This window comes from Sinohyriopsis cumingii, chromosome 18 (assembly GCF_028554795.1).
Source record: "Sinohyriopsis cumingii isolate HCF-2022 chromosome 18, ASM2855479v2, whole genome shotgun sequence".
In the NCBI taxonomy this organism is placed as follows: domain Eukaryota; kingdom Metazoa; phylum Mollusca; class Bivalvia; order Unionida; family Unionidae; genus Sinohyriopsis; species Sinohyriopsis cumingii.
The window spans coordinates 97,619,989-97,727,465 of NC_142978.1; the positions used below are offsets into that span (position 1 = coordinate 97,619,989).

The 107,477-nt window shown below is 37.1% G+C and overlaps 1 protein-coding gene across 3 annotated transcripts; it reads left to right on the top strand.

Moving 5' to 3' along the window:
- The first annotated feature begins 21,488 nt into the window (after positions 1-21,488).
- On the top strand, positions 21,489-92,938 carry LOC149777558 (uncharacterized). Of its 3 annotated transcripts, none has more exons than XM_089942157.1 (24): positions 21,489-21,623; positions 38,274-38,402; positions 39,395-39,451; positions 55,974-56,309; positions 57,243-57,581; positions 58,088-58,270; positions 58,738-58,908; positions 59,832-60,146; positions 61,395-61,715; positions 63,572-63,907; positions 66,503-66,841; positions 67,423-67,605; positions 68,105-68,275; positions 69,354-69,665; positions 71,639-71,959; positions 72,387-72,722; positions 75,649-75,987; positions 76,432-76,614; positions 77,160-77,315; positions 79,765-80,076; positions 84,580-84,903; positions 85,648-85,983; positions 86,886-87,215; positions 87,934-92,938. In XM_089942157.1, exons 2-24 carry the CDS (start codon positions 38,297-38,299, stop codon positions 88,134-88,136), a joined length of 6,009 nt encoding a protein of 2,002 aa, XP_089798283.1. In that variant the 5' UTR covers positions 21,489-21,623; positions 38,274-38,296; the 3' UTR covers positions 88,137-92,938. The 3 variants fall into 3 exon arrangements, with proteins under 3 accessions (XP_089798283.1, XP_089798287.1, XP_089798284.1); XM_089942161.1 differs by lacking the exon at positions 21,489-21,623 and adding an exon at positions 26,764-26,892; XM_089942158.1 differs by lacking the exon at positions 21,489-21,623 and adding an exon at positions 31,718-31,862.
- Positions 92,939-107,477: the final 14,539 nt, after the last annotated feature.

Consider the following 107,477-nt stretch of genomic DNA (forward strand, 5'->3'; position numbering starts at 1 on the left):
AGATTGTACATTGCTAAAAAGACTGTTTGAATTCAGATGAGATACAAGCCTGGATTAAACAACCTTTTCTAAGATTTTTTATATGAATGGGATATTAGAAACTGGGCGGTAGTTCTTTAAATCGTTATGGTCTAGTGTTGGTTTCTTCAGCAGAGGCATTAAATGGCAGTTTTGAAAAATGATGGGAATTCCTAGGATGAGAGAGAGGTATTAATAACATCAGTTAGTGAAGGCAATACTGGATCTAAGCACTCAAGCAGCAGTGATGTTGGAATTGGATCAAGTTCACATGACTTTGGTGCACTCTTCATCAGGATTGTACGTACGAAATCCATAGAGACAGGTTCAAATGCTGCTAATGATTGCCGCTGAAATTCTGTATCCCAACTGTATGGTGACGACGAGCCAATTGAAATTGTGGTGTCATTTTGCAAACATGTCCGGAAGGTCGACTGGAGAGAAGGTAGTTGGAAGTGGTGTACATTTGTTCCTTGACATTAGCTTGTTAGTAATCTCGAAGAGCTCTTTGCAGCTGGAACTTTCCACGATCTTAGTACTGTGGTGGGCTGATTTCGCTGCACGGACTATATTTGTGACATTTTTCTTAGCGGCTTCATATATTTGCTTATGAATACTGAGTCTGGTGGAAAGCCAAAGCCTCTCAGCAGTACGGCGGTCTCTTTTAGCAGTGCGAAGCTGGTCCCTAACACTGCTATACCATGGAGAACACTTTTGAATTGATACTCTGCTCTTGGTAGCTGGGGAATGTTTGTCGACCAATGAAAGTAGTGTAGTGAGGTAACTGGGGGACAATGGGAATTAACATGGCAGCCCCCCCCGGGCCTGTATAGGAACAAGATTTATAGGGACAATGGTAAAATACATGACAGACCCCCTTGGGCCTGTATAGGGACAAGATACACTGAGACATGAATAGGGACAATGGGAAAATGCATTACAGACCACTTGGGCCTGTATAGGGACAAGAGAAAGATAGCGTCTCACGTCACAAAGAGTGGATGTATAGAGACACAGACAAGAGACAAATACTTATACAACATTTATTTTAAAAAAATTGAGGGGAGGAAAGAAAGTCATTTCATTTCGAGGCATATGAGTGGCCCTGAAAAGGGCCTTTGTTTTCTTATGCTTCTTCTTCTTCTACTTTCTCCATTTCTTCATCCATCTCCTAAATTTTCCCAATATTCCTTTTTTCTTTTGTTCCGACTCTGGAATCCAGTGTGGATGACATATCGCTCTAAATTTCTCCTGGACTTTCAACCAGTTATTGTTCAGTCTCTCAAATGCTTCTTTTTTCTTTCTGTTCTCTTGTTCTTTCCTATCTTTTGCCCATCTGTATTTAATGTTCTTGACTTCTTCTTCCAAGACCTTTTTCATAATTTCTTCGGCTTTATTGATTTGATCCCGTCCCCTTTTGACAAAAGCCCACTCTGTCAAATTGAAAATATCATCCAAGAAACACCTGATTTTGATAACAATTTCAAGAGACTGCTTCAATGTTCCGACTCTTACATATTCAGGCTTGATGAAACCTCTCAACTTATTTACCTCTTCTTCTATCATCCCTTCTATGTTCTCCCTGGCTACTTTCATGCTGTTAGCAAAGTTCAGGCTGGCTGTGAACTTACATTCTCTTTCAAGTCTTTCCACTACATACTCCGCATCTATCATCCAATACCAACTCTCCTTCAAATTGTTAAACAAGTCTGATACTGCTACCATCTTCTTTTCGCTTATTCCGTAGAATGGCGCGAATGAGGGACATTTTGAGTTTTTAAATGTAAAGCACGGATGTGAAGGAAAACATCACCATATTCTCTTTTCACATATTATCTACTATCCACACAAAGGCGAGGAGACAAAAAACTAACCACTAATCTACTATCCACACACGGGAAGAAGCAAAACAAACCCAAAATATACTATTCACTCACGCGGAGAAGCAAAAGCAATCAATAAAATATACTATCCACACACGCGAAGAAGCAAAAACTAAACACATTATCTACTATCCACACACGCGAAGAAGCAAAAACAAACACATAATCTACTATCCACACAGAAGGGAAGGTTAAATAACCTCACACTCTATTATCCACACAAACGTACGTGAGCGCTTAAAAACTCAAATAATATACATTAAAAAAACTTACGTGAGCACTTACACACACACACACACACACACACACACACACACACACACACATCATTAGCAAAGGAGTAAGTTTTTATATTCACACTACTCCACAGTCACACAAATTGGCAAATTGAATAGTCTCTTTTCTAGAGTCTTGGTCAGCCCTGAAAAGGGCTGTGTTTTCTGGAACTCCAAATGTACCTGTCAGTGATGACACCTTCCAGGCCTTGTCCCACAAATACATCTTCTACTCCAATCATTATCCCAATTAATTGTTGTGGCTGGGATCGCAAAGGGGGAATGATTGGCTTCGGAATCCCAGTCTTCACTCTCTGGGACCCTGAAGACTTCCCTCTGTCTGTGCCAGAGCCGTGGATGCTGTTGTGGTTGTGTATGTTGTGGCCTCCTTATATTTTCCACACGTACCTCTACTGCTACTGGTTTTTGTACGATGTGGCTGTTGTGGTCGTTGTGGTACTGTCTGTGGAAGCGTCCTCACCATTGGTTTGACTTCACTATTTTGCCTCATCATTACGTGAGGCAAAATTGTCCTTTTCTTTATCTCTTCTCCTTTCTTTCTTCTCTGCTCCTCCTCCTTCTCTATCCTTGCTTTCTCTTCAATGACCTCCGCTGTCGTCCAGGTGCATCTGGAGCTCCAAAATCTGCTCATTTTCACCGTTGTCTCGTTGACAATGGGTAGTCAGACTGACGAGCGTTTCCTATAAATACTTTAAGCACGTCCATGAAGGAAAACATCCCTTTGCACCCAAAACTTACATTACTCATATTATCACCAAAAAACGCGCGGACCTAAAGGAAACACTCACTCACTTTTTTGTATTAACAATCACTCATTGAACATTTTTGATAGGCTCCGGAAACGAATGACTTAGAGTCACACTTTCTAACCAAGATAAAGAAATAATGTGCTTATAGATGCACTTCTATTTTTTCTAACTGACTAACGTATCATAGGCAATTGAATATCTATTTCTTTTCTAGAGTATTGGGTAGCCCTGAAAAGGGCTGTTTTTTTGTGTGAACGAGGAGCTATGGCAATCTTTTATGGTCTAAAATTGTGACCTCTTCTGGTGGCAGACTGTCTCACATGATAAGGTCTGCTTCTTCGGAAAGAGAAGGAGAACTCTTTGGTGTATACACGGCAGTCGACAAAGCCTCTGTCAGGTTCCTGTTGCTGTTGCTGCTGCTCTCTCTGCTGTTTTTTAAGTCTGTACTTCTCTGTCCATTCTTCTTTTTCCCTGTTTATTTCCTTTCTGAAGAGCTCTTCTATTAGGTCTTCAGTGACTTTTAACATTCTGACATTCTCTATCTCTTCAGGCTCTGGTATCAGACTTTGCCTGACACGATGCAAATTCACGTAGGCTTCGTTCAGCTTGGCTATCTTGAGCACATCTTCGTAGGAGGATGAGTCGACAATGGATCGTCAGACTTATTTAAATGGATTTAGGTCGCCTATGCACATGGTGCTTCCGCGACCGGTTAAGTCCTGATTGTCAGGATTTTTATTGGTCGGTTGTAGGTAACAGAGTCTATACAATCCAGTGTTTATTGTAATACAGCCTACCACCGTGCTACTAGACAAAGAATATTCACCTTGCAGCACAAAGGGCATTGCAACATGGAGTTATACTGGAAGACAGAACGACACGGAGAATTATACCGGACAGCAAGATACTAGGGAATAGAGTTAATGGAGGGAGCGAGGAGTGGACATAGCCGCGGCATGTGGGCCGTGACTAACCAGCAAACAAAAAAAGCAACAAAGGAGGCGCGATCTTTACAACGGAGCATGCAGCCCACGGAAACCTAGCTACCCGGCCTTCTCAACCGTTGAAAAAACAGCGGCATACCAGTGACTTGCGGAATATTAGTATAGAATTAATTCCCTATGCCGAAAAGTTGTCATGACTGATAAATATCAATGGAGACCAATCCGGACCTGTCGGTGACGTTCCCGAACTCGATTTGAAAAGGTCGAGCAACGTAACAAATTGCCTGGTTGAATGGTTGGTTCTCATTTAGGCACGAGAACCTATTTGATAATATTTATTTTACAATTTACCAAATTTGATCTGTTTTGGTACCGCCGTCTAAATTCTTACACTTAATGTTTACCATGCGTGACTCAAACTGTTACAAGTCGCTTAGACTTGACCGACTGTTTTTTTAAATTTTAAACAGTCTATGTACACTAATGTATACTAAATTCAAACTTGTTCGCAAATATTTATTCCAAAATTATAACTCAATTAATTTGATTAATTGCAGAGGTGGCTTACACACTATTGGTATTTTTCTTTGTCCATTAGCAAAACTGGACTCGATTTGAAAAAAGTAGGGGCTGGCGTTTTGCGGTGTACTTGACATCCATGGCTGGCTTTCCGATCACCTTTTCCTCCTTTACCGCGCTCGGACAACGTACACGTGGCAGTATGTGGAACGATTTACACCTGCCACAAGACCGATTTGATCCTTACCACCGCCTCTAAATACAACCAAAAAAATACATAACAATGACTACAAAAATGTATTTACTTCTTATTTTCAATTTTCAAGTCGCTAAGACATAACGCTAAATTCTTAGGGCAAACAACGTACACTTTGTACGAGAATATTGACAAAATTAACAAATTAGGAAATAGGAAAATTTCCAAACTCGAACAATTGGATACAATTGCAGAGGTGGCTAACACATTATTGGAAAATTTATTTTATCCATTAGCACAGGTGGATTTGATTTGATAAATAAATGCGGCCTGGTGTTTTGGGGAGTAAACAACAAGCAGCTCGACGTGAGAGAAGACGACGGATTTAGCAACGCGATTTCGATTGGTATCTTACAAGTTGGAATTTCAATCCCTAGGTAACTTCTACAACTAAAATCGGAAAACGGACTGAAACTCACACGGATTGAAATTGGGAAAAAAGGGCCCGCAACTTTGCGCGGGACAGTAAGATTTGTTAAATCAATTCTGATTGGTAGTTGCATTTCAATCCTAGGACAAACTCAAGTATCCAAGATTGGCAAACGGATTGAAACAAAACGGATTGAAACCTGGAAAACTGGACCCGCAACTTTGCAGGGGATAACCAAAACTTGTAAACACGGTAGTTTCGTACAGGGACAAGTACGATCTCAAGTAATTCTTCTCGTCAAAGTTAGGTTTGAAAGGTCTGGTACACAAGGTTTTGCCATCGCGACTGACTTCAATCTTGGACACACCAAACTGTTTATATTGAAAGGATTTTCCTGGATGTCTCCGTTGAAGGCTGAATTCTCCACGATGCCAAGGATTAAACGTTTCGGTAATTGACCTTGTAACAGATTATCTTCGATCATGGATCGCTGGTTATTGGGAATGGTGAAAGTTTTCACTTCCACTGGGCATATCGGATACTTGGCAGTCGTTCTGCTTAAAGTGTGACTGATGTCGTTTCCTACGTTAGGTAACACTTCGACGCGTCGCACGTACAGTTTGGCTTCTTGGATGATGGTTCTCCAGTTGGCAGAAGTAGCATCGGCCATCAAGTGGAAAGCGGCACTGATGAGATTCAGTCTCAGGCGAACATCGACACCGTTCAGCAAATACTTCTCTTGTAACCACATGTCTAAAAGCAAGCGATCCATCAGTTCTAAACTACGGCTTCCAGCAATTTTATCTTTACGAGCTTTAAACCCTGAATTGTTGGCATCTAAGCTTTTAAACTGTTTCAGCGTGTCAAGTTTCCATACCACGCAAGAATCCATGAGTGTTCTTGGCCTCTGTTCGGTACGTCAATAGATTTTCCAGCCGCTCAGTAAGGGTAAGTATTCAGGCTGTTGCTGATCAGTTTCTTATTCAAGTACAAATCCACAGAGCTGAACAAGGAATGCATGAAATTGTTGACGGGAGTTACTACCTTGTTGCCCTCTAGATTATCACTATCGATCCCTTCGACTACTTTCACTTTCAAGTACAAGTGGCTGCTATTCAGATCAATGTAATCTTCGGGCGGTTCTTCTTTTCTTAGTCTTTCTAGCTTCATGAGTTTGAAGGCTTCTGACGGGGCGTTTTCTTTTTCGTCTCTTTCTGCTTTGTCCTTGCTGTGTCGTCCGGGAAGCAGGAATGCCTGACTCGGCAGCGTGCAGGGTATTTATAGGAGTTTCTCGTCAGCCCAAAATGTCTTTGCCTGTTTGAAGCAAGACATTTTTGCTTGCTCTCAAGAAAGCTTCTTTGCGGTTTTGTTTGTCGATGACGTCATTTTGGAGAAATTCTTTACCGTGTGTCAATGTCGCATCTTTCAAGGCGTGCAATCCTCTTGTCACGATCGGTTTCAACACCGAAGCCACCGAACGAAAGGCTGATTTCAACATATCTCCTCAACCGTGTCCTCGCCGTAGAGCGATGCATCGGTACAATGGATACATGACTTACGAATCGTTAGTGAACCGTTTTCTAAATACGACTTGCTAACGGGTAAATAATGAGGATGTACAAATTCGCGGTGAACGTGATAGGTGTTTCCACCTTCCTCGTCAGTGTTCGTGGTAGAATCTACTTTAAAAGGAATGACACGCAGTAATGGTACTGAGGTGTGTCCCACCACGTTGTACTCCACCACATAGGAGTACACAAAGATCAAATTCAGCCCTTGGTTCAGTTCTACCGGGTTTCCAAAAGCCCTGTAAAAATCCATATTACTGTTGATCTTTGGGCTCAAATTCTGTGTTACTATTTGTGGATATCCACCCAACATTTCAAACAATTTGTCATTAAATGTAATGCCTAACGTTTGGGTATCCTGAAATTTGATCAGTAGACGACAAGCCACATTATGGTACTCAATCTTCTCTTGGCTCTGTTCAGGGCTTTGCCAAAGGCTAATTCGAACCTGTCCGATATGGTGTCCAGCAAATGTTGACCACTAAAATAATAGCCTGACGGAATTTTCACAGTGTAGATGCTGAATAATGGATTGCTCGCTAGTTTTGTGGGACTTGAAAACCCGATATTATTTCTTCTTGCAATTGAACGTTCATAACTTTGACGTGGAAGGAGCATTGATTTTCAGTGATGTTTTGGATTTGTGTCGGGTGAATCATTTCCACCAAAGCCACTTCCCAATGGGCTTCGTGATCTAATTGGATGACCTGAGGTAATTTGGCCGTGTAACGACACAAAGTGTTGTGGGAAACACCTTCATGGAACTGTCACTGGGTAAGGTTAACTAAGATTGGTTATGGTGACTCATGATTCCAGAGTTCTGTGGCTGTCCGAGGGGTTACTGGAAGTCAGAGGACTGTCTCCGCACAAATTGGGGTTGTTGTTGCTGGAGTGGTGACTGGCACTGGACACAAGATTTCCGTTGTTCCCGTTCGAGGAGAATTTCAGGGATGGATTGGCAAGAATGTAACCGATATAACTGCTCAATAAAATGGTCCACAATTGTTTGTCTCCTTGTTGCAAACTCAAATTGGCAATGGCTGCACCGATGACACAATACACCACAAAGATTTGGCAGAAAAAGACGATTTGCGTTTTAGGCATACGTTCTCCACATCACACACACAAGGGAATCTTTTGTACATCTTGCAGAGAAGAACTGTGTGAAGGAGTGGTCGCTGCAGTGGTAGCGTCAGTTGAGGCTGTGTGAAAGGGCATGATGGTCACTTCTTTTCATAGTCGATAATTTGCGAAGCGTCGATCCAAGAATCAAATCTGGGTGGATATCCTTTCCAACGTACTTTGACTTCTTTGACACGTCGTTTGCCCACTTTTCGGGTTTTGCGTTCAAGAATGCTTTCGATGTTGTACACTTCGTCTTCTTTTTTGGTGACATGTTGTAACTCAGGCAAGTAAAACGTTCGTTTTAACACTTCTCCGTTCATGTCTTCCAATTTATAGACGGCAGGATGATGACCATGCACTCGTCCAGTGACACGAAACAATTCGGTCGTCCAGTTAGGTAAGTAACCTTTGTCGAAAGTGCGTTTGGTTTTGCCAATACACACCCAATCTCCTACGGCCAACACTCCACTTTTGTTGGTGTTGGGGACGTACCAAACAGGCGATCAGAAACAAACACTTCGTTGTCGGGAGTCACATCTTGGGGGGGGGGGCACGTCCAATGCTTTGATGGTAAGATTGGTTGTACGCTTGAACCAGGTGTGGTAAGATGTCGATGTACTTGAGAATGTGGTGATGCGTAAAATATTTCCACATTCGTTCTTTCAAAATGCGTTGAAAACGTTCCACGATGATGGCTTTGGTTTCGGGATCCTCGGTGGTGAAAAAATGAATGTCACGTTTCTTTAATTCTTTTTGAAAAACTTGGTCCAGAAATTCGGTACCATTGTCAGTTTGTCATCGAACAGGGTGACGATCGCTTTGTTTCAACACAAGTTGCAGAGCTCGCACTAACTTGCTGATCGATTTGGAAGTCAATGGCACGACCCTGGAAAATTTGGAAAAGACATCGATGACACAAAACAAATATTTGTTGCCACGATTGTAGGTGGCTAAATGAGAAACATCGGCTAAATCGGCTTGCCTAAATCGGATTATCGATGCCTTCCACTTGGGTGCGAGTTCTGGAAAACTTGCGTCGAATGGGTTTGTGTAAAGTGTAGGTAGCTTGTTCTTGTAACCATCGTTGCACTTTAGGAAAACGGAGACGTTTCAGTCGGGTTTTGGCAGCAAGATACAATTTCTGAACTCCTCCATAACCTCCAGGTTGGGATGGATCGTAGTAAATGCTGGCTAACACCTTCTCCATTTTGAATAAGTTACCCACTCTTCGCTGATGCTACTTTGGACGGGCGAAAGGGTGGTTTGGAAACTGATTTACGTGTCCGATGGGCCACAGGAGTAGAAGTCGAAGGTAGTGGAGGTGGTAATGGAATGGCATTAGACTTCATTTCTTTTGTCACTTCTGGTTTCGCTTATTTCTTTTTCACTTTTGTCGAAGGAGGAGTGGACATCATCTTTTTAGCCCAAGCTTTAATTTCTTCTCGTTGGGGTGTGGGGGAAGGAGTCAACAAGGACGCTGAAATCTTACCAGAAATGGGAGCTGCTGACGGTGTTTGAAACACTTCTCGTATCTCTTCTTCCTTAGACTTTCTTGGGGTGGCGTCTTTCATAACAACTGGGGATGGTAGTGGTAATGGTGGAGGTGTGTGGGATGAACTTTTCATCAAGGTCTTAAAATCTTTCAGAGTGGGTAGAGCTGTTTCGTCTAAAGCTTTCTGGTGAAAGAGTTGCAGTCGTTTTTAAAGGTTGACCGTACTTTTGGGATTTTTCTGTTTCGGACAAATCGTGGCGATCCATCAACGACTGCAATTCGTGTTGTAACTGGGTAATCTCGGTCAAATTGGGATTGGGAGGCAAATGCGGGGTTAGTTGTTCTTGCCAACGATGGTATGAGATTTTGGGGCTCCAGAGGTCCTTTTTATCTTGCTTCCACGAGTCCTCACAGCATGGTTCCCAATACTCCTTTCAGCAAATGTATGAAACAATAGTGGCAAAATTCCTCCACGTTTGACCAACAGCTTCTTCTTTTGACGAATGGGGATTTTCTTTTGAACTATTTGGGGAAGAACGTGACGATGTTTGCCTAAGCATTGTTTCTGGTGTTTCGGCAAAAGTATCGTGCCTTTCAAGACGTTCAAACAACATTCGTACACGGTATCGATGAAATCTTTGGAGGACGTTTGAATAAGTTTTTATCGCATGGGTGGAGAAGCTTTGGACAGGACAGACAACATGTACGCATGTTTGACTAAACGAAGAGGCAGTCCTTTCCTTTTTTTTCCTTTGGGTTTAGAATAGGGATGTTTTCTGGGGGGTGACGTCTTTGGGTCTTCAGGAGCACAAAAACACTGATACCCATGCTTTGTCTCAGACCTTTTGTTTATACTGGAACGCGTGGCCACTGATTGTCTTTACGTCGTATCAACTTGATGACAGGCATCACGCGTCGTTTAGGGGTTCTCAACGGACTAAATCGAGTCAGTTCTTGCTTGGGCAAATCCAGTAAACTCTGTAACATGCCCGATCTCTATTGGGCTTTGATTTTGTGAACTGGTACTTTGTGAACAGCTGCCACTGCAGCTAAAGAGGAAGAGGGTGTCACCACTGGAGGAGAGGTTCTTGGAGACACGGGCTTCCATGGTGTCATCAACTGAGAAGTAGATAAACCTGAGGCTACCCGAAACACGGTCACCGTCGTTGTAGGTCGTGGTTTGCGAATGTAAGGTTGCGTCCTTGCTGAAGTGCCTCTCTTGCGAGTAGAAGCTGTTTTCTGTGGGCTTTTCTTTTTCTGGGGTTGTAACCTGGTCTTGACACCTTTGCTCTTTTTCTTCTTGGGGCTTCGTTTGGCTTTTTTGGGAGTGGCTTTTTACTTGGGGAGAACCTTTGGAGCATTAGGATCACATTTTAAGAGGGATCGAATGATGACACCTCCTAGAGTACCGCTCCCTCCAGTTTTCAAAATGATTTGCTTTTTGGTTTGAGTGTCGATGCGGGGATCAGCCAGCTTGGTCAAGGTTGAAAAGTGACTTTTTCCTGGGACGTTGAAATGGAGGAACCCAAGTCTCGAGAATAATGGGCTACTTATGTCTAAGCTTCAAAGCCCCAATTTTTCCAGTCACGTACATCTGTCCAATGGTGATGTAAGTCACAAGCTACACACACATCGCCATACACCTCTTCGGTACTCAAAAGCTGACGAATCTTTTTTTCCCGTAGAGGTCAAGAAGTATCCAGATGAAAACGCAAATCTTTGAGCAAAATGAGTCTCTCGTGGACATTTAAAGGAACCACTTTTATGTTTGATTGGGTGGTAAGTATTGCTCGTAAAGAGTCCACAAGGAATCGGCTGGTAAACGAAATCACAGAAAACAAATCACTAAGACACACACCACACGTCGACCCCAATTGAATGGACACAGATTTCGTGATAAGTGTTGGTAATCTTCCACTGTTTGAATAGTGTCATTGATTTCCTTCCACTGAATCTGTTGAATCACTTTTGATAAAAGCCGTTGTATGGTAGCCTGTTTTTATACCCTCTCTTTTTCGAAAGAAATAGATGTACTTTCTGCCCAGAGATAATCGTTCTCCAGTAGGGAGTCAAAATGCTCCAAGCGCTAACCTACAGTTCAGAGTTCGTTCAGAAGTTTCCTCTTCCAGTGAGTTGATGTTGCGTAAAAGATTTTGGTAATCCTCCAACTCTTCTTCTGGAATTCTGAACATGCCGATCCTTCTCGGCCTCGAAGTATTTAACAAGGTCTGACCTCTGAAACACTTTCTCATGAATCAGTCCTCTTATAGCATTCAGGTGCCAGTGGTTTAAACAACGGTGACGTAACGGATGCCATTGTTCTTTACGTTTCACTTGTATTTTGACCAGTTCTCGGTAAATGCGTTCTCTCAACTCCACAGGTAAACCACGAATGTTCTCTTGTAAAGTATCCATGATGATGTCATACTAAGCTATCTTTTGTCGGAGACAATACGTGTACTGTCTGCACAGAGATGATTTTACTCCAGTAGCGAATCTAAATAGTTTAGTCACTAACTTGCACATCATAAGACACCGTTCAGAAGTTTCCTCTTCCTCTAACTTGACGTTGTGTAAAAGATTTTGGTAACTCTCTAACTTTTCCTCTGGAATTCGTTGCAGTAAGTCTACCTTGTAGCAAATAGAATCATCAATAACAAACCAATCCTTTGAACCAAGGGGTAGTTGATTAATGTCTGACCAATGGAACACTTTCTCATGAATCAGTCCTTTTATAGGATTCAGGTACCAGTGGTTTAAACATTGGTGACGTAACGGATGCAATTGTTCTTTACGTTTAACTTGTATTTTGACCAGTTATCGGTAAATGCGTTCTCTCAACTCCACGGGCAAACCACGATTGTTCTCTTGTAAAGTATCCATTCAGGGATTATTGATATCGTCCCACTAGATGTAAATAGTGACAATTCAGGGACCATCGATCGTGTTCCAGGTAGGCTGAATCTTGTGGCTCCCACTGGTGAAGTGACACACCGCAACTGAAGCACTTGACTTTATCCCCTTCGCCCAAGTAGAAAAATCTGGCTCTGGCTAATTCTTAGGGGGTCGGTCCTCCCAGATATTTAGGCCATTTTCCTTTGAACGATTGAAAACGATTTTCAAAGTTGCAGTATTCAGGCAAACGCACAGTGAACGAATATTCGTCTTTCACAGGGTCGTTTCGATGAAGGTAGGGTGACATCGACAGGAGTTTACTCAGGGCTGGATAACATCCATAGTGTGGTAGACGTGAAGGTTGACATCCACAATGACAACTAGTAAAGAGTCCAAGATGACGAGTGGCATCACTTTTGCATCCGTCAGGTTCGACACGCACATTATCACTTTCCATGATAGGTGTAGTGGTAGTAGTAGTAGTAGTAGTGAGACCAAAGTTCCCATGATGCTTTACTGCATCACTCTCAATGCAAGGGGCAGCATCGTATTGCACTTGAGAATCACCGAACTTGAATTGTGCCTGTCTGAACTTGTTTTGTGTTTCTCCGATAGCATTTATCTTGTTCGCTTGGTATTGGTAGTCACAATGAACTATCGATTTTGCATATTGTCCCTTTTTATACTAGTCGCGATGAAGTCTCAAGCTTGTACATCGTTCCTTTTTTATGTCTAGTTTTGGAAGTTTTCCTTCTTTTCTTCCTGGATAACTGTACTACCTTCTCTAAGGTACCGTCATAATTGTACCGTTGTGTAATGGGTGAAGAGGGCATAGAAAGGTAAGGACAGTTTGGAGACCATCGAGTATGTTCCAGAATAGCTGAATCTTTATAGATACATAGATCCATTCGTAACTTCAGGCCGCAACTGAAACACTGTACCTCGTATCCCAATCCAGTCTCAGGTCCCAAGTAGACAAATCCTGTTCTAGCTAACACATTCGAAGTAGGTAATCATTCCCTATCCGTCGGCCATTTTTGAAACGTTTCCAATCGACGGGCACAATCACAATAGACAGGCAAGAAGACCGGAAAATTGGTAGGGTTTGAACTTAAGTGGGTTTCTCACTCGATTCTTGCTGTGGCGAAGTCATCCTTCTTGTTGGTGGCTATCCTCTTACAACCAATTTTTTATACCGACATGTCCATACCGCAAAGTGAAGTGGTTGGGAAGTCTCACTCGCTTCTGGTACACGATTTGATAGATTTTTTCCAAAGGTCAACTGACGATTTGGTGACTGTTTAAACGTACAATCTTGTTCGGTTGGTAGGTGGTCGCTTTAAAGTTTCCATCCTCTCCAGACTGCAAGGTTCTTTCAATACTCCAAAGTTCACCACTTGACTGGTGCGATAATTGAGAGTCAATCCTTTCACTTTACACTCCGTGTGCATTTCTCCTTGTTCGTTCCGGTATTCGTAGCCGTAATTTTTAGGACCGCCAATAGCGAAACTTAAAATCTTTTCGTCGGGTTGCTCGTCTGTCCAGGCTCCTAAACGGTCTTGTTCGATGTCAGGGTGTTGCTGACCCGGGCGATCGACGTAAATGCAACTGTCCGTGTCAAAGTACAGCACGCGATTCCCTAGCAGTTCTAAAGCTTCGTACAATTTTAAGCGAGCATGGGCTGTCACGTAAGCCACAATGATGACATTTCCAAATTCGTCGGCTTGTACAAAGTCCAGATCAAATCCTCATGAACTACGTCCACGTGTTTCATGTATTTGGTTTTGTCGTGAATCATCCGGAAGGACCGGCAAGGTTCTGTCAAATATTCCATCTTAGGTAAACAAGGTTGTTGTGCCATTTTGCCCCACAAACAATTTAACATCACTTTAGCAAACGATCGCCTGTCTTCGTTTTTCTCGATGTGGTCTAAAGTGATGCCTTCTTGTTCCCAGCATTTCTCTTTGAATCTATTTTGGTCTTCGGGAGTGTGACACCAAGAAGGATAGCCACTGGCTTCTTGTTTCAGTTTCAAAAAGACATCCACGTAGTCTGCGAAAATGCCTTTCTGAGCTTGGTCACCCTTGTCGTATTTCTGTGTCTTGGGAAAGTGGTAAATTTAGTACACTTCTAACAGTCGGTATCCCATGTCCAGAGCTTTAAACAATTCCACGCTGACCCACGTTCCCGTCAAGGCACGTTCTTCCCGGGTGTTCTGACAAGGTTGGTCTTGGTTACAAGTTTCGGCACGAGTACGGCACAATTGATTGAATTAATATATAAAGTTAATTCTTTATATATATATATATATATATATATATATATATATATATATATATATATATATATATATATATATATATATATATCGTTATCAAGAATGTTATTTGTGTAGAGTAGTTGTTTGTTATCTATTATTCCATATTTATTCTTAATTTTATCTTTTAGAGCCTGTCTTTCTGTTGAGCTTTTAGCACATAAAGTAAATTAGGTGGGTTTTTGAATCTATAGATTTTCCACATAATCTACATTTTGGTAGGGTATTTATGAATTGTCTAATATAGGCAACTTCGCCCGTTACCCGTTTGTCATGCAGGTATAGGAACAGTCTCCCTTGTACGGAGGCTGACCTTATACCTGCCCAGTTTTTCCAGATGGCCTTCCAGTTCAAGTCAGGGTAGCGATATTCAATTTCTTGTTTATCTTGAGAGACTATTTCATTCAGGATTTCATCAATATTGTTCTTCCTGTCCCGTACTTTGGTATTGTCTCTGTAGGTGCATAACAGTTCACTAACTCTTCTACATGACCCTGGGGTTTTTAATATTTTAATTAATTTGTTAATTTTATAGATATCATTATTTAAACGGCATAAGTAACCGTATGTATAAATACTTATTGCTTCCCAAGGTAACTTGGGAGAACTACTTAATTTACTAAACCTATTTAAAATAATTGCTTTTAGCTTAATACTGAGGTTGGGCAAGGCTAGTTCTCCTTTTTCTTTGGATCTGCATTCGTATTTTTTCTTCAAGTATTGGATTTTATTATTCCGAATGAAGCTCATTATTTTCTTTTCAATGTTGTCAATCATAGCTTGTATTAGTTGCACCGAATTCATAACATAATCTAATTGACTATACATGTATGTTTTAGCAACCTGTATACGGTCCTTTAAGTTGATCTTTGTGTGCGACCGTGCTTCAATCTGCTTTTCTATCTTGATTACTACCTCACGGTAGTTCTTGTGAGTGGAGTTCATTCCGTAAAATATCCCTAATGCTTTTACATGAGCTTTAATCAGGTTTAGGGGTAAACCAGGGTGGTTGCCTCACCAGTTTCCTATTAATAAAACTTCTGTTCTGTCATGGTTAATTGAGGAACCAGAGGCTTTCCAATTGTTGAAATTCATACTGTAAATGTTTGAAGGAATATTCATCTCTGGTAAAGTTTGTACAGTCATCTGCATGTAATATGGTTTTAAAATATTGTTTCAAATTTGGTATTTTGATTCCTTGAATATTAGTGTTTTGGTTGATATTTATGTTCAAGGATTCTATTGCTATCATATATAGCAATGTAGATTATGGACAGCCTTGCCGTACCGATCTTTCTATTTTTATATCATCTGTGAACGCTCCGTTGATAATTATTTTGGACGTAATATTAGCATACATGGATTTAATCCAATTTATAATGTTTCTACCAAAACCACACCTCTCTAAGGTTTTAAATATGAAGTGATGCTCTATTCGATCAAAAGCCTTCTCCTGATCGAATAGAAGCATGACTCCCTTTTAATTTTTAATCTTTAAATATTCTATTAGAGATGATATTGATAGTGTGTTATCTAAAATTTTCCTTCCTATCCCTCCACAGCTTTGATTTATATCTATTATTAAATTTAAACAGTTCCTTATCCTATTAGTTATTTTCTTACTCAGTATGTTATAAACATTGTTTAATAAAGTTATCGGTCTCCAATTTTTGATTTCCTCCTTGTCCCCTTTCCCTTTATATAATAATGTAATTATTCCTTCCCTTATGCTTTTAGGCATTTCCCCAGTTAGTAAAATGTTGTTATAGAGTAATTCTAAAAAATCTACTAGTTCGTTCTGAAATTTAATATAGAAGTCCGATGTGATTCCATCGGATCCAGGAGACTTCCCTTTTCCAAGACTTTTTATAGCTTTTATTATTTCCTCAGCGGTGATAAACATATCACATTTTTCACATTCACTTAAAGGTATTTGTTTGTACGTGGTTTGCTGTAAATAGTTGTTTAAAATGTTAACATCAATATTTTGGGATTTATATATATTTGTGTAGTAGTTTTTAATGCATTCTAGTGAATCTTTTTTATCATTGTATGTTATGTTATTAAAACGAATTGATTCAATCTTTTTAAAATTCCCTCTTTTTATTTCTAGTCTTTTATACAGTCCTCTTCTCTTTTTATATAAATTCGAATGTTTTCCTGCTCTAATTTTGATACCTTGGGTTAATTCTTTTTCTAATTCCTCCCATTGTCTAATAACTTCCTTATCTTCATGTGTTAAAAGTTCATTCTTTGTTTTAATTTTAGAGTACTTCTTTTTAATTCATTGTTTATGTATTGTTTTAGTTTTGCTATAATATTTTGTTATTCTCCTAATCTCATTCGTGATTATTTCCCAGTCTCTTATTATATTTCCCACATATTTTGTTTTAAAATTATTCATATGTGTACGTATGGTATGTGCATAGTCATCATCTAAAAGGTGAGTATTATTCAATTTCCATACGCCTGCGCCCCATTTTATTGAATTTGCAATCAGTATCTCAAGTGTAACCAATATGTGGTCTGAAATCTGCTCATCCAAAATTGCACACTTTTTTAACTACATTAATATAGCTATCTGAGATATAGAAAATGTCGAGCCTACTCCATTGTTATTTCCATACATGTACGTATATTGCCTGACATTTGTGTTAGTATCGGTATGCATCCGTTATGTTATTGATCTTTGTAAATAATTTAATCCATTTATGAAGCCTGTTATCTGACTCAGTAAGTTGTTCACCTTTGTCCAATTATGTTTGTATCCAATTGAAATCTCCTCCTAATATACAAGGGTCTGTAACATAGTGTTGGATATATTGATTTACATTCATAATAAAATTTACATTTTTAGGGCTTACGCTTCCAGATGGTACATATATATTAAATACATTCCACTTATTCAATTTAATGTGAATTAAACAACCTTGTAATTCATTTGGGGTTTTTGAGTGTTCAAAGTTTAATCTCTTGGCAGAACGCCGAACAATTGTAGCCACCCCGGAAAAGATTTCGGACGGTTGGTTATCGGTAATAACTAAGGCGTCTAATTCCTCCTCTAGTTTCTTCACCACATGCTCAGGCATTTTGTGCGTTTCTTGTATTAAAATTGTCATAACTTTTTGATTGTTTTATGATTTTATCTATTTTATTTGTAATTATATTTATGTTCATAGTCAAGATATGTAGGTTTAATAAACTCCATATTGACTATGGACAGGTATTGTAGTTTCTTTATGTATTAATTTGTAAATTTCAAAGTGAAGGTCTTGTGACTTATAAAAGCAATTGTATTTAAGATAATTACGTTTGTTTAGTGGGCAGTCCTCTTGCTTTGTACTGTTCTATACTAAACTTTCTCCTGTCTCTGTTCAGAGAAACTGATCTTTCTTGCTCGTGATCTTTTCTCTCATTTCTAGATTCTCCGATGAATTCCGTTATGTCTGATTCTAAGGGAGTCCTGGGGGTGCAGGCTGACTGTTTCCTCTTCGTTGGAATGATAGGAGTTGATGTATCTTTCTGCATTTGCACGGGGGATTCCTGAGTTTCCTAATAGTTTGGACATGTAGATCCTTCTTGATTTATGGATTTTTTTTAATGACATTACGGCTTTCTGGTGTTTCTTTTTCTTCTCTGAATTTCGGTTCCTCTATAACGTAGCATGGAACAGTGTTTTTCGCATTGAATTTTGATTCTTTTGCCCCCATTTCTTTCTTTCTCAGAATTCTTCGTGCTCTGGCTTTGGCCTTCTTCTTTTCTGCCGAGCTTGCTATGCTGACATCATCCAACTTTTCTGATGTATCTTGTGTTGGCACTTCTGAACTCGCTTCCAGTCTATCCTGGATAGGAGAGCTTATCATTTCTCCTATTTTGTCTTCTGTCGGTTCTGGCACTTGTTGTACAGCTTTTTCCGTGGCCTCATCGACTTTGGGTTCTTGTGTAGTCTTTTTTGCTGCCGCCACATAGGATTTTGGGACGGTGTCTTGTGTTTTCTGGTTGTTTTGGTTGTGGTTTTGGCAATCCCTTGGAAGGTGACCTATATTTCCACACCTATTACATTGCCTGTGATTCGCACACCCTCTATACCTTAGTTTCCGTCATGTCTGAAAACTGTGTCGTACGGATAGATTGCGCACAGACGCTAGCGCCTCTATATAGAGAATGTGACGTCACAGACTGCTCTCTTCGGATTGGACGACTGACGCCGTGTGGTGACTGAATTTTGTAACGCGTGTTTGGATTGGTGAATGAACTCAATCCGTTTTGATCCTCCCTTCCCCTATAAATAACCCAGTTCGCTGCATTCCTTCACCTGTTCTCGTCACAAGAGTGGACCAACGTAGAATCCTCTACTCTCGTATCTTCAATGCTGTTCCGTACGGATTTACCCATGTTTGTCAGATACAAGCGTTTGGAAAAGAAGAATTTATGTGGAGAGACAAGGCTGTTTGAAAAGGATCTGATTTACGGACCAGAAGTCAGACAAAGTTTGAGGAAAAGAAGAAAACCTATACCATGTACTCTATTAATGGAACAATGTTAACATATACCCAAAGGCCCTTTTCAGGGCCACTCATATGCCTCGAAAAAAAATGACTTTCTTGCCTTCCCCCAAATGTTTTTAAAAAATATTGTATAAGTATTTGTCTCTTGTCTGTGTTATCTCTATACACCCACTCTTTGTGACGTGAGACGCTATCTTTCCCTTGTCCCTATACAGGCCCAAGGGGTCTGTAATGCATTTTACCATTGTCCCTATGCATGTTTCAGTGTATCTTGTCCCTATACAGCCCCAAGGGGGTCTGTAATGTATGTTCCCATTGTCCCTATAAATCTTGTCCCTATACAGGCCCAGGGGGGTCTGCCATGTTAATTCCCATTGTCTCCCAGCACTACACTACTAATGAACACAGGCAGTTATCGAGTTGTTCTGCTGTAGGATGTAAGCAAGTTGTTAAGTTTGCTTGGATGTCATTCATTAGTTTGGTTCTATTTATCATACGGAGGTTTCTCTTTTTAGCAGATAAAGGTGGAGGGTTAGGGACTGATACGTTAAGATGGCATATAATGCAGAGGTTATCTGATGCAAGTTCGTGGGATACCAGGAAGGACCGTAGAATGTTATCATCAGGTCTATGAAGAATCCAGTCTAAAATGTGGCCATGTTTATGGGTGGGTTGGTTAACTGACTGTTTGAAGTTGAAAACATTAATGGAATCTAGGAGTTTTTATGTGTTTGGGTTTCCGGGACAGTCAAAGTGAAAGTTAAAATCTCCAAGAATAATCAGGTTGCCACCTATCGAATTTCCATACTCCAGGAAATTCGGAAACTGCTCCAAAAAGAGAGATTCAGTCAGCTTGTTTTTTCTACTAGGAGGAGGGCGGTATAGGCAGAAAAAATGGACTGACCTTTGCTCCAGTGTGAGTGTGGTTTGGATTAGTTCAAACGATGTGTGATAGAAATTGAATGTTGTGATGTGGTTAAGACGTTTGATCATGGAATCATTTGTGATGACAGCAATTCCACCTCCGCGAGAGTGGCGAAGGAACGACTTGATGGAGTAACTAGTGGGTGTTAGATCCGCGCACTTGGGCTCATCGCCTGATGTTTTAGCCATGTTTGTGTTAAGAAAAAGACGTCGATATTCTGGTCGTTGATAAAATTAACTATTTCTGTGCGCTTTTCCGGTGGTCTTACTGACTAGGCATTGAATAATGCAATACGCAGAGGTATCTCTTGGATAGTTGACACAAAGGTTGACGATTTAATAGGGAGTTGAATTAGGTTATCTAAATTAACGGTCGAATTTTTAAATTGTTGTTGAGCCGGAAAGGGCATAAGGAAGATAACTGGAATTCTTCTTCCTGTTCTACGCCGGCCAGTTTTGAAACAACGTTTCTGTTTTCGATTCTGTTTACATTTAAGTAATGTTGTTGTTATTGTAGGGTTTAACGCCATTTTTCAGCACACGATAGGCTATACATGGCGGCCAGTGTTAATGGTGGAGGAAGAACCCGGGGAACCCCCCGGAAAGATCCACCGACCATCGAGAAGCTACTGGCAACCTTTCTCACATACCCACTCGGCCACTCGGGGCCCCAAAGTAATGATGAATGTAGTCCCAGTTCGTTTAGTCTAGAGCACAATGTATTGTATAGAGCCAATGAGTAGTCATTTAAAATAATTAATGAGGGTCCATCATAGCATGAACGGGTTGACTGTCGAGTATCACGTGATGGTGGTTTGTTCAACAACAAGGGAAGATGTAGCAGCGGAGCAAGACAGTTGAGAAAAAATCTAACTGTTCTCGTTTCCAAAACAAGGAGATTAAGAAACACATACGAACTGAACAGCCAATACATGATGAACACAATAACGTAGACGAAGACAGGCAACAAGCACATATGTCATGAAAACGGCACAAAAACGGAACAGCTGCTTAAAGCCTGTAGGGTGTAAAAGTCTGGATGGAAGGGGTAATTTTCGGATGTGAATATGTTTTGCCATCAATCTATGCTGTACCGGCTGCCAACCAGCCAGTTCAGCCATCTGGTCTGCCTTTGTCCATAATCAGTGACCGGGAATTTACTACTTCTGCAAGCCACACGATTTAGCGGCCACTCACACCTTATTGTATGGGCTCTAAAAGGATCCATTGTTTATCCGACTTTAGCTAAACCATACAACATTATATATGTTACAGCTGCAACTTTGACTAGTTTTCTGTCCGAATTCAAATGATCTAGAACACATTCAAAAGTTTATTTTCTGTTGGGCCGTATAACAGAGTCTGTTCGCTCTAAACTCAGGTGGAAAAATCAAGAGTTAGATTTTAGGTCTTTATACCTTGATGTAGTTTTATTTTGCAGAAACAAGAGCGTGGTCCAGAAATGTTATCATGTATGGAAAGGAGATTTAAAATAAGAAAACATGAGAGGTCTAAGAATATCCCCTTCCTCACTACTTGCTGCCAAACTAAACTCGAAATAGGAAGTGATATTGAATGAATAAGGAAGCTATCAGTTACTGTCTAAGGCAAAGGATGTATCAGATTTGCAAAGGTGTGAACCACATTAACATGAATAGTTTATTCTGAGTTTCGATAAACGTTCAAAATGGTGGAGAAATAAGACTGTATAAAGAGGAAGTCGTAATCTAACAATTTAGTTAGAATAACAACGTGCATGGTAAGTCGAAAAACTTTATTTTTTGTGCAATTTACATGTACACGGTGTGCGTCTGTATTGATTTTACAAAAGATAATTTCTATCAATAGCGAAAATGACAAATAATGTTATTTCACGTTTAAAGCTTCAAGACGGAGGACGTTATACTGTCGGCTCTTGTGATTAAGAGGTATTGTGGCATCGCTCAGCACCTCGTCCGTTTATCGAACTATTGAGCTTTGAAAGTATTCTGAACATTCTACATAAAAGGAAAATATTTAGCTATTTTTATTTGTTATGTACTTTTTATACCACATGACACAATTAACATGTATACCATGTTTTAAAGCTACTTGACCGTTCTCGCAATGAGTATAAATGTTCAGTCCGTATTTCTTTTGAATGTTACAAAATATAAATAAATAAAGTCCAGGTCCAACCTAAATTGATTAAAAAATGCTTGGGTTGAAATGAAGGAAAAAAAGGATTATATTATATTATATTATATTATATTATATTATATTATATTATATTATATTTATAATACAGTAATGATTATCTTGAGGTGGACAAATATCCAGATTAATTTTTTTTATATGATTGTTCACTTAATGCGTATTTATCTTCAGAGAGGTCGGGGTTTAAATCATAAAATTGTATGTCGAAAAGGCAGCATCTTTTATCCCTTTTTGAAGATATCCAACAAATTGTCCAAATGGGCCACAAAGTGAAAACAAATCTCAGCTTAAGCATCAGATAAGAAATTTTGAACAATTTTGTGAAATTTCTAAGAAACTTTCCGACTTAATGCCAAATATTTGCCATGGAACGGAAGGAAGTGTCTTCCTACATTTTGCCCCAAATAATCTCAATAAAATCTCACTACAGACTTTGATCAGGGGCGAGTTCCATTCCATTCTTTCCATGTTGTTGAAAATATATTTGAAAGAAATAACATGTTTTGCATTCTTACATACTCACGAGATTCTCACGATTAACATAAAATTAATTTATATTCATGGAGTGTATGGTATGTCTAGGACACTGAGTAATGTGTATCTCGTATTCATTTAAGTCCGTATAAATCGTGTCCGTGAATCGTCCCAGGGGGTTTTGTAATTGTAACTCCCATTGTCCGTGAATCGCCGTGAAAAGTCATAACGCTTGGCGGGGCGGGACATATAACTTTATATAACGCCTGGCGGGCATTGTTGCCAATGTCCAGTACCGTGAGGTCATCATTCCTATTGTCCCTATACAAACTCACTATTTTTTGACGCTAGACAGTCTTAATCCCTTGTCCCTATACATCCCATGTTCAGTTTCCCCATGTTAAATTACCCTTGACGCCAGGGTACAACCAGCCTGTTTTAACAAAGAAGTCTCAACAATCTGTTCCATTCCAATTGTCCTTATACAAGCCCACTATTTTTTTAAGGCTAGAGAGTCCCAACATTTTTTGACACTAGACAGTCTCAATCCCTTGTCCCTATACATCCCATGTTAAATTTCCCCACGTTAAATACCCACAGACCTCAGGGTGCAACCCCCGTTTTAACACAGATGTCCCCTTGACGCTAGAGTGCCCCTCTACACTACTTGTGATGGTTATACAAATTGGACCTTTGTTGTTCTAAATTTATTATTTAAATTATTTTTCCAATTTAACCAAAAATTTAGCCTTTGTCATACATTCTTCAAGGCGCTCATGGAACGCTATGGTTGTTTTCTGTTGTGAGATTTTTTTTACGAGGTGTTTATTTCATTATATGTTGTAGATATTCCGTTCTACGTGGTGCGTGTTTCATTATACGTGGTGCTTATTACATTATACGTGGTGCATATTTCATTATACGTGGTGTATATGCCATTACACATGTGTATATTCCATTATACGTGATGCATATTACATTATACTTTATACATATAAGTACCAAATTTGAGGGGGAAAAAAAACAACTGAAGGTTTTTGTAGTAAAGTAAGGGGCTCGGAGCCAAGAAGACAAGACGACGAAGAACCTTTTCTTCCTCCTGCTGAATGGACTGTCACACAACAGTTGGTTTGCAATTTTCCACGTTAACTTATTTAATACAATGTTTTAGATTTAGCCTAGCGATAAAAGCCATGCAGATCATTACATAGCTGGGTTCCTAGAAGAGCATGCAAGTGACAAGGTATACTTATGTCTTCTTTCGCTGATAAGAAGGCAAAATTATACTTACATTTTTGCACCTTAAATTTCCTCAAAATGTATTTTATTAGCTAGTTTTGCAAATCCGAATTACATAATCTATGTCATGGGTTCTAAAAATTGATTACACATCGCGAAATTACACCGTAATTTTGACTACATTTCCAAATGCTATCACATTCTCCTTACCGCACGCAAAAAGAAACGAGATTGATATTTCACTGCGTCTTTTCTCACATGATGATTCCAAAAAATCAATGATAGAACAGAAACACACATGAAGCTGATTCAAGGCGGGTTCCTCACTGTTCAAATCATATGTACTTCGTAAGGAATTGACACAGCTAATAAATCCAATCGATCACATGCAGAAAAGCAGAACTGAGTAGAATGGACAGGAAAAATCCATTTATTCCAGACCAGCTGGAAATGTTGTTGCAATGCCTGTTCATTCCCAGTTTAACTCTAAATTTAAAATTTAAATACACAAAAAGACATTCGTTTAAAACCAGATGTCTAGGAAGGAAGTGTCTTCCTACATCTTGCCCCAAATAATCTCAATAAAATCTCACTACAGACTTTGATCAGGGACGAGTTCCATTCCATTCTTTCCATGTTGTTCAAAATATATTTGAAAGAAATAACATGTTCTGCACTGTTACATACTCACGAGATTCTAACGATTAACATAAAATTAATTTATATTCATGGAGTGTAACGTATGTCTAGGACACTAAGTAATATGTATCTCGTATTCATTTACGATACGATAAAAAGCCCTTACATCCCTGGGTTCTTCCTCCACCATTAATACTGGCCGCCATGTATAGCCTATCGTGCTGAAAAATGGCGTTAAACCCCACAACAACAACAACAACAACCTTACAACCCTGAATGCATGACATACATATTTCACACATATAATTATCGAGAGCAGATTCAATACTTAGCGGCTAGTACATTTATAAACACGTGCAGATTCAGGGTCGGTCCAAGGGTTTTTGGCACCCTAGGCGAACTATGACTTTGGTGCCCCCCTCCTCCCCGGCCCACCTTATTGTAAAATTTTTACTTCCTTCTAATTCGGCGCCCATTAAAGGCGGACGTCATTTCGCCTATATATGTTTGAGTCAGTCCTGCACGTAATACAACAACCGTCTATCATGAATGTACATATATGAGGTTTCAATGGCTGCAATGGATTTCGAAATATGAAACTTGTTTTAAATGGTTTATTTCAAGGTATTCATTGTGTTAGCAAGCTAACTGTTATATAATACATTAGAAAAAAAACAGAATATAATAGAGAAAGACTCCAGTGATGTACATTTGTTTGAAACCTATAATATGGTTTGACGAACGAAGAAGTCAGCTCTCACATGGCACACTCACTGCTGAGTACTGATGTAATTTAAAGATGACTGGTGGCGAAACCTTGCATCGAGTTGCATATATTGTGAGAATGCACGCCTTAGACCACTCAATCATCTAGGCCCTTCCTTCGGCTTCGGTTCATGTAACCTAACTTGTGACCTCTCAGTTCAGCATATGATCTCATTGAATTTTGCTAGTAATTGATACATTGCATACAATTTTGCATTTTGCAATTCACTGCATACAGTTTTGACAACTCTCGTGGTTGATAGAGCACATTTTGATTTTCTTACATGCGTGCCTTTAGTAGGCTAATGAAAGAGAAAAAGACAGAAGACAAAGGGAAGCAAACAATGAAAATTGTATCTGTATATACAAAACACAAAGCAAACTTTAATGAAAACGAGCCTTTTGACGGAAAGTAAATGGAAGCCCATATTGAAAAGGATATTTATATAAATTCCCTAGTATTGTTTGTTATCGATTTAGGACAAAAAAGAAGTAATTCAACTGGGTAACGAGGATTCTAGCTGATTTTGCACACGGAGCGATATTATCACATATTACCCTATAATACAGAGCGAAACATTTTTAAATTTATCTTTTGCACCATTTTTACAATTGAATTTACAGTATAAACAGTTATTTATAGGCATACTGATCATGCACATATTAGCTTTTTAGTTTTAAAAAAAATATTATTTCAGTTGTCTTTTTCATTCCAATATAACCCAAAGTTTACAATTTGTCCCACGTTTTATACTAGGGTTATTTTTAGTACTGACACAATTAAGGCAAGCAAGGAAACTGTTTATTCTGTGGTAGCCACATAATGTACATTTTTGGACTATTGGCGAATAGCAGTCTTTCGTGACGTAATAATCGCGAAAGCGCGAGAAAAGGAAACAGCTAATGAAAAAACAGTAAAAAGACTACTATCCGAACCCATCTGCGGTATATTTTTCGGCAGGATTTTCGGTCGCTCAAATTATCGAATTCTGATGAAAAAGTAGAACCGTATGTGAAAAAATAGACTAAATGAGTCGGAGATTCGTGTCTTTTGACTGGGTATATGTGGGTAACTAAGTAATTATGAAAAATTTGCAGACATGAAATAGCAGAAAGGTATAAACAAAAAATATTACGATATTGTAATACAATATTAATGATAAGATTTTCCATTTGATCTTCATATGAATAGATGAAATGGTAACAGATGTGATGTACGGTCCTCTTATGTATGCTAGCTGGTCAATGTAAACTCGGCTGAGAGGTTCTTTTCACACCTGTACCGGTGGAGACCCTGGTGACCAAGTGGTCTAAGGCGCTCGCCTTTACAGATCATGTTCTCTCATTTGTCCCCGTGGTTTCCAGTTTCGGCCAATATGGGTATGTGAGAAAGCTGCCAGTAGCTTCCTTTGGGTCGGTGGGTTTTCCCGGGTTTTTCCTTCACCAGTTATACTTGCCGCCATTTATCTCGCGCTGAGTAATGACCTTAAATCCAAACACGACAACAAATCATCAAATCATCGCCAACGGATAATTGCTTACGTAGGCTTAGACTACGGAATACCTTTGAAAGGACGGTTATGTTTCTTTAGTCATGCTTGATTAGGTTGCCATTTCTGTACGAAAAATGACATTAGGCAACATGTCGTTTCTGTAATATAACTGACAAAGAATCTCACTTTACGTTGAATGTCAGTGTTACATGGAATGTAGAGGTATGTATATATCTAAATATTATTGGGGGCATCCAAATATGACTAAATTAAATGATCTACTTTACAGTAATAATTAGAATATTACAAGATATTTAGGCACTTTTTAAAAAAAAACTGTTAAATTTAATATGTGTATTTATTGAAGTCTTCATCATATACTTTCAACGAATTTATCAAAGATTTGATAAAAAGCGCACTTTCTCACACAACCGCTAGCAGCAACTATATGAGACGATGCTTATATATCATATTCACTTTTTCCTTTTCTGTTCAATACGGTTTGTTTTATATTTTCTTTCTCCTTTGTTTGTCTAGATTATGTGGGTTGTTTTGTAGTAATTAACACATCAAGATATCATAATGATTCATAGTTTTACAGATGCGTCTACAGGAATGGTTCCCAACCTTTTTTCTTTACTGTGTGATGTTTGTGCTTGATTTGGATTTATCTTTAACAGTCATAGCGCTACGATATCTGCAGTGTGGCAGTTTATAATGATGTCTAGCACTGGGACATCATGCCACATACATGTAGCATGATGTCCCACCAAGTCACATTATTCTGAAACCAGGCCGACCAGTCCTAACACTAACCTCTTAATGCTGAGCGCCAAGTGAGGCAGCTGTTAGTACCATTTTTCTAAGTCTTTGGTATGACTCGGCCGGGGTTCGAACTCGCGACCTCCCGTATTCAAAGCGGACGCTCTAACCACTGGGCCACCGGAGCTGTCGGCGAGCATGGTTAATATAAGCACCGTTCAGAGTAATGTCTTTTCAAATCATTCCATCTTTGATGGCAATATTTGTTCTTCTCATCATTTCAAAAACCAGTTATCCTTGCCACAATTACGAAATAAATTACACATTTACGATGAACCTAGACATAATATTTCTTAATTAAGTACTGACAGGCATCAAACTTCAAACTATGCTATAAGAAGTTGTTTCCTTAATTTGTCACAGCTTACGGGTTTCTTTGCTTGCTTATAGTATATATAGACTGCTATATTAAATGGTTTATAATATAGCTTATTATGGTTTGTAGACAACTAGGAAGTGTCACGCATCGGTAAAGAGCTTTCAAATTGATTTGCACACGGGACGATTCTTATCCAAACTGTTGTGCTGTACACAAAACAATCAATGAATGAGTCAAAGTAGGTTTTGAATCGGGCACTCATATAGATTGGAAATGTCAAGAACTTAGTACGACAGAAAACAGTTCAGTTATACTGACATTTAATATAGAAATGAAACATTTTAAAAATAATCGTTTACGTTGTTTCTAAAACTGAATTTACAGTAAAAACGGCTTTTTATGTGTTAGTAGTGTTACTACTGTGGACGTATTGTCGCTATACACGCATAGAGTAGTTAAAAAAAATTTAAAATTCATTAAAAATAATTTCATTAAAAAAATTTGATTTTGAAAAATTTTGATTTTAAACAAGTTTTAAGTATAAAAATTGGTGATTAAAAAATTGATTTAAAATATTTTGATTTAAAAAATGTCGATTTAAACAAATTTGATTTAAAAAATATTTTGATAAATTGTGTCATTAATGTGATGGATAGTACTGTTTGTGGTGTAAAGAATAGTCTGTTTTGTGAAATTTCATCTTCGTTTACATTCTAAGCTAACACAACGTTTTGAGTGTGTTTTTGTATGCACGCGTTCGTTTGTGTGTATTTTGTTTGTGTGCGCGAGTACGTTTGTATGTGTTTGTGTGTTTGTTTCCGTGTGTTTGTTTCTTTCCCTTAACAAAAAGCTTATCCCTTAATAAAAAAGTGTGTTTTTGTATGCACGCGTTCGTTTGTGTTTGTGTATTTTGTCTGTGTGATCACGTACGTTTGTATGTTTTTGTTTCTGTCCCTTGACAAAAAAAAACCAAAAAAAAAAAAAAAAAACCAACTATGTCCCTCCTCGATGAGTTTATTTTGAGCGAATGTGGAATAGTGTGACTATAATCACTAACTCTTTTGTTGATTTGATTGTAGGTAATGGTGTGTTTTGAAGATAACAAATTTCCTTCTCCACAATGTATTGATAGTAGGTAATGTGATAGTGTGTTGCTTTGAATACAGATTTATTTTAGATTAGCACTCTCATACCTATGGATTGTTTCGGTAGGTGATTATATGTCAGTAAAGTAATATATCCCGCCACGCAAGGCGTTATAGATTTGTTCCGCTATCAGTGTTTGGCCCGATTGAGGTCATCCATTTGTAACATTGTTGCCATTGTCCAGTACCGTGACCTCACCCCACCTGTTCCATTCCTATTGTCCCTAGAAAGACCCAATATTTTTTTCGCTATACAGGCTCAACCGTTTGTCCGTATAAATCTTGTCCGTGAATCGTCCCAGGGTGTTTTGTAATGGTAATTGTCATTGTCCATGAAAAGTCATAACGCTTGGCGGGGCGGGACATATAACTTTATATAACGCCTGGCGGACATTGTTGCCAATGTCCAGTACCGTGAGGTCATCATTCCTATTGTTCATATACAAACTCACTATTTTTTGACGCTAGACAGTCCCAACCCCTTGCTCCTATACATCCCATGTTAAATTATCCTTGATGCCAGGGTACAACCAGCCTGTTTTAACATAGATGTCTCAACAATCTGTTCCATTCCAATTGTCCTTATACAAACCCACTATTTTGTTAAGGCTAGACACTCTCAATCCCTTGTCCCTATACATCCCATGTTAAATTCCCACATACCTCAGGGTACAATACCCCTGTTTTAACATAGATGTCCCCTTGATGCTAGGGTGCCCCACTACACAACTTTTGTTGGTTATACAAATTGGACCTTTGCTGTTCTGAATTTATTATTTAAATTAGTTTTCCAATTTAACCAAAATTTTAGCCTTTGTCATACAGTTTTCAAGGCGCGCATGGAACGCTATGGTTGTTTTCTGTTGAGAGATTTTATATACGAGGTGTTTATTTCATTATATGTTGTGGATTTTCCGTTCTACGTGGTGCGTGTTTCATTATACGTGGTGGTTATTACATTATACGTGGTGCATATTTCATTATACATGGTGCATATGCCATTACAGATGTGTATATTCCATTATACGTGATGCATATTACGTTATACTTTATACGTATAAGTACCAAATTCGAGGGTGGAAAAAGCAACTGAAGGTTTTTGTAGTAAAGTAAGGGGCTTGGAGCCAAGAAGCCAAGACTACGAAGAACCCTTATTTCCTCTGGCTGAATGGACTGTCACACACCAGTTGATATGCAATTTTCCACGTTAACTTTTTTAATACAACGTTTTGGATTTAGCCTAGCGATAAAAGCCATGCAGATCATTACATAGCTGGGTTCCTAGAAGAGCATGCAAGTGACAAGGTATACTTATGTCTTCTTTCGCTGATAATAAGAATGGCAAAATTATACTTACATTTTTGCATCTTGAATTTCCTCAGAGTGTACTTTATGAGCTAATTTTTCAAATCCGAATTACATGATCTATGTCATGGGTCTAAAAATTGATTACACATCGCGAAATTGCACAGTAATTTTGGCTATATTTCCAACTGCAATCACATTCTCCTTATCGCACTCAAAAAGAAACGAGATTGATATTTCATTGCGTCTTTTCACATGATGATTCCAAACAATCAACGACAGAACAGAAACACTCATGTAGATAATTCAAGGCGGGTTCCTCACTGTTCAAATCATATGTACTTCGTAAGGAATTGACACAGCTAATAAATCCAATCGATCACAAGCAGAAAAGTAGAATTGAGTAGAATCGACAGGAAACGTCCATTTATTCCAGACCAACTGGAAATGTTGTTGCAATGCCAGTTTATTCACAACTTAACTCTAAATTTAAATTTTAAATACACAAAAGACATTCTTTTAAAAAACTGATGTCTAGGGCTCGACAAAGTTCAAAGGTCGCTGGGTGGCGCTATGTACGCATTAAGATTGTTTCTACGTATTGATGAATGTACAGTTGTGTATTTTACTTTGGAATACAGCATAAGTTCAATTACTTTGTGTCTTGTTGTTTATTGGTTTTTTAAAAATTAATCCTTAGGTAGAAAAAATGAGTATATAATGGAAAGGTTATTAAAAGCATACAAGTGCAGTAACCTATAAATACTATTTCAGTAATATGAAACTTTCCGCTACTCTTGCGGACGTTACTGATTCAGCGGTTCTTAAACCGAAGTAGATGATATACTATTAGAGTCGCTGTCCAGTGCAGGCCTGGTAAGGATGGGAGTTGACACGATCTGCGAAAGGGTCTGACTGAAGGAGAAAATGAAACATCTGAGGACCGTCAGCGAAGACACGAGCGATCCCCATCTACTTCAGGTCAACGTCTGAGCAATTTTGATTCCTGATATTCGCCATAAATGAATACGGTAACCTAGGATATATCAGTATTTTCGCTGAGCAAATAAAACCAAAGGTATAATTTTCAACAAAAAAATAAAAAATAAAAAAATAAAAAATCGATTCAGTGCAGCAAATTAGATTCCACAGAAAAGGTAGTCAGAATGTCCACTAACCTTTCCCACCCCATTTGAGATATTTTGTCAATTATGCACACCTCAACATAAAATGTCAAAACATCTAAAATGGGGACTTAAATTCCACACAAAATATTTTTCTCAAGCAAGAATTGCTCTGCTCCTCTACAGTTCAGTTGAAAGTGACGCAAATTACAATTAAAATAATTGTGCGCAGTTGCAAGCCCCGACAAATGATTGGCCAATGAACCCATGTGACCGCTACGGGGCAATTCAGTTGGCTCTTCCGGGTTCAGCTTATTATCATAACAGAGTAAGGAAAAAATTAGACCCAACCTCATTACACCACCCATAAATGTACTTACGCAGGCGTAATTAGTTTTATGGTTAGGTGTTTGTTTATAGCCCGAGGAACAGCAAAACTGGGGAGACAGATAATTGAATCAAGAATGACACTGCGAGGTAAGCATTGTTAGAGTTCAGAATTAGGGAAGAAATAATAACATACTCCATGCCTGTTGTTGCAGGCCACTTTTTTTTTTTTTTTACTTCAGTGTAGATTAAATACAGAAATAAAACATAATTCAAGTCAAAAGGTATACAAATGCATATCAAATTTACTGCTATAATGGCATAGCTTCTCTAGGCATACTTCATGCATTCTTTAGCCTCACTTTACAAACATGATGAAGCTCAAGTGCTTGAAATTTTGGGCTCCGACCGCCACCACAGAGAGGGTCAGACACATCCAGCGCTCTATGTGTAGCATAAGGGGGGGGGGGATACCTGCCGCAATCAAGCTGCCGAATTGTGCACCCCATATCGCGAAAAGGGCGTATTACATGTCGCAGAATGCCACTGGAAGAATGTGTTGCAAGATGGCCACACTTCAATGAACTCATGTGAAGTGCTATTCAATGAACCCGTATGAAGTGCAGAGCCCGTATGATGTCGACGGCTGTATCTGTCTGTACACCCACGAGACCTGAAAGAAGAAGAATTGAAAAACAGAACAAGGCAGTAGGAGTGATATCATGACGTGTACAACAACGGACGTCAGCACTAAATTTCAAACTGGAAATTCTGAAGCTCAGGCGTTTATATTCCTTAAAAGCATTGGACCTCCATCGACCCAAGACCCGAATAAGACTGTCTCAGAGACCCTGCGTAGCACCCTCAATTTATCAGTAGACATAAATGATTTGTTTCCTGTAACCTGACAGACACCATTTTATCCCTAAAACAGCAACAACCACCAACTTTTTACTCCACCCATAATTTTTGTTAAGGTTGGAGAGGTAGGTAGGTATATTTTAATTTATTTTTTAGATGTATGGTTGTGTCTTTATGGCGGAACAGCCTCATTTTTGAGAGCATGCTATTGACTCATAATAATAATAGAATAAACAATTATAAAAAGATATGTAACAATCTTTAAAATGCCTATATTCCTACCCACTTCTTGAGCAAGTTACAGGAACACGCTATTTATATCGTTTGGTGTTTTAACAAATATTCCATCTAATGCATACTTAACCTTAAAGATAGTGTAAAGGGGCCTACTTGTAAAAATATGAATCTGTGTTTTGTTAAAGTTATTTTTTATTATGGCATTAAAGACCAATTATATTTATTTACAAATTAAAATATTTATATTGAAGTCCCTGTCCACTGGACGGCTCCGGTGGCCTAGTCGTTAGAACGTCCGCTTCCGATGTGGGAGGTCGCGGGTTCGAACCCCAGCCGAGTCATACCAAAGACTTAGAAAAATGATACTAACAGCTACCTCACTTGGCGCTCAGCATTAAGAGGTTAATGCTAGTACTGGTCGGCCTGGTGTCAGGATAATGTGACTTGGTGGGACATCATGATCATGCTACATGTCTGCGACGTTATGCCCCAGTGTTAGACATTGCTATAAACTGCAACACTGCAGATATCGTAGCGATATGACTGAAAAATTGTTAAAGCTACATTAAAAATCCAAATCACACACACACTGTGAGCACTGTAATCAAAATTAAGTTGTTCAAATTTGAACACCGTTCTTACGTAATCGAGACATGGGGAGAACACAACTTGAATAGACTGAAAAAGAAGCACTTTTCTAGTGCCGGTACATGTTTGCTCAAATATCTTTTACTCAGATAGACCTGTATTGCTTCCTTCTGGTGCATAGTCATACTTTTGATACTTTTCCCCTTTTTAGGTCGATTACCACCACCGTTTTCGGCCGATGTACAATGCACCACGCTAATGGTTAGTTGGCATTACATACTAAGGGACTAAGGGAGGCAACATACGAAATCCAATAGATGTGTATTTATTACCTCCCTTTATTGAGTTTTCAATGCCTAAAAATGAATAACATTGAAAACGTTGCTTCAAACCTATTGCAAAATATCATTAGAAATGTAATTTGCATTTCTAAATGAAGAATTTTTTTTATGGACAGGGACTTTACACATAAACCTTACATTTCATGGAAATCGTGAAATTTTCGTCACATAGCGCACCTTTTTATGGCATAAATAAATTTCCTTGGAGTGAAAAAAACAACATACTGATCGAGACAGGGAGTACTTTCGCACCCGTCGCATCCCCACGCGGTACGCCTATAACTTTACTAACATAATACGGCTTACTTTGGGGAAAATGGAAAATGCTTCAAAATGATAAAATATTTCGATTTTAAAACAGTCTGTTTAAACAAAGCAATGCATTAAATCAGTTAGACCATGTGATGGATTTGGATATGTACATGTTGGTAAAACCTTATTATGCAAACATTACCAAAAAAAAAAAATGAAACTGCCATCGACTCGTCTTTATAGCGTTAACAACCATTATATTTCCCACACGGTTCGCAATGGAATCCATACAAATAAAATAGTTCAGGAAAATATTGATATACTCTAGGTGACCGTCTTCATTTTATGGCGAATATAGGGAATAAAATTTGATCGGAAGTTTACCTGACACAGATGATAGATCGTTCATGTCTTCGATGGCGGTCTTCAGACTTATCGGTTTCTCCTTTAATCGGACCTTGTCCGTAGTCGTGTCAACTCCCATTCTTGACAGGTTTTACATCTAAACAGCGACTAGAACATTATATCATCTACATTTTGGTCTAGGAAACTAAAAATTTACACTGTGTGACGGTAAACATTTGATGCATGAAACAGTCCGTTTTCGGGGAGGGGGGCTCGGTAACATAAGTATGAGTAGCGGAAAGTATCATATTTCTGAAATAGTATAATGTAAAAAGCGCTGCACATGAAGTTGAATGGACCACATTTATCGGAATATGCATCACCTATAACGTAATATACACCATGTATAGTGTAAAATGCACCACGTGTAATGAAATAATATAACAGAATATGCGTCACGTATAGTAGAATATGCAGCACGCATAATGGCATATGTACCACATATACTGTAATAAACAACACATATAATGGAATACCTACAATGTATAATGGAATATGCACACGTATAATGGAATATGTATCACGTATAATGGAATATCCACCACTTTTATTGAAATAAGCACCACGTATAACGTAATAATCACCACGTGTAATGGAATATACTCACGTATAATGGCACACGTACAACAAGTTACAAATGGAACGAAGACTAGTCATATACGCCAGACTCCTTAGAATGGCACGAGGTACTAGTTGTAGTTTCGCATTGTTTGTACTAACAACGACAATTAAATTACAAGGGCGAATATGATTTGGCCCTCAATACTCTACAACTGAGCAGTCCTAAAAGGTTGTCGATGCCTGCTTTAAAACTCGGGTTTGTACCACAAGTATATATGATAGACAGCTGAAAGGACTCAATAACTTTTAAAGATTATGCGGGAACCAGTATATCAAGTACAGCTGTGCGAAACACAGAGATATCTGAATATATTATGACAATTACCTCCATTTTTATATCACTACTACTTTTAAATACCACATGTTCGCATATCGATATGACAATACGTTAAACTTCACAGGACAGTGATGTTTTCTTAGTAAACCTTTAAAGACAAGCGTTACTGATACTTCATATGGCATATATTCTTGGCATACTAATCAACTTTGACAAAACAGTCAGTTCAAGAGTCCAATCTCTAATCACTTTTACGGTTGTTCGAATATTTAACCATGTTACGAATTTTGCGTTTGGAGTTGAATTCTTCCGGGACCGTAACTAACACATCACCATGCAGGTCTTTGGCATAACGGCCATAAAAGAACCATTTTTTAATACAGAATGGTCAAACTTAACCAGCCAGCTTTGCTATGTAGAATAGGTGTGTATGTGTGTGTGTGTGTCATTTAGATTTTTAACGTAGCTTTAAAAATGTTTCAGTCATATCGCTACGATGTCTGCAGTGTGGCAGTTTATAGTGATATCTAACAATGGGGCATCACGCCGCAGACATGTAGCATGATGTCCCACCAAGTCACATTATCCTTACACCGGGCCGACCAGTCCTAACACTAACCTCTTAATGCTGAGCGCCTAGCGAGGCAGCTGTCAGTACCATTTACTAAGTTGTTGGTATGACTCGACCGGGGTTCGAACCGACTACCTTCCGCATCGGAGACGGACGCTGTAACCATAAGTCCATTTCATCTATAATTACGATGCATGCATGCATAGTTTACACTCATGTAGCCTTACCGAATTGTTAATTTCACTCGTATTGTGATACTGAATGATATTGATAAAAATAGAACAGATGTATCTCGTGACGTCCAGTGAACGATCACGAATTTTTTTTCATCCGGTTCCACAACACTTGTCGAATGGTCACAGAGCATTCATGCATGTCCCTCCCCTCCCAGTCTGCTACAGGAACCATTTGAATGCCTCCTTATTTCTCTGCGGACCCGTTGTAACTAAAGCTGTGGTCTCTAGCTATAAGTAAACCAATACCATTTGCAAAGCCAACGTAGCTAACGACCCCAACATCTGGGTTATACGAAACCCAACAAATAATTCACATCTTAATCACATAAAAATAAATGGGCTTCACTCCTTTTCTTAACTACGTTACTTTGCTAATTAGCGATTCATGTAGATACATTTTCAGACAAATACAAATCAATTATCAGCAAAAATGATACAAATAGTGTAAAACAGATAAATGACATATTCACACAAATTGTATCAGAAAAAAATGCATTAAATACACTACATGAGTTCTACTGCATACAAAACAACTGAATCAGAACTCATTCGTATAACGAAATATTGTATGATATTCTTACTATACATGAATCATATAACATACACGATTATTTCTGAACCCAAGAAAGATTGTAGTGTGAATTTAAAATGAATTCAACAAGTAATTACAAACGTACATCAATGAACACATTGTATGTAACTGATACTAACCTTGTGCTTTATTCGGGCCCATGCTCACTTATCATCAGATAATTCCCTCTGTCCCTTCTCTGCTTACGGGTCTCACAAATTTCTAGACCCCTTTTTCCCATGGACCATGAGTTTAAGGAGATAAATTATTTATTAATTTTCATCGGAGCCCCTCTGACTTTCCCCCTCGACAGAAAAACGTGAACGAATATCACGAGGGAGATAATTTTAAAACTTTAAAACCCCGAATTCCGTCTGGGAACACCAACCCACTCGTTTAGCATAGTCAATCAGTATTACTACTTTAACCGCCAAAATTTGTATCACTACCAAAGAAAGCAGAAGAATCCCCTCAAGTCCGCATTTATTCTTCTCGAAAATATCATTTAAGGACACTTGATTCAAATGGCTCACAACTTCCTAAACTTTTTCTTGTTTCGTCTCACCTCTTGTCATTTTACCGCTATTGGCCTTGCGCTAACATAGCACTCTTATCTGGCTATAACGGTTAGCCAAGGCAGTCCTAATTAAAATTCAACTCATACCCCAAACAGAACAGATTCCATACCTCGCAGTCAACAATTTATAGCGACTCTAATCCATTCGTCAAACTTAATTTATACATCTCAGGCTGACCACAACTTAATGTACTGTGAAATTATTCTACAGAAATTATTCTACGCAAATTGTGCATCATTACAATACCATATAGCATGTTTCTGTGTTGAGAAAACCAAATGTTATATGTTTCTGTGTTAAGAAATCATTCCTTGATACATGTTTTTCTGTTGAGAAATCCATCCTTGATACATGTTTATGTGTTTAGAACACCACATATGCTTGAAACTTGTACCTCCCATTCTCTACCTAAGGATAAATTGCCACTCTCATTACTGGGGTTTATAAATCAAGCAAGAAAATTTAGCATCTTTTCTACATCACATTTCCGTAGATAACATGATTAGCTTAGAAAAATAACTGTATTTAATTTCTTCTTCTCCTTATCAACCAGTCGTAACCTCACAAACTAAGCGTATCCACTATTAATTTTAAGTCATTTCTAGACTGGTTCTAATCTTATTGTTTTATTTAGCTCCATAAGATGTATATAAACTTTGATATTTTGTCTGCTATGTTGGGGTATCTCCCATATACCATTATTTAACAGTACAGAGTGTATTACGTGTAAGGTATAACCTGTTATCCTATAATGCATAATATATATTTTGTCTATGCTCAATTAAATCCAATTATAATTAATATAATAATTCGTTGTAAATGATACTAAGTTAATTTTCGTTTCCAATTGCCACATGAAAAGCAAAAGTAATATAAAATAAAACAAGCAAACAACAATTCCTTTTGTAACATAGCCTATCCTGCCAAGAAGATGAAGATGTACTGTTATCTATTGCCTACAATAGCCAAAACGATAATCTAACGGCGCAATTTTATGACCTAAGCTTTCTTTACCCGTTTCAGGGTTTGGAGTATAGAGAATAAGGATGAAAGGGTGCAGCAAAGGACGGTTACGGATTGCTACGGTGATTGTGGTGCTGTGCCTTTGTGGAGCAAGTCTTGGGATTTACTTCGCCCTTAGAAACACACCAGGTCTCGACATCACGTGTAACATTCTTATTAATTCTTGAACAGAGCAAGAGATAAAGTGTAAATGCATCGAGGAAAGCTGCACACACAGACACGCAAATACACGCATCTTAATTCGAACAATGCTACTGACTTCATGAGAACAAAAAATTACATAACTTAATAAGTTTAATAGGATATCATTTATCCTTGAAACCGTATTTCCTTCTCCGCTTAATATTAGACTGGGGAAAACACAATCACAAGCGAACAAAACGTTAAATGAACTACAATATTAGTAACGATTTATCAAAGGATTAGTTTTTTTTTAATAACGGCCTAGTAATTTTTCATTAACGTTCTATCTAACCTATTTTGGCTTCCAAATATTGCTGCTCACTTCTGTTTTCAAGATATTGCATTTGGATATAAGCAGCTTAATATTTGCCATTTCATAATTCATGCAGTTAAAACTACATATTTTTTATATCAATAGAACATCTTGGTCTAACATATCAGGAAATATCGTGAAATTCTCTAGGCTTCACATGAACTGTAATTTAATTCGTACAACATTCTATCAAAGCCAAACAACGTGATTTATATCTTATTGCCTTTATATTTAATGATAACACTAGATGATTCAGTCTGCCAGCGTGTGTCTTTCGTGAAGCAACTCCCACATCGTTCCTGGTTGAGACTTTAAACTGCGAGTATGTTACATGTGGCTTGTAAATGCGTTCACTATTCTTATAATTATTATTTTACCCTGGAGAGGGAACTTTGGAGAAGAGGTATGGCAATATCTGGTGTGGAGTAGATGATTCGGTCGGTGGGAACGTTGACTATTTGCATATAGCTAGGGTAATATGAATATTTTCCTCCTAAATTCTGTATATTATCAATTTTATTTTTGGATGCATCAATCAGTCCACTCATCTTCTATATAATGCATACAATTAAACGCATATTAACTTTTCATCAAAGCAGTGAAAGACTAATTCATTTTCTTTCAGTTCCTTCAGATCCGACAGTTGGACCAAACACAGACCCAAGTACAGGGGAAGAACCAAGTACTATTTTTCTTTCTTTTTCATATGATATTTAACTTTTTAAAAACCCCAAAATCTTCAACACATTTTCAAGCTACGATTTGATAACTTCTTTTCCCTTTGGTTGCACTGACAGTATATGTCATTGTCGTTCCTTATAATTAAGCATTGAAGACTATATTTGATTATATGTGATAATACAGGAATAATGTCAAATGGTTTTATGGTTCAATTTTCTCATGTGTAGAACTTGTTTACTTATGGTCGACAGGTCACCCTATTGCCATCATTAACATATTCGTATAAATGTATAAATGGGAAGTACTGTATATTGAGCAAGAACAGCACGTGGCTCGATAAGCTGATTACGCAATACTTCCAATACCTAACATAACTTTTTCTTGATTTTTTTTCCTTTTCTTAGAACTGCATAAATATTAATAGGTAGCGATACAGCGTCAGTCGAAAATCCAGTCAAAAAGGTCGTTGGCCTATATAGTGTCAAGAGTTATAGCGTCAGTGGGAAAATACATTACAGACCCCCTTGGGCCTGTATAGTGTCAAAAAGTATAGCGACAATGGGAAAAATACATTACAGGTAAGGTGTCGTCACAGTACTGAAGAAGGTAACAATGTATCAAGTGGCTGACCTCACTCAGGACTAAAGAGAGGAAATCCCTAGAACGTTCTGGCGGGACAGAGACATGGATAACATATACAACAGACAACATACAAACATAAACAACATTACAACCGACAAAAAAGCAAATCTTTTCGAAACATATGAATAGCCCTGAAAAGGGCCTTTGGGTTCTTCATCTATTTTCTCCCGTTCTTCCACCATCTCCTAACTTTCTCATTGATTCCTTTCTTCTTCTTCTTTCCATCTCTGTTATCCATTCATCATGTCCCCTCAATCTACATTTTTCCTGTTTCTTCATCCAAATTTCATTCAGCTTTTCAAACTCCTCTTTTTTCTTTGTCCTTTCTTTCTTTAGCCCAGCTGTCTTTTATCTTCTTCACCTCTTCTTCCATCACCTTTCTCATTATTTATTCTCCATTCTTTTGTTGGTCCAGACCCCACTTCACAAATGACCATTCTGTCCAATGCAGTGTGTCTTCTAGAAAGCACCTGACTCTTATGACACCATCAAGTGGCTCCTTCAAGGTGCCCACTCTTACATATGGAGGTTGAATGAAACCTCTTAACTTTTCTACTTCCTTCTCTATCTTACCTTGTATCATCAGATCACTGGTACTTTCAGGCTAGTCACAAAGTCTGGACTACCTGGATACTTCCATTCCTTCTCAAGCCTTTCCACCACATATACTGCCTGTATGATCCAGTAGTAACAGTCCTTCAATTTGTTGAATAAATCTATTGTCATCTTCGATTATTCAATGTTGAATGGCGCGAACGACGAACGCCTTGACTTTATATTTGTCAAGCACGGACATAAAGGAAAACATCTCGTACACTCACTTCACATATTATCTACTATACACACGGGAAGGAGAAAAAACAAACCCTTACTATACTATCCACAAACTACAAATATACTATCAACACAAAGATGAGGAGCAAAAAAAAAAAAAAAAAAACCCAAAATATACTATCCACACGGGAAGACCCCCCCCCCAAAAAAAAATACTATAAAAAACCGCAACATCTACTTTCAACACGGGAAGGAGAAAATAACAAACCCCAAATATACTATCAAACACGACAATATTTACTATCCACACAAACGCACGTGGTCGCTTTCAAAACCTGAAACGTATGCTCACTTATGCAAACACACTCTACTATTCACACAAACGTACGTGAGCTCATACTCATACACACACAAACAATCACATCAGTAAAGGAGTGAGTATCTATAATCATACTACTTCACACTCACTCAGTTTGGCAACTTGAGTAGTCTCATCTCTAGAGATTTGGGTAGCCATGAGAAGGGCCGTTTTGTTTGAACTCCAGATTCACCTGGTTAATGGTGACACCTCCAAGGCCGGGCACCACAGACACAGCGTCTGCTTCAGTTATTGTCCCAATTTACTGTAGTTGCTGAGAGTGCGGAGGCAGCTTGTGTGGCCTCATCACCCCAAGCTTCAGTTAGCGGGACCCTGAAGACTTGCCTCTCTTCTCCTGTGCCTGACCTGTAGATGCTGTGGTTCTCGTGGTTGCTCTTGCAACTCCTACTCCCAGATTTCCGTCTGTGGGATCACGGTCCTTTGTATTGGTGGGAGAGGTTGTGGCTGTGGTTGACGTGACTGTGGTGTTGGTGCTGCCTGTCGAGGTGTACTGACCAACGGTTTCACCTCACACACAGGTCTGATCATGAGGTGAGGCAAGATGCTTTCCTTCATATCTTCCTTCTTTTTCTTCTCTTCTTTCTCCATCCTGGCCTCTTGTGCCAACATCCTCCATAGCCAGTTCATCCCGGATGCGCCTGGCTTACTCCAATTGCATTTGGAGTTCAGGCAATTTAGCATTTCTGTTGATCATCCTCTTTAGTTGATGCATCAACGATGGGTAGCTAGACTGACGAGCGTTTTCCTTCATATATGTCAAGAACGGACTTCTTTTTATAGTCATGACTTGCGAAGCGTCGATCCAAGAATCAAAGCTTGGAGGATATCCTTTCGAACGTACATTTACTTCTCTGAAACGTCGTTTTCCCAATTTAGGGGTTCTTCGTTCGAGAATGCTTTCGGTGTCGTAAACTTCGTCTTCTTTTCCGGTTACGCGATGTAACACGGGCTAGTTAAACGTTCTTTTTAACACTTCCCCGTTCAGGTTTTCCAATTTATAGACAGTAGGATGATGGCCATGCACTCGTCCAGTAACACGAAGTAATTTGGTGGTCAGTTGGGTAACCTTTGTTGAAAGTATGTTTGGTTTTGCCGATGCACACCCAATCTCCTGCTGCAAACACTCCACTCTTCTTGTGGACAGCCACTGCCGGGGACGTACTAAAGAGGCGCTCAAAAACGAGTACTTCGTTGTCGGGAGTCACTTCTTGGGGGGCACGTCCAATGCTTCGATAGTAAGATTGGTTGTACGCTTGAACCAGGTGCGGTACGATGTCGATGTACTTCAGAGTGTGTTGATGCGTAAAATATTTCCACATGCGTTCTTTCAAGTGCGTCGAAAATATTATACGATGCTGGCATTGGTTTCGTGATTCTCGGTGGTGAAAAAATGAATGTCACGTTTCTTTAATTCTTTTAGGAAAGCTTGGTTCAAAAATTTGGTGCCTTTGTCAGTTTGCCATCGAAGAGGATGACGACCACTTTGTTTCTTCACCAGTTGCAGGGATCGCACTAATTCACTGCTCGATTTGGAAGTCGATGGTACGACACAGGCAAATTGGGAAAATACGTCGATGACACAAAACAAATATTTGTTGCCACGATTGTAGGTGGCCAATTGACAGACATCGGCTAAATCGGATTGCCATTGATGATCGATGCCCTCCGCTTGGGTGAGACTTCTGGAAAATTTTCGTCGAATGGGTTTGTGTATAGTGTAAGTCGGTTGTTCTTGTAACCATCGTTGCACTTGAGGTAAACGGAGACTTTTCAATCGGGTTTTGGCAGCAAGATACAATTTCTGAACTCTTCCGTAACCTGCAGGATGGGATGGATCGTATTAAATGCTGGCTAACACCTTCTCCATTTTTTACCCACTCTTCACTGATGCTACTTTGGATGGGACGAGATGGTGGTTTGGAAACGACTTTACGTGTCCGATGTGACACGGGATTAGAACTCGAAGGTAGTGGTGGTGGTGGTGAAGGTGGTACTAGAATGGCGTTGGTCTTTTTTTCTTTTTTCACTTCTGGTTTCCCTTCTTTTTTCCTCACTTCTGTCGAAGGAGGAATGGATATCATCTTTTGAACCCAAGCGTTAGGTTCTTCTCGCTGGGGAGTTTGGGAAGGGGTCAACAAGGAATCTGCAATCTTGCTAGGAATGGGAGCTGCTACTGGTGTTTAAAGGACTTCTCGTACCTCTTTTCCCACAGGTATGCGTGGCGCTGCGTCTGTCTTGACCACTGGGGATGGTGGTGGTTGCATGGGCTTTTCATCAAGGCCTTAAAATCTTTCAGAGTGGGCAGAATCGTTTCGTCTAAAGTTTTCTAGTGAAAGAGTTGTAGTCGTTACAAGAGTTGACCATGCTTTTGCGATTTTTCTGTTTTGGACAAATCATTGCGATCCATCAACGACTGCAGTTCGTGTTGTAACTGGGACATCTCGGTCAAGTTTGGATTGGGAGTCAAATGCGGGGTCCGTTGTTCTTGCCAACGATGGTATTCCATCCATCGTTTGTAAGGCACTAAAGCCAGTTTTCGTCTTTCCATTCGATTCCAGTGGTCACATCTAAGATCTTTGGACTCCAGAGGTCCCTTTTATCTCCTTGGTCCCTTTATATCTTGCTCCCATGAGTCCTTCCATCCGTATTATACCAACATCTTCTTTTTTTGACGAATGGGTATTTTCTTTTGAACCATTTGGCGAAGAACGTGACGATGTTTGGCTAAGCATTTGTTCTGGTGTTTAGACAAAGGTATCGTGCCTTTCAAAACGTTCAAACAACATTCACACACAGTATCGATGACATCTTTGGGGGCTGTTTGAGTGATTTTTTTTCTTCGCATAGGTGGAGAAGGTTTGGACAGGAAGGACATGTCCCCATGTTTGACTAAACAAGGAGGCAGTCCTTTCCTTTTCTTTCATTTGGGGTTAGAAGTGGGATGGATTCTGGGGTGTGTGTCATTTTTGGATGTTCAGGAGCACAAAACACTGATTCCCATGCTTTTCCTCAGGTCTTCTTTTTATACAGGAACGCGTCGCCATTGATTGTCTTTACGTCGTATCAACTTAATGACAGGCATCACGCTTCGTGGAGGGGTTCGCAACGGCCTAAATCGGGACAGTTCTTACCTCGACAAATCCAGTAACCTTTATAACATGCCCGATCTCTCTTGGACTTTGATTTTGGGAGCTGGTATTTTGTAAGCAGTGTTACTGCAGCTAAAGCAGCTGTTACTGCAGTGTCTCTCTTGCGGGTAGAAGCTGTTTTCTGTGGACTTTTCTTTTTCGTTTTCTGTGCGCTTTTCTTCTTTGGGGATCTTTAGCTTTATTGGGAATGGCATTTTTAATGGGGAGACCTGTTTGGGAATTAGGGATCGTATTTTAAGAGGGAGCGAATTATGACGACTCCTAGAGAACCGCTACCGTCCAGGTTTCAAAATGATTTGCTTTTTGGTTTGAGAGTCGATACGGATTTCGGCCAGTTGCGTCAATGCTACTTTGTTTCTGTCAAAGATCTTTTGGTTTGATGATGAATCTGAATGATGCCTTTCAGTAATTGACGTGCTGTCACCATAAACCATCGTAAGACTTATGTGAAACTGGCCTCTAAGACACGAGGACGTATTTGTGGATTTATTTCAGGACTGATGCCGTACAAGGCACGAATCAGTCTGACGGGAAGATGAGACTGAAGGGACCTCATGTTGACGCTGTGTGAGATAGATCCAAAGTGCCCGAAATTTTTATTGACTTTTTTTGTTAAGTCGACGACGAGGACTTGTACACGACAGGATATCCGTCTTGACACCAGTGGTGAAACAGATGGGTACTAAATCGCAAATAGTCGGAGGTGGGTTTGAAATCCACGAGTAAATAGGCGTTTGTGGTTTGAGTGGCATCGTCGTACGCATGAATCAGGCAAGGAGTTCCTAACTGCTTGGCTAATACTTCCACTTGCGATTTATCTCTAGGGATTTTAAACAGGACCACGTAATGAGCATTGAGACTGATGGTGCGATGGGTTTTACTTTGTCTAAACCAATTTTGGGTAACGTAAATGACACTGGCACTACTATGATGCCCTTTGCACGTAAACCACAGTTTGATTTCTTCTTCGCCTTCTCCGAACATGTCGAAAATGACCAGATGGGTTTGACTGGGGTCAGACACGATTCTGTCATCTTCGCTAGGAATGCCTTCCACAAAGATGATGAAATCGTCTTGACTTTCTCGCAGGAGGCTGTACGCCGGTTGCCACTCTTTGTAACACCACACGATCCATTAAGGTTGACGATCGATCAAATGATGTTTATGTTCGATCAAATGTTTGACAAATTCGGTTTTGCCTGAACCACTAGGTCCGGAAATTAACATGTTAAAGGGATGACGAAGATACAAGGCCTCCCAACAAGCACAATCTAAGTGTTCGTCAATGACTTTGCAAGTGGAGTAAGAGGAAGCTGAGATAGTAGATGTATCCATTGTGTAGGGATTGTCACTTTTGACACAAAGACAAACAAGACAAGAGTTTTTATTCTTTTTCAGGGTACGTTTATTTTTTTATGTAAGTGGAACAACACGAAGTACAAAAGGACATAAAAGCCAAATGGCTAAGTATAGCAATAAGAAACACATCAAATCGATCAAAGTGGAATATAAACAAGTCACTGTACAACATGTTTTTGGTGGACAGTGTGTAATGTTTTTACAGTCTCTACATTGGGTACAGTCACACAGGTGTCCTCCCGGACTGATATTTCAGGAATGCATATGACAGTCCTGTGCTGAAGGGAGTGGTTCTTCTCGGTGACGGGTTCTTCTGGCACTGTCACAACACAGGTTTAAAAGTTAGTTTTTTCCCTGGACTTTTGAATTGAGGATCACAACTCTTGGGCATAATTGGCCACTTGTTTGGTCCAAGCCTCAAAACCCCAATTTTTCCAGTCACATACATCTGTCCAGTGAGGGTGTAAGTCACAAGCTACACACTGATCGTCATTCACATCTTCAGTACCTAAAAGTTGACAAATCTTTTTTTTCCCCGTAGATGTCGATAATTATCCAGATGAAAACGCAAGGCTTTGAACAAAATGAATTTCTCGTGGGCATTTAAAGGGATCATTTTCATGTTTTATTTGGTGGCAAGTACTGATAGTAAAGAGTCCACAAGGAATCGGCTGGTAAACGAAATACCAGAAAGGAAGTCACTAAGACACATACCACATGTCGACCACAATTCAATGGACACAGTTCATGAAATAAGTTTTGGTAATCCTAAACTGTCTGAATAGGGTCATTGATTTCCTTCCACGGAATTTGTTGTATTACAAGTGATAAAGGTTGTTGCATGGTAGCCCGTTTTTATACACTCTTTTGTCGGAGGTAATAAGTGTAAGTTTTGCACAAAACTGATCGTACTCCAGTAGCGAAACCAAATTGTTTAGTCACTAGTTCACACACCACACATCGCACAGAAGTTTCCTCTAAAGACAAAATTTGATGGCGTAAATGATTTTGGTAATCCACTAACTCTTACGCTGCTACTCGTTGTAGTATGGCCAACATGTAACAGGTAGGATGAGTAGACATCAAAGTCTTCTGGTCCTCGTCCAGTTGAATAATGTATGACCATTGGAACGTTTTCAAATGAATCAGCCCTCTTATAGCATTCAGGTACCAGTGGTTTAAACATCGGTAACATAACGGATGCGATTGTTATTTGCGTTGAACTTGTATTTTGACCAGCTCTCGGTAAATGCGTTCTCTCAATTTCACAGGCAAACCACGAATGTTCTCTTGTAAAGTATCCATGATCATGTCAGTCAGTATTATTTAATTTAAAATCTTCTCCTAGAGCGAAAGTAGTGATGTAAAGTGAGGAATTTCTGGCCACTGCCATTCGTGGTAAAGGTCCAGAATGTCATTAAAATCTTCTGATGTAAACAGTGTAAAGAGGATTAATCCGATGAACGCAGACTTGATCCAGATAAATCTGACGCGTTTGTTGGCTTGTTTCACTTTCCTTTTGTGAATTTCTCGACACAAAAGTTCTAGTGTCACCAATTGAGATTTCGCTCTGGCAAGTCCCTGCCAAACTTCCTTGTCAATCTTCTCTTAAAATTCGTTTGGTAATCCTTGAATATTATATTTTAAATGGGGTTTAAATACTTGTCTAGGTGTTGTCCAACGTTTGACTCCTAGCTAATCTGGTTTCTTAAACGACATGGTATGCTACTTCAATGACTAGGTCCCACTAAAGGTAGGTAGTGACAATCCAGAGACCATCGAGCATGTTCCATGTAAGCCGAATCTTTCTGTTCCCACCCGTGAAGTAACACACCGCAACTAAAGCACTTGACTTTATCCCCTTTGCCCAGGTAGAAAAATCAAGCTCTGCCTAATTCTTCGGGGGTAGGTCCTCCTAGATATTTAGGCCATTTTCCTTTGAAGGTTTGGAATCGACTTTCAAAGTCACAGTATTCAGGCAAACGCACAGGAAATAATATTCGTCTTTCACAGGTTCATTTCGACCAGATTAGGTTGAAATCCGTAGGAGTTTACTCAGTTTTGGATGACATCCGTAGGGTGGTAGCTGCATGGTGTCACGTGGAGAATGACATCCACCATAAAAACCAGTAAAGAGTCCACGGTAGCGAGTGGCATCGCTTTTGCATCTGTCAGGTGTGACACTTTCAGCATTCCTTTCCATGGTAGGTATTGTAGTAGTAGTCATAGCAAAGTTCCCATGCATCTCTGAGGTCACAACTTACAGCATTGCTCTCATCGCAAGGCACATCATCGCACTACACTTGAGAATCCCTAAACTTGAATGCTGTCTGTTTAAATGGATTCATGTTTCTCTCTTGGTATTGGTAGTGACAATGGTCTATGGGTCTTGGAAGTTGTCCCTTTTTATATGTTGGCCAATATCGACGTGTCCGTACGGCAAAGTGAAGTGGTTGGGAATACACACTCACTTCTGCAAGACAATTTGATAAAGTTTTTCCAAGGGCCGACTGAAAATTTGGTGAGTGGGTAAACGTACAATCTTGTGCGGTTCGTAGGTGGTCTCTTTAAAGTTTCCATCCTGTCCAGACTGCATGGCTTCTTTCAATAGCCCAAAGTTCACCACTCGACTGTTGCGATAATTGAGAGTCATTCCTTTCATTTTACACTCGGCGTGCACCTCTCCTTGTTTGTCCCGGTATTCGTAGCCTTAGTGTTTAGGACCGCCACTAGTCAAAACTTAGAATCTTATCGTCATGGTGTTCGTCTGTCCAGGCTCTTAAACGGTCTCGTTCGATGTCAAGGTGACCTTGAACCAGGCGATCGATGTAGATGCAACTGTCCGTGTCAAAGTACAGAACGCGATTACCTAACAGTTCTAAATAGTCGTACAATTTTGAGCGAGTATGGGCTGTCACGTAGGCCGCAATGATGACATTTCCAAATTCGTCGACTTCTACAAAGTCCAGTTCTTCTTCGTAATTGACTAAGATCAAATCCTAATGAACGATGTCCACGTGTTTCATGTATCTGGTTTTGTCGTGAATCATCTGGAAGTAGCGGGAAAGTCCTGTCAAACAGTCCGTCTTGGGTAAACACGGTCGTTGTGCCATTTTACCCCACAAGCAATTTAGCATCACTCTGGCAAACGATCGTCTTCCTTCGTTTTTCTGCACGTGGTCTAAAGTGATGCCTTCCTGCTTTCAGTATTTCTATTTGAAATTCATTTGGTCTTCGGGAGTGTGGCACCAAGAAGGAGAGCCGTTGACTTCTTCTCTCAGTTTCAAAATAGCATCCACGTAGTCTGCGAAAATACCTTTCTGAGTCTCGTTGCCCTTGTGGTATTGTTCTGTCTTAGGAAAGTGGTAAATTTCGTACACTTCTAACAGTTAGTATCCCAGGTCCAGAGCTTTAAACAATTCCACGCTGACCCATACTTCCGTCAAGGCGCGTTCTTCTTGAGTGTGCTGGCAAGGCTGGTCTTGGTTGCACGTATCGGCACAACTACGGCACAAGGGAAACATCAGTTTTCCTTGGCAATGGTGAGGTAAAACGGCATGGTACAAGTCGGTGGGAGGCAACACTTTGCATTTAATCAAGCCTTCGTATTGTCGAATGTTGTCCAGGTCAATGTGTTCCGTCAGCAATTGCGGGTGCACTGTGGAAAAGCGAAAATATTTGCACATGTAAGGATACAGTGAACACACGTCCAAGTATTTCATTTCTTCTCCTTTTTCCTCGTCAGCGTGGTACAGCAATCAGGTGGCATTCGTCCGTCATCCGTACAAACTATTTCACGGGTTCAGTGGGTCCACCAACTTGTAATTTTCCACGATTCGTTTTAACTCGGGGTCGATTTTCAAACGGTGATCGTACTCGTGTTCCCACATTTCCACCACTTGGTATCCTTGCTGTTCTAATTTCAAGCGTCGCTGACAAGTGGCCCGGTACATGTCTTCCATGGTCCGTTGTGAAACCTGATTTTTAATGTCACGTTGAAGGTAGTAGAGGGGACATCCGTGAAATAAGCAACCATCCACCGAATACGTTCCGATGGTCATTTTGCCTCCTCCAATGCAGGCATGTTGGATCCATTTGTCTTCCTTGTCGCACAAGTAATGTAGTCAGCGTAGGGCTTTGACTGAGTATAGACGTTTGAAAAGTTGGTCCTTTGAGGGCTGATGACAGCCAGGGTGTTTTCGGGCATGAATCGTTAGTGGTATACTAAGGACCACGCTTTGGCGATGGTGCAGGCTTCTTTCAAAGGATCGATCCCTCCGTTTTCCATGAACAGTTCTCGAAATTTTCCGCAGCAACGACGTAAAATGTATACGTCAGTACTTTAGCATTTCTTCCTCAAAGTTGAAGGGGTCCGAGGCGTGAGTCTGGTACCAAGCGTAAAAAGCTTCTCGTTGTTCGGTACGCATGTTGTCGGGGTCATACTAGTTAGCCTCAGAATAATGGAGTAGAACGGCGTGTTGATTGACTTCGGTATTGAAAAAGTGCGGATAAAATCTTTGGCCATTTCTGTCATTCCAAACGTTTTAGGCATTCGGCTCAATGGCATTGCCAGGTAACTCATCCAATCTTTAATCTTTACTTGACCCACTTGCATGGAAATGATTTTGTCTCCGTTCAAAGTCTCTTTCGGACGTTCGCTACTTTGTTCCGTATAGTATCTCAAAAGAAATTGTCCATCTTCTTCTGAGAAACTGCGAGCAATCACTGTGGCATGACGATGACAATCTCCGTAACGTTCGATGTCCTATTGGCTCCACATCTCGTCGATAGGGTCCAAGATCCATTAGGCTAAATCAGCTAGCGTGTTCGGTTCCCAAAAGATTTTTTCACGTCCTCCAGGAATTTTTCTGCAGTGAGGGCAATGACTAAATATAGGCTTTTGGATGAACTTCTCGCATGCACGGTGAGCTACACAGAAATTAGAAATGTGAATGCCGATCTTTTGAATGCATTCGAAATCTAAAAAGATGTCATTGCCTTTCTTTTGGTCATCTTCCTCCTCTTGTTTGGAATGGTATTTTTGAATGTAGCATTAGTGTTCCAAGTCCACGATTTGGTGACAAATGTGACATTATTCCTTCCCTGAACATACGTGTAACTTGACACTATTGGTACGGTATGCCTTGTTCACAAGTAGGGCACAATCTCAGGAGTTGACAAGCACTTTTCTGTTGTGAACCTTGCTTCTTTAGATGTTGTTAGTAACAGGCAGGACTAACAAAAGTTCGCTGACAATCAGGGCAATGCACTCGTTCTTGTCCTTTGTCCAAGCAGAGTTCAGAGGCCAAACATCTGGACATTTCGATCCACAATGCTTGTGTTGCTCTCGATTTTTATAGCCATAGTCACATTTCTCACTGTTATAACTGTATCCCTGGAATGCGGTGATTCTGGTGATGGCATCGAACTGTTCATCGTGGACATAGACGTGAATGTATTTTTCGTCTTTGAAATCTTTGCATTGAAACAATAGAGGTCCGCGCACTTCTTGAGGATGCATTTTCAAGGTGTAGCGTGGAGCCAGGACATATTGCAATTTGTGCATTTCAGTAATGCTACAGGGTGTGTCTTTGGACAGGCTAGCTAACTGTTCTGCTTCTCTTCGTTGTTTGGCTTGGTCCGATTGTTGATTTCTTCAGGTTCTTTTCCATTCTAACGTGTTGTTCTTGCCGGCATAAATTCGTTCCACCACGATGGCACGGGTTATACACATCTGGTCTTAAGGGTTGTTAATTTGAACAAGGTTACACTTGATGCTACGAAGGTTTTCGACCAGTCTCACCTTTTTGTTTTGTCCTGTCCGTTGGGGAAGAGAAATGTGGGTCATGAACAGTGTGGCTTTTCCATCGGTGATGTGAAACTTGTCATTGGATCGTTGCACGTGTTGAATCCTGTCGATGACTTTAGAAGGTGACAGTTCCAAACGGGGTACTTCAAACTGTCGTGATGAATGGAAAGTCTCAAGCGATATTCTTCTTTGGCTTGACATTGCCGTTTCAGTGTGGTTGTCAAAGAATCCCACACCTCGGTGATGAACTCTTCTACTTTCTCCAGTGGTACGTGGGACTTGAAATCTTTAAACTTTACTGTGTACGTGTAATCCGTGGTTCTAAATTTTCTAGAGAAGCGCTTTTCGTCTCTTGAATGAGGTAGTACTTTTCAGGGTTTACAAATGGTGGTGAACTTTGGTTGGGTGTAGAATCTCTGGGTCTGGTTTCTGGCTCATTATTTCATCTTCAAAATCTCTGGCATGAATTTGTGCCAAAACTTCAGCTACTTTACAAGCCGACAAATTGCGTTTCTGCCTCTTACATTCTTATCTTTCTCTACGACAAAATGTGATCGCTTCATCTTGGCTGAGAATGTCAAATGACTGCATTTTAAACGCCATGAACCTCTTTATATCATGTGAGAACAGTGTTTATAAAAAGGATTGTGTCTTCCCTTCCAGTATTCATTCAACTCTCAAACTGACCAGAACGGAAAAACTTGTTCTGCTTTTTTCTGCTGCTATACAAATTTCTCCAATTCTTCTTTATGTCTATGTTTAAAATCCTCGACGTGTGGTAAAGAAGGAGAAGGTGGCTAAGGTACTGGTACCGGAACAAAGTCTTGCGAAGAAGAAAGAAAATCGACTAAATCTGAATTAAAATCGTCCTCTTCTGAAAGTAGACCCGTGTTGACTTTGGTGGCCGCTGCTATGCCATCGATTATCGTCTCCACGGCCGGTGCACCCCAATTTATCGTCTTCTTAGTTTCCGTTATGCTTGAAAACTCTGTTGCATGGATTGCCTGCTTACAGACGCTAGTGCACCTATATAGGTAATGTCAAGTCAGTCAGCTCTCTTTGGATTGGAAGACAGACTCCACACTGTGACTGAATTTTGTAAGACATGTTAGGATTGGTGAATAAACTCAATCCGTTTCGATCCGCTCTTCCACTATAAATTACCCGTTCAGTTCATTCCCTTCACCTGTTCTCTTCACAAGATGTAGAAAAACGTATCATCTACTTTGGTATCGTCAATGCTGTTCCGTACGGACTTACCCAGGTATGTCAGATCATCATAGACAATTATCCAGATCACGGATACGAACGTTTGGAAAAGAAGAATTTATGTGGAGTGACAAGGCTGTTTGAAGAGAGTTATCATCTACGGACCAGAAGTCAGAAGGAGTTTGAGGAACAGAAGAAGACCTATCCGATGCCCTCTATGTTAACGGAATGATGTAAACATAAACCCAAAGACACTTTTCCAGCTACTCATATGCCTCGAAAAGATTTGCTTTTTTGCCTATTTTTTTTTTAGTTGGTTGTATAGTTGCTTTTGTTTGTTTGTTGTCTGTTGTATGTGTTATCTATGTCTCTGTCCCGCCAAAACGTTCTAGGGTTTTTTTCCCGCTCTTTGGTCCCGATTGCGGTCAGCCACTTGCTACTTTGTTACCAATCTTCAGTACTGTGACATCACCTTATCTGTAATGTATTTTGTCCATTGTCGCTATACATTTTGACGCTAGACAGGCCCAAGGGGTGTCCGTAATGTATTTTCCCATTGACGCTATAACTTTTGACGCTATACAGGCCCACGACCTTTTTGACTGGATTTACCATTAACGCTATATCGCCCCCTATTACTACTGGCATATATAGCAAAATTCTACTTAGATAATTATTCAGATTTTCATAAAAGAGTACAGAACCTGATGATCTTTATATGGGGAAAGAGCAATAATGTAGTGTATAGGCTATTTTAATTTAATTAGGGAAATTTGGGCGAGAAAAGTAATCTATGTCGGTGTTGGTACCAAGAGAAGAGGAAATCTCAGTCGCGGGATTACATTAATTGTGTCCCCACGTGGCATAGTCTTGTTTGGAGACAAATAATTTAATTCCTTGACTGTGATTTCCTTGTCTCGGTGCAAACCCTAACATAGATTCTATAAGTATCAGACTACAGTGTATGTTTTAATCGCATTATGAATCTCACCCGAGGTTGTCAGGAAAAACACTCTTATCGATTTATAATTATCAGGTTAGATTTATTATGCTGGAAATCTATCTGTTCGTGGTCTAGAAACTATATACTAATTGTGTGATTTTAATTTTGTTTCAAGTACTATTTTGATGCTATACACAAATTAACAAATGATCATTGTGACTTAAAATATTGTAAAAGTTTTATGTTTTTAGAACAACAATTAATAAGAACTCTTTAAACCTTTGTTCTCAGGCCAGGTCACGCGACTTTCGTACTGTTCTTTTTCTTTGCGTGCGACGTGTTTTCTGTAAACGTTTGTTTTTATGATGTAGGTCTGGATCCTCTAATTGTCACCAGTACTATCGCCTCGTGTTTTCAGTCCGGATCATACAGTCTTACACGATTTTCGACTTGCATCTTCAACCACCATTTTTTTAACTTGTGATGGTGCAATTTGTTTGCGGACCAAGACCCACATGATTTACTTGATAAAGCAATCTTTATTTAGGCGACTGAAGGTCTCGTCCTTGCTCCTGCACATTCTACAGAATGGGCAGACATCTTGATTTTGTACATACATTTTTTCACACGTGTCTGATCGTGTGCTGTCTGCTTCTATATTTAGTTCCTCCAGATGAAGCTATATTCAAGTAATCTCACCGTCCTGTTGTTCGGTTTCAAATAGAAACTTGCCTGAATTAAATTTTTCTTCCATTCTTCTGTTCCCTCAACTGATATTTCATGACTGCAGTGTCATTTCGTTTAATAGAAGAACCATTTCTTATTTTTTATCCATATTAATAACGTGTAATAACACATGACGAGGTTACACAAGGACACCGTAACGTTTTATAACGTAAATACGTATTTTCGGAGACATCACAATGGAGCTATAGTACATTTCGCTAAGGCCATTTGCATAGCTTTTAAATGAGCTCATCATCATTTTCGGTCATGTGATAATATAATCTTGCCAAGGTTTGCAAACGATACTCTTTATTTAAAATGTTCAATAAATTTGATCTTTAATCAACATTCATGTGCGTTTCTATTATTATTATTATTATTATTATTATTTCCGTCCGTACTTATCTAGATATACCGTACCGTTCATTTGTCCGTTTCTAAAAACTTCTAAACCGCTATATGGAATTTCAAATATTGCCGTTCTGTTAACCATCTCCTAGAGGGTTGTAATCCTTGGTTCCCGCCCCCGAAGGCTCAGAGAGGGAGTCAAGGTCAAATATGCAAAATATGCCAATTGAATTAATATTTTAAAATATTTCCAAACAGACTTCATGTATGCAATCGGTGCTGGAAGAAACATATGACGGATTTTGCAATTTGATATTTGGGTCAGTGTTGGTGGTGGGGTAAAATGAGTGATGTCGGGTTTGAAACATGCAGTGATAACGTAGGTTTGCGATGACGAGCCACTGCAATTGCAAATTATTATCATTATTATTATTATTATTATTATTATTATTATTATTTTATTTTTTTTCAGCTGCAAAATTTAAGTGTCTTAATTGTGTTTGTTTATCTAACCCTTTGCTTCACCATTCTGTTATGAGTCTTCACCAAACGGTATTATTATCTTTAGTCATGTCCTATCCATATTATTTTATTAATATTTGTCATTTCTGCATAAGTGGCTCCGTCTTCATGTGCTTTCTGCTCGTGGTTTTCCTTCACCCAGAAGTGTTTAAGATTGCCTTGTTGGCAATCCATGTGCCTCAAGTTTAGTTCAAATATATTTTCATGGTCATCATCTTTTTCTTTTAGCGTTTTAAGAAAACTTTCTGGATTACAACAGTGTCACATTCTTATTAAATATCTTAGGTAAATAAATACCAAACATGCAATCTAACATGTTAACGAGTTCTCTACTTTGGGTGTTGAAATAGCTCCGAACTTTTTCTTATTGTCAATGTCTATGAAGGAAACACTTCAACTGTTCAATAATATAGATAGTTTTAATAATTGCCGAACTCAGGGGAGTGAGATTAGTGAGGGCTGACATAATTTGTTTGTTTCGTTTAATGACGGAATAAAATTTGAATGTGCATGTATGTCTGCATACACATACGATATCGAAGAAAGTTCGTTGAACAACGTCAAGAAAAATGCACTAATTAAATAGATAACTAATGACTAATGACATAATTATCTCATCTTGGAATTGCGTATTGACTCGTAGTATTATTTTTAATGTTGCAGATATCTCTTTTGTACCGTCGAAAAGCTCTTTATATATTGGGGACAAGAATTTAAATATGACCTGCAATGTATCGAATGGAACAGGAATTTGGAAAGTGGATATCCTTCATGAAACGGATAAAGCAGGAGCAATAGAAATCATCGCCACTATCACAACAAACAGTTCGTATATTAATGAGAGAAGAGTGAATTTAATAGAACAGGAAATTAACAACGATTCTGCCATTCTGCGAATAGTCTTTGTCTCAGCTTTAGTCTGTCAAGACAAGGGACGATACTATTGTAGAAGCTCAGGAAACCGTGTCTCTAATAAAACTTTAGAACTGGAGCTACTCAGTAAGTTTATATTTGTGATATAGAAGAATGTGCTTATTCACACAGGAAAACTTCATTCATAAGAGTATATTTACAATACTGCACTAAATTCTACTTTTTAAAAATCATTCCCATGTTTAAATAAATAACACTACTCAGCTGTAGGCGCTAAGGAAATGTCACTATCACAAACTTTGAAAATATACAATCCATTTATAGACTGAGTAGATTTTAGTGATTATTTGTTTGATTACGTGTTTTGAGAAGATTTCTTAACTGGAATGATTTGTCATTCACGGGACTTTATACGTTTCATAAGTTGTGCCCTGTCAGAAGTCTTCACGTTCTCTAACCTATACATTTTTTGGTACATTGTCATTTAAATTTGCAATATGTCTGACATATTTATTTTGCCCGGTCTTGCTATGAACTTATAAACTACAGCTGTTTGTGATCCCTGACTTGTTACAGTACACGTTTCAAAAGGTCGGACTCACGGCAATCTTTGGTGGAAATCAGACGTATTTCGTTCTGTGTCTGCCATTTAGACTGTATAAACTCTTCTTTATTTTGTTTGGGTATTGTTTATATTTTTACAGTAGCATTTATTAGCATCAACAAAAACACAGTTATTATATCCATGTTATCTAATCGCATGAAGCATCATTAGCATTCCAGAGGGGCTTTTATCGAAGTTGGTGTTGCAAGGGAACAGAGCCAGCATATTTCACTCGCACATTCACAAACATTAGACGAAATGGTTCAAGTGAGACATATGCATGACATTTCTATCTATGGCAGTTAAAAACAAATATGTGGTATATCTCGTAGTTAATTATCTTTACGGAACACTTAAACCAAGAATGACTACACACATTTCTTTTGAGTTGGGTGAGGTTGGAGTAAGTCATGAATTAGTGTACAACTTTTATCTCTACTATTTTTCCGAAACAGGAAAACCGCTTAAACCCACACTGATCATAAACAGAGACATAGTGGAGGGAAAGCAAAACGGAATGGAGCAGCCATTTACATGTGAAGGAGATGTAGGGTACCCACCAGGAAGACTTGAACTTGGCTCTAACTCCACAAACTACTTCTTTCCGATCATCATGAACAAAAGCAGGACGGTTTCAAATGAATCGTGTCAGACCAACCAAAAGATCACTTTCTACTACACTTTCTCAAGATTCTGGCACGCAAAGGAGATTCGTTGTTCTGCTATCAACAACAAAAGTTTGGAATCCAGTGAAGTACCACCATTCGATAGCCACATAGTGCAAGTTGTACCAGGTCAGTATGCTACAGAGAGGTTGCAGACCTTGTATTTTACGCCTTAGTTTAACATTAATTACAGAAAAATAAATAACAATGTTCGCTTTCTAAGCTTTGAAAGAATCGACATGCGTTTCACAGCATGGGAAAATTTTAACTGAAGAGAAATATAATTGCAGATGAGTACCATAGAACCGTACATTTACATTCTCAGGGAAACAATATGTTCTCTCTCTTTCCACCTGACTTAATACATATCGCTCTTGACACAAAAGGTTAATTTTGTGTTTGTATTGAATTAATATTATTCCATGTATCAGATGAACCACTTGACAAAGCACCTGTTGTTTGCTACTGTGATGAAGTTATGTTCCAATAATTTCAAAAACGTAATTGTCACGCTAGAAGATCTTATCTTGTTACTTAAGTATTACATAAACTGGAAATGTGATATTAATAATATAGCGTCGTACTGAGACCTGGTTCCTTGCCATCCATTCTTAAACTTGTGGCAAATATTTCAGAGGACTACTGCCAGAATCGACCAAATCGTAGTTATTACCATCCATACGACTGCAGTTATTACATCGACTGCGTCAACGGAAGCGTGAATATAAAAGAGTGTCCTGGGGAACAGTGCTTTGGTCTTAATGAAACGAGTGGATGCAGCGTCTGTGAGAAAGCTACATGTGTACTAGCTGTCATCGGTACTAATAAAAACTACGATAGTGGTTATTTATTTCTATGATTTCTTCCATATTCGTATAAAGTTAATATCCAAGAAATGTGATGCTCTATTATTTTGCCGAATTCGGAAAGCTTGTTTAGCAATACTGAGACAAAATAGGAATAAATCATTGTAAGAAATGACCATTAAGAAAAGTTGCTCCATTTAAATCCGAATGTCTAGAAAAATGCACGTCTATAGTTAATCACCCGTAAATGCAGTAGGTAGAATGTTACATTCAGTCACTTTCGTAGGACAATGACAATCAAACAGAGACAGACTAATATGGCATCCAGTGTATTTTAAATGAGACAGTAACATATAATACACTGTATGAAAGCGCTCCTTTTCGTTTGTTTATTTAATAGAGAATTTAAAGCATTTGCACTTTCATTTGTTCGCATTTTTTTGTTACTGTCTTTCTACCTTGATCTTGTTGTATTATAGCTAGTGTATGTTCCAAACCAACTTCAGTTGAAATTGTGCCACTTTCGAACGTAAGATGCAGCATGTATGTAAACTGTGCAGATAAAATGGTGCACGAGTGTCCAGGGAAGGAGTGCTTTAATGTCAAGAACAACACGTGCTCACGTTGGCAGCCCCTGCCTCACTGTAAAGGTAATTGATTTCTTTAAAGTGGGATGCTTTAAGAAGTTATAATCTAGCGCATGCAATGAACACATCTAAAGGGGTCTAAACCAAAAGAAAGAAGTAGACAATTCGAGATCATAACGAAAAGATAATTAATTCTATACCAGAACTATGGAATATAACACCAGATGGGCCTAACCTTAAATACTGTATCTTTGACTTACTTCTATTTCCTGTGCTGTGAAAGGCATGGAATTATCCTTGCTCATTCTTAGTCCTGGTGCATTAAATCCAAACGAATGATGTGGTACATGCGCACTAGAGCATTCAGTGTCAAATATACACATCACGGGATGTGATGTTAGGCGCGAATATTTCAGAAGCGATATCGAAAAGCAGGTCGATATGGTTATGCCTCTAATTGTGCCACACATTATACTTCTAGAAACAACGTTACATACCAAATACAATAATTCACCAAGGGATGTTTTGTATCTCAGATGGTGCACTGGACTGCGCGGCTTTCATTTATTTGAACACTGTACCCAGAAATCCGACGTTATTTTAAAGATGGTAGATCGAATATTCACACCGAACGCTATATATGGTGACGTGTCTTGGCAGCATAGGCATCGCAACACCCTTTGTAAATAACTTTTTCCCGAATACACCATTTCACCCCTCTCTGAACCATTAACGATCCACCACGTAAACCACCTCTAATAATTAAATGAGAAAATACCACACACTGGAATCAAAACAAAAAATTAGCGCAAAGGTTCAAAAAATTGTTTTAATTGTCTAAATGGTTATCAGCACCGTGGATAATTTTATGATGCTTAAATACCTACACACCTCATTTAAAGACTGAAATTCAATTATTCATTATGCAGCGAGAAGGAGGTTTATATAAATCATATCTGAGGATTAAAGTTTACCTTATATTACAGAGATTGTTTGCTCTGCTTCCGGGGTAAACAACACTGGACAAAATGGAACTGTCATATGCCCAGTAGGCGATATTCTCGTGACGAGTATATCAGTTACAGTCATACCTGACAGGAGTGAAAGATGGGAAATGTTCTATGTAACTGGGGTCAGCGGGTATGGTGTGTTACAGGGAAATGAAGAGGCAACGTTAACCTTGTCCGGTACAACACCGAATCAGACGTTGTCGATTGGCCTGCACCCATTACGGTGCCATCAGATTGGACAATATATCATCAAGATCAACAATGACACGTGTGGAGAGATTAATATAACAGGTATAAAACTAATCTGAAGTGATAAATGTGGTTTTGTTTTTTATATTTTGCGAAACATAACGAACAGTAAACAGTGACCTTTTGCTACATTAGTTAGGATTTTGATAGGAATATGGACATTATTGTTATTGTGAGTGTATTCTGTGTGAGAGCGTTAATTCTTTTGCTGAATATGTCCTCTATAAAGATTTAATTTACTCCGGTATTACTACTGCGATAAAATATTACTGAAAGCTAGCTATTGATAAATCTCTTTTGTTATTCATTTCTTGTTAAGCTCATATATGACCTTCATGGGACTTTTAAATTTAATTACTTTTAAATTTAATTACTTCTACGAAATAAAGAAGCAACGGAAGATACAGTCTATGTCAATTTTACCAACTAGTCAAAAAGAAAACACTGGAGGGATATTTTTAATTATTACCGTAGGAAGAGACATAATCACAATAGTGATTCTAGATTCTTCTATGACAATTGTATAATTCTGCAGTCAAAACATTACGCGCACTTGGCGTGTGTTATATATATTCTTCAAATATTAGATGCAAACACTTACGTCATGTATAAATCAAAGTACTGTAGACACTAAGATCAATAAACTATCGAATAATCTAAACATTTCGAGGTTTTCAAATAAATTGAACGAATTAGTATTTCAGTGACTTAAATTACCGCCTTTACTGATCCAGTATTTGATTATATTTTAAAAGGGACTGCATATTCATTATAACATTTGTTTCATATGAAATTCTCTCAAAATACATTTCGACAGCACTATATCTGCATGTTTTCTCTAATGAGAAAGGATCCAAACGTTGACTTTTAATGACGACTAGTCATGTTCAAACCATCTACTGAGACGGAATTGATGTTTAGAATGTAGGATTATTTCTAAAATTGACGAATTTATTATAACCATTTTCCTTTTCTATAATCATTTCAGTTTGTTTTAAATCCGGGATGTCTAAAACATTGTTTCCTTGTATTTCCGGCTAACAAACTGCCTAGGCTGCAAGTTTAACTCTACGTTTAATATCCCAAAGCTGTCTCATTTTAATGTATATTAAGTGGTATGGCTCGCAATGAAATAATACAGTCTTTCATTCTAGTTATAATGATGAATTACCTTTTCCAGCCAGGAATTTATTTGTTGGAGAAAAAATGTTTAAAAAATAATAAGAAAAAAATAAGTATAGAATTTTTATTCTACTGCATCAGAGTTGAACAATTTAACTCACATTGCAGATAAGGCTGAGGTACCGCTCATCGAAGTGTCCAATACCACTAGGGAGAATGAAACGTTGGACATAAGGTGTAGAGGAAACGTTGGATCACCATCGAAAGAGGTCTTCTTAGAAGTCCAATTTTTTGGATCTGCAAGCTTCCAGACGTTTTCTGCCGAGAACACAACAAACACTTCATTAAAAGATTGTGACAACGAAAGAGAAACCAATTTTACCATTAATGCCACACTGAACTGGAACAATTCAATGGTCAGATGTTCCGTCCAAAATGAAGATAACATCGTATCATCGGAGCTACGAAGGATCAGTATAGTCAGACAAAGTAATTTCAAGCGGTTTTGTTCCCGTATCACAACACAAAGCATTTTTTCCATGCAAAAAAAAAACAAACTCTGGTAGATATCCTCCTGCAAGCATGTACATTAAACACAATTCATGACTGGTTAAGTTCCATATTTATAACTAGAGGTCAAGGAACAAGTATGATTTCTTCTTAATATTGCAAAATAATTGGAACTGAGAAAGTTTTTGTCACTATACGGTTCTAATCACCTAACCACGAATGCTGTACAACTTATTTAATGGGATTCCAATGCAGATGGTCAAGACAGTTACATTTATGTATTATGAGTTTTTCAAAAGATTCTATTCTTGTGGAAAATAACTATACTAATTATAAAACGTTAATCGGTTACGACAAATTTTGTTGTCTGACCGTATATCGTAGTCTGAATTATGTAGCAATACTTAAAACCAACCCAAACAAACTTTTCTCTAAATATTTAATCGAGCTACGGAGCTTATCTATCATAGGCTTCACTTGTTCATGCATATCAGATCTACGTAGGCAGCCACAGACGAGTTAATAATAATACTAATACTAATACTAATATTATTATTATTATTATTATTATTATTATTATTATTATTAGTAGTAGTAGTAGTAGTAGTAGTATTGTTAGTATTAGTAATAATAGTAGTAGTACATGACTACTGAGTTATTCGGTTAATAGACCAATTTGAATTTTTCCATATTATGCTTGTTTCACATTGACTAATTAAATAAGTTAAATCCAAATGTCATCATGTGATAAATATAACGGTACAGTTGACCTCGTAACGTCTCCTAAATGATATAAACTATTCCAATTTTTCCATGGATTTCAACTGAAATGTAGATTGATTGAAGATATTATTATTTCTATTATTATTATTTCACCTACTTTTTAAACACTTATCAGATATTGTGATACTTTCCATTTGTCTGTCCGTCTGTTACCACATTTCCTAAACCAATGAGTACACTTCAAGAAACTGTAAAGCTTTGTCGACCCCTATGGTATCACTTTGTGAGAGGGTGGTCATCCTTTGCCCGGTCAATTCGGTCCATCACACAGTGTACAAGATGGTCAATTACAATATTTGAAAATATTTTCGAACCAAACGTTCTATAAAGAATAAAATCAGAAAGACTAATGATGTATGTAACGGATTTCGAATTTTAATACCTGGATAAACGACTGTGGTGGGATTGAACAGAAAGAAGAGAGATTAATAAAGGCATGGATAATATCATGTTTCTGTTTTGTTACTGGAGACAATAATACTAAAGTAATGTCGAAACAAGATATTATATATATATATATATATATATATATATATATATATATATATATATATATATATATATATATATATATATATATGTGTGTGTGTGTGTGTGTGTGTGTGTGTGTGTAAACAAAATTGTTGAAATCAACATCAGGATCATGAGAAAATGTCAAAGTAAGAACAAAGCATATCTACATTTGTGAATTTATATTGTACAATTAAAAGCAAACGTTAATATTGTTGCTTTTCGTTATAAACGTACAGTACTTTGTTTCCGTTCAATGACTTCAAATTTAGACGTATGGACATTATTTGTAACAATTACATTTATTTAATGCCTGCAAAATATATTATTTTTAAATACTGTATATATATATATATATATATATATATATATATATATATATATATATATATATATATATATATATATATATATATATATATAAAGGGATGTTAGTTATCAGCATGAAGGAAGAAGGCACTAATTATTAAATTAAACATTAAAAAGAGAATGATCTTTCAGATTTATACATTGATTCATAGTATTATTTTGTAATGTTACAGGCGTTTCTTTTGAATTGTCCAAAAGCTCCGTATATATTGGGGACGAAAATGTGAGCCTGACCTGCAAAATATCAAACTATGCAGAACTTAGGAGAGTGGATATCCTCAGTGAAAAGGAAGAAACAGGAACAATAGAGGTCATCGCCACCATCACCACGAACAGCTCGTATATTGACAAGAGTAGGATGAGTTTAATAGAACAGAAAATGAACGCTGATTCTGCCATTCTGCGAACAGTCTTTGTTTCTGCCTTAGCCTGCCAGGATAAGGGACGATTCTACTGTATAGTCACAGGAAGCCGTGTCTCTAATGAAAGCTTACAGCTGTACCTACTCAGTAAGTTTAAATTTGTTATATACAGACATTTGCTTTTTCAAACTCGAAAACTCATTTATGCAGAAAATATTTACGATGCTGAGCTATTTTTTATTTTCATCGGTTTGCATGTTATAAGCAGCAATACATAATTGCAATTGCATTAGTTGGTAAGTGTAACGCCATTAGTCAGAATGTAACCATGTCACCAGGCTGACCTGCATTTATTTCTGTATGAAACGTTCGGAAAACTTCTTTATACCAACTTCTATTAATATCGTCACATGCAAAGTTACCAATGCAAACACTGAAAAAGAAGGCATATATACCGTTGGCCTTCCAAACGGTAAAAATGTTGGGTGGGTGGGTGCCTGGGGTGGTTCTAAAAAATTAATATAGTGATTTTTACAGTCAGATAACAAATCTTTGAAGTTTTTTCTCTTCTGAAAAAATAAAATCTTTCTATGGTTAACTATATTTGATATAAATCTAGATAATAATGTCGTTTGTATGTTACGTCAAGGTCTGTTGTGTCTCCAGTATTCTGCATGTAACTGTTGTGTCCCAAATTACAGAATCCTGAAATTTTTCGAGTAATTGCCATGTCTGATAAATTTCATAAATGGAGATACTGAAAACATTGACCCATCAACATCTGACGAGTCATTTCAAGTGGAGGATATTTCATCATTCCAAATGAACCAGCAACTCTTTGCTACTTGCTAGTTAAAAAGCAGGATTACGACAAACCAAACCGATTTAAATCTCTACAAGAGTATGTGATCTTATGTATAACCCTATATCAGAGATGGGAAACGCAAAATCTTTTGAGAAACAACATTGAGGTTACAGGACTTTCACTTGGGTTCGTTACAATTGAAATGAATTAAAATTGTAGGTAAATGGATATAAGGGATGAGAGTTGGGGAGTCCAAAGACTAAGATTATAACAATTGACCCCATATCCTACAATATAAGACGCCTACCCTGATATGTTCAATAGGGAGTGGGGTAGATATATCCTCCCTCCCATTGTAACTGTCAGGGTTGATGTCTAACTTTGGATGAATATTGTATCCACATACTGTATACATTTACTGAGTCTTAATTTCATTTGTCATTTGCAAGCAGCCCACGTAATTAGCATAGCCTGGTATTTAACTCGAAATATGTTTAAAGAAATAAAAAATTGGTTACTCACGAGTCTGGATAATAACGAGTTGGCCAAAGCACGTTCAACCCGACCATGGAAACAAAAATTCATAGGTTCAATTTCATCTCCAACAAAACAATACATTATTTGGTTGGAATATTGAGCTTCTAGCCAGAAAGCATATGCCCATTCAAATACAATATTAAGAACATAATTTGACATATTTGACACTTTAAATCGGCTACCTTTAGAGTTGAATTACTTGTTTAATGTTGACGCAGCTATTACTTTCTTGATGGATAATCTTCTATTTTATAAGTAGATATATATCACAAGACCACAACAAGTATTATACCGCTGAAATAAGGCTCAACATTGGATCGAAAATATTGTGAAAAAAAGAACTTAAAATTAATGGTATTATCGTGGTATAAAGGGCCATTTGTCGACTCATACCGTTTACATAACGCCCGTCGGGAGGTTTATGTTGTATGATGCGGCAACCTACAGTTTATACCACGATAAACCCAAAACATTAATCTCTTAATTGAACTTAGGCATTACGGAAAAAATACTGTGACAAATGTAGGGTATGTATTACTTGCTTTTACATCCCAGTTTATTGACTTGATACATTTTACTGATTTTGTTTTTTTGATTATGAGAAATATGTGTTTGGATGATATTTATTAAATCTAGTGCTTAGTTATTTGGTAGGTGGGTTCTCCATACTGAACATCAATCAGGAAACTTTATGGCAGTTTCGTAAAATGACCCTTGTCAAAATTCTAATATATATGGATATCCTTACCTGTACATATTTAATAATTAGTGTTAGAAACCTGTAGTATGTTGGACCAATTTATTGCGCTGGATGTTGGTGTGAACGTATGAAATATAACTGGCTTGAGATCCTTAACTTGTCACAATACTAATAAAGGACAAGTCTCAACTTGTTACAATACCAAGACAGGACAAGTCTCAATTTGTCACGATACTAAGACAGGACAAATCTCAACTTGTCACGATACCAAAATAGGACAAGTCTCAAAATTGAGAAGGTACAATTCATGGCAACGTTTGCTCCAAACCAAAATAATTTCGTACTCGGTCGCCATTTAGTTTACAGAAACTATTGATAATTGTGTGTTTGTTTTTTTAACATTCGTATATAATAAAATCGACAGGCATCTAGGAATTTTGTATATTTCAAAGAAAAACACTTATGAGTTAACGTTAACGGCACAGAGGGACATTATTATATTCGTGGTTCTAGTCATATGTGAACATGAAGTTTCCATTCATGGCAATGAAATAAATGGTTCCTATTGAAGTTCATGCTTTCTGGAGCAATAAAATCCAGTACGACTACAGCATTTCGATTACTTTGTGGGGGTGGGGTGAAGGGAGTGCCTCACGAGGTTGGTATGCAAGATTTATGTATGATAATTTTTTCGAAACAGGAAAACCGCTAAAACCCACATTGAAATTAAACAAAGACATAGTGGAGGGAAAGCAAAACGGATTAGAGCAGCCATTTACATGTGAAGGAGATGTAGGGTACCCACCAGGAAGACTTGAACTTGGTTCTACCTCCGCAGACTACTTCTATCCAATCATCACGAGCACAAACATAACGATTTCAAATGAAACATGTCAGGCTCACCAAAAGATCACTTTCTACTACACTTTCTCAAGACGCTGGAACGAAAAGGAGATTCACTGTTCTGCTATCAACAACAAAAGTTTAGGATCCGATGAAATATCGCCATTCGATAGGCACATAGTTCAAGTTGTACCAGGTCAGTATGCTGCAGAGAGGACGAGGACTTAATTGATCTGTACTTCTACGTCTTATTTTAAGATAAATGGCAGAAGAATAAATAGCAACGTTAATCTCTGAACCTTCATATAATCGGCAACCTTTTAACTCCATGTGACAAATTGATTTTTTTAGAAAAAGATTGCAGATGAGTTCTGCCTAATCGTCTTTCACTTTGCCAGATAAACAAGATGCATTCTCCACAGCTTACACACACATACATGGTCAAAATCGTAATGCGTAATGTGTAATTTAAACATGGATCTTGGTGCATTTCAACGCTCATGACATGAAAGATTAATTCTAGGAAAAAGTTTAGTTATCCCATGTAACAGGATAGGTTATTGCAAGCGATGTGATTCGCTTAGAAAACACCTCTCGTTTACTACTGAGATGAAATTTTATTATAATAATTCAAAAATGCATTTGTGTCACGCAAGGAGATCTTAGTTTATGAATTAGGTATTATATAAACCTGGAAATGTGATAAAAATGATACAACAACATCTTAGAGCTGGTTTCTTGCCACTTATTCTTAAATTTACAGCATTTTTGTTTTAGCGGACTACTGTCAGAATCGATCCGACTCCAGTTATTTTCATCCATACAACTGCAGCTATTACATCGACTGCGTCAACGGAAGCGTGAATATAAAAGAGTGTCCTGGGGAACAGTGCTTTGGTCTTAATGAAACAAATGGATGCAGCGTCTGTGAGAAAGTTACATGTGCAATTGATGTCGTTGGTATGAAAAAACGGCATTGTATATTTGTATGCTAGCTTCCATATTCTCGGAATGATATGTCGATATTTACATGAGTAACGTTTCAGAAATGTGACGCCCTTTTTTGTGCCGACCATGAAAAGCTTGCGGCTATACAGTAATGATGACACATAGGAATAACTAATTACAAGAAATGTCCATTAAGAAACGTCTTCAAAGAATTAATTCGAAGTTCTACAAAACTGATGCATAGTTAACCGTCTATAAATGCAATGTATAGATTGTTGCATCCAGTCACTTGCGGGGGACAATAGTGATTAGAGACAAACTAATCTACCATCTAAATGTATTCTATATAGAACATTAACTTATAAAATGCAATAAAATAGAACCCGACATAAGTTTTCATTTGTGCGTTGAATATAACATTTAAAGCATCCAAACGTTTTAATCATCCAGAGCTATTATCATTTTTATATGTAAATTAATTTCCCCTTAACAAAACATTGTTTCATTATAGCTAATGCATGTTCAAAGTCCAATACAGGCGCGATTCTACAACTTTCGAACGTAAGATGCGGCATCTATGTAAACTGTACAGATAAAATGGTGCACGAGTGCCCAGGGAAGGAATGCTTTAATGCCACTACTACAACATGCACAAGTGAGCCTCTCCGACCATCTTGCAAAGGTAATTGATTCATGCAGATGATACCATAGACAATATGAAAGCACATATCTAGGATGCTTAAAAAAGCTAGTCTCAAATAAAGGGACTAGAAGGAATGAAAGAAATAGACAGTTTCGAACTCAAGAGAAAAATATGATTAATTGCATCTCCGGAATATGGAAGATATTTTTTAATATTACAAACTATAAGGAAAGATAGTGCCAGATGGATCCAATATTAGCAACTAAAATCATTTGTGTTTCATCTATGATATTCTTTCTTCTAATCCCTTTCAAATGTTAAAAACTATACTCGTTTGTGTTTCATCTGCGACTTTCTTTCTTCAAATTTCTATGTTATACAGGGAACTATGGTTACTCAGGCTTTATTCCAGTACAGCAAATATGAATGCATGGTATTGCGCAAAAGCACTCCTTGACAAATACAAACGTTAAGTGATATGACGTTAGGCATGTTAGGCGTAAATATTTCATCATTTTCAGCAGGATTTTGCCTCTAATTATATTGTAAGCAACATTTTTTTAAAACACCAAATTGACGCATAAGAAAGACACTTAAAAAATATCAGATTTTCTCTGTATCAGCTGCTCTCATTACCTATTCTGACCAGAATCACTCAGAGAGATCAAACGTTACAAGTTAGAACTTCCCTTAAATTCCACCCGTTGTTCAAGATAGCAGATCAAATATTCTCAAGCAACAGCATATTCAGTGACTCGTGTTGTCCACGTAGGCATTGCAGCATCCTTTGTTAGCAACCTTTTGCCATTATTACATATACTCTCCCTCAAATGCAAAATTTATCCCGAACCAATACCAACACTAATAAATTAAATAAAATATCAGAAAACGTAATAGAAGTAAACTAAGGATTTATGTGTTCAATAAAGGCTAAGGGTTCGAATATTTGTTCTCTGCTATTCCAAGTGATCATTTTTTACTATTTCAGTAGATATTGTTAAATTTTAAACATGGTCACATATCTTATATAAATATTAGAATAAAAGCTAATGATTATTCAGTAAAATAAGTTTTATTTAAGTCATATTTAATTAAGAAAACCTACCTCTCATTACAGCAATGGATTGCATTGTTTACGGCGCAACCACTGGACAAAATGCAACCATCGAATGCCAAGCTGGCGATGTTTACGTGATGTCCGTAGCAGTAACAGTTACGCCCGACAGAAGTGGAACATGGGAAATGTTCTATGTAACTGGGGTCAGCGGGTTAGGTGTATTACAGGGAAATAATAAGGTCACTTTAACCTTGTCTGGAGCTAGACCAAATCAGACATTGTCCATTGGCCTGCACCCATTACAGTGCCGTCAAATTGGACAATATATCATCAACATCAACACTGTGATGTGTGGAAGGATTGTCTTAACAGGTATATCAAAATGTAATTAGTAGTGATGTGTTTATGCATAAATGACGGTAAACAATGACTTTGAGGTAGATTTCTTAATATTCGCAAATGAACGCGGGTGTAATTGACTTATTATTACAATTTAAGACAAGTAAACCGAATATCAATCGTTTTCTTTTATAAGTGGATTGAGTCTTGGTAGCAATACGGTCTGGAAATAAAAAATAAGTTTTTTCCCGGGCATCATCCTGATTTTATTCCACGCAGGTTTTGACACACAATTAATGCAGCCATTTCCAAATTGACTGAAATAGGTTTTTTTTTTAAACTATAGAAATGCGTAACTATTTTTTCACACGATAAAAAATACACTGCAATCTGGATGGATTTACGTTGGTACTGGTAATCTTGAAACCACCGCCATATTGAAACAAATGGTATACCTATACGGATAGCTAAAGCATGCCGTATCCATGAACTTAAAGTAATGTCTTACATCAGTAATTTTCGTTTACATGTTATTGGTTTGATTTATAAATATCTTATCTTAGTTTAAAGGTGCTTTATTACTATCATTATTATTATTATAATTATTATTATTATTATTGTTATCATCATTAGTAGTAGTAGCAGGAAAAAATATGTTGGCAAACCTAACTCAGAAAACTCTACAACACATGAATTCTGTTCAAGGACACAGATCCCTGATAATTTATATCAAAACCGCACCGGTGGCCGAGTGGATAGAGCGTCCTCCTCGGATGCGGGAGGTCACGGGTTCAAACCACGGCCGAGTCATATCAAAACCTTATACAAATGGTACTAACAGCTGCCTCGCTTGGCGCTCAGCATTAAGAGGTTAGTGTTAGGACTGGCCGGCCTGGTGTCAGGATAATGTGACTGGATGGGACATGATGCGGCATGATGCCTCAGTGCAAGACCTGACTATAAACTGCCACACTGCAGACGTAGTAGCGATATGACTGAACAATTGTTAAAGCTACGTTCTAAATCCAAATCACACACACACATATACACACATACACAAACAGACACAGACACACAGACACACACACATACACACACGATCATATATGTCAGCACTGTTATCTACAACACAAGCATCTTTGAAGAGCATGGATTTTCCGTGTTCAGATCAAGCAATAATTCGGATATTGCAACGTCTGATCTGAATAGAAGGAACGCATTGCAACACTATTTTGAGGTGGGCACTTAAGACTTCGGTAGATTCTGATTGGAATACCACTCACTAGGTCGTTCGGGACAAAAATAATCCGTTATACGTATCCCAGACAATGATCTGTCGATCTCTTATCTACATAGTTTGAAGAAATTGGAACCCCCATGGAAAGGAATTAACATAAATATTGCACATAGATCAATATTATACACTATTATTTATCGAATCAGATATATAATTCATAACTACATTTTCGTAAGCACAACGAAGGTCTCCCTGAAGATAATAATATTTTAAATGAAACATGTAACTAGTTGTTTCATCTGGGACAAAGAGCTCTTACTCAGTTTAGTAAATGGATTTCAAGAATTCTTTGTCAATGTAATGCATAGATTAGGATCTGTTAAACACATACCAATGTAATTCATATACTTATTTTGGAATATCTATTACCATTTTCAGCTGGTACCCACTTACTTTCCGGTATTAATGACCTAATGGAAAATCTACGTTTAAGCATATTTTGTTGCCATATAAGTAAAGTAAATGTGGTCGGGCAAAAAAAACAACCCATCTTAGCTCATACTAAATAAAAAAGCACTTAGTATCGTACGAGAGAGAGAGAGAGAGAGAGGGGTATTCTAAACTCTTTACCCTAAAATCACAGACTGTATTTTTTAATTAAATTGTTGGATGGATAATGCTGAATAAAGAAAAGGTCTTCACTACAGAGTGAATATACTTAGATATCATTTGAAATGAAACGAAATCTGCAGTTTAATTGCTATTTCAGATAATGCTGAAGTGCCAAATATCACAATGTCTAATGCGACTCATGAGAACAGGACGCTGGAAATAAGATGTAGAGGAAACACTGGAGCACCAGCAAAACATTTCTTCCTTGAAGTTCAGTTTGTATCTAGTAGCTTCCAGACTTTCTTTGCGGAGAACATAACGAATGTTACATCAGACGATTGCGACAACATCAGAGAAACCATCTTTAAAATCACTGTCACAAAGAACTGGAACGATTCACTGGTCAGATGTTCCGTCCGAAATGAAGATAACAGTATCCTGTCATCGGAACCACGAAGGATCAATTTAGTCAGACCAAGTAATCTTGCGCGGTTTTGTCCCTGTAGTTCTTCAAAACATCATACTTTCTATACAAAATCACTGGTATACATATCTTCTAGCAGATATCATCCTGCAAACATTTATTTTAAAGATAACTGATGAATCGAAATTCTTGGCCTTGGTCATTACGAGATTCTAACCTAATAACCACGAATGCTACGTAACCTATATAAAATGATTCAGACAGTCAACGAAACTCAAATACTTTTATTTGGTAAACATATTATTTTAGTGGATAATTCAGATAATAAGATAAAGTAAATTCAAATGGTTTATGATACATAAACAACAAAATTATAACGAGACATTCCACTTTTAAAACTATTAGGTAGTACATTAAAATAACCGATTTTCTGTTTGATGTACTTTTGTTATATGTAATGATATATTTTCACTATTTGCAGGTGTCACGTTGCAGCCTTCCAAAAGCATCATGTACATTGGAGACAAGAATTTCTCAATCACATGTATCGTCTCTAATTATATAGATCTCAAACGTGTTGAGTTATATCAGGAATCTGAGATGCTGGGCACGATAGAAAGTATCGCAAACATCACAAATCTGCAAACGCCTACATACAAAAGTGGAGTCTCTTGGTCAGATGCAGTAATTACACCTGAATACGCTTTTCTAAGAATAAACTTTACAAATCCCTTAACATGTTCAAATGGTGAAAAATTCCTATGCGTGGCGGTCGGAAATGTCACCATCAATTCCAGTATAAAACTGTTCAAAGCCAGTAAGTAAATTATATTCTTTTAAGTTTTGTTTTTGTTCTGTTTTTTTTTTCCTTTCTGACGGTACCATTGTTTTTATAAAATGTTATTACAAAGTACACACGTACCAAACTGTTTAATTTATAAAACAATATTGCATAATGTGATATATCTTTTTCCTCATCTTCGTTCTTATATTGAGAGAGGGCTTTAATAGATTTGGGGATTACACTGGAAATAATGAACTTAGCGAAGTCTTCTTAAAGCTTTAACAAACACTACTGGTCTTGAATAGTTATGCATGTATTGATTTTTGATTGGGATTCGAGAGAAACACGCGTTTGTGAGATCAAGTGGGTATGACAAGGAGGTTGAATAATGTCACTAAATCCACGTAAATAAAACTGCATAATCTGTTTGTTGCCTGGTACATATTCTTACTTTTCAGCATGAATAAGTTCTGGGAATAACCAATGCCTAAATATGGAAGTGCAGGCCCATACTGTAACTACATGATTGATCATTAGGATGCATAACCTATGCATTACATCTAATTAATCATATCCTTTGAATGGTCTAACATAACACATATATAGGCTTTCTTGCAGGATAATTTGAAAGGGTCTGATACATCAAAAACCATTTCAAAATCTGCCGACTTCACGCCAAATGTTTATGCCAAAAGTTGAGCACTTTCGACTACTATCCACCCCACCCGCTTGAAGGACTGAAATGTATATTCAGGTCTAAATAGCAAACCAGCTATCACACCGTTCAGTCAGATTTCAAACTTTTAAAACTAGATTAAATCTTAAGTCTTTGCCCTCAAGTGCGTGCTGCAAGATTTGTCAGCAATGATTATGGTATGTGGCTTCTCATCTGAAGTCTGTTAATTAGGTCCAGTATTAAACATATAAGGTGACTTTTCGCCTGAATTCCACGAACTACATCCTGCAACGAGCACGTCATGTGACTTTGCGTTTTAATTATGTGAACCAGGTCCAGCAATGAGCACGTCATGTGACTTTGCGTTTAAACTATGTGAACCGGGTCCAGCAATGCGCATGTCATGTGACTTATCGTACAAAACAGGTCCTGCAATCGAGAAGACACCGAAAGCAACGCATTCTCCAATTACGTCATTCAGCTTATTATCTGAAAGCTTAACTTTTACTCAAATAACGCAACTCTTACTCCCGATATTAAACCGGTCATATCCAGCGTGTGGTTTTCATTCTCTTTTGTTCTTAACTTCCTAACAACTTTATATTTGCTATTATTTTAATGTTTAAGAAATTAAAGGTACAGTATAATCCACTTATAATGGCAGAGCTGGCAACAATTTAATGGTAATTTCGATGCAGATTACATCATCTCCTTGAATCCTTTACCTACAGTGATATGTTTTAAAGATAATTTGATAAATCAATGTAATTGTGCGTGTCCCTTGAGTATTTAAAGGGTATACGTCTATGACCCTATAAGGATATAATCTCGTGGTCGAGTGATATTATCGATGCCCAACGATGTAATTCTATATGGAGTGATAGTATCGATGCCCAACGACTTAATTCTATATATAAAATGCAACACACTGATAGGTCCTGATCTAAATATTTGCTATTCTGCGTTGGATATAAGATAACATATATCTGAGCTTCGTTACTAGGGTCAAATTAAATCGGAAATAAAGATCAATACCATTTTGCATTTATGACTACAAAATCCTAACACTGTCTGTTTTTCACCTCTTTAAAGGATACAAATGATCATGTTTGCCCAAGTCAGGTTTTGGATTATTATGCCTTTGTGTCGAATCAAAACTATCTGAAAAAAGCAGAAACAAAATAATTTGTATTGTATCTCTGAAGATTTGCTGCAAAATTTTGCCGACAGTGAACAGGGTATGAACTCTGGTGGGACAGCACATATCATCTTTCTCAACAAGATTCTTCTGGTAAACATACGGAGAACATAATGACTTCCCTAACGTTACCACACGCATAATGCAATTACGTTTCTTATCATACGATACGTAGGACCGCCCTGGTGGCCTAAGCAGTTAGAGCCTCAGCCTCGGTTGCGGGAGGTAGCGGGTTCAACCCCGAATGAGCCATACCAAACACTTACATAAATGGTACTAACAGCTGCCTCGCTTTTCTCTTAGCATTAAGAGGCTAGTGTTAGGACTGGTATTGCTGATGTCAGGATAATGTGACTGAGTGGGACATGATGCCCTAGTGCCAGACATAACTATAAACTGCCACAAAGGAACGATATTGCTATATATAAGAATCATGTTTTCATAGATTCCCCACTGAATGAATGCGTATGTTTCGTTCTACTCCGTGCAAGAATCTCTCTCCATATAGCACAGTTACAAGAGGGTTTCTGAACGTTTCTGGTCAGGCGAGCTCTTCCTCAGTGGAAAACACAATCTCCAAATATGCAAACCAAATATGTAAAGCCTAGAGAAAACCCGAGCTACTTATGTATTTGACTGACAAGGGAAAATATACTGGACTTGAGTTAAATAGAAACAAATATTACATGAAAAGCATTATCAAAATGTGTAAACCACGTATTTATTTTAGTCTGAGTCAAAATAGCCAACGGTTATTAAATGTAATCTAAACTGGCGTCATATGGTAATACTATCAGCATAGAGAACCAAATTATTTTAACCTAATTGTAGGTTTTAGTAAAAGGACGAAAACGATGCCTAGCTAGAAACAACGCCATCTAAGATCAGAAACAATATGAAGATTACTTATATATATATATATATATATATATATATATATATATATATATATATATATATATATATATATATATAACTCTTTGTTCACGAAATAAGTTTGCAAACCAATGACATTCATTACCTTATAAGATGTTTGGGTATTAATATATAACACCTTTCTTATCGTCTTAGTTTCTCTTCAACAGGAAGACCAAGCAAACCAGTGCTATTCTTATCTAGAGACATAGTGGAAGGAAAAGAAAACCTGGATCATCTGCAACACACCTGTGAAGGAAACGTGGGTTATCCAGCGGGAAAGCTTTTACTGGGTTCTAACTTCACAAACAATTTCAATCCAACTATTACGAACATTAGCACGACAGTTTCAAACAAAACATGCGAGGCTTATCAAAAAATAACTTTTAAATACGCCTTCTCAAGAAGCTGGGATGGGCAAGAGCTTCGTTGTTCTGTCGTAAACAACGATAGTTTGGGTGAAAACGAAACATCGCCATTTGATGCAAAAGTAGTGAATATCGTATCAGGTTAGTGCTTTGGAGTCTGGTAGCCTATTTAAAAGTAATTATGTTAACTTTAGGTTTCAAAAGACAGTTGCTAAAATAAGACCGGGTGCCCACCTTCACACCTTTGAAGAATGTTACTGTATGTGTACACCGCCACTGATATATTAATGATTATAAATGAGGTCTACTAAACTGAATATTCAGTTTGAAAAAGTATAAATTGATTTTGTGGAAATGAAACACACATGTCACATAATACCGTATAATGCATACAACTGTGTCACGTTTTTTCCCGCGTGAAGTTTTACAACTGAAAGTTACTAATACTCCATTTTTCACACTAGCAGTAGTATGTCAATGTGTGTTTGTGTGTGCCTGTGTGTATGTATGTGTATGGACGCTGTAAGACCTTTGCGTACAATTCTTTATAAACTCGTTGTGTTTTTATTCTGGTTTTTATTTTAGCGGATACGTGCATGGATCGACCAGACGGACATTACTACCATCAATACAACTGCAGCAATTTCATTTACTGCGTGAATAGAACAGTGTATGTAGGGGAATGCCAGATAACTGCTTGTTTTGGTTTAAATGAAACAGACAGATGCAATGTATGTTCTCAAACGAAATGTGTGCAAGATGTCATTGGTAAGGGGTTTTCGTTTTAATGTGTTTGATATTAACATGAAGTAGTACTGTGAATTGAAGTGGTGTTGTTCAAGGCATATTACGTTAGTATTTTGTCAAAATAGTTAAGTCTCAGTCATTTATTCCGAACTTTCTTGGTATGACAGATGACCAGTGTGAATAGGTAAGCTGCGATCTTTTATTCCGTACTTTCTTGTTATGACAGATGACCAATGTGAAAGAATAACACGCTGTTAGGAAGAAAGTTGTAAAATAATAAAATGAACTTAAACGAGTTGAAATTCTTGTTTGGTGATGTTTAAACAATGTACACATACTGAAGAATTTAGTTTTAACCATAACTAAAATATACCGTGTGAAGACAATTTGTTCTAAGTTCAAATTTCTCGATAGAAAACTATTAATCGAAATTTGCACTTTGTAGGAAGTGTGTTGTTTGAACAATATTTTGTATGTGTCCATCTCATGTGTGGAAGAACTGAACTGGTTCGATTCAGCAAAACAACTTTAAAAATATATGCTTTTGATGCACTCTTGTTTTGTAGGTCAGATTTGTACCAATTTAAAAATGAATGAACTGGTGCCCTACAGTATCATCAGATGCAGTATGTACGTTAACTGTACGGACAGAATGGTGCACGAGTGTCCTAGAAATGAATGTTTTGATGCCAGTACTAAAGCCTGCCCACGAAACCTGACAGGTAATAAGAGTTCGACCAGAATGTGATGACTAATCTTATTTAAAGGAATACAATTTATATCAAACAAATTATTTCGACACTAGCGTTCAAGAAGCAACAGGGATCAGTAAAGAAAACACAAACTGTAATTTAACACATGCATCTCATTTATAGAGGATATTGTACAAACAAGTGCCATGTAAGTTGTCATTTGTGGGATTCATTTAGTACATCATCATCATTCGTCGATGCAAATCGAACGAACTCTTTTAAAGACCATGCGACGAAAGACGCAATGGACGTTGCGATTGGTGAGATTGCTAGTGATATTCATCCAAATTCGGCAGATGCAAAATGTTCTATGTCGTCCCTCTCAAAGACCAAAAGCAAAGAGCAATTATCTTGCAATGGAACCAAATAAATTTTTAAATTGGGATAACAATTTGAAAGCTAAGTTACAAGATACAGTACATTAACAGTAAACCTAGTAAAAACCCACGGTTAATATTAGTTCTGAAATACAAACACGCAAACAAAAAGATAAATTGACCACAGTTCGAGAAAATCTAATAGCTTATCACAGTAGATCCTCAAAGACTAACTGACAGCGTGTACTAAGGTAACCGCCAATGCCCTATTGGTCGGAAAGAACGAGAACGGTCTATAACACACTTATCGCCAGTCATTGAGTGAAAGGGTTGCCCTTTAACTCTTATTTGTAGCTTATCAATGTACTGAACAGATCTGTTATAAATCGTACACCTGGAACTGTTTGAAACTGCCACAATTATCGCAAAATCTTGAAGCAGCATTTGCGATAACACATACACACACACACATCTACATACATTAATTTGACACTTGGATTGGACTTCTGTTTTCCTTCAGTTATTTCCAATTATTAATACTGTCGCAATCCTCGATTTCTGTGCCAAAACTGCTGTTTTGGAATAATATTTTCCAACTCTTAAAACTTCGAATAAATTATTCATCCGTAAATATTAGTTGTCTTAGATAAACGTGAAGCAAGCGAATCTCATACCCACATCACAAAAGTATGTATGGCGAAACATCTTAAGTAATTTTGGAAAGCGATAAAGCATGAAATACGCACATGTAGCGCTGCATGACTTCCTAGTGTTCAGTATGATAATGCTATTGCTGGAGCCGGCGACACTTAGCTGCAGTACCATGGATAGCATCGGTTAGACACAGGGCTGTGACAGCTATTGATGCAGTGCCGCGGATGGCATCATTTAGACACAGAGCTGTGACGACTATTGGTGCGGTCCATGGATGCCATCATGTAGATAACAGGGACAGCTGTTGATGTACTTCCCCTGCTCTGAGGCCAGCCGTACATGTCTTTCAGTAGGTGCATTACTAATCAAAATGTATGTTGATAAATTGTATGGAGCAGTAAGAATTTCGTGATAAACCTTTCTATCAAAATTTTAGATTCCTATCTTAATGCATGTTACTGCCCCACTCATTGTTTTACACAGATTAAAGCACGTCCATTTGCATTCGTGCAAGCAAATAGTTATCAGTGTTTTAAAGTTGGAATACTTCTTAATCTAATCAGCAGATATGTAGAAGGTGGAAGTTTAGATGCCACTGTCTGCATGCCAACTGGCACGGCTTCACATAGCATTAACTTTGTTTGATGCCCTTATCTGCATGCCAACGGAAATGTCATCATATATCGTGAACTATGTTAGATTCCCATGTCTGATGCCAACTGCAATGAACCCATATGGCATGGACTTTGCTAGATGCCACTATCTGCATGTCTGCTGGAATGGACTCATCTAGCGCGAACTCGGTTCATCATTGTGATTACCGCAGTCTATCAACATTTGACGTCATAGTTTCACCTCAGCTAGGTAACTGCTTGAGGTTCTTGAGCAATTCGCCGTCTCAAGTTGGAACCCTTGTAGCACATATATAGGTGGTTATGACAGATCATCTCCAACTAAATCAAACATTATGTAAGTGCGGGGATTCAGAATTAACTTCTTAAGGACATCCATAAGCCAGTAGGAATAAAAATGTATTGCATGAAATGAAACTTTTATTTTTGTAACAAAATAAACTTCCGTAGTTTTATAACAAATATTTTCATACCTTTCACACGCTGTTAATTAATTGGAAGCTGATCTTTTAATATAGTGGGAGTTATATTATAGCAGGGTCACAAGCTTATATATTAGATGGCGCAGATTGAGTTATCTCCCATAGGGCAGTTAACATTACAATGTATTTGACATTCAAGACGTACTGTACACTATCTCGTCTACACTGCATTAAAATCAATTATCATTAAATTTGATAAATGGTATTATTGAAAATGTCATGTCGTTTTGCAGTTCTACTATCAATGTCATATTAAAGCCAGTTTGTTTGGTATCACAAAATTATTGTTTGCATTTTCGGGCGTATTTTTTAAAGAATTTTAATTATATTACAGGAATCAATTGCTCTGCAACGGAATCAACTATTGGATCAAATGCAACTATACTATGCACCATGGGAGAAGTCAACGTGACGTCCGTAAGCGTTAAAGTTACATCTGTCAGGAACGTAGAATTGAAAATATTTAATGTTAATAATGTTAACGGCTCAGGTGTATTATCGTCCAATGCTTCAGCGAGCTTGGTGTTGTCCGGTACAGGATCAAGTCAGACGTTGTCAATCGGTCTCCATCCATTACAGTGCCAGCATATTGGACTTTACAGAGTTAATGTCAATAATGAATTCGGCGGACAGATACGTATTACAGGTAAGGAGCACAATATAAAGGTATGAAATATCAATATGCTTGTTAGGTGTCAAAGAATTATAAATATATTTTGAAGATCTTTGACAACCATTTCTTAAAAATGCGTGATGCAGTTATATCATTAGAACTTACTCAAAAATCCTATCAATTTATATCTTAGCTGTAAATTATAAATGAAAATTACCAAAAATTCACTCCGTCACTGGTTCAGTAAAACTCACATAGGTGATGTGTGCACTCTTTGATACCTTTTGCAGCAATAGGCGTAATAATGGAGAATTTGATTACACGTACCTTTAAACAGCTTTTATTCACTTTATTTCGCTCATTGTCCATCAAACTTCTGTCGAAGATTATTGTATAAATTCCTCCGGAAACGCTTAACGGCTAATTCAATCATAACGTACGTCGACATTTTCAGACTCAGTCACTCAAGCGGGGTGATCCCGTTTAAACCGGTTACTGTCGCGCGCTTTGATGTAACATGGAAAGCAGCTGCTATTTGGAAGACGTTGTACTACAAACATGAACAGAGACGCGACAAAGTCCTTTCTTATAAACAAAGCAAGGGAAAGCAATGGCAAGAACACAATGATGCACTATTAGGAAAATGGCACAGGGTATATAAGAAAGTTTTCATATGTTTAAACCTAAAGCAAGGTCTTCTTAACTGGATAATAAAAAATATATCAACACACACACACACACACACACGAGCATAAAGAATGACATGCGTAGACCAATGCATATTTATTGTAAGGCAAAGAGAAGAAAAACTCTATTCTGAACAATTAAAACAAAGAACAAAGCAACAAAAAGTATTTACATGTCTTAATTGGGGTATATTATCTATGAATAAATCTAATGGGTTTTGAGGCAAGCTATCAGCGCACTAGCTCTATATTTTGCGTCACCTAGTTAAATATATCCTGGTCATCGTGTTGTATACTGCGCCATCTGAAGCGGTACATTGTTTATCACTTTTAGCGTTACGTCTTAGATATAACTGCACTTCGAGAAATATAGACATCAATGCATTTACAAATATAAATTAAAAGGGAATGTGGAGGAAAAGTGTACTACTAGTACGTCTACTACTAATAATGACATTAACAAATTGGTGTTACTTGAATAGAGTGAGGACGAGTAACTGACATAAAAGAAACAGGTAGACGGTGTGTTAAATATTTCAGCCTTAATCCCTTTGTGTTTGTATTAGCAGCATCCTATATTTATCTTGATCGCCACGTTCATTTTTAGTCCATCGGTGATTGGCTCAACGAGAAGCCTTTCGATTGACTGGACGACGTATCCGTCTAAGTTTAAATATATTCTGAGTTTTGCGTTCACCTTGTTTCCTGTATGGCTTTGGTAGTAGTTCATTCTTTTTCTAAAGTCAACCGTTTCGCCAACATATCGTATGGCACAACTATTGCACGTCGGGACGTGAATGACATTTCTGCTGAAACATTCTTAAACCAAACCCAGCCCGTTCGTAGCCTGGTCATGTCTGCTGACTGACCTAATTTTGAACCCAATACATTTGTTCTAATACCAATAGAATCTCTATATACTAACTAAAGATGTAATATGGCTACAATCATATCCGGTTTAGGGTACTTTTTTTTGTGCTGTTGTTCAATGATTCATTTCGAAGCGCAAGATATGTTATACATGGAGACCAGATACGAAAAAATATCCAGTTGTTTAAGCATAAATATGTATTTTCCATTGATTTGAAAGTAAATACCTTATTGTGCATTAATGTATCTACTTCTCAAATCGCGTTAAATATAATGGTTGTTAGCACAAGAATTATTAGCACTTAAGATACTAATTTCCGTATGGTTTGTTGTTTATCGAAAAATTCTTAGTTACTTTAAACTGTCGTCTGAACGGAAAACCTTCATGAATAAAGAATGTTTGGCAGACCTTTCCTAGTCACTTAAATTTGTTTTCCTTTGCTCGCTTGAAAGTATTGACAGGATCACTTTCTATATTCTCTTTATAGGGTATCAAAACACCTTTTAAACTAAAAAGACTTAAGAGTAAAGTTAAAGTTGTACTAGATGTTTACGAATCTTTTCATTGTGTTGTAGTCATAGAAGAAAGAACTTTAACAGGTTGTCCGATTGATTCAGAGATAATTGCGTAGCACTGCAAATTTTCAAATTCATGGTCTTGGTGTCCTCTTCCTATCCCTTTAGCTGTGTTTGTAAGTGTAATGTTGAATCTGCAATCCTGAAAAAGAACATATAAGTATAGGAGTCAATGTCATAGTAGTATCTTGAAGATGAGTGATATTCAAAACTTTTTTCCATAAATCACAAACTATTTAGCTTAAGTACCGACATTTTACGCATAATCAGATCTTATCAGCGGTTTCAGAATTTTTACATTATACCCAGTTTAATCTTTTATATTCTAACGGAAGTAGGTAAGCACAAATCATTGTATTCCATGAAAATGTCGTAGCTACCTTTCTACTTGAGTAGACCATTACTTTATTATGATATTCCTGATTTGGTTCATAATCAATCTGTCCAAATATTTTACCAAGACTATATTAAGATATACTTTGTTATCGTCCTCTGTAAAGTTTGATTGTGTTTAATGCTGCTTCTTGTGTACATAATACAATAATGTGTTTGCCTGAACTAATGATAATATTTTGGGTGTTTCTTATACACTTTTTCATTTTCATTGAAATGCTTTTTTATTTTTGTGCTGTAAAGAAAAGCACCATAACGGTTTGTTCCATACGGACAACGTCATTCTCTTTAAAATTTTTTTAGTTATGAATCACTATTTATTATGCTAAATACGCAACATCGGGTCTTCTTTGGTACAAAAACGTCGTGCATCATTTGTGATTCATCTTAGATGCATATCGCTAAAGGTGACACATCATTGCCGTGTGTGTTTAAGAAGCCTTGTTGCGTAGCAACAATGGCACGAATTAGAAATATTAGAGCCTTTTGCCTCCAAATATGTCATGCACTCTTCTTACTTCTCCTTAAGATACGAGGTTCTGCTGAGCACAAGCAATAAAGGTTATAAGCAACATACATGCCATCCCCATATCAAACACACTGAAATATATTATTATTTTACTTGATAATTAGAATGTGCAGTAGATAAATTGTGTAGAAAGTGTTTTCATTTAAATGCAAGTGCCCTTAGCTCTTGCCCCTCCAGCCACAACTGCTGCTATGTTCATTTATTGGGCTACACCAATCATACAGTAGCGTAGGACCTGTGTTTCTGGGAGCGCAATTTTATTATTGTTCTGTGTCTCTGAGTAGCAAATTTGTATGCTGTTGACAGACTTTATATGCTGGCCATAAGACTGAGAATGTTGTTATAACCGTGTTCGTCCATCCTTCTGTTACGTATATAGTTTCCGCACAATAACATTAGTTGTCCATCATCCACAGTCACGAAGCTACAGTAGAATATATCAACATTACGTCTGTTAACGTTACGGTTACGAACATAATTAGTTGAGAATGGAGCATGGTTAACGTTACATGAGTCAATGGGGCTGGAGTTTTGAGGAGAAATAATGAAGTCATTTCAACGTTGTCCTGCGTTTTTAATCAACCAGGTTGGGCTATATGTCATCCATATTGACAATAAAATAAGTCGAAGACAAGGCCTAATAGTTGGGTGCAGTTTTTGTTCTAGGATGGCTATTATTATATATCTTACATATTCTGGTTGAACCGCTTTTGGTTTAAAATCAACATATATCTGTAGTTATCTTGATGACCTCTGGTTGCATTAAGAGGTCAACCATTCTATCAACTTGTGTTTTTATATATACAAAATGAAGAGCTTGAATAGATTAGAATTGATCACTGTAACCAAAAGATATGCGATTGTACATTCTTACAAAAAATAACGAGATAATCAAGTATATAGTGTTCATAAAACGTTGACATGTTCAAAATCATTGATTTAAATTTTATTTTAACACAACCGAATATATAATTGTTATCCTTTAAAATGAGACATGCGTTATTGTTTTTTCCTTTACTCAGCCCCTCTCCAATAATATATTGCACGTTGTTGATCAAAGGGATGTAAGAATATCCATTTTAAATTTCATGCTTCCATCAGCCACATTTTCGGACAGAAACAATTTTCATTTTATTCATATCTGTAAACATATTCCCAAAGAATGAGACGTGCTATTCAACAACTTACTATTTTCAGCGTTCCTACACTGTCGTATATTTGTATCACTGTCTACTTGTGAACTGACTCTATTTTCCTTGGTTCTTTACAAAGTGTTTACGAAGAAAAACAGAACTCTAGGTTGTACTTTTACATGTAGTATGAAGCGACAATTCTTAACCGATAACTGTCAATGTATATATAGAATGAAAGTCTGTAGAGAGACAAGATTATTAAGACATTAGATAAAATCATTTTGATAGAATGCTATTGCTACCTGATTGAAGCTCAATGATTAAATAGGCAATACTATTTACATTGCAGACAAGGCCGAGATACCAAATATCACAATGCCCGCTGTTACCAATGAGAATGGAACTCTGGAAATAACATGTCGAGGAAACGTTGGTTCACCAGCAAAAGAGATCTTCCTTGAAGCCCAGATTACTGGATCCAGCAACTTCCGGATGGTTCCCACGGATAATAAGACGAATTCTACATTAAAAGATTGTGACAACGATAGAGAAACTGCGTTCACCATCATCGCGACGTCGAATTGGAACAACACCATCATTAGATGCTCTGTGCGAAACGAAGATAACAGCATTCAGTCTTCTGAACACAAAAGGATCAATATTGTACCATCGAGTAATTATTTTTTTCCTCTCATATTAATACTTTATGCAGTTATTAGACAGAAGCAGCAGCAGTTTTGTTCTTAAAATGTGTGGTCTGGACGTCTTCCATTTGTTCTCAAAGCTTACCCGTAAACGTATTTCATCGAGGAACTGTGACCAGAAATGGTTTGCACCATTAATTGTTCTTTGGGTGTGTTTATGGCCTGGTTGTAATGATAAAAACTATTACAAAGACGGCTTAATGTTAGGAATGTAGCTGAACGGGGTCAGCAAAAAATATATATGGTATTTTAGATCGAACATTAGTCTGGTCACAAGGAACTAAACACACAACAAACAGTACTCATGACGACAACTGAAGCATTAGGGCGGACCAGTAATCGCCATACGTCTTTAGCAATTGAGATTTAGAAACTCCAAGATTGAAGTGATCCACAAGGTTAAGAATACTGTGATAATTCTTGTCAAAATAAATTTATTTGTTTTAGTCAAAAGGAACTAGTATATTCACATGTATCTATAATCTGAAGAAACCAGTTTATCGAAAAGCCACGATTTGTCTAAAGTGAATATTACCGCATAATTTGGGATTTACATAAAAGTAATGAAAGAGTTAAATAAAAAAAAGAGCGCTAAATTGTCCAGGAAAAAGCACAAGCTAACAATAAGCTTTTCTGACAAAGGTCTCTTAAAACTTCTAAGTGGTGCAAAAGGTATCTCTGCTTTTAAAATTATATCTCAACTACACTTTCAGATGTAACATTCAAGCCTTCAAAGAGAGACGTGTACATCGGAGACAGTGATCTCTCAATGACGTGCAACATCTCAAATCATCAGCAGCTCACACGTGTTGAGCTGTATCACGAAACTGCGAGTCTCGGCAATAGAGAACTTATTGCAAACGTATCGAAACAGTCTCAACCTATACTCAGAAATGGAATCGTTTTGCAAACAGCAGACATTATGGCTGACTTCGCTAGTGTGATAATTAGGTTTACCTCTGCTTTAACATGCAGTGATGATGGAAAGTACATCTGCGTAGCCATCGGTAGCACCATTTTTATTGCCAGCATTAATCTGAGCATTTCCAGTAAGTACATTACAATACCATCCTAGTTTCTTTATTTATGATTCTGATATAGCTAGCAAGGAGGGTTTATATGACTTATGCAAACTATTCTGGAGGAACGGACTGATATAAAATCCTTGTCCTGTAAAACATTCTCTGGCTTCACTTGTGGGAAAGGGAAAATAAAAAACCATTGATATCTTTAATCTTCTTTTGGCGGTATGTTTAATAACAGAACAATTTTGACATTATAAACTATTCTGGAGGGAAAGTGACAACAAGAAACCATTGTGGTCCTTGGGATTACTATTTTCAGAATCATAATACGTTCAGAATTATAGATATCATTCATTGTCTCTGCTTTCGAATAAATAAATTTCAACTGACGTACTCCTCCCCCATCAAAAAAGAGAGGAAGAAAAAGATTTATTTTGACAAAAATACCTGCGACGAAGGTTCACATTTAAGTTGCCTTTTCCAGCCATCGTACGTTTACTTCAGATACTTTATGTGTTATTCCTTCTTATATTGAGAATTCTTCTTCTCAGTACTCATTTTATCAGTGATTTATCATCGAACGTGTATGAAGACAACACAGGATGACGAGCAATAATATATCCAAACCAACTCTATAGGTTTTGCGAGAGTTCCATGCCAACATATGACTCTTTGACCCCTCAGTCGCATACCTAAACTCAACATCCGATAGTAAATATTACTCAATGCATAGAAATTTTAATGGAAATGTATCAATGTGGCCATTTAATTTATCAAAATGTTTTAGAGTTTACTAAAGTTCTGTGAAGAAGTGGACAGATCTTGCGTTCTTTGCTATGTCATTTAAGTTATGTTCTTGTAATCAGACAATTCTTTATAGTCTCAAGGCAACGTTCTCTGATCTTGACTTGTATTTTCCGCCTCAGGTGAGCCTAATCTCCTGACTTTGATCCTGTCGCCACGGATTGTTGAAAATGAGACCACACAGGCAGACAGAATGTTCCGATGCGAAGGGATGGTTGGCAGACCTGCTAGTCAGATGTCCGTGGAAGCAAACATTTCTGGGTCATTTGAACGATATAATTTTCCATCTGTCATCGCAAATACGCAGGTGAACTGTAATACCAATCAGAGTTTTCAGTTTTACTATGCATTCAACATGAGCTGGCATGGCCGAGATATGAGGTGTGCGGTTACAAATTTAAGAAATAACAAAACTACTTGGTCGCTGCCGAGGACTATTGAGGTTGTAAGGGGTAAGTTAGGGTTCATATGGTTTTCAGACTCTAATATATCCTGAAAGATGAACGTGTACTACTATTGACATAAAATAAAGTTTGTAGAAGAAAATGAGGAAGTGTATAAATGCATTTACGCCTGACAGAAAGTTAAACTATTCCGAAATCATTTCTAATGGAAAGAAGTAAAAAATAAAATACTAATTTTGCAATCGAAATATAAATCCTCTGTCAAAATAATTATTTAAGCGTATAACTGCCTCTCTATTAAAACTTTTGAAAGCTGAGATAATCATGGGCTTTTGAAATGGTAGCAGCTACAGAGGCCATACTTAGACCCAGAGTTATTAACAGTTTTGCAACCTTTGATTTAAGTCTTATGCGAACTAATTAGGAAGGGAACCCATCAATGCCACTTTTATGAAAACTTTTAGGTTGACTGTTATGCAAAAATGTTCTTTTGTTAGTAACGACTGACACAGACTGTAAATGTTAACATTGTCACACACTGGAATGTACAGCTCGGAAGGAATTTGATATCAGCTAGTTAACGAACTTTAAGTAAACTAAAATGTATCCAATTTTCGTTGTTACGACAGACTAGAATAGTGAGTATGGTAAAACTGATGTTGGTGTATTTGAGACTACATAGCATAATCAACAGCAAAAAAGTTCTTTTGCTAATATAGTCATCTTGCTAAGATTTTTTTCTATAATATACACTCTTTTCTTTCAGCTAACTACTGCATTGGCAAGGGAGATAATTTTTATCCTCATCCTTATGAGTGTACAAAATACATCCGGTGTATTGAAGAGAAAATCTATATTAATTATTGTGGTCGTGGCTTATGCTGGGGAGTGAACCAGACAACAGAATGCACATACTGTGACAACCGATCACGAGATCTTACATGCTTGCAAGGCGCACGTAACTACTAACTGAATCACACATTCAATATTCGTCATTGCATTATCTTGACCATGCTACTACAAAACACAAGCTTTCAATTGATCAATTTCTGCGCGCTCCTGAGATGACGTTGTAATTTTACGATATATGAGCTTTATTACTGTTGACATGTGGCTCTGAAAGAAGTAACTATTGTACAAAATAAATGCTTATTTTATTCTCCATTAGTCTTTAAGAGAAACGATACAGTTTAATGTTTAGATTACATATATTATACGGTGAGAAAATTCTCGTTCACCATGTCTATAAAATTGAATACATTTGCAAGAACTTCCCATCTTGGAAAGTTATGTCTGGATTTAGAGATTAAGAAGGACGAAACGTGTTGATGCACAATTTATTTACTTTGTTCCTAATTAGGACAATTTAATGCTAAGCAGTCTATACTTTAACCTGGTAAAGGATTCATGTAGGTTAATGTGCCGCACGTGAATATCGCTCAATGTCCATAAAGTCAATTTAAAGTTTGAATAGTATTTTTGTTAAACTAAAAGAATAATGCGAGTATCGCAACAATATATTGATACATTCTGAGCAACGTTTTACAAGTAACTAGTGTTATCTATTTGAAAATAAACTCGCTTTCCTTGCACCAAGGTATTATAAAGCCATTGCATCGAAAATATTTATCTAAGGTTTAGGCCATTGAGAAACTTCCACTGTAAATGGACATCACCTAACATCCAGCTATCCACTTGGCTTCCAGACATCCAATCTTGTTAGGTATGTTGCCGGAGGATATGACAGTTATTTCAGCATGGAGTGAAGATTTGGTCTTCAACATATCTTGTAAACCACTCTCTCGTAGCTGAGCCATCTGTCTGCCTTCCTGGCTTCAACCGTTCACGACATCTGTGGACCAAGGTGAACCGTTTTCGGACAGGTCAGGGTCGTTCTCCAATCAGCCTTGTCCGATGGTGCTTGGCAGCTGACTCTTCTTGCAGTTGTGTGGCTCTACAGACCATGTCACACATTGTGAACAACTGTCCACTGACAAAGTTCCCCAAAGGACTGCATGCTTTACCCCTTGCTGATGTTGACCCTGTTAAATGGCTAGGCGTGCACTGCATACGATGAATGAAATAAATGGCTAATGGTAGAAATGACAATCGAGCCACGGGAATCAAATGTCCAAGAATCATCCTGGTATCAGAACGAATTTATTCCTTAAGTTCAATGTTATGAAACAAAGAATAATATTATAAACTATATATGCTGACCATATACATCATTTCAGAACATCATCCACCAACCTGAATGTAACTTGTTTTGTTTGTAGCAAACAATTATGTATGCATCGAAAGATTATAAATTCATGATGCTTTAATAAGAAGTAAAAGTATTAATATATTTTTCTTTCCTACCATAGCTATCTAATAAATCTGACAAAACCCTCAAAATATTACGTGAAACAAAATTCAAAATTTTACATGAAACAAAATTAAAATAAAAAATTCAGTCTTTTTTAAGCCAGTACATTGCAATTTTTAGCATAAGACTACGCACTGAAGTACACATAAATATAACCATTATTAGACCTTTTAAAAAGTTTGTAAACGCTACATACTAGCGCCTAATGTTAGCTAGTAACGATTAAAATATTTAGTCAGCATATGTTTCGGAAATGTATGTTGCAAGAACGGGTATAGGTATAGTGAGTTACATTAGGAAACGAGTGTAAGGACATCAAAATCGCATAGTCATGGTGTGTTACATTAGAATACGAGTATTACGCACATCAAAATAGCATAGACATGGTGTGGTACATTATAATACGAGTATTGCGCACATCAAAATAGCATAGACATGGAGTGTTACATTAGAATACGAGTATTGCGCACATCAAAATAGCATAGACATTGTGTGTTACATTATAATACGAGTATTACGCACATCAAAATAGCATAGACATGGTGTGTTACATTATAATACGAGTAGTACGCACATCAAAATAGCATATACATGAAGTGTTGCATTAGAATACGAGTATTACGCACATCAAAATAGCATAGACCTGCTACAGCTTATCGATCCTTTCAAACGTTTTAAAATTTTATTATGACCAAGTTCATAAAATCAGATTTCTTGTGTGAAATTGCGGTCTTTGCTGATATACATTTGTTAGTAGATTTCGTGATTGGTCGAAGGATTGTTCTCGTTTGCACGAGACCAAAGCATGTATGTAGACTCTATCGACTTCTATAAATATTCAACAGTAGTTACATGGCAACCTATCATTATTCCTATCGCATCTATACTTGTTTTTGAATGTACGAAATTTTGAAAGATGCTTTTCTTATTATGTCTCTGTCAAACGCAGTAAAGAGGAGTTGCAATTTACTCACTTATGAAAGATGATCATTAATATATGGAATGTATTTTTCAAGATGTGATTTTTTTATTTCAGTATTCTTGCATTATCATGTGGGTGAATGAAATATAATAAAGCAGGTAATAAGCATTTAAAGTGAATTAAAATATGAATCTTTTTGATACACAAGAAGAAAATATTTGCGACATTTTAGAATATCATGGTTTATACAACAAATTCTGGCCCCATATTTTATATTATCTATCTTAAATCAATATTACAACATATTTACATTTTGCTACATCTCCAAGCGGAATCGCGTTTTAATTAATTAATTAATTACTTACATGCAAATCGAGGTAAAACTATTTGTAACCATATGGCAGCATTGCCTGCAATGTGATGTTGGCCGTTTGATATTATATATGATTATATGAAGTTTCTGAACTTAATACTGGTTAGACTTAAAGGCCTTACTCACGTCGTCGTCATGGCTTGAATGATTACAAGGACGGGTAAAGCCGTGATCGCCTTGACAAAACTTCACACTTTTTACAAGTTCCTTAGTGCTGGGGAATTCTTGGTAAAGTATATCATTCAACTACTGAGAAAGTATATAATCAGCACGGCCAAGCAACCGACCACTAATCTCGGCTTTCCTCTAAATTTGTCTCAACAATCATGACTAAACGGAATAGTTAAATCAACGATTAAAAATATAGCTTAATAAATAAGCAAATTAAACATAAATAAAAAGAATAAATAAGCACATATTTGTACTGATGTATCATTTTGTTCCAAGTTGTTCATTGCTATGTAGATCTATCTGATTTTATAAGGTTACCTTTTCAATTTTTAATTCATACTTACTTTTATGTGCATATTTACTCTTTATATATATATATATATATATATATATATATGCTTTTTTGTGAGTTTACATTTTCAATATCTATTTCATACTATTTTCTTGTGCATATTTAGTCTTATTTGGTTATATTCGCTTTGTTTGAAGTTACCATTTGCATATTTAATTAGCATTTATTTTCATATGCCTATTTACATAAACAATCTTCCTTGAAATTTCCAGAAAATGCAAAATAAAACAAAATATGAGTTTAAAGCTAGTTGTATTCTAATCAATCTTGTATCTTAACAAACGATTCTTTCTTTTCTTGGCAATCAGGGCACAAAAAAGCCGGCGGTTAAATTATTGAAATTAAACAGCAACATATAAATAATGGAAAACTAAAACGCGTTTAAAATGCAAAGCGAAAAGTTTACTTGGGGTAGAAAAATTAGTGGTTATTGTAAACATTGTCCCACTGAGTGTAAAAGAAAACGGATAGTGAATAATAAAGATTAGCCCAAGAATTAGGGAGACGAAAACATACATAACTATAATGTGTGTCATACACATATGAGAATAAAAAAGAGGTCATTGTAGTAAGTGACAGAAGCGACAATAGTGGCCACTATAATGAGTACCACAAAAACACAGAGACAACTATAATCCGTACAACACACTTGGATAGAATACAAAAGAGACCACAGATGTAAATACTACAGCACTGGAGAGAAAAACCGAAGTCACTATAAGGTAGAAATAGAGCCCGTAACAACGAAAACCGTATTATATTTAATCTATTTCGAACCATACATGCAGTTAAAGACAAAGCGAAATCAAAAACTTCTTTTCAAATGATAGGTGTACCATCTGTATAGTTTTTACTGCAGGTGGTTGAAAGTCCCTGAACTTGAAGGATTTAGTGATGCTGATTCAGATCTAGATAATTTTATTTCTTGTGTTTCTTTTGATTTTTCTGATCCAGAAAAGCAACGAAAATATTTCCACTGGACAAATTCAATAAACATGAAGGCTATTGATCTGTAGTTTCTAAAATTCAGATAAAAGAGAACACAAGAGAAAACAGTGAAGCCGTGCAAACTGCAATTTTTATCACAGTGGAGATTTTGTATAAAATGTGTTAGCGTTTTATCTCTTGCTTTATTTTCCACGACGACTTTTCTTCGTAATAGATATTCACTCAGGTGGATAACAATTCATCGAGTATTGAAATGAAATATACAAATACACTTTTATAGCATTGTTTGGTCTTCTTTTATGTTATTCATTTTAATGTGATTAACGTTATCAAATTAGCATAGCGGTAATATTAACTTGAATGACAGAAACAAAGCAAAATATCGAATATCATTTGATCTTGTATAATCTTCTTTTAATTATGTCTGAAATTTTGTGAAATCATCAATTAGCTGAAATTTGCTAATTAAGATGTTGATAGGATATCAACATACGATAATCATTTGATAGTTTAGCTGATCATGCATTGGTAAAGGTTTCAAATGTTTTCTTGATTCGCTTTTCCAATTCCTTGTTAGTTAATTTTTAAACACTTGCCTTTTTATGTTCAGTTTGTAATAAAGCTATTCAATTATTGTTTGTGTTATTCATGATTAGATAGGATACTGTTATTTGGCTCTTCCACGAAACCTAACTGGTTTCTAAATTATTTATCTAACATTCAGACTGTGTGAAATGGCTAAAGGTGAAGAAGAATCTATCATATATTTGCAAAGCTGATTTAAAATGACCACATTTATGATGAAACAATTAAATTTTGAATATATAACATTGATGATAAATGTCATGTGATTAAGCGTCATTTAAAAGTTAAAGATAAATATTGTATTACGGGTGATTAAACTAGCTGTCAGAAACAGCTGTACAGGTCAGGGTGTTTATTTTCTATCTGACGAATTTGCATTCCGTGCAGTACTATTAGTAGGTTTCTTGCTTCCATTGCTGACCAAAGATAAAAACAACGCAACTAGCGTAGTTACTGGTTCGTAAACTATATGGAAAGTTAATTATATTAGTCCATCCAATTATGAATAATAATGTAAATGAGTGTCTATTCCATAACCAAAATTGTATCTTGATTTGGCGTTCTTAAATTGTTGCATGTGTTTGGAATGTCTAAGTATCTCATCGAGTTGGCAAACTAGATAGTAAGGCTATAGTAAGTATAGTCCCTACATAGATTTTGGTCACATTACATTCTAATTTATCCTCAAAATTTTAATCCTCGAAAGTTATTGTCATACTATTTATGATTGTTTATCAGCCTTATACCGTTATTTGTTAAATGTGAACCGATTTTCTGCTAGAACCCATATAATAATTTAATTGTTCAGATGGCTGATGTATCATACGACGTCAACCTTTTTCATAGCCACAACACTCGAAAAGTTAAAATGTAGCGTCGCTTCCAACAGCACGGTTCAGTTTAAGGTTTGAATCAGTAATACATTGCTGAAATCTTATTGTAATATCTTTTTATCTAAATCATAACTTTGTTCGCTGAAAATTAAATTCTCAAATGCGACTATGTCTTGAAGAGTCCCAATTATAGTTGAAATATATGTTTCTTGTTTATCTTCATCCTTAATCTACCAATCATATAAGAACTGATGCTTTGATTTAAACTGCCACTACCCTTCATGTGTTAACCCATTACTGTCTTGCAAAAAGTGACCTAACTTCTTCTCTCGTCTCCCTAATGAAATGGTTACTTTATCCAAGTCCACAAAAGTCAAGACTCAAAGCCCAGCTACATCCGGAAAATGCAGTCTCTAACAACAAAACATGCAAAAACCAACAAAATTAATCATGGCCTTGGAACTTGAATCTTATATTATGGAAAAATAAAGATCACCGAGGTTCTCTCAAATTTTGTCAGTATGTGCCCACATTATAATTTGGTAAAACCCCTGCGAACGTATCAATATACCATCGTCATTCCCAGATTTGTGTTTGGAAGATGTATTGAAGTAAATGCCTTGCATGTCCACAAACTAGTTACCGATTGTAGCGTCCACATAAGTATGCAGACTTAATGACAATTTGAAGAATTTATCTTTTCTTAAAAACAAAATGTCAAAATATCACAACCTAAATATTCATATATGACACCGTGTCTGCGCGATGATATAGATACATTGTAATAGGTAGCTAATCTTGTTCACACAAAAGCCATCGTCTTTACTTTTTATGCAATCAAATATTTAGTCATAATGACGGTAGTTTAATACTTCCATGCAACCCACGTTACTATCTGTTTGATCTGCTGTAATCACACGCAATTATAGTTCAGAAACCGAACTGGTACTCACTCACGCTAACCTTTAGAAAAATTTGGTAAAAATCCATTCATACATATCATTATATATAAAACACCAGTGACAAACTTTGGCCTTGAAATCAGTGTGAGAGTGCAATTTACTTTTAATACCAACTGCAGCATAAAAATTAACTGTTTTAGTAAAACAAAAAACTACAGCAATCCATTCAAGAGAGGTAGCAATAATAATATTTTCAAAACGACCACCACAACTGACATAATGGAGATTAGTTCACCCTAATTTTCATATGGGACTATCTATGTAGCAGCTGAAAGGGTGAACAACTTCTAATTGGTGCACTCTCCATTTCGCAAAATAAGCCTTCCTGGAAAATCGCAAACAAAATCGCGATTGTCTCAGTACCCGGTATGAGACAACCCCGTCAAAACTATAAATGACTTTCCCAGCCTATCGCTGATCTCGAAAACTCGCAGGAAAATACGTGATCGCGTCGGTGACATGTTGGAGGAAGCATCCTCTCTGCTGCTATTAATTAAATCATTATTATATCAATAATGGCAAACATCGGAGAACCATATTCCGCTAGATTAGCACGAAAGCGACTAGAAGCAATCAAAAAATTTCTTCCTGTTCGTGATTCTGTACGACAAAACTTCGAGAAAGTCAAGAAGCACAAGTCGAATTTCCTACGGGTACAGAACAGTTATTTAAGCCCGTTGCACAAGTTACTGAAAATGTTGTAATGGGAGATATTGAGGAGAAGAAGGAGGGTATTCATCCAGTATTAAAACGAACAGAACAAATTTTACAGGAACTTCCAACTAAAATAACCGCCGCACAACCTCAACCGCCTCAACCTGGAGGTGAAGAATCAACAACAAAAATAGGAAAGGGAGGAATTGATTTTAGGGAGAAATTTACTATAATAGGTATAGAAAAAAATCAAAAATATAAATTGAAAACTAGACCGAATAAAACCGAGCTTGATAAGTTTGCTACTATAAATTATAATTCAAGAGGTAATATAATAAAAATATAAGTCGTGCCGCATGGATGATTGGATGTTTAAAATAAATCAAAATGTTGATTATATAGACAAAGAAAATGCTGATTATAAAATATATTTAGAAGGAGCAGAAAATTATAATAAAAACAAAACTTTCGTTGTGGATGCCGGTAATGACTCCGGCAATTGCTGAAGAACAGCGATTACTGTATGTTATGAATCAAGGTGGTTAATCGTTGTTGTCATGGTTTACAGTAACCACAGATAGTGTTCAAAGTAGAATTAATGGTTTATTTGCATGGCATATAGCATCGCAGCAGGGAGGTTCTGCACCACGACATATTTTTATTGCTTTTCAAGATACTGCACGATTAAACTCGCAAACACGGAGTCATACGATATTTGATAAACTCTGTGTTTCTGAAGCTTCCTTAAGAATTAACGGACATCAAAAACCGTCTCAGAATATACTGTTAGATTTTAATACTAATCATGTTGCACGTGTATACCACTGATTGATGAGATTCAAGGACGTGATCTAAATATAGATACTGGCTTGCGAATATCACAATTAGATTTTATAACATATTATCCAATCTATTACTTTTCAATGGAACATCTTGATTTAGTTAGACAATCTGTCGTTGATATACACTTCCGAGATAATGTTACAGCCCCTCATGTTGCTGCAGCTGGGACACCAGTTGTTTATAGAGATTACAGAGCAATCGCAGTTATCTTCAGCGATAAAGCGATGTTACTTGAAGGTGTTGGTGGGGGAATGGGAGTTATTGATGCACCAGTAGAAAACATGTAGATAGTAAGACCAACCGCGTTAATTATAAAAATGTCATATATTCACGTTAGTGTCAGTCTGACTCCTGGTCAGGTCAATAAATTACAGTCCGCGTCGACAACAACAAAAAAAATCCCGGAACAACAATAACGCTAAAACGTAATCAAATCACAGTGATCCAAACAAGTTATCGTTGACAGAACGTCAAATGTCAAATCAAACATCTCAATAAAGCTAAAAAATCCAAGACTGGAGTACGACTTTAACTTTCCGCCGGCGCTATCAGCGACGCGGTTAAAAACGGATGAATATTTCCAACTGTGGCAGCAATATCAGCATTAATTGCTGCTGCTGCCCCAGCTGTTGCAAAATCAGCTGAGTTAGGCGCTGTTGGAACCGCTGCTTTCCAGCATTATATTCCAGCAAGGAACTAGGACGGGTTATACAAAAAAGGAGCTGGTCTAAGACTTCCAGGAACTCCGCCCTCATGGTACCCGAAACCTTTTTCACACAGAGTGTTTCACTGATGTCAAATTGTGATTTACTTGATACTGCTAAACAATTAAATATAATTTTTTTAGAGGTGTTTTCATGCGAGATCAGTTACCGAGCCAACCGAATACCAAAGAAATAGGAATTGTTAATCTTGATAACAGCGATGGTCTAGGAACTAACTGGGTTGTGGTTATTTTGCTGGTGGTGTCTGGAATTTGTTGCTGAAACACCTCAATTGATTACTTCGTAAAATAATAATGGCAGCGTCAACCGTTCAACAATATATATTCGATCAAGTACGTGAATGGCAATCAGTGTTAAAAACATTGACCGGTATACACTAAAAGTAAAAAAATACAAACGGCGTGCAGTTGTCATCGATGTTGCAGTATACTCGGTATCTGCGTTTGTTGCGTCCACGGGCGTAGTATTATCAGCGCTAACGCCAGTAACAACTGCAGTAGCAGTAACAATATGCGTTTCATCATCAGCGTCACTTGCGTTGTAAATACATTCAAAATATATCATTGTTGATCCTGTCTAGATTTTTCAAGATCAGTTTAATACCTGCCATCAATTGCATCACATACAAGATTGACCGCCATTGTTGATGTTATATTTACAATTCCTAATGAAATATGCATCTTTGAGAAGAGATGCTGGTGAAGCTATTTTTCTCCATAACTCAATAGTTTTAGGAAAGTTTTCGCTGATAAGATCGTTAATTGATTTCTTTAGTTTATCGGTTTAAATCATGGTAGTACAAATTTTAATAAATTAGCTTCAGCTGTTTTATCGTGGTTAGTATATTACTGGCTGATGTTTGCTATTTTTCTACTTCCTATATCATAAGTACTAGCACTTATTATTTCCATAATAACTCGATTATTAAATTTAAGATCTGATACAATTTGATTTAAATGTTCTATCGTTTCAGTAATTTTCCTTTTTTTTAGATCGTTATTAGGATACTCCAGGATATAATCTTTAAATAATTGCACTAATTTCGTGAATGTCGTTATATGTTCAGTTTTAATTTCATCAGGCATTAATCTCAAATATCTTTCATAAACAATATGATCGGAAGTGTTTTCATCAAAATCGATTATTGAAAGCAGTGTTTTAGGAAATATTCTACCATCAGAATATTTAATACGCTTATCTGTATAATGAAGCCATACATATCCATCTCGATATTCTGGAGTTGTTATAAATATTGTCTCATTGTTAGAAATTTATATAACTTTGGTTTCAGTGGTCCTTGATACTCTGATGGAATTTCAGGCCAACCTAAAACAGATCTAACTGATGACTGATAAATATCTACAACGTAGTCTGAAGAATATATTTCAATTGCAGCTGATAAAGTTGGTTCATGAACTGTTAGAGCTGTTTTTGATTCTTTTTCAATAATATATTTGATTATGTGCTGGAATTCATCATTGGTTTGTTCAATTTGATAATTACCTGTTGGTACGCCGACAACATTCCAGTCTGGTCTTCTATCATCTTTATTTTTATTTGCAAATACAAGCGAATTATTCGCCTGTAATACACCAAATTATTTCAATCATATTTGGCCAACGGTAATATACCCGTAATTTGTGCTAGTGCGATTTTGTTGATAAAAACGAGGATAATTTGGAGTATGCTAGCGTCGCTGTGTGTAATTTTATGATATAATCATGCAATGTTGCATTTGTGCACCTACATATTTTTTTGCAATGATAATAAGAATTCCGGCAGTTGTTGTTGCAGCTGAAACACAAATTGTTACAACTGCTGGAGATGTCATTGCTATTGTTGATAATAATACGCCGGTTCCAGCAATAACAGCAGACACTGAATAGACAATTATGCCAACGATAACTACACATCTGAGATATTTCTTTGATTTTACTGCATACGCGTCAACGATATTTTTTAATTTTGTTTGCCATTCACGTGCTTGATTGTATCTAAAACGTTGAAGGTTAATCGGAATACTCATTATATTTTAAGTAGGTGGGAATTTAGCTACTAATTCAAGGCACCAATAATAAATCAAGGCGATGTTTTCTTCGGGTTCCACAGTAAATGTTTCCTCGTCGTTTTGATCTAACATCACTAACATAGATCCAGGAAATCCACCTGACGGAGTCAGTTGATAACGCCGTGAAATCGTGGTAGATACTATAAATGTTACAACACCTAGTATTATAGCCTCTGTATACCGGTAACCTCAGCGCAATTTTTAATGGTTATATTGAGTGTTGACCATAACGCTTGGTCAGACGCTACTGTATATACCAGGTTGATAATCTGCTTGTGGGGGATTTTAAGCACATATCAGAAATTCCACTTATAACATCTTCTAGTCTTTTTCTAATGTCATCGATATTACTCTGCTCTATCGTGATTAACTCTGAAAATGATTTAGGAGCTCTATTAACACCTAATCGTTTATTAATCGTTTCAATATCGGATATAGCCGTTTTAATATCGCCGGTTTTGTGTCAGTTTTAGAACGTTTTACGCCAATAATCAACGGACTTCCAAAGATACCGTCTGATATTTCATTAATTTTCTTAACATTTCTACGAGGATTTGTAAACGTACTTACATGAGCGTCATACTCAACTCGTAGCGTTGTTAATTTAGTATCTACCGTTTTTATACATTTTTTCTTGCATCATCTTCATTAGATGTTGGACCTCTTAAGGAAACTTTTTTATTTCCATTCATGCTGAGTTCACCTGTCATTATATCACCCGTAGATCGCAAAAGATTAGCAACGCTTTTTGCAATTTAATTTCTAATAGTTGCTATGGATCTACTTGAGTCTCTGATTCTACTACTGTCAGTAAATACCTGAATTTTATCCTCAGTAGCACCTCGAACTCTACGAATTATGTCATTCCATTTGTTAATGTTATTGCTCGCCTTTAAAACACCGAGTTTATTCTGAAAAATAACTTCATCTCGGTCAACGCCAGAGAGGTTTATTATATCATCTTTTCTTTCTTGTCTTTGTTTGAAGAAGATCGTACGGAAATATCAACCATTATACTTTAATATCTATTTAAAACGATTAACGGCTACTTGTATAATCGTCCACGACTTCATGAGGTGGTAATGTTGTTGAAATTGCATTTAATACATTAATTACTTCACGACCACATATTGGCGGATCAGTTAGTGTTTGTGTTGGTAATGTTGAATATCAAATTGGAGTTGTTATTGTGTTTAGGTAATTTATAAATTATGTTAGTGGAGCCAACCCATACGAATAGAAATAAACAATTCCACGTGGATCAATTACTTATGCCACCCAATGAGTTCTTGGACCAGAACTATTATCGAGATTAATAATGCCTGTTTCAGTATTGTTTGGTTTGAAAGGTAACTGATCACAAATAAAAACACCTCTAAAAGATTTTGTAAAATCTTTTTTAGAAGCATCAAGTAAATCAAAATTTGACAATGTTTGAATTAACGAAGTATTCCTGGAAGTCTCAGACTTTTCCCGTACCAATAAGGGGTTCCTGGTAATCTTAGGCCTTTCCCCTTTTTTGAAAATGCCTGTCCCGTTGTTTTCTTTAATGTCATTTCAACGGCGGTTCCAAAACACCAAGTGCAGCTGCGTTTGCTACAAATGGAGCTGCAGCGGCTATTAACGCTGGTATAACCGCAAGAAGTGGAAATATCTCGTCTGTTTTAATTGCGTGTTTTCATGGAACTCGGAGAAAGATGAAGTTGAACTCCGGTTTTTGATTCTATAGCCTTATTAAAATATTTGAGTTGAGTGTTGGTTAATGATAATTTGTCTGGACCACCACTAGAAATTTGATCTTTTAGAGCTATTTTTGCTACAGATTGTCTAGATAAATTAAGATGTTCGAGCGAAAAGTAATAAATCAGATACAGATTTGTAAAATCTGTTGTGATATTTGCAAATCAGTATCAATATTTTGATCATGGCCCATAAATGTCATGAACCAATGACATGCACGTGCTACATGATTTAATTCAAAATTTAAGAATATATCATCAGCTGGTTCTTGATGTCCATTTATCTTCAGTGAAACTTAAGAACTCTAAGTTTGTCAAATATCATTGGACTGTCTTCTTGAATAAATCTGGTCATAGAGAGCTCTTTAAAACTATGATATGCAAAGTGAAACCGATGTAACCAGAAATAAGTGGATGTTACTTTGTGTTAATGTGATAAGACAACATACACGGCGTGTTGCCACCTTTCGCAATAAAATACGTCTGCCGTATTGCATGTACACTTATATGTTATATCATTTTAATAATAAATTGTACACTAAGATTCATATGGTTTTATACTGAATTGCATGTTTGCGTTATCTGAACTCGTAATATCCCAACCGTGATGCCGTCAATATGTGTTGCTGAGAATAACCAATGGCATGGGCGGTAACCTATTTCAAACACTATTTAACGATTCTTAGCATGGCTAGTATTCGGAGAGTAAAAACAATTATGATTCGTGTAACTTCCATTTCTCTTTGCTTGAAATTAAATCTCGGATCGGACGGAATAATATATGTTTGCATTTTTGTTGTAGGGAACACTATCTAAATACGATTACAAGTATTATTCTCACACGTACAAGTGTCAGAAATTCATCATCTTTAACGATTTCACAAATTTGGCTGTTTATGCATGTGGCTCCGGTCAGTGCTTCTTTGGTGATGACCATATGGTTACAGGTTGCTGCACGCACGGTACGACTAAGCTCTCAAATGATATAATGACGTAAATATTTGGTCTGATGGCTGTATTTTATATTTATCTCCAGAATCCAAAGACACATCCTCATCTGTATTTCAAGCATTATTGCAAAATGCGATAAAACAAATTATGCATCCAGCCAGCCCTTCTCGGAAAGAGCTTATTTCCAGATATCGTGCCATTATTAACACATGGTAATACATTTACTTCTTATATAACGTCTCCGGTGACCTAAGTGATGAAAGCGTCTGCTTCGGATACGGAAGATTGCAGGTTCGAACCCCGGCTCAGTCATATCAAAGACTTATGGTACTAGCAATTGCCCTACTTGGCGCTCAGCATTCAGAGATTAGTGTTAGGATTGGGCGGCCTGCTGTTAGGACAATGTGATTGGGTGCTGCATGTCTGCGGCTTGATGCCCCAGTGCTAGACACCACCAATCACAAACTGCCACACCCCAGACACCGTTGCGATAGGACCGAAAAAACATTTACGTTAAAAATCCAAATCGCACACATACTCTCACCTTCTTATATATAATCTCTCAGAAAGATCAAATATTAATTTTTTAATTGTTAGAGGATTCATTTCATGCAATCATTTCTTTTATCCAAGGCTGATCCTTTATCCAAGATCGATCTTGTAAAATAGTTTTTAAGCTATGTCTTTACAGTCAAATTCTTTCACTTTGAAATGGGGAAAAGGCACTTGCTAGTTGGTAATAATGTCCTTTTAACTATTCTTTGTAATTATCTATATTTCGTTTCTTTTCACACCTTTGTATTTGTTTCGCGTACTAGTTTTGGACAAACAGTTATCTGTCGAGCCCTTTCCCTGAGTGCTTTACTTTTCAGTGCCGCAAAAAAAGGTACATTTTAATACAGATTAAAATGAGGATTTCTTATAACATCAAAATAGAAATCATAATCAAATTACATACGTCATTGGTGTCGTGAATAATATTCATTATTTGATGGATAGTTGCATCTAAAGTTGTAGGAAATGACGTAGAACAAAGTTGCAGTAAATGACGTGTAACAAAATAATTTTTAATCAGATAAAATTAATGTTGAATTGTGCTTTTTAACATTCGGTGAACCCTTGAGTAGTTTTGTTCTAACTCTTGTTGATAGTTCCTATTATGCTTTTAAGTCACAAATCACCCCTTTCTCCTGTCACGTACTTGAAATGTTTACTTAATCTAGTTTTAAGTTTGCAGTACCTTGTCTACAATATTATTTTTAATTATTGCAACTTTAAAGAATGTTTAATTTAGATATTATTGCGTAAAAACACACAATATATAAATTTTTATCTGCCTTATTCGGGTTGTTGGATGTAATTCTGATATTTCTTAGCGGATAGAGTTTCACACGAAATACAATTCTTTTGCATAGGTGGATATGCTCAGACTTAATATATGCATATTCAGTATATTTGGTAATTTAACAAATGTTAACCTGTATATAATATTCAATTAGTCATGTATGTGCTTGATGCTTATGAGAATTGTTAAATAAATGTAGAATTGTATTTAAGTATATATTTTTAATGATTTTGATAATCTTAAATGATAAACAATGTCTTGAATTTTCGGAGTGAGGTAGAAGGCAAACTACTTTTTTAATTACAAATCTGTGTTTATTTAAGATTATGTACGAATGAATTTTTCTCAACAAAAGAAAATGAGAATAAAATACCTTTTGATAATGGCAGAAAACCACCTAAGTAACACAAGAGGGGACAAGCAATGCCAGAGCAACAGCTTTTTAATTTGAACGTAAGGAAAGCACTTAAGAGATTTTTTATTCAGCTGTTATTTCACTACTTAAAACTATCTGAGTCTCCAGGGAAACCAATACATTGAATTGGGCTGTCACTATCCACAACTGATACAATTATTATCTGACATGTCTGTATAATTTATTTACATTTGGCAAATTATCCCTCGGAATAAAATTGATCTATCTGTCAGTCTTATTTAAGGATTATTAACATATGTTTATTGGTTCTTGTCCATGTATGTCCTGAACGTTTCTAATAAATGCACGTCGTCTAGGATGTCTCTTGTTTACACCTTGTTCAATTTGACATATCAAAGATCGCTCTCACTTTCAACATTTTTTTCAGAGTGCAAGAGCTACACGACATCACCGTACCTGCTAGGCCCAATATGCGAAAAGTCCTCTCTAATTGACGCTTCGAAATTTTGGCAAATATTCCTCGGAGTCATTAGAACAGCTGTTTTATTGATGCTTTTTGTTTGTTTTCCTCTCTTTAAACTATGATAGTAGTTGGGAGAATATATTGAAGTGCCTGTCAGTCTTCAAAGATCACTCCCATCCATTTCCACGTTTTCCAAAATACATGAGGGCCCGGTTTTTCGACCCTTTCCATGGGCATATTTTAAGATAGTTCAAAGTCTAAATGTTCTTTCCTTCACATTTGTTTCCTTTCAAGATACTAGCGTGACATTGATGAACATACAATAATTATATTCTCTTTAACAACATCCTCCCTACAGTATCATCTTCGATCAAATGTATGTGGCAGAGGTTTTGAACTATTTTCTTAATTTTTTGTTATGCTCCTAAATACTAAATAATGCCAGATAATAGGAGACACATGTGGCTCAGGTTAATATATAGGTTTATGATGTAACTGGGGTTGTGATCAGTCAGGTTACCGATTAAACTCATGATCAATTCAACGTTAAATCTGCAGGATAAGGAGACGTATATAGGGTTATAGTGATAAAATAAATGTAATGCTTAGGTTGGGGTTTGCACCATGCACGATTCAGGGTTTGTATTAAAACGAATGATTGAATTAGGTGTGCACAATATGGCAGTAAAAATAAAACTTCCTGATGTCACTTACATAATTTATTATATTATAGCCATGTTTTTAATGAACCATGCTCTTGGTATATGACCTTTAGCAAACACTAGGAAAGTCATGACACACTCTTGGCAGAACGTCAACAATATAAAAATAAAGTAAATAAAAGTAATTCGAACAAAAGGAAACAATAAGTACCGTAAGAACCTAAGATATATGTTATTTGAATTTACATCCACGTTTATAGATTTTGTTAGGTTCATGATAAATTGATTGATTATGATACATCGCTGTTGAGAAGAATTATATTAAACCAAGTAATAAGGAAATTATTTGCTACACTTTTCTTTGCTACTGAACTGCATTCACTGTTGTTACATGTGATTCGGGTTAATTTATAAAACTGATGATGGAGTGTGGCTAATTGAAACAGAAGAGAAAAGTTGTCTGACTAATATTAATCCTTGGAAACAATATTAAATAGCAATATATTACAGCCAATCGTATCCCAAGTCAGCATTATTCGTAGATAGAGACTTTGTATATATTTTCTGACTTTAACAGCTACATCTCTAGTTATCAAACATATGTGATACATGATAATTTTATGATGTGTGTTCGAAATTTCCGTGTCTTGCACACGCATGTTGCACAGCAGTTCATTCTCTAACGATTTTCATTAATTAGAACAAGAATGATTTTTTAAAATAAAAATTGTTCTTTATTTGTTATTTTTCCTCTAGTCGGGACGATAACTTAAAATTTGTCACGTAGGTTTTAAGCTTTATTCTTTATTTTCATCTGGTGTGATAACACTGCTGGCATTAAGAACTGCGTATCGGATTCGTACTGGTAGGACAATCGTTTTGATAATCGGAAATTTGGATGGAACAGTTTCTCTTATTCAAAAGTCGACAGGATAGGAATGTTATATGTGGTTTGTTAACCATGACACGGATCATCTAGATAATGTTATACAAAATCTGCATGATCAGGGGACACGTATGTGGCTCTGGTTATTATATACAACATAAAACGGAGTCAACTTGACAAATATCTGTACGACTGGAAACGTACGTGTGGTTTGAGTTATCATTTCAAACGGATTTCGTACCGTTTAATACTGATCGACATATAGAATAATTGGAAGTACATAAGGTGTACACGGCTGGGTGACATATCTGTGGTTTAAGTTGATGGATAAAACAGGATTGAGTTGGGGTTATATTGAAAGACAAGTGAAATGCATGTAGTTGGCAATAATATATTAACTAGATAATAATGTTGCGGTTATAGCAAATCTTCACAACTGAGCGACATAAGTGAAGTTTCGGTTAGCACAGAAGATGGATGACCAGGCTGGGATTAGGTTGCATTTAACATATGGAATAGATGATCACAGTCAGGTTAAAAAACGATTTTACTGTTACAACTGTATAGCACGAAAAAGATAAATGAGCAGGCACTGTGGATGGCACTTACTTTTTCCAGATGACCTTAAATATGCATGTTCAATTAATTAATATCATAATGTTTTATTTAGACCTTTATGTTCAATTAGATTCACTGTTGTTATATTTGGGTGTATTGATTATTATCTATAGTTTGATCATCCTGGTAAGAGTTTCATTAGTGGCAAAGAAAAACACGGAGGTTACTTGGACGTATTCTTCAGTTACGAACATCATTGTTGACACCACTGATTTTCACAAGTATTTAAAGTAAATCTTCCTAAAATAGCAGCACAAAGTTGCAAATTTTAAATTCTTTCATTGCATACATTTTAAAACCACTCTTCAAACCCCACATGAAAGTAAACAGAGTTGTTTTAATCATGTTGGTGTATTTTTAATTTGCAAAGGCTAGTATGTAAAACATTCAGGAAATCAACTCTTCAAGGGACACCGATTTAATGTTGTTTGTTACTCGGGTACGCAGTCCATAACACATTCCTTGACTCAGTCAACATTGTATGCTATCGACTGCAAATAAGTATTGTATATGCAGTGTAAATAGCCAATAAATCTTGAACCAGAGCTATATATACAATCGCTTATTTGAGTGGTAATACATATTCGTATTGTTGGGATTAGGAGACAAACACCAGTCTGTTTCGATGATTTTAAAATATGAATGATTATGAAACGTTTTCAAAATATTATTGTTTGTTAAATTATTGTAAAATAACTGACATATTTGAAAGCAAATGGCATAATTAAATATCATGTTTAGGGGAGATAATTGTTCTTATCAAACTGATGCTTAAAAATTCCATATGGTATTATTGGTTTCATTTTCACTAAATTTCTAAATCAATTAACCCATTACATTTTGATACTATTGGGATCTTCGTGAGAGGTACACATAATACAAAGTTTGACTATTACTATATACTATTTAAATTGCAGACTTCCGACTTATTTTATTGCTGAAATCAAGTTCAGGTGTTTTAAAAGAAATCCTCATAATGTTTTAACTATTTGTTTAATGCTTGTTTCAAGCTTAAGATTCAGCAAAGTTCTCGTAGTTCTATATCAGCGAAACCATTTTTTGATAGATTAATTAGGTTGGCTTGCGATAAACAATTTGTAAACTTCCTGATTGAAGACAGTAGTGTTAATATGACGGCTTTAATCTTTTAAAAATAATTTTCTAGGTCTATCATCCATAACTTTTCTTTTTTAGCAGACAAGCCTCATAGTTTCTTCCCCCGTGCGTTAATAATCTATAAAAGTGAAGTGGCCCAAGCAATCATCCAGTCATACAGTGACCGACAAAACCGCCATTAGCACTATATTTCACTCACTGTTCAAACGTAACACACTTCCCTTTGCTTGATTTGCAATCATCTAATCAGACAGTCGTTGTTGACATGCAGACAACCGAACGGTTGTGATCGGATATTAGACTAACTGTAAAAAATGTGCAGTCTCAAGTGGTAACAGGTTGGTGCA

What these genes read in the sequence shown, in the direction of transcription:
- LOC149777558 (XM_089942157.1), top strand. Translation starts at nt 38,297, where the DNA reads ATGAAAGGGTGCAGCAAAGGACGGTTACGGATTGCTACGGTGATTGTG. An exon ending in TTTAGAACTGGAGCTACTCA is followed by an intron (nt 56,310 to 57,242) that starts GTAAGTTTATAT and finishes TTTCCGAAACAG; the next exon opens with GAAAACCGCTTAAACCCACA. An exon ending in GACTATTGAGGTTGTAAGGG is followed by an intron (nt 87,216 to 87,933) that starts GTAAGTTAGGGT and finishes CTTTTCTTTCAG; the next exon opens with CTAACTACTGCATTGGCAAG.